At 43.4% G+C, this 102,366-nt stretch overlaps 3 protein-coding genes and 1 long non-coding RNA gene across 6 annotated transcripts; 2 read left to right on the top strand and 2 right to left on the bottom strand.

Annotated features, from left to right (window-relative positions):
* Positions 1-43,931: 43,931 nt before the first annotated feature.
* Positions 43,932-85,579, bottom strand: LOC137465201 (serine/threonine-protein kinase PAK 3-like). Of its 2 annotated transcripts, none has more exons than XM_068177059.1 (9): positions 85,446-85,579; positions 85,073-85,136; positions 84,318-84,366; positions 83,455-83,567; positions 82,709-82,826; positions 81,764-81,863; positions 81,117-81,313; positions 45,548-45,685; positions 43,932-44,153 (listed from the first exon to the last, which is right to left on the bottom strand). In XM_068177059.1, exons 2-9 carry the CDS (start codon positions 85,120-85,122, stop codon positions 44,067-44,069), a joined length of 852 nt encoding a protein of 283 aa, XP_068033160.1. In that variant the 5' UTR covers positions 85,123-85,136; positions 85,446-85,579; the 3' UTR covers positions 43,932-44,066. The 2 variants fall into 2 exon arrangements, 1 of the variants encoding a protein (XP_068033160.1); XR_010994592.1 differs by lacking the exons at positions 43,932-44,153; positions 45,548-45,685 and adding exons at positions 45,136-45,327; positions 79,542-79,903.
* On the top strand, positions 63,203-65,845 carry LOC137464333 (uncharacterized). The gene is made up of 3 exons (XR_010994193.1): positions 63,203-63,310; positions 64,422-64,514; positions 65,835-65,845. It is a non-coding gene; the product is annotated as an uncharacterized lncRNA (long non-coding RNA).
* On the top strand, positions 67,395-73,708 carry LOC137464832 (coiled-coil domain-containing protein 171-like). Its single transcript, XM_068176387.1, has 4 exons — positions 67,395-67,543; positions 70,098-70,265; positions 71,998-72,186; positions 73,358-73,708. The coding sequence occupies exons 2-4, from the start codon at positions 70,134-70,136 to the stop codon at positions 73,706-73,708; spliced, it is 672 nt and encodes a 223-aa protein (XP_068032488.1). The 5' UTR covers positions 67,395-67,543; positions 70,098-70,133.
* Positions 85,443-88,646, bottom strand: LOC137465202 (golgin subfamily A member 6-like protein 22). 2 transcript variants are annotated; one of them, XM_068177062.1, is made up of 4 exons: positions 88,498-88,646; positions 87,139-87,273; positions 86,526-86,861; positions 85,443-86,101 (listed from the first exon to the last, which is right to left on the bottom strand). In XM_068177062.1, exons 1-4 carry the CDS (start codon positions 88,627-88,629, stop codon positions 85,868-85,870), a joined length of 837 nt encoding a protein of 278 aa, XP_068033163.1. In that variant the 5' UTR covers positions 88,630-88,646; the 3' UTR covers positions 85,443-85,867. The 2 variants fall into 2 exon arrangements, with proteins under 2 accessions (XP_068033163.1, XP_068033162.1); XM_068177061.1 differs by lacking the exon at positions 88,498-88,646 and adding an exon at positions 87,355-87,560.
* Between the last annotated feature and the right edge of the window lie 13,720 nt (positions 88,647-102,366).

The following is a 102,366-nucleotide window of genomic DNA, read 5'->3' as shown; positions in this document are numbered from 1 at the left end:
CTTGCCTGTGGTACAAGATAGTTCTTCCTGCTGATTTCAGGTAGTTTTGGATTTAGCCCTAGTCCCCACACCACTACAAGACAACCTAGAGTAAAAGGAAAGGCTCAGGCACTGGTCTTGAAAAGATTGGTAGTCAAAAGGAGCCCCTTTGACTTGAAGGAGGTTATTACTAAGCTATTTTTACACCATATGAAAAAATAAATCTTTGAAGACTTTGTTTTCTAATACTTATCCTAGTATGAAATATCTATTATGAATATTGTTGTTCCACGGCTAGGATCTAAAAAAATTTTAGTTAATTAAAACTTCCCATCATACCTGGGATCATTCAACCTCTGAAGAACAACATCTGAGAACCTTTAAGGGTTTTATGCACCAGGGAATTAATGCAATTCGTATAGGCCTCAACTAAACGTTTAACAACCTAATTAAGATGATCAAATAATACCGAATGTTATTTAGTATGATTTGATCCAAGCAGGCGTCACCTACAGAAGGATTTGTTCTAGAAAGCTTTCCGTTTTCATCCTGCCCCAAACTATTCTGGGCATTTACAGTAAAGAGCATTCCTTGTGGCCATACACAGATCCAGTAAAGGTTATTTTAACGTGAAGTGACTTTAAAACTGGCATTTTTTTCCCTGTGTAAAGCAGCTGAATATCAACAAAGCAAGCTACCCTTCCCTTCATTATTATAGCAACTCTTCACAACAAATAGGGGTTTTTTCTCCTTTTGGAACATACAAACAAGGCAGATTAAATAAACAGAATCTGTCTGTGTTTTCCAATACAAGAATATAATATCATCCTGCTAGAGACTTTTTATGATCTCTGTATCCAAGCCATGATAGTTGTTCATGGATAGGCCTATAATTACATCTATTTGAATTGCTTATCCTCAACAGAAGCATCTTTCATATGGAAATGCACCAAATAGTGTACATTAACTATTTTTAGGGTTTGCATTGGAGATATGAAAAAGAGGGAAAATCGTAACACTTTATAACTGTTCTATAATCAACAGTTTATAACTGTTATAATAATCAGCAATTATTTTACAAGACATGACAGCCATAAAGTAGCAGAACATTAATTTCTACATTGATAGAGTTTCAGTTCCATAAAGTTACTCCGTTGTTTTGTTGTTTTGCTTTGTTTTTTCTTTTGTAATAGAGACAAAGGGTTGATCATTAATCATACGAAAGCTGTGGAGGCCGTCCTGAATGAGGTAAGAATTTGAAGTATTCCCTCTGATTTGTGTTTCCAAACATGCCAAAGCCTTACAACTGCTTATTCGCGGGGGAAGAGACAAGTTGCTGCAAAGCAACTTCCTTCCCTTAGTGTTGAAGTTTCCCCCCTCAACTTCTTCCATCATAAAAAACCACAGTGAAATAAAATGCAAGTTTGTAGTACACACACAACTTGTTCTAAATGTAGAAGTTATGACAAAATTCACTTTCCTTCCCTCACTGAACATTATTTCTGGTTGACAAGTGAAGACTAATGGAACACACAAAAAATTGGCAATTGTTACGGTGTTAACCCTCTGCTGAATAATGAGAGGTCACATACTTGGTGGCCGTAAAACATTTGGCTTTGTGTCTGCTATTTTAACCTATGAAGCATCATAAACAGGAAAAGAAAAGGCAGGAAATCATAATCTGTGGTTAGAAACTTCCATGGTATTTTTTAAAACCATATTTTAAACTTAATAGTAATCTCAAGTTTTCTCTCTGACTTGTACAATTGTGCCCTGGTATAGGACTATTTGAAGGTCCAATAAAGATGTACCTATTAATTATTTAGGAGAAAGGACTGTTTTCAACTCTAGCTCTAATGGCAGATGGTTTCGTAACTGTTTTTAATCTAGAGCAGCATAGAGCAAAAGAAGTGTTTTCCTTACCTTGGAGTGTCGATTTCCCTTACTACATCTTTAATTCCTAGCAACATGGGATTCTCTATTTTAGTTTCTGCGTTCACCAAAACTGTTGCTAATTATATTTTCAGATATCTTTTCTTTTTCCTTTAATGTTCATGGAACGTGACAAAACCTAAAGTGTATGTTTCACCTACAGCAAACCGTGCTGATAGAAAATTTCCTTTGTGCCACCACCATCTTCATACTGGCTGCTTTCAAACTTCGGAAGTGAATGTCAAGCAGCAACTGCCGTGTTTTTACAAGAATACATATGTGCCATGTCCTTGGCCTTTCTCTTTTCTGACCAGGGCAAGGGTCTTTTTGTTTTGGTAGCATTCTTACCCAGCACTGTGAATTAGAGATGAAAATTCAATCAGTTGTTCTTTATTCATGGATGTTAGGTCCACGGATCAATGCAAGTCCACTCAATGGGCTCAAGGGGACCCAGTTCATCCCAGCTGGTGTGTCTGAAGGAGAATTCCCACTGATGCTGGGGTTTTTTCTCTTTAGGCCAGAGAGCAGGCCGTGGCACCAGGTGCTGCAGCAGCCACGCCGCTCCCCAGCCTGCAGCTGGAGACCCTTTCAGAGGAAGCAGTGAGGGACAGGCCAGAGGCTATGGCATTCCCGGTTAGAGTCTAAAGCCAATCCTGTTTAATTTTTTTCTTTTTTAAATTTTCTTTCATTTTTGGCATCTGAGACACAACGGGCAGATAGACTGCTCTGAGCATGTGGAGAGCAAAAAGCTTCAAAACTACTGCAGTCAGCAGTTGAAAGACAATTTCCATGTATACTCTTGCACATGGTATTTCAGAGATGATGGTAACTTTTAGTTTTGCAGTTACAGCATTAAATAACTGATGGGAATACAAACATGGCAGAAGTATATGTACCTGAAAATTAATATTCTTCTATCTCCCTCTCTTTTTTCCCACTAATATACACAAGACTAATTAAAAAAAAGAAACGCAAACAAAACTAAAACCAAGTAAGATCCCCACAAACAAACAAAACCAACCAAACAATAAAGACAAGATTTTCATCCTCCTTCTTGGTCAGTATCAGATTTTTTTCAACCCACAGTTCTAGAATCAATTGTGGGGTTTTGAGCATTCCTCATTTAAAAGAAACTGCTATTTAGAATGTTTAAATATAGAAGCTATTTTGCTCATATGGGTTTAAAGACTCGCACATTTCAAAATACTAATTTTGTTAGGACAAAACAATGAGTGGGAAAAAAAGAGAAATTAACAGAAAACATGCCATATTTTCATCTCTGAACATAGATTCAGTGCAATGCCTCCTCATTGTTTTTAAGTTTGATCTCTTCTGCAGAAACTATCCATTAGTCTTTATAGCTGTGCAGAATATATAAGTGCCAAGACAGATTTTTTTTACCCAATGAGAGAACAAAAGGCAGAGTGAGAACATATTTCTTTCATTGTACTTCTCTGTCTGAATTAGAGAGAGAGCAGGTAATCAAGTAAATTGCAAAGATCTTAGACAAAGTAAGTATTGCATACAACATGTAAATTTCTGCAGTAATGCCTTCCAATTTATTGTGGATTTTCTGTTCTAATGCAGTATATAATTGCAGTATCAGGGTCACAAAATCAAACATTCAAGAAAGACAGATTCTAAGCTAGAGAATTCTCACTGTTCTCTCTTGCTTGCGTACATGCCTGATGAAGTTATAAATTATGTGTGCATTATCGTGTTTCCACACTAAAAGATGGAAATATGGAATATGTAATGCCTTGAGAGTCCTGTGAAGCTTAATTAGCACAGATGAACTTTTCCGTCAGGGGGTAGAATTACAAATGTTTCCCCAGTACAGTACAGTGATGATCCATTTTAGAGCTGCACAAAAGGTTCCACGGATGGCGTCTTTTCACAGGAGGCACTGTAGCAATCACCAGCTTTTAAATCCTGCTTTTCTAATTTGGTAGTGGATGCTGCTTCTTTTTTTTATTTTTATCCCATCCCAACTCCCATTCTATGTGACCTCACAATGATTGCAGAAGCATCTGCAGCCTGTTCCCTCTTTCTCTCTGGAAGAGAATCAGAAACACAAAAAGTTGCATTTCATATTTGCACAAAGTGCTTGTGGTATAACTAACATAGTAGAGTATGTGCTGGGGAGCTCGCTGGTGGGGCAGAATTGTAAAGTTCTTGTTCACCTGGCAGCCTCAGGTGCACTTGGTAACTCAGGACATACACAAACAGCACCAATGGTTCACAGTCTGTGTCACCATGAGCTTCCTTTTCTCTATCCCTTTTCCTCTTTCTCCCTTTCCCCATCTCTCTTTCCCCCTTTTCCCTCTCTCTTTCCTCTGCCCTCATCTCTAGTTCCTGTTTGATTCCTTTCCAAGCTCATGATTGAGGTTTTATTACAAAGTTTGCCTTTTATAGAAAGAGGTCACCTAATGGATTTTAGTTTTACTCTATGCCAAACTGTATTAAGGGCAATCCTGTAATCTTGAGTGAGGTAAGGAGTTAGGAATCACTTTAGGAAGGCTTGTCATTAAAAACAGTGGAGTTGTTTGCAGGCACATCCTCTAGAACTGCCTTAGTTAGTCTGTGATGAGCACATTTCAATTAAAGGCCTTATAATCTACAAGAATCCTCTTTTAGGACTAGAACCACACCACCAAGACATTTTGGAGATTGTTTCTGATGACAAAAGATGTGATATGGGTTAGTTTGCCACTGCTGTTTCCTAGAAACCACAATGAAATAACCTGATTGATTTTAGCTGTGTTAACATCTTTTCTGAAAATCAGCAAAGTGAAACCAAGGAAAGGAAAAAACTACAAAAATCTTTGTAAATCCCTGTTTGTGGTACCAAGCTGATTTTTGTCTGTATCACAGGTTTACATTCAAAAGACCAGTGTCATACTATCTGAAGGGAAAAATTATAACAAATAAAATGTGATTAACCATTGTAAAGAAGACCAATAATTTCAGCAATTAGTTGAGACTACTTGGGACAGATACAAAGTTACTGGTACTGCCAAATCATCTGTGCTCTCTTGTCATGCTAACTTTATCATCAATCCAATCAATATAACAAAATTGGGACATTCTTCCGCTGCATACATAGAAATAGTTACATTTTTCCAGTTGTAGTGCAATCAGATTGTTTTCAGAGGTCTGTAGGTTTGTGATCTTTCTTTTGTTACTGCCAAGTTACTTTTTTTGCTGTGGAGTGGAAAGATTAGTAAATTGACTCATCTTGGAAGTGTGAACATTAGCCTGAAACTGTGTGGCAGTTTTTTGTGAACAGAAATTGAACCTGCAGTGAGCATTGTGTTTAAATAAAATGAAAAAAATTGTACCAAGAGCTCAGTGTTGTGCTGCATGCTTGAAAACATCTCATCAAAGGATCTTCTAACTAGGGTGTCGACTCATTCCCTGCTTTTCAATGATCTTAATATTCAATATTCTAGAAAAAATAGAAAATCCAGTGTTAGATGTTTTTGAGTTTAAGTCCTGGGACTGACATTCTGCCTGGCTTACAAACTGTATTTGATCTCTTTGCTAAGAAAAAAGTTCTGTCTTTTGTGAAAAATTTGGATGTGTGCTATTTGGCATTTAAGTGTAGCTTGCCTAGCGCTAATGATTCCTTCTACTTTTATTTAAAGCACATGCCTAGACGTTTTATGGATCTCTCCTCACTGGCAGCTTCCAAAGTTACAGCATTAACATCAGGAAGAGAATCTTCAAAGATTCACTTTGAACCCTTAGCTGTTGAGCCTCTTACTCCTGCTGCTGATGGTAAGTCTGCTTTTCAGGCAATTACAGTCACTGGGATGTGGGTTCCCAGGCAGCATCTCCCTTCAAGCTGCACAGCCTCTGTAGGACAATGCAACAACACTTAATTGTAATGATAATGGAGAGCAATAAAATTAGTGCAAAGAGAAACATTCTGAGACATTTTTCATAAGAGAAAGTGGATGGTGAAAGCTAACACAGGCATTGAAATTACTACTGTATGTTTTTGTTCTATTGGTCGCTATTTGATTGTGGGTTTTTGGATTTAGTTCGGCTTTGTTCCTTGATTGGTTGGATTGTTTTTTTGGTTTTGGGGAGTGGTGGTGGTGGGTGGGTGGGTGTTAGTTTTGGGATTTTTTAATATTATCTTTCTTTCTCTCTTTCTCTCTTCCTCTCTTTCTGTCTCTCTTTCCTTTTTTTTCTGTCTTTCCTTCTCTTTCTTTATTTTTCTTTTTTTTCCCTTTCTTTCCTTTTTTTTACCAAAGGATTTTCCTTTCTTTCTGTTATAAATCATTAACATTTCTGTAATAGCCTTTCCTTGCAACCATAAACTCCTTCAGTTCTGTCCATTTCCTTGCTTTCTAACATTTACTTTCTCTGAACAGAAGCCTTGCAAGTTGACTTTGCACCCGAAGCAGCTGGTTCACCTCCTCCTGCTGCTGCTCCTTCTGCTCCTGATGGTAAGTCTGCTTATCAAGAAATTACAGTTTCTTAGATGTGGGTTTCCAGACAGCATCATCCTTCATGCTGCTCAGCTTCCATAGGAAAATACAACTACTTGATATTAAACATAATGGAGCAATAAAACTAGCGCTAACAAAAATGATCTGTGACTTTTCAGAAGAGAAAGGGGATGGTGAAAGAAAACACAGGGATTAGAATTACTAGGCTTATTTTTCTTTCTATTGGCCCCAATTTGCTAAGATATTTTTGGTTTTAGTCTGGGTTTGGTTGGTTGAAGCTTTTGTTATTGGGTAGTAGTGGTGGTGGTTGGGTGGCTGTTTTATTTTACAGTTTTTTATTTTTGTTATTATTGTTTCTTTTCTTTTCTTTTCTTTTCTTTTTTTTCTTTTCTTTTCTTTTCTTTTCTTTTCTTTTCTTTTCTTTTCTTTTCTTTTCTTTTCTTTTCTTTTCTTTTCTTTTCTTTTTTTTCTTTTCTTTTCTTTTCTTTTCTTTTCTCTCTTTTTTCCTTCTTTCTGTTAGAAACCATTAACATTTTTGTAATGGTCTTTCTTTGCAACCATACCCCCTTCAGTTCCATGCATTTCCTTGCTTTTTAAAATTGACTTCCTCTGAACAGAATCTTTGCAAGTTCACTTTGAACCCAAAGCAACTGGATCACCACCTCCTGCTCCTCCTGCACCTGCAGCTCCTGCTCCTGATGGTAAGTCTCCTTTTCAAGCATTACTGTCACTGGGATGTGGCTCCTAGGCAGCATCTCCCTTCATGCTGCACAGCTTCTGCAGGCAAATAAAACAGCATTTGATTGTAAACATAATGGAGCATTAAAATAGTGCAAACAGAAATTATGCGATACTTTTTAAAGGAGTGAAAGGGGATGGTGAAAGCTAAGACAGGGATTTAAATTATTACTGGATTGTTTTCTTTTATTGGCCCCTATTTCCTTGTGGGGTTTTTTTTGTTTTTTTTTAGTTTGAGTTTGGATGCTTGGTTGCTTGTACTTTTTTGGTATTGGGGAGTGGTTGAGATGAGCGTGTGGGTGTTTGCTTTTTGATTTTTTCCTTTCATTACATCTTTTAATTGTTTTCTTTCCTTTTTTTTAATAACAAAAGGGTTTTTCCTTTCTTTCTGTTGTAGACCATTAACATTTTGTAACAGCCATTCCTTTCAACCATAACCATTTCCAATCTGTGCACTTCCTTGGTTTTTAAAACTTACCTTTACTCAACAGATATTTTTCAGCCTCATATTTCATCCCAAGCAGCTGGTAGACATCCTGCTCCTCCTGCACCTGCACCTGCACCTGCTCCTGCTCCTGATTCTGATGGTAAGTCTGTTTTTCAAGCAATTACAGTCACTCAGATGTGGGTTCCTAGGCAGCATCTTCCTTCATGCTGTGCAGCATCTGTAGGAAAAGGTGACAACACCTAATTGTAATGATAATGGAGCAGTAAAATTAACACAAAGAGCAACATTAGAAGATAGTCTTCAGAAGAGAAAGGGGATGGTGAAAGCTAGCGCAGGGATTAAAATTACCAGTGAAGGGGATTTTTTCTAAATGAGTCCTTATTTTGCTTAGATATTTTTTATATTAATCTGGATTTACCTGCTTGTTTCTTGTTTGGTTGGATTATTTTTGGTTTTGTGGAGCAGTCGTCGTGAGTGGGTGGGTGTTTGATTTTTGATATTTTTCTTTCATTACTTCTTTTATTTGCTTTGTGGTTTTTTTGATTTTTTTTAATAACCAAAGGGTTTTTCCTTCCCTTCTGTTATGAATCATTAACCTTTTTGTAATAGACTTTCCTTTCAAAAATAATCATTTCAGTTCTATGTATTTGCTTGGTGTTTAATACTTACTTTTCTGAACAGATATTTTTCAGCCTCTCATTTCACCCCAAGCAGCCAGTGCACCTCCTGCTCCTACTCCTGCTCCTGCTGGTAAGTCTGCTTTTCAAGCAATTATAGTCTCTTGGTTGTAGGTTTCTAGGCAGCATCTCCCTTCATGCTGAACAGCTTCTGTAGGAAAATACAACAATCCTAGATTTTAAATGTAATGCAGCAATAAAACCAGTGCAAACAGAAATGTTGTGATACTTTTTTTCAGAAGAGAAAGGGGATAGCGAAAGCTATCACAGGAATTAAAATTACTACTGTAACGTTTTTTTTCTATTGGTCCCTATTTGCTTTTATTGATATTTTTGATTTTATTTTGGTTTTGGTTGCTTGGCTGGTTGAATTTTTTGGTTTTGGGGAGTGGTGGGGGTGGGTGGGTGTTTGGTCTTGATTTTTTTCTTTTATTTTTTCTTTATATTTCTTTATTTTTTTAACTGAAGACTTCTTCCTTTCATTATGTTATCAACCATTAACTTTTTCTAATTGTCTTTCCTTTCAACCATAGACATTTCAGTTCTGTGCATTTCTTTGTTTTTTAAAATTAACCTTCTCTGAAGTACATTTCCTTTCTGTGAACAGGTACTTTTCAGCCTCTTTTTTCACTCCGAGCAGCCGGTAAACCCACTGCTCCTCCTTCTCCTTATGATGGTAAGTCTGCTTTTCAAGCAATTGCAGTCACTGGGACGTGGGTTCAGAGTCAGCATCTCCCTTCATGCTTCTGCAGAGCTTCTGTAGGCAAATACAACAATACTTAAGGCATTTCCTTGCATTCCATTTTTTAAAAAATGACTTCCTCTGAATTAAATTTACTTTCTCTGAACAGAATCTTTTTGGCGTCACTTTGAACCCCAATCAGCCGGTAGCTTGTGCTATGTACCTACCAGTTTGAAAATAACCAGTGCGAGATTCCAAGTCAGATCTACAATTTAATAGGGCAATTAAAATAAAGGCAGAAAACACTGGCCTAAAGAGTCAGGATACAACCTGACACCCTTTTGGTCAGGGTGGTGGTAGCAGTCTGATTAAATGGTGACTGCAGTCCTGCTGAAGTGATAGATGTGGTTCTTTTGAAGTAGTGATCCTGTAGAAGGGTCCGGTCTTCCTCTGATAATCCAGAGGTGGTTATGTAGCTCTTGTCCTCTGGAAATCCAGTAGGTAAGGTTGTTCTGGTATTCCAATTGTCAGATGATATCCAGGTAGGAATGCTTGCTTCTCCCCATTGGGCAGAGCATCTCACAATGGGAAGATGTAATTTCATGGGTGATGCAGTGAGGACTTGATGGCCCATTTGGCCGACACAGGCCCCTGGAGGGAGTAGTCAGGGATGAGTCATGGAGAGGATAAAGAATACTGCCCCATTTCTCTTAACAACTGACATAGATGGTAATAGAATGTATACCTCTGGGTTCCATCTTACATGATAACCTGAGATACTGAGGAAAATTAACTTTCTCTGAACAGACTCATTTCAGCGTCGTATTGAACCCCAAGAAACTGGTACACCTCGTATTCCTGCTCCTGATGGTAAGTCTGCTTGTCAAGCAATCATAGGCATTTGGATGTGGGCTCAGAGCCAGCATCTCCCTTCATGCTGCACAGCTTCTGCAGGGAAATACAACAATACTTCATTGTAAACACAATGGAGCAATAACACTACTGCTAAAATTTTAAGATAGCCATTTCTTGCAACCATTACCCTTTCAGTTCTCTGCATTTCCTTGCTTTTTAAAATTTACCTCCTCTGAAGTAATTTTACTTTCTCTGAACAGACTCTTTTTGGCTTCCTGTTTCATCCCAAGCAACTCATGCACCTCCTGCACCTGCTCATGCTCATGATGGTAAGTCTGCTTGTCAAGCAATTGCAGTCACTGGGATGTGGGTTCCTAGGCAGCATCTCCCTTCATGCTGCACAGCTTCTGTAGGCAAATACAGCAATACTTAATTGCAAACATTATGAAGCAGTAAAACTGGTGCTAACAGCAAAGTTATGAGATTTTCTCAGAAGAGAAAGAGGATAGTGAAAGCTAACACAGGGATTAAAATTACAACTAAAAGCTTTTTTTTTTCTCCTAATGGTCTCCATTTGCTTGGACATATTAGGTTTTAGTTTGGGTTTGATAGCTTGGTTGGTTGGAGTTTTTTGGTTTTGGGGAGTGATAGTGGTGGGTATGTGTGTGTTTTGTTTATGGTTGTTTTTTTGTTTTCTTTTATTTTTAATATTTCAAATTTCTTTATTTCTTAGGTTTTTTTAACCAAATATTTTTCCTTCCTTTATGTTATAAACTAATGTTTGTAACGGCCTTTCCTTGCCACCAGAACCATTTCAGTGCTGTGCATTTCCTTGTTTCTTAAAATGAAAACAGTTTTTAGACTGAAAATTACTTTCTCTGCATAGAATCTTTTTGGGGTCGAATTGGACACCAGCTAGCCAGAACACCTCCTGCACCTGCTCGTGACAGTGATGGTAAGTCTCCTTTTCAAGCAATTGCAGTCGCTTGGATGTGGGTTCTTAGCCAGCATCTCCCTTCATGCTGCCCAGCTTCTGTAGGCAAATACAGCAATACTTACATGTCAGCATAATGGAGCAATAAAACCAGTGCAAACAGAAGCATTCTGAGCCATTTTTCAGAAGAGAAAGAGGATGGTGGAAGCTAACCAGGGATTAAAACACAGGGATTAAAATGAATGCTGTTATATTTTTTTCTATTGGTCCCTATTTGCTTCGATATTCTAGGTTTTAATTTGGCTTTGGATTCTTGGTAGGTTGGATTTTTTTTTGTTTTGGGGTGTGTTGGTGGTGGGTGGGTATGTGTTTCGTTTTTGATTATTTTTTATTCTCATTTTTTCCTTCCTTCCTTCCTTCCTTCCTTCCTTCCTTCCTTCCTTCCTTCCTTCCTTCCTTCCTTCCTTCCTTCCTTCCTTCCTTCCTTCCTTCCTTCCTTCCTTCCTTCCTTCCTTCCTTCCTTCCTTCCTTCCTTCCTTCCTTCCTTCCTTCCTTCCTTCCTTCCTTCCTTCCTTCCTTCCCAACTTCCCAACTTCCCAACTTCCCAACTTCCCAACTTCCTTCCCAACTTCCTTCCAATCTTCCTTCCAATCTTCCTTCCAATCTTCCTTCCTTCCTTCCCAACTTCCTTCCCAACTTCCTTCCCAACTTCCTTCCTTCCTTCCCAACTTCCCTCCTTCCCAACTTCCCAACTTCCTTCCTTCCTTCCTTCCCAACTTCCTTCCCAACTTCCTTCCAAACTTTCTTCCTTCCTTCCTTCTCCTTTCTTTCCTTTCTTTCTTTTTGTAATAACCAAATGTTTTTTTCCTTTCTTTCTGTTAGAAATCATTAACATTTTAATAGACTTTCCTTTCAACTATAACCATTTCTAAACTATTCATTTTCTTGCTTTTTAACTCTTACTTTTACTCAACAGATATTTTTCAGCCTTACATTTCACTGCAATCAGCTGGTAGACCTCCTGCTCCTGCACCTGCTCCTGCTCCTGCTCCAGATGGTAAGTCTGTTTTTCAAGCAATTGTAGTCTCTGGGATGTGGGTCCCTAGCCAGCATCTCCCTTCATGCTGCACAGCTTCTGTAGGCAAATACAACAACCCTTAATTGTCAACATGCTGGATCATTAAAACTAGTCCCAACAGAAACATTCTGACACATCTATCAGCAGAGAATGGTGGTGCTGAAAGTTAACACAGGGATTAAAATTACTACTGTGTTTTTTTTCTATTGGTCCCCATTTGCTTTGTGATTTTTGGTTTTTTTTTTTTTTTTCTTGGTTGTTTGGTAAGATTTTTTAGTTTTGTGGAGTAGCAGTAGTGGGTGGGTGTTTGGTTTTTGATTTTCTTTTTTTTTTTTTTCTTATTTTCTACCTTTTCTTTTGCCAAATATTTCTTCCTTTAAAAATGTTATATACCATTAACAGTTTTAAATCATCTTCTCTTGCAAGCATAACCATTTCAGTTCTGTGCATTTCCTATCTTTTTAAAATTTACCTCCTCTGAAGGAAATTTGCTATCTCTGAACAGATATTTTTCGGGTTGACGTTGCACCCAAAGCACCACATACACCTGCCACTCCTGTTCCCGCTCCTGCTGGTGAGTCTGCTTCTTAGGCAATTATTGTCACTGGGACGTGGGCTCCTAGCCAGCATCTCCCTTCATGCTGTGCAGCTTCTGTAGGCAAATACAGCAACAATTAATTGTAAACAGAATGGAGCATTAAAGTAGTGCAAACAGAAATGTTGTGATACATTTTAAAGAAGAGAAAGGGGATGGAGAAAGCTAATATTAGTTTTTAGCAATATAACAGGGATTAAAATTATTACTGGAATGATTTTTCTATTGCTCCCTATTAGCTTGTGGGTTATTTTGGTTTTAGTTTGGGTTTGGATGCTTGGTTGCTTGGACTTTTTGGTTTTGGGGAGTGCTTGAGGTGAGTGGGTGTTTGATTATTGAATTTTTTCATTTCTAACTTATTTTTAATTTCTTTCTCTCTTTCTCTCTTTTTCTTTCTCTCTTTTTCTTTCTCTCTTTTTCTTTCTCTCTCTCTCTCTTTCTCTCTCTTTTTCTCTCTCTTTCTTTCTCTTTCTCTCTCTTTCTCTCTCTTACTCTCTTTCTCTCTCTTTCGCTCTCTTTCGCTCTCTTTCTTTCTCTTTCTTTCTCTTTCGCTCTCTTTCTTTCTATCTTTCGCTCTCTTTCTTTCTTTCGCTCTCTTTCTTGCTCTCTTTCTCTCTCTTTCTCTCTCTTTCTCTCTCTTTCTTGCTCTCTTTCTGGCTCTCTTTCGCTCTCTTTCGCTCTCTCGCTCGCTCTCGCTCTCGCGCTCTTTCTCTCTCTCTCTCACGCTCCTTCTCTCTCTTTCTCTCTCGCTCTCTTTCTCGCTCTCTTTCTCTCTCTCTTTCTCTCTCTCGCTCTCTTTCTCTCGCTCTCTCTCTTTCTCTCTCTCTCTCTTTCTCTCTCTTTCTCTCTTTCTCTCTTTCTCTCTCTTTCTCTCTTTCTCTCTCTCTTTCTCTCTCTCTTTCTCTCTCTCTTTCTCTGTCTTCTCTCTTTCTCTCTCTCTTTCTCTCTCTCTTTCTCTCTCTCTTTCTCTCTCTCTTTCTCTCTCTCTTTCTCCCTTCCAAACTTCCTTCTCCTTTCTTCCCTTTCTTTCTTTTTGTAATAACCAAATGTTTTTTCCTTTCTTTCTGTTAGAAATCATTAACATTTTAATAGACTTTCCTTTCAACTATAACCATTTCTAAACTATTCATTTTCTTGTTTTTTAACTCTTACTTTTACTCAACAGATATTTTTCAGCCTTACATTTCACTGCAATCAGCTGGTAGACCTCCTGCTCCTGCACCTGCTCCTGCTCCTGCTCCAGATGGTAAGTCTGTTTTTCAAGCAATTGTAGTCTCTGGGATGTGGGTTCCTAGCCAGCATCACCCTTCTTGCTGTGCAGCTTCTCTAGGGAAAGGTGACAACACTTAATTGTAGCGATAATGGAGCAATAAAATTAATGCAAACAGGAACATTAGAAGATAGTCTTCAGAAGAGAAAGGGGATGGTGGAAGCTAACACAGGGATTAAAATTACTACTGAAGGGTTTTTTTAAAATAATGGGTTCTTAATTTGCTTAGATATTTTTGATATTAGCCTGGGTTTAGCTGCTTGGTTGGTTGGATTATTTTTAGTTTTGTGGAGTGATGGTGGTGAATGGGTGGGTGTTTGATTTTTAATTTTTTCTTTCATTACTTCTTTTAATTGCTTTGCTATTTCTGATTTTTTTTTAATAACCAAAGGGTTTTTCCTTCCCTTCTGTTATAAATCATTAACCTTTTTGTAATAGACTTTCCTTTCAAAAATAATCATTTCAGTTCTATGTATTTGCTTGGTGTTTAATACTTACTTTTCTGAACAGATATTTTTCAGCCGCTCATTTCACCCCAAGCAGCCAGTGCACCTCCTGCTCCTACTCCTGCTCCTGCTGGTAAGTCTGCTTTTCAAGCAATTCTAGTCTCTTGGAGGGGGGTTCCTAGGATCTCCCTTCATGCTGAACAGCTTCTGTAGGCAAATACAACAATACTTGATTTTCAACATAATGGAGCAAAAAAACTAGTGCAAACAGAAATGTTGTGATACTTTTTTCAGAAGAGAAAGGGGATGGCGAAAGCTAATATAGGGATTCAAATTATTACTTTAATGATTTTTTCCATTGATCCCTATATGTTTTGAAAATTTTTGGTTTCAGTTTGGTTTTGGTTGATTGGTTAGCTGGATTTCTTGGTTTTGGGGAGTGGTGGGTGGTGGTATGTTGTTTTATTTTTTAATTTTAATTATTTCTTTTACTCTTTTCTCTTTTTCCTTTTCTTTTTCCTACTAAAGGCATTTATGTTCATTCTGTGATATATCATTAACCTTTTTTTGTAATAGCATTTCCTTGAAACTATAACCATAACCATTTCAGTTCCTTCCATTTCCTTGCTTTTAAAAATTTACCTTCTCTGAAGTAAATTTGCTTTCTCTGAACAGAATCTTTTCAGCTTCTCCTTGTACCCCAAGGACCTAGTATACCTCGTAGTCCTGCTCCTGATGGTAAGTCTGCTTTGCAAGAAATTGTAGTCACTTGGGTGTGGGTTCTTAGCCAGCATGTCTGTTCATACTGCACAGCTTCTGTAGGCAAATATAACAAATAGTTAGGGGTAAATATAAAGGAGCAATAAAATTTGTGGTAAAAGAAATGTTCTGAGACTTTGTTCAGATGAGAAAGGGATGGTGAAAGCTGACATAGGGATTAAAATTATTTATCTATTTTTTTTCTATTTTTCCCTATCTGCTTGTATACTTTTCATATTAGTTTGGCTTGGGTTGCGTGGTTAATTGGCTTCTTGTTGGTTTTGGAAAGGAGTGATGGGTGGGTGTGTTTTTTTTTCTATTATGGGTTTTTTAATTACAGTTATAATTATTTTCCTTTCCGTATCTTACTCTTACCAAAGGCCTTTTACTTTCTATCTCTTTTAAACCATTAATGTTGTTATAATTGCATATCTTTGCAACCATGTATATTTCTGTTCTGTGCATTACCTTGGTTTTTCAAATTCACCTTTTCTGACATAAATTTACTTTCTCTGAACAGAATCCTTCCAGCTTCTCTTTGTACCAAAAGGAACCAGTACATCTCGTGGTCCGGCTCCTGATGGTAAGTCTGCTTTTCAAGCAATTGCAGCCACTTGGATGTGGGCTCCCAGACAGCATCTCCTTTCATGCTGCACAGATTCTGCAGGCAAATACAACAATACTATATTATAACGATAATGGAGCAAGGCATCTAGTGCAAACAGGAATGTTCTGAGACATTTTTCAGAGGAGAAAGGGGTGGTGTAAGTAACACCGGGATTAAAATTGTTGTCAAGGAGAATCTAGAAAAAGTTTGCCTCCTTGACTAAATCAACACAGCTTTGGAAGTAACAGAATTAGCAGTAAAATATGCCTGTAAGTACATAAGTAAGTACTTGTAGCCGTTCAAATAAAGTGTTATTCCAGCACTTCCAAGGGCACTATACTTGTGCTCGTGTCCTTTGTCTATTACAGATTAATATACAATAATCACATGCAGTGTGTTTCACAAAAGCAATTAAGACAAGGGGCAAACAGTTCTTACTACTGCACATACATACCCTTGTGAGAGGTATGTCACAGCAAATGTAGATTCTCTCTTGATTTGTTTTTTATTCTTTTGCTTATTCCAGCAAGCTGGGGAGAGCCAGGACACAGAACCTACATTGATTCTAGGATTGACACAACCTCCAGTGTGACACCCTACAGAACCTACACTGTGTCTGGTAGTGGTACAACCACCAGTGTGACACCCTACAGAACCTACACTGTGTCTGGAAGCGATGTACCCTCCCGTGTGACACCCTACAGAACCTATACTGTGTCTGGAAGTGATACAACATCCAGTGTGACACCCTACAGAACCTATACTATGTCTGGAAGCGATACAACATCCAGTGTGACACCCTACAGAACCTATACTGTGTCTGGAAGCGATACAACATCCAGTGTGACACCCTACAGAACCTATACTCTGTCTGGAAGCCATACAACATCCAGTGTGACACCCTACAGAACATATACTGTGTCTGGAAGCGATGTACCCTCCCGTGTGACACCCTATGGAACCTATACTGTATCTGGAAGCGATGTGCCCTCCAATGTGACACCCCACAGAACCTATACTGTCTTTGGAAGTGATACAGCATCTGGTGTGACACCCTACAGAACCTATACTGTGTCTGGAAGCGATGTACCCTCCAGTGTGACAGCCCAGCGAACCTATACTCTATCTGGAAGTGACGTATCCTCCGGTGTGTCACCCTACAGAACGTATACTGTCTCTGGAACCAACATAGCCTTTCCTTTCCACCATAACCATTTCAGTTCCTTGCATTTCATTGTTTTTTAAAATTTACCGTTCCCTGCATTTCCTTGCGTTTCAAAATTTACCGTCTCTGAAGTAAATTTGCTTTCTCTGAACAGAATCCTTTCGGCTTCCCTTTGTACCGCAAGGAACCAGTACACCTCGTGGTCCGGCTCCTGATGGTAAGTCTGCTTTTCAAGCAATTGCAGCCACTTGGATGTGGGTCCAGAGCCAGCACCTCCCTTCATGCTGCACAGGTTCTGTAGGCAAATACAACAACACTGTCTTGTAATGATAATGGAGCAATGCATCTAGTGCAAACAGAAATGTTCTGAGACATTTTTCAGAGGAGAAAGGGGTGGTGTAAGTAACACCGGGATTAAAATTGTTGTCAAGGAGAATCTAGAAAAAGTTTGCCTCCTTGACTAAATCAACACAGCTTTGGAAGTAACAGAATTAGCAGTAAAATATGCCTGTAAGTACATAAGTAAGTACTTGTAGCCGTTCAAATAAAGTGTTATTCCAGCACTTCCAAGGGCACTATACTTGTGCTCGTGTCCTTTGTCTATTACAGATTAATATACAATAATCACATGCAGTGTGTTTCACAAAAGCAATTAAGACAAGGGGCAAACAGTTCTTACTACTGCACATACCTACCCTTGTGAGAGGTATGTCACAGCAAATGTAGATTCTCTCTTGATTTGTTTTTTATTCTTTTGCTTATTCCAGCAAGCTGGGGAGAGCCAGGACACAGAACCTACATTGATTCTAGGATTGACACAACCTCCAGTGTGACACCCTACAGAACCTACACTGTGTCTAGTAGTGATACAACCTCCAGTGTGACACCCTACAGAACCTATACTGTGTCTGGAAGCGATACAACATCCAGTGTGACACCCTACAGAACCTATACTCTGTCTGGAAGCCATACAACATCCAGTGTGACACCCTACAGAACCTATACTGTGTCTGGAAGCGATGTACCCTCCCGTGTGACACCCTATGGAACCTATACTGTATCTGGAAGCGATGTGCCCTCCAATGTGACACCCCACAGAACCTATACTGTCTTTGGAAGTGATACAGCATCTGGTGTGACACCCTACAGAACCTATACTGTGTCTGGAAGCGATGTACCCTCCAGTGTGACAGCCCAGCGAACCTATACTCTATCTGGAAGTGACGTATCCTCCGGTGTGTCACCCTACAGAACGTATACTGTCTCTGGAACCAACATAGCCTTTCCTTTCCACCATAACCATTTCAGTTCCTTGCATTTCATTGTTTTTTAAAATTTACCGTTCCCTGCATTTCCTTGCGTTTCAAAATTTACCGTCTCTGAAGTAAATTTGCTTTCTCTGAACAGAATCCTTTCGGCTTCCCTTTGTACCGCAAGGAACCAGTACACCTCGTGGTCCGGCTCCTGATGGTAAGTCTGCTTTTCAAGCAATTGCAGCCACTTGGATGTGGGTCCAGAGCCAGCACCTCCCTTCATGCTGCACAGGTTCTGTAGGCAAATACAACAACACTGTCTTGTAATGATAATGGAGCAATGCATCTAGTGCAAACAGAAATGTTCTGAGACATTTTTCAGAGGAGAAAGGGGTGGTGTAAGTAACACCGGGATTAAAATTGTTGTCAAGGAGAATCTAGAAAAAGTTTGCCTCCTTGACTAAATCAACACAGCTTTGGAAGTAACAGAATTAGCAGTAAAATATGCCTGTAAGTACATAAGTAAGTACTTGTAGCCGTTCAAATAAAGTGTTATTCCAGCACTTCCAAGGGCACTATACTTGTGCTCGTGTCCTTTGTCTATTACAGATTAATATACAATAATCACATGCAGTGTGTTTCACAAAAGCAATTAAGACAAGGGGCAAACAGTTCTTACTACTGCACATACATACCCTTGTGAGAGGTATGTCACAGCAAATGTAGATTCTCTCTTGATTTGTTTTTTATTCTTTTGCTTATTCCAGCAAGCTGGGGAGAGCCAGGACACAGAACCTACATTGATTCTAGGACTGACACAACCTCCAGTGTGACACCCTACAGAACCTACACTGTGTCTGGTAGTGATACAACCTCCAGTGTGACACCCTACAGAACCTATACTGTGTCTGGTAGTGAACTACCTTCCAGTGTGACACCCTACAGAACCTATACTGTGTCTGGAAGTGATACAACATCCAGTGTGACACCCTACAGAACCTATACTGTGTCTGGAAGTGATACAACATCCAGTGTGTCACCCTACAGAACCTATACTGTGTCTGGAACCAACATAGCCTGTCCTTCCTACCATAGCCATTTCAGTTCCGTGCATTTCATTGGTTTTTAAAATTTAACTCCTCTGAAGTAAATTTGCATTCTCTGAACAGGCTTGTTATGGCATTGCATTGAACCCCAGGAAGCTGGTTCACCTCGTACTCCCGCTCCTGCTCCTATCAGTAAGTCTTCTTGTCAAGAAACTATTGTCATTTGGGTGTGGGTTCAGACCCAGGATCTGCCTTCATGCTGCACAGCTTCTGCAGGCAAATAAAACAATTCTTAATTGTAAACACAATAGAGCAATAAAACTACTGCTAACATTTGGAAATAGCCTTTTCTTGAAACCAACCAGCCTTTCAGTTCTGTGCATTAGTGTTGTGACACTTTTTAAAGAAGAGAAAGGGGATAATGAAGGCTAACACCGGGATTAAAATTATTACTGTAATGTTTTTTCTGTTGCTCCCCTTGTCCTTGTGGGTTTGTTTTTGCTTTACTTTGAGTTTGGATTCTTGGGTTTTTTGGGCTTTTTTGGTTTTGGGGAGTGGCTGAGCTGGGTGGGTGTTTGAATTTTGATCTTTCCTATTTTTTTACTTATTTTAAATAGTTTCCTTTTTTTTTTTAAATAACCAAATTGTTTTTTCCTTTCTTTCTGTTAGAAATCATTAACATTTTGTAATAGCCTTTCCTTTCAACCATAACTATTTTCATTCTATGCATTTCCTGGTTTTGAACTCTTACTTTTACTCAACAGATATTTTTCAGCCTTACATTTCACCGCAAGCACCTGGGAGACCTCCAGCTCCTCTTCCTGCCCCCGATGGTAAGTCTGTTTTGCAAGCAATTATAGTCCTTTGGATGTGGGTTCCTAGGCAGCATCTCCCTTCTTGCTGCACAGCTTCTGTAGGCAAATAAAACAGCACTTAATTTTAGACATATGGGGTCATTAAAACTAGTGAAAACAGAAATGTTTTGAAACTTTTTCCAGAAGAAAAAGGGGTGGGGTATCTAACAGAGGCATTAAAATTTTTGTCAGGGAGACTGCAGAATAAGTTTGTTTCCTTCATTAAAAACCACAGCTTTGGAATTAATATGATGAGAGGTAAAAGATGTCTGTAATTAAGGACTTTTAGCACTTCAAATAAAGTGCTATTCCAACACTTCCTAGGGAAATATACTTGTACTAATGTCCTTTGTCTCTTAAAGATTTATGTATAATTATCAGGTGCTGTGTGTTTCAAATAAGCACTTGAGGAGCAAACATTTAGAAGTACTTCACACACACACCCTTGCTAGAGGTACTTAACAGCAACCGTAGATCCTCTCTTGATTTATTTTTTATTCTTTTGTTTGTTCCAGCACGCTGGAGAGTGCCTAGCCACAGAGCCTGTACTGCATCTGGAACCAACGTACCCTCCCTTGGGGTAGCAGGCAGGACCTACAGTGTCTCTGACAACAACAAACCCTCCAGTGTGGCACCAGGCAGATTCTACAGTGTGTCTGAAACCAACACACCCTCCAGTGTGACACCAGGCAGATTCTACAGTGTGTCTGAAACCAACACACCCTCCAGTGTGACACCAGGCAGAACAGGTTGTGGGTCATCAATGGACAGAGTCATCAACCTGATACCAACCAGAACCAATACTGGGTCATCAATGGATGCATCCTCCCGTATGAGACGAAACAGAGCTCTTACCGTGCCTTCAGGCAACATGTCCTCCAGTCTGACAGGGAATAGAGCTGGTACTGGGTCTTCAGTCAACACATCCTTCAGTTTCAGACCCCGCAGAAGCAGTTCTTTGCCTTCAGTCAGACCTTCCAGCTGGGATATCTTAGCCAGCACCAGAAGAAATCAAGAACTTTAATTAGATGTGACAGATTTCTTCATCAAAATACTAGCTTCTCTTCAGAAAGAAAATACTTCAGCAATGCAAAAAGATCTAAATAAAGTACAGTCTTACCTACCTTTGTGTTGTAGTTCAGTGTATATATTGTTTGTAAGTTCATATTTTTATGAAAATGTGCATTCATACCTTCACATTTCTGTGTTTCTAATTATTCTTCTTGTACCAAAGCACTTATTTATTTAACTCTTTTTTACTGCAGTTTTAAGTTTTTATGTAGTATATTTTAAAATGTTATAAAACAACACCTTTTGGGTAGTTTTCCCCATTCTTTAAAAAAAAATCCACAAGCCATTTTAGTCTCTGTCTCTCCAAGTTGTTTCACACCTTTCTATTTTAAACCAGGACTACAATACGTTAATAGGATTGAGAGTGGTCCATGAAATGCACACCAGTGATTCCTGTTGTGGAATGTCATGGCCCTGTGTTTTGGTTTGAAAAGACAGGTGCCTGCTAAGGAAGGCAGGAGCCTCCCTTGTAATGGAAAATGCAAACTCCCTCTCTCTGAATTACTATAATTTTGAAATTCAGGGGCTTTCAGGCAAAGGTATGGGAGTAGGAATAGTAGTTCTTTATTAGGAAAATTAAAATACAAATTCAGTAGTACACAAAAATCTATTGACAGAGTCAGAACATGACCTGACACTCTGTTGGTCGGGGAGTTGGTAGCAGTCCGATTACACGGTGGCGGCAGTCTTCTTGGTGTGACAGCTGTGGTTCTGTTGAAGCAGTGATCCTGGAGAAGGGTGTAGTCTTCCTCTGAAGGTCTAGTGGTGGTGCAGATGGGCTTGGTCTTCTTCTGGCAATCCAATGGAAAAGAAAGCTGCTCTTCTGGGAATCTAGTTGGAAAAGGCTGCTGTGGTGCTCCAAATGTCAGATTATATCAAGGTAGGAATGTTTGGCTCTTCCCCCTGGGTAGAGCATCTCACAATGGGATGATGTAATTTTATCAGTCATGCAGTGAGATTCAATGGCCCACAAAGAGAGGATTTTTTTTCTGGAGAGAGGATTGGTTGGGGAAGAGATAAAGAAACTGCCCCACCTGGTTTTAACAGGTGGCCCAGAAGATAATTGCCCTACCTCTAGCAGATACTCCCAGACACATTTTTCAGCCTAAGGCATTATCCACCCCTTATTCTCTTAGTATTTGCATTATGCTCAAATCAATGAACTGACACCATGAAAGCTTACACACAGCTCTTACTGAAGACTAGATTTCCCTGTGGTACACTGTCGCCGTTGAGTTAGGAACGGCTGAAGAAAGGGGACATTGACTCCTATGATCAGAAAGCATAAAGGGAGATTTATTAGGAACGTCATGCATTTAGAGGCAGGATAGTTCACCCAGAACCTGATTGGTTCTTTATCACGGCCTGGAGCCCTCGGGGTCGGTCTGACCCCCTGGGCAGCTGCCGCCGTAGGTGCCCCGGATAGCGCTGTGCTGATGAGGCACAACCTCTCTGGGTCCCTTGGGCTAGCTCCCAGCCGCAAGCAACCTAAGCGAGCACTATTGAGTGATTTCAGCTCTGCGAGTTCAGCTCTTAGTGATTTCAGCTCTGAGCTTGCAAAGGTGCCTCGGCAGACGCAGGGATTGAGAGAGAAAAAGCCTGTGTAGAGTTTCACAGCGGTGTCTTTATTATCAGGGTCCTGTGAAGGGTTCCAGTGACAGCTCTTCCACTGAACTGGGCAGAGATGGGGGTTTAAGTAGACTACGGGGGTGTTGGAAATTGTCCAATGGCCAGGCTTGAGAAGACTACGACCTATAGCCTTACGGAGAGATAACAAGGGTCCAAAGACGGAAGAGGGGCTGCTTTGGTCCACTCGCCATGACTCTGCATTTCTTGTCCGAGGCGGGTATCCGCCAGGGAGGCCTTGCAGGACCTCTGCCTGCTACAGTTCTTAAATGAGGTTAATTAGGAGCGACATCTTCTGGTAAAATACCTTTCCATAAACATCATGTACAAACATTCCACATGTTCATAAACACCAGGTGCAGCAATTAAGAATTGTTTTAATTCTTTCTCTGAGCGTTCTCGCAGCTTCCCTAGGACAATGCCTGGGAAAGTTACCTGTTTCTCTGTCAGCATCCACAAGGTCGCTCCTCTAATTCCTGTGAGAGCACCCTTAGGTTTTAACAAATTCCAATTGCACAGCCAGGATGCATGAGAAATCACAGTGACGTCTGCCCCTGTACCCAGCACTCCTGTAACAGGAACTTTTATCAAGGTGTGTTAGACTGCACGTCAGCTCTGGTCACTCATTGCCCACACGGCTTATCCAAAGGACATTAGGCACCGAGCCAGAACTCTCAAAAGGCATTTCTCGGCATACAACTTGCTTATTTATATTCATTGGTAATGTAAGAGTGATAGCTAGTGTTGTTTTTGTGCTGTCAAAGGTGACAGTGTTGAACGTGGGGGTGACACTGAACACATGGAATGGCTGCTAAGGAAGGAGTCCTGCCAGCTCCTGGCCCAGGGATGTGCTCCTCCCTGCACAGCCCTGAGCACAGCACACTCATCCAGGCTGCAGCTTGGCAGGGACTGCGTGGGAACACACATCTCTTCCCGCAGAGACGCCCAAGAGCAAGGTGACTAAGCTCGGCAACATGGACAGCAAGAGTGGCCAGTTTGCCCAGCTGAGGATTTCCCAGATGGAAACTGGACTGCAGGCCCCAGGTTACTGAGAGAACAAGAAAACTGCAGCTGCAGCCCAGCCCCACCCACGGCTCTGAGAGCGCCTATACGCACGGCAGGGCTCTCACAGCAGCAGCAGCTGCAGCCCAGCCCTGCTTTGCCTTGGCCTTCCCACCCAAAAGAGGCACAGCCCACATCTGCTGCTGGAACAGAGGCACCTCTCGCACACCCCTCCCTGCACGGGACACTCTGCCTTCAGTGGCAATTCTCCAAACACTCTTCTCTTCTTTCCCATCCAACAAAGCCTCTCAGAACCTTCAAAGCTTCCACTTCCTCCCCACAAATGCTCCTGCACGAGGGATTCTCCCCAGGAAAGCGAGCACCCAAACTTGGCCAACACAGGCTCACACCTTTTCCTCCTTGCTCAGGGGGAAGATTTTTCATTCCCTCTTCTTTAGGAAATCTTGCTTTACCAAGAAAACCCTTCCCTGTCTGTTCACAGCTGAACTCAAGAAGCCTTTGCTTCTCAGCCCGGCAACAACATTCAAAAGCTGTCAGTCCAGCCCCTTTCATCCCTGTCCAATGCAGTTACCTGAGCAGAGGGAGAAAACATCTCCTTCAGTGTCTCAAGCACCATGTTCACATCCACTGGTGGCAATTCCTCTTCCCCAGGAGTATTCCACAGCCAGCTGGGGGCTGCCCATGCTGCATAACCAGCACTGCCAGCTGGACCACTGGGAGCTGAAGTGTCTGGGGTGGCTGCAAGAATCCAAACACATTGGTCAGGCTCCACAATGTGGCTTTGGGATGCAGAGCTCTAGCGCTGCCTTGGATCAAATATCACAGGAAGCACACAGCAACCTCAGTTCCAGAAATGTATTTAGACTTCCCAGGGAGCTAGAATTAAAATGCATATATTCTAATTGATATGTATGTATATGAAAGGATGGATTCTAAAACTGATCTAAACATACACAAAAACACTTTAAAATCACAGCCTTTTCTATCTCCCCAGTAGCTTCTGCATTTGGCGGCTTCTGAGTTTCTCATCACAGGAGACCACAGAAAGTGGATTCGCCCAGGAAGAGCCCAGATCTGCAGACACACATGCTAAACTTGAACTGTGAGTTTATTCTAAAATGCAGCCTTGTGGGTGAGGCCATATTCTGCAGCTGCAACTGTTCTGGGGCACACAGAGCTCACTGAATTTTAATAGCACTTTTGGAAGGAGACATAATCTGTAAACTCTGCAATATCCTATCAGGGCCCCGGTCTGGCTTCATTCAAAGAAAGATGAGAGCTTTCCTGACACTGGCCATCTGTGGACAAATGGTTTTCAACTTGCCCCTTCACCCCTACAGAGAGGCTGCCTGAAAAATGCCCTGAAAACCCCCCAAATCTGCAGCAAGGACAGGAAAAGCAGCCAGAGATTGTTTTTGTTTTCATAAAACAATCCTAGTACACTTGACACCCTCTGCTTGATTCTCACTTCAGATGTACACATGACAGAGCACCACGGGAAGAAGATACTGCTAACACTCACTTTCCATGACCTTTCTGAAGTGCAAGGGGAGAAATTCTTCCCCTACCTGATGGGTTGTAGGCTGGCGAGTGCTGCTCAGGACATGTGCAGCTGCTGCTCTCTGGAGAGGTCACAGAAGTGCTTTGGTGTACTGTAGGAATGGGTGAAATGATGAACTCAGGCTGGAGATGAAATCTGTGTGTGCCTGGCTCCTCTGATGAAACCCTTAGAAGTCCAGAGGTGACAAACATTTGCTTGGGAGGTGCTGGGGAAGTGTCACGCTCTTAAGCACCTGGACTTGTCCTGGAAAGGCCTGCAGGCAGCTCTGAATCCTCAGGTGAGGTAGCAGCAAGGTCCTGGTATGAAAGCACTGTGTAGGAGTGAGAGAAGAAGAAAGGAAGCAAAGGGAAGGCTGGGTCACTATTGGTCTTTAACGCAAGTGCCAGGTCTTTTCCCCTCTGCTCCAAAGGAATACAAAAACATCAAAATCACAGCCTTTCTTATCTCCCAACTGCTTTTGGATTTGGCTACTTTGGATTTCTCATTACAAAAGACCACAGAAAGTGGACTCATCCAGGAAGAGCCCAGATCTTCAGACACACACACTGAAATTATACACTGAGTTTATTCTGAAAACGACATTGTGGGCAAGGCTGTATTCTGCAGCTCCAACTGTTCTGGGGCACTCAGAGCTCATTTCAATGGCACAGCTTGATTTGCAGGGCAGACAGTCTTAAACATCTGCAATATCCTCTCATTGAAGTTTGGCTTCATTCAAAGGAAGAGGGGAGTTCACCTAACACTGACCACTTGTCAGGCAGTATTTTTTTTCCTTGCCCTTGCACCTCAGTGTAGCAGTCAGAGGCCCTGCAAGGCCTCCCTGGCGGTCACTCGCCTAAGATAAGAAATGCCTAGTCACGATGACTAGACCAGAGCAGCCCCTCTTCCGCCCTCTTCCCCTTGTTATCTCTCTGTAAGGCTATAGGTCGTATTCTCCTCAAGCCTGGCCATTGGACAATTTCCAACACCCCAGTACCCTATATCAACCGCCATCTCTGCCCAGTTAGCCAGAAGAGCTGTCCCTGCACCCCTTCACAGGAGCTGAAATTAAAGGACACTGCTGTGGAACGGCATAGAGCCTTCTCGTCTCTCTCTATCCCTGCGTCTGCCTGGGGCACTTAGTGAGCTCAGAGCTGAAATCACTTGAGAGCTGAATTTACAAGAGCTGAAATCACTCCAGAGTTGCTTGCTAAGTTTGCCTGCGGCCGGAGGCCAAGCCTGAGGGACCCAGACAAGCTGAGCCTATCAGCCCAGCACTATCTGGGACACCTACGGCAGCACAACAATCAGTTGGACCCCCGAGCCCCTGGCCGCATTACCTCAGGAGAGAGGCTGTCTGGAAAATGCCCAGAACACCTTCCAAATCTACCAGAGATTAGACAGAGAAATTTTTTGCATTTAAGGTCCCTCTTCCTAGGCAACTTGACACTTTCTACTTGATTCTCACTTGAGATCCACCCATGACAGACCACTGCAGGAAAACACTTCAAAGGGTCAATTTCCAGGACCTGTTTGAAAAGGAAGGGTAGAAACTCTTTTCCTACCTGATGGGTTGTTGGCTGGGGTGTGCTACTCTGAAGCTGTGCAGCTGCTGCTCTCTCCAAGGGCCCTGCAGGCGGCTGCAGGGTCGATTCAAGTCAGATGAACCATGAGCTCAGGGTGGCGTTTAAGGTCGATGGGAACTAGTGGGATGGTGAGCTTTCAGAGATGAAATTTTCGCATGAACTGCCTTGATGGCTCATCTAGTGAAACCCCAACAAGTCTGAAGGTGATAAAGATTTTCTTGAGAGGTGCTGGGAAAGCCTCAGAGTACTGAGCACCTGCACTTCCCCGGAAGGGGCCTGGAGGCAGCACTAAACCCTCAGGTGAGGCATTGTGGATGTGACAGCATGGTCATAGAGTGAGAAAACCTGATAAGTTTTCTCATGGCAGACTTGTGAGACTTTTAGAGAGTTGTAGGAAGTGATGATAACTTGTTATTATAAACAACCTGCAGGTGGTGTTTTCCTACTTTCTGTTTTCCTGTTCTGCTCAAGGATTGTTTATAAGAAAGGTGTTTTTTGTTAATTGGCCAATCAGGTGAAATGTATTAGAACAGTCTATAAAAGAAAGAGCTTTTTGTATTAAAACTGCTGTTGTGCAAACCAGCCTTCTTGTGGGTCTGTGCCACTTTCTTACTCAATAGCAACATCTGGTGACCAGCGACCAGCGACATGTTTCGCATCGTGAACTGCGGGATGGAGCAAGGGATGCTCCAGACCCCTGCCAGACCTCTGCTGGGACCTCATGGCGCTCGCGCAGTCCGCCCGTGTGCAGACACCCTCTGTTCCCCTGGAGAGATAATGACCTTTCCCTGCGTCCTCCTGGAAGGGACTGGGGTCCTGGTTTTGCCCTGATAACTTAGAACAGTGGGTGAGGATGGAGTTTCCCAGTGCAGTGGACAGTCCATGCTTTGATGAGATTGGGTGCCGGTGTTTCCACAATGGGAAGCTGCTGCGGCGGCAGGGTGGTGGTAAGGTGCCGCAACCTTCCTGAAGAAACATACTAAGAAGGACAGCTCAGGGGCACAGGCACGTCCTTCTCTCAGCCCGGCGAGTGATGTTCAGCTCAGCTTCAGCTCTCAGGCAAGGTGGAGAAAGAGACTGGAGCTCTGTATGGCACTCCAAAGAGTAACAGCCTTTATTAAGAGCAGGGCCCTCTGCGAAGGAAGCCAGGAAGAGAAGCTCCTTGAACTGGGGAAAAACAGGGGTTTATACAGGGAAAGCAAGGGGCGGAGTCAAACCAGCAACCCATGGGATACGGTCTCAGGGGCAGAGCATGAGGGGAGGAACCAATGGGCAACAATGAATCAACACAGAACTGCAAAGGCCTCTAGGGGTGAAAGTTGCTCGCCATAACCAAAGAGTCTGTGGCTTAGGGGTTAGCCCTCTAGGGGAGCCATGCAAGCCCTTCGTTGACTGGCTCTTCAGCCCCCACAGGAAGCCACACCTCTAAAGAAGAAGACATGGTTGTTTCTCTGTGGAGGGACATGATTTCCTTAAGGGGACTCTCTGTGTCAGATGATTCGCTCTCTGCTTTGTTAACATGGGGCAAGTGTCATGCCTTCCTGGTGGGTATGGACGCTGCTTTTAGTCCGATCCTGTGGGAGGCATTGGGCCACCGGCTCACAGAGTTTTCTGGAGGGCATTTTGCCGCACCTTGGCTAATGGCTGTGTGGAGATGTCTGTTCCATGCCATCCTAGCCCTGGACAGTGGGTCAGAGGTGAGGAGTTTGGAGGGTGGAAGTGGCAGCAGCACCCCGGGGGAAAGATCGCCAGACCAGGCAGCTGCTAGCTTTTCTCCAGCTCCCTGCAGGCCAGCAAGAGGCATAGGAACTCTCCATGGAACCTGTCTCTCGTTTGGAGATTATGTTCCACTGGCAAGTCCTGGTCCCCATGTCTTTGGGAGGTTGCTGTCTCCTCCTTCCGCAACATCAGTGGAGCTGAGAGTGATAGCTGCATCTCAGCTGCGCGCCCAGAGACAGTGCTTCTCTGCTCACGCTGCTTTCTGCCCTTCTGTTGCTGCTGGCAGTGCCAGAACTATCGTTGCCGTGACCGGCGGGTTGGCTCTCCCCTTTCCTGTGAAGAGCGGCCAGCAGGTTGCTGCAGTGACCGGTCCCGCCTTTCCCCCACTGCACACCGGGGACCAACTCTTCACGGCCAGCAGGAGCTGCAGTTCCCAGCTCAAGATCCCCCCCGACATTGTAGGTGAGGGCGGAGTCAGCTCCACCATCGGCAGTTGCCACAATGATGCTGGGCGCTCCATCAGCTACCCTGTTGTCAGCCACGGAGCCTGCGCAGCTGTACCGGCTGCGCCCATTGTCAACACCTGCTGGTGGGTGTCTGTTCAGCCAACATCACACCCCCAGCTGGCTTTCCCCTCCTTTTCCATGGCGCCTGCAAAGACAACAGCGGCTGCGACCGCCACTTCAGCGCCATCTCTCCAAACGGTAACAGCAGGGAACAGCAGGGGCTGTGTTCTCTTTTGCTCCCCTGTCTTTGATTGAAGTACAACTGCCTTCTTCTCCTCCCGGTGCGGCGGCTGGCTTGGTTGACTTAATGTTGTGATAAAAATTACCCAACTTTGGGGATTTGAACAAAAAGAGGGTGTTTATTAAAAGGGGAAAAATAAAGGGGAGGAAAGGTTAAAAGGAAAACATTAAAAAGGGAAAAAGAAAAAGTAAAAATCCCGTGTCCAAGGATTAAGGAATCCCCTTGCTGAACCAGCATTTGGCCCCAAGGCAAGAACCTGACAGCACTGCAATGAATCTGCCTTCAAATCTGTGGAAGATGTCTCTAAAAAGAGAAGTTGACGGAAGCCTGCAGTGTCAGGTCCCTTGCTGTAGCCAGTTCACAGTCTAAAAGCCACAGAAAAAAAGGCAGTTCTTCAAGTCAGGTTACTCCTTTTATACTCTTGGTCTCTTCAGACAATGCTTGCAGTCTCTGGTGATTGGTGCTAGTATACAGTGAGGTAAGATCTTCTCTCCAATAATTCACTCTTACTGGGGTGCGATGATATCCTTAAGGTTATTGGTGGGAAATCTCTCATTACTATGTGTGTTTGCCATGGAGTCAAGTTACAAGTCTCCTGTAGTAGGTTAGAAATCATCTGTAAAGTGCTGCATGCTGTTGGTGAGGGGAAACTGCACTGGGACCTTTGAAAATGAGATACTCAAAAAAGATCATTAAACTTACAAATAATGTATTAACAGTAATTTATCCAAGAACAACGGATCACAAAACATTGAAATTGTTAACTGCATTAACAAGATTATTAAACATTTAATTGGAACACACAGGCCAATGGGTACGACTCTATAATGACCCCCCCAATATTCACTTCATTAACCTGAACACTTCCAATTAATTAAATTATTAACTTCAAAATAGCTACAAATGCAAAAGCCAAACAAGGCAGTTTTATAAATGACAATGTCTTTACACCTTTGTCATTGCAGCCCGTGGCAGTGGCAGTAGTGCCGCTGGCCACAGCTGCACCGCCCACCACCACGCCTCCAGCCACCATCCGTGGCTGGGCCCCCGGCCACGGCACAGCCGGCGGCTGGCCCCTGTGCATCCGAGCTTGCAACCCACCCTTTGGCTCCGTGGTCTGCAGTTGGTCATTCAACTTCAGAGCCTTCGGCCAACCCACCACCTCCTGCTGCCTGCAGGCTGTCCTCCCTATCCCTGGATGGGGACAGCGACAGCGGTAAATGCCAGCGGCCAGCCCCCTGGCGGGGGCATGCCCTGATGGCAGAACATTGGCACTGACGGGCAGAATCGTTGTCTGTGCAAAATCTCTGGACTTTGCCTCCCTGTCAGGTGACCATGTGCCCCAAGAACCTTCGCAGCTTTTGGGACACAGTTAGGATGTGGGCTTCAGAAGCTGGGGATGGGGACCTGTTGGACAGAGCGGGATGGCCATGGTGTACAGCTGACACTGCACTTGATACAGGGAAGGGGCCATGGGTGTCGGTCAGATAGCTTATCCAGCATCAGTGGGGGGAACACAGGTGGTTCAGGAGGGCCATGTTCTGCCACAAGGCGAGGTGCAAGCTCTTCCTGTGTATAAACCTGTCCCAAATTCAGGACATGCCAATAGCCATGATGTCATTGCCTGGCGAGTGATCCAGGATTTGCAAGAGAAGGTTGCAAAATATGGCCTTGGCTCCATGCAAGTTATGCAAGCTCTCAGAGTGATAAACTTGGACCTGCTTGCTCCATTTGATATTAAACATATTGCTCAGGCACTGTTCCAGACTGTGCAGTATGAGGTTTTTTGGATAGCCAGAGGCAGCTGCTGGAAAGGTTGCAGCGAAAACAGGCTTCTGCCTCAGGAAGACCCTAGGTATTGCATGGGGGTGGACGCTCTCCTCGGAGAGCAGGCTTTTTCCAATCCTGATTTTCAGGCTACCTGGGACTCTGCCATTTTTGAGCAGTGTCAAAGGGTAGGATTTAATGCCTTGTTGAAAACTATTGAGACAGCCTCCCCCAGACCACAGGTAACAATGATAATTCAAGGAGCAGGTGAGCCTTTCTTGTCATTTGCTGAGAAGCTTGCAGCTACCCTGGAGAAACAGGTCGAGGATGATGCCTTAAAGCGGATTTTATGCAAGCAGTTGGCTCAGGTCAACTCAAACAGTGAGTGCCGGAAGATCATAGATGCTCTTCCAGGCAACCTGACGATAGCAGACATGGTCAATGCATGTGCCAAGACAGGTTCTGTAGACCACAGGGTGTCTGCTCTGGCGGTTGTTTCACAGCCAGGCCAGGTACCCTTAAGGGACAGACACCAGAAGAAGAGCAAAAAGAAGGGCACGAGAAAGCAAGGGACACGCAAACTGACAGGGCCAGGTGCCACTTTCTTGTGCTCTAGGTGCCTAAGGGCAGGTCATTATTCAAACCAATGCAAGGCTAAATTTCATGCCAATGGCCAGCCTTTGGTACGCCTGGGAAACGGGACGATGAGCGCACAGGGGAGTTGTGCTCTGACACAAGTGATTCCTCAGAGCATGGTGCCGGCTCAGATCTGTCCTGTCAGCTCGGAGGCATCACCCACAGCTCCGCTGGTGTGGATGTATGTACTGCCAGTGCAGTCATCTTAGAATCCTATCATGAACATAAGGTTCCTTTGGACATGTTCGGACCTCTGGGACAAGGACTGGGTACGCTGCTTGTGGGAAAATCTAGTGTCACCCACCAAGGAATCTTTATTCACCCAGAAATCATTGACTCTGACTTTTCAGGTCAGATTTGTGCCACAGTTTTCACACCCTCCCCCCTTCACTATTCCGGCAGGGACTCAGATTGCTCAACTTGTGCCTTTTCAATCGTGTATCCCCAGGACTGAGCAGCAGACTCGTGGGAGTGATGGCCTCGAATATGCAGAACTGCCACAAGCCCTCTGGTCTGTGGACATTTCTGCTCAGCGACCCCAGATGGTGTGTACCCTGACCCTACCGGGTGCCTGCCCACCAATGATCAAGCTTCAAGGTTTGATTGACACAGGGGTGGATGTGACAATCATCTCCCTCTCTGCATGGCCTCCTCCATGGCCTTTGGCTCCCATGGGGTCAGCCATCGTAGAGGTGGGGTGCAGCACAGACCTTGGTGAGCCAACAGTTCATGCTGATCAGTGACGCGAATGGGCAAACGGCTGCAGTTCGGCCCTATGTCATCCCATCTCTGGTCAGTCTCTGGGGGCGGGATGTTTTGGCTGCCCGAGGAGTGCAAGTTGGGACAGACTTTTAATTGAGGCCACTGCATTGAAGGGCCAAAGATATCCTCCACTGTCTTTATGGTGGCTGGTGGACAAACCCATTTGGGTTCATCAGTGGCCCCTGACAGAAGAAATTGGTCACCCTTTGTCAACAGGGACACATTGAGCCTTCTGCTAGTCCCTGGAATACTCCTGTCTCTGTGATGAAGTCTGGGAAAGGGAGACTCTCACAGAACTTCCGGAATATTGATGTGGTGATGGAAAGCATGGGGGCGTTGCAGCCTGGTATGCCCTTACCCACCATGATCCCTGTGAGATGGGAGATTTTGATCATTGACTTGAAGGATTGTTTTTTCACAATTCCTTTGCATCTTGATGATGAGCCAAAGTTTGCCTTCACAGTGCCGTAAATGTGCAAACCAAAAACCAAAAAAAACCCGCAAAAAACCCACAAAAATAAACCCAACCTCACAGTGCCATAGAATTGAGAGATTCAGAGAATCTTGTAATTTTAAATCATTCTCTCTCATTGCATTCTTCAGATGAGATGCACCTGCCTCAAGCGAAAGTCTGGATACAGGACCTAGTGGCTCATAAGTGGGAGGGCCCGTGCGACCTTATCACTTGGGGCCGTGGGTATGCATCCGTTTCCACAGATATTGGAGTACGATGGGTACCTGTAAGGTGTGTCCACCCTGACTTGCAACACCAAAACTGGAATTTGACCAACAGGCAACATTCAAATGATGATCATGATGATGACCATCAATCAGATGGCCTCTCCATGAGTGGCAAATGAACATTCCATCCTTTGCTTCTGAAAAAGGACAGTTGACAGGCTAAGACTGTCGCTTCTTTGAACAAATTAATGGTAAGTTGTTATTGTATTATTAGACTTAGTATTGAGATTGTATTAGAATAAGTAAATGATTTTAGGATTGATAGTGCATTTCTTGTAAGAGGGATCACAAGATCCGATCTCTCTGACCATTTTAAATCGGCATCCAATTGAGGAAACTCTGGAGCTGTGTTTGTTCTGCTTCCTGCAAGGGGCCCCGCAGAGGATTACAAACATGGCCTCCTTCTTTAAACAAAAAAGGGGACCTGTGGATGTGGCAGCATGGTCACAGAACAAAAAAACCTGGTAAGTTTTCTCACAGCAAACTTGTGAGACTTTAGAGAGTTGTAGAGAAGCGATGATAACTTGTTATTATAAACAACCTGCAGGTGGTGTTTTCCGACTTTCTGTTTTCCTGTTCTGCTCAAGGATTGTTTATAAGAAGGGTGTTTTTTGTTGATTTGCCAATCAGGTGAAATGTATTAGAACAGTCTATAAAAGAAAGAGCTTTTTGTATTAAAACTGCTGTTGTGCAAACCAGCCTTCTTGTGGGTCTGTGCCACTTTCTTACTCAACTGTGACAAGGCATCAGCGAGGTTCTGTCTCAAGGGAGCTGTGCAGCAGAGAGGGAAGAAGAAAGGAAGCGAAGGGAAGGATGGGTCACTATTGGTCTTCAGGTGTATTTCCATTGGAATCAATTGTACTTCTGTCAGGGAAGACAAAAGCTCCCATCCTCCCAAGCAGGGTGAGAAGAAAGAAAAAAAACTCAACACGTTCTGGGGCTTTTCAACTAGCAGTTCCTTGTCTACTGAGCTCTCCCCTATTACTCAGCTGTCTGGGAAAAATGTCCCGCTGCCCTTCCCTGGCAGGGGGGAAACTGCCAGAAATCCAACTGCCAGGTCTTTTCCCCACTGCTCCAGAGGGACAGGGCGCTCCCCTGCAAAAATATTGCCATAATCTTTTGCTTCTAGAGAACCTTTTCCTGCTTTTTGGGCACCTTCCCTCTGCTGTCCTCCCATATCTGGCCAATTCCCAGGGTTCTTTCCCAAACTAAGGAGCAACCCCTGGCCTCCACTCTCCAGCTGGAACAGAAGGAAGCACAGAGTTTGCTGTTGTGGGAGAGGAGCTTTACTTTCCTGCCTGCTTTCCCTTTGGGACAGGTTGGTGTGTGCTCATTTGATAAAGGGAGGTTTAATCTCTGAAGGAGTTGTGTTCCAAACTGCTCCCTCCTCGAGCTTTTCTGTGGCTATCCTTGGACAAAAGGCCTCTTGGTGGGAGCTCCCAGTGGCAGGTTAAGGCAGGAGGTTGGTATTTCAGGGTTGTGACTGCTGAAAGCAGTTGGTTTCTGGAGGTGTCCACATCTGGGAGTGGCTCCTTTCTCACCTGCCTGCAGAAAAGGAAGCTGCAAAGTGGGAATTTAATTTGCAGAGATGGCCATCAGGGGTGTTTTCCAAGAGATGGGCTGGCAGAGAGGCAGGTCTTGTGCCAAACTGGCTGTGTGTTTGTTTTGATAGTGGGGAGGGTCAGAGACACAGACGCAGACACCGGCTGAAGGAATAGTGCCATTTGCTGTAATGCAAAAGTGAAAATAAATGTCAGAAAAGGAAAAGCTAAGCAATGCACCTCAGCATTATTACGAAAGGTTGCCTCTAGTGATTAAGAAAGTTACATCACCAGATACCCCGATCCTTTCCCAGAGCCGCACATCAGCTGGGGGAAGCTGTCCCAGCCAAGCCCTAGAGAGCCACAGCCGGGAACTGGGAAATCCTGTGGTGCCTCCACCTTTGCCGGCCACGAGGCTTCCGACTGCGCTGTGAGAGCAGCCCAGCTTTGAAAGTGCTGGACGAGCTTCTGCTCTGGGGACATCTGATTTCATTCTCCTCTTGGTTTTCTCTCCGAGCCTGCCCAGGACTCAAGGAGAAACCAAGGCCAGATGTGGGTGGGTGTGCATGCACACACCCAGGGCTGACTGCTGAGTGGGCAGAAGGCTTTGGACTGCATCTTCACTCTCCCAGGCTGGAAGAATATTTCAAATATATATCTTAAATGAAAAAAAAATCTATTAAAAAACAATTTTTTCCAAAAATACATGTGCATTAAATTTCATGCATCGTATATATTACATATTTAGATTAATGTAACGTAACACGACATAACATAACAAAATATAAAAGATATAAGGAATATATATTATAATTTTTGAAGCCATTTCTTATGAGTCTTATATATCATCTCCTACTGTTTGTACATTTTTCCTTTCTGCTTCTGCTGATCCTAGCAGCAACTACCCTGGGAGTTCCCTCAGGGAACTTCACACAAAGGGCTTCCATCATTTTAGTGCTTGTCGGAACTTCTTGCTTCCCAGTTCTCCAGACTCCTTCTGGATTTTGGAGCATCTCAGCACTTGTGTCCATGGCCCTTCCTTCATCCCCAGCCTGCAGCAGTCAGACACTGTTGCCTCCCCCTTGCTGCAGCTCATTTGCCAAAGTGCTGCCAAAGGCAGCGGAGCTGGCTCAGGATCCCTGCTGGCTTCTGGTCTCCAGGACGAGCTTCAGAGGGACGCTTGGAGCACTGCCTAAAGAGCTGTCCCTGGGATGGGGGTGGGTTTGTCATCCCTGGTGGCTCCTGCTTGGAGTTCTACTCACAGTGGAGTCCCGGAGTCTTCTCAGCAGACCTTTGCAGCGAGTTCTGAGCCAACGTGTGGCTCTGCTGCCATCCCAAATCTGTGCTTCCCTTGCCCAGCCTGAGTGCAAGTGGGGCATGGGCTGGGCATGGCTGGAGATTTTCATGGCCAAAATCCTCCAGCATTTACATCTGCTCGTCGCTTTGGGCAGCACAAATCTATACTTCTTTCAGTTGAAACATTTAATTTACTGCAGATTGTTACACTTGCGCTGCTAATAAACAAATACACAATCATCAACTTAAGTTTAAAAATGAAATTTATTTTAAATTGCTACACTTGTGCTGCCAATATAGAAACATACAAATATCAATTTCAGATTAAAATCTAATTTATTGTGGCAAGTGTGTTATGTAAATATATACAGATATCAACTTCAGTTTAAAAAAATAATTTATTCTAACCCTCTGCAACAACTCACTATACACAAATATGAATTAAAGTTTAACAATTAATTTTTTTCTATATTACTGCAACCGTACCGCCCATATACAAATACCAAAACACCAATATCTCTCTCAGATCCATAACTAAATAAATAGAATTTTAGAACTATACAACTCCATACATAATTAAATAGAAGTAAATACATATATACCCATAACAATATAGAGCTGTAAATATGTATTACATATTTCATGACATATAACATGACAATATAATACAGACATAACAAACCTACCTATAAATATACAAATATCAATGTAGCACTAACACAATCCATACAACCCCAGCAATAGGACCACACAGCTACACAACTGTGCAAGTATGCAAACATAACTAGAGATGCAAACTGATCAATATACATGCATCAATAGAACAATTTACATACATAGACACCTATACAAGTATCAGTCTACGCATGTAAATATCCCTATACTTGTAACTATCAAAGTCTAACTCTACACATCCATAAACAGAACCAGATCAGGAGGGATTGCAGCCGCCGATGTCCCCAGGCTCTCCCTCGGGCTCTTCCTCCCGTGCAGAGCAGCTGTCCTGGACAGGGACGGCAGATGGCACAGCTGGGAAGCAAAGGGAACACTGAGTCAGGATGGGGACGTTTCCCTTGGCAGCAGCTGCACTTCCATCAGGGAAGGGAAGATCTCAGAGCCTCCCCAGGAGGGTTAGGAGGAAAAAGCAGCCGAGCGGGCCAGGCTGTGGTGAGCTGTTCACTTCTTTCAGGCAGCCCAGTTGCTCGGAGGGAACTCCATCATGTCACGCTATTGAACCACCTCTGCACTACCAAGATTGTGGCCCCCAGATCCATCACTATTTATGTCTCCAGCTGCTTGCACCAATGGCAGGGAATGTCCTCAACAGTGCTGGTGCACAAAGTTACCTTCCACAGGTTATCTGACAGGGCCTTTTTCTCCCTGTGCTTCCTGTCTTTCTCCTTATCTTCTACTTGGAATTTTGACAGGATTTATTCTTATTTTCTCTTGATCAGTGCTAAAATGCATGTTTCTCTTCCAAGTTCAGTTTGTTTAGTGATCCTGTCAAGCCTTTTCTCAGAAGCCTTTTTAATGAAACTGAAAGCCAATTTCAGCAATTTTGGTGATTTTCTGTGTGATTTATACAAGTCTTCTGTTAATTCGGGCACCACTTAGGCAGTTACAAAGAGAAAAATGATGTTTCTATCTGTCAGTTCAGTAGTGGAATGTTCATGGATAGAGAGAGTGATTAGCTGAATTTTACATGTACTCCTAACCTGAAAGTACAACAGGTAACTTGGGCTGAAATTAGAGCCAGTTTTCTTCTTCTACCAGCCTGTATTCAGATGTAAAGTGAATACAGCAGGGTGAGAAAGTTAGTGCTCAGCTCCTAAAGTGCCTTGTTAAGGTGTTCTTAGAGTAGTGGAGATAAAATCTGGGTTCCCTTTCTGTTGTAGATGTCGGTGAACCCAATGGGAAGAATGATGATGTCTGACTTATTTCAGAAGGCTGAATGATTTCTTTATTATAATTATGCTATGATACTTTAATATACTATATAAAAGAGGATACAAAAAGCTACATGCTACTCTCTCTATCATATCTAACCAACTCACAACTCGTGACCCTGTTCTCCAGAGTCCAGACACAGGTGGATCCAATTTGCCATCAGGCCCAAACAATCCACCGTGATCCAACCAGGCATTCACTCTAGGACAACAATCTCCAAACACATTCCACAAGAGCAAAACAAGGAGCAGAAATAGAAATTGTTTTCTCTTTTACTTCTCTCTGTGCACCTTTATAAAAATCCTGAGAGAGAGAGAAATGTGCTTGCCACACCCATTCCTAATTTCCAGACACTCATTGTCAGTTTCATTGACTCTGAAAACAGCAGAGATGTGCACATCATACCTTATCAATCCATTTGGGAATGTTTTAGGTTCAGGTTCTCTGAGGCTTTAGCCTTTTCGATCTCTAGACAATGCTTCCAGGAGTCTAAATGACTTTCAGAAATTAAACTTTTCTCCTTTCTTCCTCAGTCTTTGCACTCGTGTGCGTCAGAGAACTTCAGTGAATGTATCCCACTCTAATACAACTCCAAGCTGAATCTCTCAGCTGTGTTTACAGTGGTTGTCTGTGTGTCTCTTCTGCCCAGTGTAATTTTAAAATCTTCATCCCTCATTATCTCTGCCCTTCTTTTTCTGTTTTACCTTACAAATGCATGCACATGCATCAGAAATATCTTTTTTTCCCCGACATCCCTTCCTGTCTAGTAATTTCTTTTTATCCTGTTCCGATGTTTTCCTAGTTTCCTATGTTTTATTCTAAGTGCAATCATGTTTTCTTGACTGTGGAAGTTTGACAATGCAATGCTCTCATTCACCTGCTTTCATGAAACACTTCATTAACATCAGCACAAGTAACTGTGTGTTCCTTTCTGCTTTGTAGAAGATTTGTGAAACTCAAATCATGCTCAGCTACATAAAACAATTATGCTGCTTGGTAATTCTCCTAGGAGCTTAAGTTAATGGTAAAGCAACTGCAGCTGCTTATTCACAGAAACTGGGAGAAAACACACTGCAAATACTGAGGAATGCAGTGCAAGGACGATGGGTATTCCCTCAGTTATCCAGACAGATTGATGTCACTGGCAAAATTCCCTCTTTTCCAAAGGGTTTTCATTTCCTTTGGCTGTACTTTGTATGGCTGCAGGTCACATTTCCCTTGATTTAAGAAAGTGTCTTGGCAGTTCTTGGAGAAGTCACCCTTGGAGGAATTACTCAGCTCTGCAGTTCTTCAGTCCTCGTTATACGCCCTGTTTTAAAAGACTTTTATGCTATTTCCCCTCTCTCTGTGTTTTCACACTTGTTCAGCAAGGTTTTCTTTCTAATAATATTAATCACAATATCCCAAAGGAATAAAAAATGGTTGGGTATTTGTTCCCCAAATATTTACAAAAGAACAATTTAAAAAATCTGTATAAATGCTGGATGTGAAATGCAAATAAAAATAGACTTGAGAGTTCTCCCAAAAACTTTAAGAAAAAACCCCATGTATTCTGTAAAAGACAGATAATTCATCTGCAGAATACGAAAAGGGGCACGTTCTAGAAGAGAAAATTTGTACAGCAGTGCTGCACAGAATTAGATGCTTTCAAGCTTTTTGCACTTCAGTGGCAGTATCATTCTCTGAACTGTAATGCTCTGAGCATGTTCTGCTCACCATGGCAGCTTTCTGCTCTCCCCCGGTACAGATCATCCTCCCAGCAAAGGGTTAGTAGAGCCATCACAACTCCCAGCACCTTCCCACACAGCAGGAACCTGAAGGAGAGAGATGGCTTTCACCAACTGCTGCGTGTTCTAATACTGCCACCTCTCAGCTGCTGAAAGCCTGAATTTCTGTGCCTTTTTCTCCTTCCCCAAATGTTACATTACACACCCCAAACCTGCAAAGCATTCCTCTCATCGAAGAGGAATGTCTACCCCACCTGTATTTCAATGCCACCACTTGGCTCAGCCTCCTTTCCTTAGACTTACGACTTTTTTTCCCAGTGTGTGAAATGCCTCCTCTTTAGAAAGGCATATTCCAGAACTTAGCAGAACAGCAGGGGTGATGAATGGATTGAGAGCAGCCCTGTGGGGAAGGTCTGGGAGATCCTTGAGAAGGAAACATTGGATGTGAGCTGGCACTGTGTGCTTGGAATGTGCCTTTATGCCATGATTCTCCTGAAGGTTTGTATTGTAGGGTTTTTTTTTCATGCAGGCATGCATGCAAAATTTGGAGATCAAAGATAAATTCCTTTTATAAGGGATATGGAAGAGACTGGCCTCGGGTAAGCAATATGTCAGTGAGAGAGAGCTGAGCCATTAGTTCTGAGAGGAAGAACAGCCCCGGAACACAGGTCTGAGCCCTGGCTGATGTGCAGTAGAACCAGAACTTAGGCAGGATCAGTTAGAAGGTACTGAAGAGAGCAGGGTCTAATCCTTTGGTGCAGTATTGTGTGGACTTTGGGATCAGTACTCCATTCCAAATGGCTTCCCCTTCAGTCAGAAGAGGCTTCCATCTCTTCCAAAAATTGCCTATTGAAACTCTTCTGCTCCCTTGCAAATCTCTTCACTACTCTAGCACAACTCTTGAAGCACGGACAGACGACTCTTCAACTAATTACAGTGGAAAAGAAGGGTATTTATTGCAGTGCTGGACACATGTGAAATAGTTTCCAAAGACATGTGCAAGAGTTGCAGACTCCTGCTCTCTGTATGCAGAGGTTTTGAAAAAAAAAGGTTTTACATATTCACACGGTTTCTAAGAATGCATAATACATAATTATTACCTGCCCCCTTCATATTATAATCAGCTGAATATCTATTACTGCTGTGCAATTGTACTCCCTTAATTGAGTCAGTGGGATTTTGAAATGAGGGAGTAGTCGTATGGGAGGAAGGAAGCTGTCTTCCTCATGGTGAACTCTTCACCCATGGCCAGTTGGCAGGACTTTTTGACCTGCTGGTCACGGTCCAAGCCTCTTCTAACTGTTTGATTATTCTTAAGGCAAGGTATTTCTATGGTCTCTGCTCCTTCACAATTGCTTCATCTATCCCTGTCACTCCTAACTTTACTTTCCTAATATATTTGGTACTCTTTAACTAAGGCACGTGATTTTTGCATGCTGTATTACTAACTTGGCTTCTTAACTAATTTTAAAATCTTAACTAAAATATGCAATCTTCTACTATCCCAGTTATAGTCCCAGCTGGCCCCTCAGCTCATCTGCAGTTTTCAATTATCCTAATTACATTTACAGCTAACCCCTTGACTCACTTCAGGCACATCCCCGATTCCTCTCTCCCAGCAGCTCAGAGCTGCGTTGCACAGCGCTTGCTGTGCGCCAGAGAGCACAAAGCCGGCTGGCCTGCTGGCCCTGAATATTTCTGCCAAACACTCTGCATTGCACACCTTTGCTCTGGCTCAGTGCAGAACTGCAGGACCGCAGGCACTTCCTCCCAGAGCTATGAGTAGCAATGCTCAGCCAGGCCACCGGCCCTCGGCTGCCCTTCGCCTTTCTCTGCCCCGCGGCAGACTCCAGACGGCCAATGCCTCCGATCTGGGCTGTGCTCAGCAGGGCTCTGCTTCCCCTCGGGAGCAGCCAACTGCCGCTTGGGCTCTGAGAGTGGAGGATGCACCCGGTGCCAGGAAGATGCACGCAGGGCCGGGCTGCCGCCTCCTGCAGCTACAAGGGTCCCCTGGCAGCCTGCCTGTGCCGAGGCTCAGGCTGCTCCGGGCTCTGCCGGGGCTCTGCTGCGGCTCCACCCCGGGTAAGGCTGGGCCCTGTAGAGAGCGCGGGACTCCAGGACGGTTTGGATGGATGAGAGATCTCTGAAGTCAGGTCTTAGAAAATGTGGTTTATTAAAAGGGGTGAAAGGCCCTGCTTGGAGTTGCCAGGCGCAACTTGTGGCAGGCCCAGGGAGAGAGGAAGAGGGAGAGAAAGGGAGAGAGGGTTCCAGGTGAGGGTCCCAGGGGAAGATCCAAGAGAGCGTCCGGTCCCTCGGGCACACCTTGTCAGGGGGCTTCAAGGTGGGCTGGAACAGGACTTGGGCCAATGGGGTCCCAGATACCTGATACTTCAGGGGAGGGTCACAGGTGTGGGATGAACCATACATTGGGGGTGAGACAGAGCGTTCCATTTGACCTTTGGACCTATCTGCAGGTAAAGGGCATTGTTTAATCAGAAGGGGGGATTGCTTTCAACCTGGCTATACTATTGTTTTTTAGTTATTCAGTAGTCAAGGTTTGTTATTTTGAATCTAGTTCTCATCTCAATGTCTGTATTTTCCAAATCTTTTGCCAGGCAATCATATTGATAAGGTTTTCCTATTTCATCTTCCCCAACAGGGCCCGCTCTCACCTCACAGTTGCTGACAGCTCTGCACCGGAGGAGACCTTTCAGAGCACCCTCTCTGATCTTTCTGCTTTCTCAAGTGTTATAGATAAGAATTAGTCCAGCCAAATTAAATAATAAAATATAGTTTTATTTAGCGATCAAATTCAGTCTGAGCCAGCCACAATAAAAAGGTAAGTGCCGAGCCCAGGATCAGTGCTGGGTGAGACACAGGTCTGACCACTATAGCACAGGGTCTCCTATGTTTCGCACCAACTGTCCTGCTCAAGCAGTTTTTATACATTTTATTTTGCTCGAGGCAGGGATTTCAGTGATCGAGCTTTTCTTTCTATTCAAAGTCTCACATATTCATAGAGTCTCTTTTCTCTGGGCTGAGTTGAACAAAACTGTGTCTGGGAAGCGATGTATGCCAGTCAGAGGGTTACTGGAACTCGACATTGAGATGCGTCTCCTTGATAGCTCTGGCTATCTCAATCTGAGATATTTATCAAGTATTCATTGCTTGGGTGTTCCTCAGATTACCTTGGAGAAGCACCCATCTCCCAGCCGGCCACCTCCATTCATTTGCCAATTAGGTCCTTTTCTCCCTGCTGCCAGCTGTGGTTTTGAAATACTGTGAAGCAACCTTCTCATCCCTGGCTTGAGTGATTAAAAAAACTTACAGGAATATTTCTTACCAAAATAACATATTTCATACATCTGTTTCTAACAAATACGAATTACCCAAAATACACATAACATCAGCTGAGCAAGGCTCTCCTCCAGCCAAAGACATTGCACTTTGGGATACAAATCCAAGAGGCAGGAAACCAATGCTCTCGAGTCACAGCTGAAGGCCTGCAGCAAAATAGGATGTTTTGGTTTCCCACTCTCCCTCTGGTTTTTCCTGCAAATGCCATTGCCCTTTTCGCCTCAACTGGAAGCGCCACAGATGTGCCAAAAGGGATCAGTGGGCTGTATTTCAAAGGCAGTGTGGTCTGGAGAGGATGAAGAAGAACCTTCTCTGTAATGAACAAAGTTCCCAGGTGTTCCTGGGAACGCGGGCAGGGCCTTCCTAGTTCCCATGGCAACAGTGGAACGGCTGCTGGCTCTAGCTGAGTACCAATATTGAAATTTTAATTAGCTAATTGCTCTGTTTGTTTTCTCTAAACTACCTGGAGATAACTGGCCCTCCCCCCCCCCCCCCCCCATCCCCCTGCTGCCATTCTGGGACTAAAATGCAAATAAAAAACCCCTTGGGATCATGGGAGTGTTTTTAGGGGATAAAAACATCCCTAAATAAAGAACTAATCACAGTAGAGGGGGCTAGACAAATGCCCTAGCTGAGGAAGAGGGGAAACACAGCCCCTGATCGACTTTTGCCCATCACCATCACCTACAAAAGACTAGACTAGAGTAGGCTGTGGAAAGCGGAGATGGAGAGACAGAACTTCCTAATGCTGCCACAAGGAAAGAAGAGGGGATAACAGCTGCTCTGGACTTCAGTGAAAGACTCTGCACACCTCCTTCCCTTTTGGCTACCTGGGAAAGGTACAACAGTGGCAGCGAGCTCCGTGTCGGGCCCCCTGCCCAGCTGATCTTTTCAATAAGACCTGAACATTAATAAAGGCATTAGCCCTGTTCATTTTATTCTCCACTTACAAACCATACCAAAGAAGCCATAAGCATGTCTTAGCAGCAATAAAAAACAGCTGCTAATTCAGAAGGAAATGTTGACTTTTCTGAAGGGGCCAGAAGGAGGAGAATCATCCAAATGAGTTGATGCTTCAGAAACTTTATTTAATTACAATCCTACTCTATAAACCTATACTACAAAACTACTCAACAATCCTATTCTAGAGTCCTACTCTACAATCCTACTCAAACTTGGTTATGGAGATAACATCTTGATTGTTACATTCTTGTTTTCTTCTTCCTCTTCACTGAGATGATGAGTGGTACCAGGGTGGACACTGGCTTGGCTGATGTTACGAATGGATGCTGTCCACAGGGGAAAAAAAAAAAAAAAAAAAAAAAAAAACAAAACAACAACAACAACAAATAGAGTGAACCATGACTGTCCAAGCTCAGTGCTTCACAGGCTCAGTCAGGATTCCTCTGGTACTTAGAAAGGCCCAGAAAGAGGAGTGAGGGGACCATCTGCTCCCCATCTTTATGTGCAGGACCTTGCCATCACAGGCAAACCTGGCCCAGAATCCCACTCATCCGTTTATTCTGGTTTCTCCATCTTGCTGGGATTTTTGCCCTGCCAGCGCTCCAGAAGTGGTGCTTTCTGTCCCTGGGGTTTCTTCCTTTCAGGAAACTCCAATGACTCACATAGGTCCCTGTCTTTGAAAGACAGGCACCATGCTCATTTCCACAGGGAGACAGAGCAGTGTCTACCTTTCCATGCCCTGCCCCTCCTGTGCTGGATGACACCTTCCTTCCCAGCAGGTGCCAGCCCAGTGGCGCTGGCTCCTGCAGTTCCCTCTGCCACACAACCTGGCAGTAAGCCTGGGCCAGTTCCCCTCTGCCTGAGCGTGCCAGGCAGCAGATGGGGCTGGGACAAGTCTCTCTCAGCTGTCCCTGTTTGTGTGCCAGAAAGCTCTAAGGGTGGGGTGGGGGGCACAAACCAGAGGCTCACTGTGAGCCCCTCACAGCCCCTCCTGCCCACAGCCAAATCTCTCCAGACTGCTCTGCCAGGACTGACATCCTTGGGTTCCTCCACCACCATTTCATCGCTCTGTACCCTGCATTGCTCTACTTCAATTCTTTTGCCATTAGAAAAAACAGAACACCCCACCAAATTACAAAACAGGGCGACAGAAACAGAGGACAGAGCGCCTCTCCTCTGAGGACAGGCTGAGAGACCTGGAGTTATTCAGCCTGGAGGAGAAGAGGCCCCAGGGAGACTTCATTGCTGAGTTCCAGTACTTCAAAGGGGATTCTCAGGAAGTAAGAGATACCTTTTTAACAGACTCCGTTGCAATAGGACGTGGGATAATATTTATAATATATAATGGGGATTGAGTCAGATTAGGTCTAAGGAAGAACTTGTTTACATGGAGCATGGTGCCACACTGGCACAGGTTGTCCCAAGAGGTGGTAGGTGCCCCATCCCTGGGTAGGGATGGGGCAAACATTCCAGGTCAGGTGGAAAGGGGCTCTGAGCAACCTGACCTCTCCCTGCTCATTGCAGGATACTTGGACCAGATGACCTTCCCAGGGCCCTGCCCGCCCAGCCCAGTCCAGACTAGGATTCCTCACCATTTTCATTTGAACAGCGCTAGGAGTGGAGGTCGGGAGGAAGAGGGCTCATCTGATGCCTTGGACTTCAGAGGAGGAGGAGCCCATCCCTCGGACACTGTTTCACCCGCAGCCCCTTAGCATTTTACCTGCAGGAGCTCCTTGGCAGACCAGCGCCGCGCCTCGTCTGTCTGCAGGCAGCAGCTCAGGAAGTCGGGCAGGCAAGGCGAGAATCGGTTGGGCTGCTGCAGCTTTGGTCTCCCTCTTGTGGCTATCAGGAGTTGAGGCTGGGGAAAAGGAAACACAAGGCTCCAGCTGCTTCTTTCCCATCTGTAACTGCTCTCCCAGATCCCATTGTTTAAGCTCCATTCTGCAGGGCAGTTTCTGCCCTGGCAGAGACCCAGAGATTACTTTCTTTACCAAACAAAAACCCAAACCCTGATGCAGCCACAGCTTGTCCAGCATTCAGCAGATCTTGCCTTGGCAGCTGATTTCATTGACTGACCTAGCTGGTGGAACTACATCAGCAAAAGCATGTTTTGCTTCTCTGAGCATTCACACCAGCCTGACAGGCTATTTGGAAAGGGGAGTTTGTTCTATCCATACTATTTCCAAGGATTATTACATGAAAGGAATATTTGCAGTGCTTGTTGGTCCCTCTAGCACTGCTTTCATGAAACAAAAATCATCAAGTTGTTTTTTTTTTTTTTTCCTCTTGAAAAAAATGCAGATGCAGAATCCATCTAAAATAGACAGAAATAACAACGGAAGGAAGCCTGGGAGTCTCCATGAAGATGCCCACCACAATAGGAACAGCTCTGTCCTGGTGGCACTGAAAAAGATTATGACCAAAGCGACTTTGTTACTTTCTTCTTCAACCCAGAGGAAAATTTCCTTCACTTTTCCCACACCCCCAGAGGTCACAAAGAGGGTTTTATCCTGTCTCTCTGCAGCTGTGCTCAGCCACTGGATATGGTGGGGAGCTAGAGTCCTCACTGTCCTTAGAACTGTGCAAGCCAGGGATGGCCCTGCTCCTGTGGTAAAGGAACACAGCACTGGCATCAACCGCCCACGTTGGATCCCAGCCCCGGGCACCTGGCTGCAAGCTCATCAACTTGTTAAAGTACCCAGAAACAGCCAGGAGTTTAGTGTACAATTCTAACTGCAGTCGGAGAAAAACACATCCTAAACTTACCCAGGGCACCCACACGCATGACTGAACAATGTACAGATGATTTGAAAGCCTGAAAGTTTTGAAGACCCGCAGGATTTGGAAAAGATGCTACAGTATGGAGGAAAATTGATGTGCTTTGGTTAATGAAGGGAAAAACAAGCAGAACTGCTTGGGCATTGCTTTGGTGGTTTTTTTCTCATTTTTCTTTTTATTTTCTTTTTTTTTTTTTTTTTTTCTTTTTATTTTCTCTTAATTTTCCTCTTCTTTTCCCTTTTTCTCTTACTTACTTTTCCCTCAGAGCAAATCTGCTTGGGGCTGCCAGGACTGAGCCTTGCAGGCAACACAGGGACTGAGAGTACCTGGAGTACAGCCCGGGGAAACACTGCAACTGCAATCTTCTTCTGCACTAAGAAGGACAACTTCTGCCTCTCTTTAGCTGCCATCGCCGTGACATCAGCACTGCCGCCCTCTACCTGAGCAGAAAAATAATGAAAAACTTTCCTGAACAAACAGTCCCTTGCAAAGGTGGGCAAGGTCATTCTGATGACTCCTTTGGTCTCCAGGCCTCTAAATATACTGGACCTGTCTGTGCCACGGCTGCAGGAAGGACATTGACCTCCTGCCACAATTACAGGAACGGCCGAATGGCAGAATTACCCCAACATCTTCGGCAAACTCCTGGAAATTCTTGGCCATGGCTCTGCCTGGGTCAATCTCCATTGACTGTTATTACCAACCTTCTGAGTACACCAATAATCCCTGCCTCCCACAGCTTTTAGCAGGAAAATAGAGTGAAGCTGGCCTGATGTTCTGTGTTCACAACTGGGCCCCACTCTCTGGTCACCCTGGTGGGTTGAGTCCTCACCCAGCAGGGCCTGTGGTGGACAAGAGAGCAAAGCAGAAAAGTCAGAGATGCAGATGGGAAAGAAAAACCTCAAACTGACATTTGAAATAAGCACTCATTCAATAAGAAAATGGTTTACACACCCACAGCTCCACATTTGTGCAGGAGGGAAGAAGGGGAATAGGAGTGCAGAGAGCGGGAGGGATTGTGCACACCCAGCTCATCGTCAGGCTCGGAGCTTCATCTCGCGGCTGCTGGCCACCAGCAGCAGCTCCTGGCCAAGGGGGCTGGAGGCCACCACATCTCTTGGGGATCTGGAGCTCAGCGGGGCTCTCAGAGACATGGACACGCTTTCTGATGGCCTTTTACTTATTACTTTTTAATGGCACCCATCTTGCATTTCTCAGCATTGAATCTCTCTTAATGTTCACGTCGGAGTCACTGATGGACAAAGCTGCACGTCTGGCAGGGCTGGACCTGGATGGACGTGGATAGTCTTGGTGGGAGGAGTTCAGGCATCACCCCAAAGCAGGCTCACCTGTAGATGTGCAGGACCAGGTGGAACATTTTGGAGAACAAATTGGAGCCTCTTATTCCCCAGAGATGCTCAGAGCATAACTACAAGACTAAGGAAAGGGATGAGCATCTGGTTAAACCCAAAGTAAAATCAGCTGCATGGGACCCTGGACAAGGAAGGCAAGAAAGCAGAAGATCATGTATTAGAAACACTCCTGCTCTTTAGAGCTATGCTTTTATCCTACAGGAGATAGATCTCTCAAGTCAGAGAGACAGTAATTATTTTCTAACAAAAAACTGATACCATTTGCTTACACCTTAGGAAAACTGCATCTTGAATTTCAGCAGTGGTCAGTGATGTTTAAGCTGCTTTTTTGCAGCTGAAAATCTGGCTGATGAGATCCAACCCAAAGGCATCTTCTCCCATACCAGCACCTGTGACACTGATGACAGCATGCAGGGCATGTTTTTTAGCAAGGAAAACAGCTCCTTTCCCCACATGCAGCAGGGACATTGAAGTCGGGGTTAAATGTCTCTAAAATCCTTGGCTGCAACAGAGGTTTTATCCCCAAAAGCAACAGAGAATAACAGGGTTATTAAGTAAGACGTTTTGCTCTCAGCAGCAGGATTTAAGGCTAAAACCTCTCTAGCATTTTCTGCTTGGTGTAACAACTCCGAAATCTCCAACCTCTCTGTCCCAATTCTCCTCCTGTCTCTCATTTTGCACAGTCCATGTCTCAGAAGCTGATGAATGGAGAGTAAATTGCTGAATGTTTCAAAACCCCGCTTCATAGGATCAGTCCTAATTTGTCCAATTTATAACTACCGTGCTTTCATGACGACTTCTCTTCCCACCAGCTAACTGTCTCAGAACAAAAGAACCCATCATTATTCCTGCAGAATTCAGAGTGGTCTCTGGAAGAAAATGATTTTTTCTGACGTTTTCCTTCTGAAGGATATCCATGATAGTCAGGACATGTGATTGCTGAGCTCCAGAGTAATGGTGAGCTGCCACAAACAGATCTGCTGACTTCCAAATTCTCAGTAGCTGGGTCTTGCTGTGGAAACAAGATTTCACATATTTTGCATGCAACAGTGGCTGTGCAGTTGCTCTTTATTTTATTCTTCCTTATTTGCACTTTTGCTTAATGGTGGCATTTTTTATTTCTTTCCATGTATAGAAAACTTCCATAAGCTTCTAATTCTTCTTACTTATGAACCTGGGGCAATCTCCAGGACATTAGCAGGCAAATTACAAAAGGATTTAGAAAATGCAACGAATAGGAGCAGGCAAAAAGGAGCATGGTATGGCTGTGTTCTCTCGATGGCCAGCTGTGTGCTTATGTCTTCCCAAAGAGACTCTCCCAGGACCAGGTCAACATCCACAAATTAGTGAAACAGAAAATCAGAAGCCTAATTAATGGTCTCCCTGCTGATGAGGAAAACAGTCAAGACAAAGAAAGGCTGAGGAAAAGACGAACCAAAGGCCTGGTGTATGTGTTCTCAGGAGCTGTGATTGCAGTTTTGGCAGCTAAAAACTTAAAGTTTCAGCCCAGTCTTCTTGTTCCCTTTTCACCTGGACAAAAGGGCTTAAAAAGAGGAACTGGATTTCGAGTGTGTGTAGGAGAATCCAAACACAGGCACAATCAGCCAGTTTGTGAAAAGGAAGAAACTGACAGCTTTGAAGCACTCAGTTGGTTTCCTAGTTAATTTCCGTGCTGTGATAAGCAGTTCCATGACTGAACAGCAGAATGTTGTTAACAAACTGAAGTCGGGGCTTTGTGGACATTTAAAACCATAATTTCTCCAGAAATTATGGAGAAGCTGAACACAATAATGGAGACAGTTCCACTGGGCCACAGCAAGTGCGCCGCTGATCTGGAGAAAGAGTACTCGTCTGGAGTGTGGATTGTGTGACAGACTGTCCAGTATGAAAAAAAAACAAAGCATCCTTGCAGAAGGCAATATTTGAATTTACAGGAAGGCTTCATGCAGTGCAGATGAAACACCAGTCACTGCACTTACAACTTGCAGAATTCAAATGGAATTTCAGTCAGATGAAAAAAAGAAGCTGAGAAAGCCCAGAGGCTGCAAGAGCAATTAAATATGCTTCAGCAAAAATTCATCACACTGTGAGAGGTTGGAGTGTAAGAGAATTAAACAATGCATTACATTGGAAGCATCAGGCACGATCCCTTTGGAATGAATAGGAGCAACAGCTACAGGACTAAAAGGAAAAACCAGAATTGCACTCCAGTGAAGAAGGAGATAAAAGCTAAGTCTTCAATGAAACTCTAAAAGAAGACAGACAGCATGGCCATGCACTGGACCTGACAACTTCTCTTCATAAAAGGAAAGAGAAGACAACTGTGAGAAAGTCTGCATTTTATAACTCAATCTTTATTTCAGATATCCAAATTTAAACCTCACTTTTCTGTGACCGTGATTTGTCCATGGAGTTAGTTTGTTGTCTTACTCCCTATTTTATTTGTTTTACAATCACAACCTTGTGCACTAAATTCTCTTGGAATAATAAGGAAGAAATGAAACAACACACAATACAGCCTCCATCCCCGCTTATTTTGTTTGGCACAATATATTTAAAATAGGTACATGACACAGAATTAACAAAACCACGACTGAAAGCCATTTACAAAGATCAGGTCACAAAGGAGAAATGAAGTTTTGAGACTTATCCCAGAGAGTGTGGAATGTTGTGGAGTTTTTATCTCTTGCAATCAAAACCTTCAGTCTTGAATGATATATCCCAGGTATCCTGATGGATGTGTGCTGTAAGACAAAACCTGAAAGAAGCTCAGGATACCGTGGCTGGAGCCAGCAAAGAGTTAAACCATCTGCACGCTAAGTGTGCAGACAGAGACTTTAACAGGAACTTTAAAATCGCAGCCACAGAAAGTACAGCAGTGCTTGGAGAAGGAGAGAGCTCTTTCCCAGGGAACTGTAGGTGGGTTTTATTCAGTTGTTGTTTGACACACATGCTCACACATGGGGCTCGAAATCTCTCGGCTTGAGAGGTTTCACGAGAACCTTTCCCTAGCCCTGACTCCCTCCTCATCGCGGGAGATGTGCTGCTGTGGCCCAGAGAGGCCCCTGCTTTGAATTCTGTCCACAGACATTCAAAACTTTCTGGCTGTTTGTTCCTCTCCATAACCTGGGCGCTGCCCTGAGGACACGCAGTCTCAGCCTGGCTCTGGTGTCAGTCGGTCTTTCACTTCCTGCAGTTATATTTTACCGTCAGGAGCCCTTAAGCCTTGCAAGATGTCTGGGAGGCCGGAGAGAGGGCGGGAGCCGCGCTCCGTTCCGGGAGCTGTGACGTCACTGTGCGCGTCCATGGCAGCCGCGGAATTCCCGCCTGGCTCCCCGCTGGTCCCAGCATTGGAATTCCTGCGGCGGTGCCGGCTCGTCATGCTGGAGGAGGAGCACCGGCGGGACAGCTCCAGAAATCCGCTGCAGACTTTCCAATGAGTTTCTGCAGCTTCCGCGCGGATTTGTTACTCGCTCCGGGCTTTGCCAGTTCTAAGTTAGTGCCCCTTAAGATCACCGTTAGATTTATTCTTGAGCGGTCTCGGGGACCTTCAAATGTCGTGGAACCTTCAAATGTCGTCTTGCTCCACCCCCTGCCATGGGCAGAGACACCTTCCACTGTCCCAGGGTGCTGCTCCAAGCCCTGTCCAGCCTGATCTTGGACACTCCCAGGGATGGGGCAGCCACAGCTTCTCTGGGCACCCTGTGCCAGGGTCTCCCCACCCTCACCCTCAGTTTCTTCCTCATATCTAAATCAGTGGCCTATTCTGAAGAATCAGCATATATTCAGAAGTTTGCAAGAAGAAACTGACACAAGTTTTAAATGAGACATCAAACCTAATTCCCCAAGCAAAAGCTTCCTCTGCTGTTTTGTTTACTTACGGAACTCCAACAAGCTGCTCCGTGGCACTGGAATTTTTTTTTCCCCCTATGTGAAATAGCATGCTTTTTGAATTTATTCCTTTGTGTGCTAGTAAGCTGTTGATAGGTATTTTAACAGAGGAATAGTTCATGTTCAAAATCTTTAGCATTCCCAGGTGACACTCTTCAGAATTAGATTTTTCTTTTCCTCTATGTGACTTCAGAGTCATTGAAAGAAGTTTTAAAACTTCAGAATGATGTGGATGTGACAGAAAACATTTTGATATTTTGATTGTGTTTGAATGATTTGTTTTTTGATTGTTTTGATCTTAACTCTTGATAAGCGTTATGAAACTACAATTTTGTTTGCATTATGAGAGTTTGGTGTAGGTTGCAATAATAAAAAGAATGATGCTGTGAAAAATGATTTTCTTAGTTCTCAGGGCTACATCTTCATGCAAAAATTCTGTGCAATTTGTGAAAGACTTAGCAGCCTTTAACACAGCAAGTGTTCTGTTAGGCAGGCAACCTTGGATATTTTATCTACTTAAAAAATCATTGTACCTTTGTTTATCTCCCTTAGAATTGTGTAGAATTGTTTGGAAGAGAAGCAGAGTTTGTAATCTGCTTAGGAGAACGTAGTTCAATCTACGCAACCATAACATTTTTTTATTGGTGTTCTGAAAACTCTGACGGTGGATATTCTGCTATATATATATTTATTTATTTCTCTACGATATTCAGGCTTAGAGGACTAGCAGTACAATTCTATTTTCTTAAGCCGATGCCAGATTGAAGTTGTGGTAATTGTTCACGTGGAATGGTAGTATGAGTGGTTAAAAGATCAGTATTTTAGTATGTTGACAAATAAAGTAAAGCATGTCTCTGCTAGTGGCCTTGATGGTTTTATGATATAGAAGAGGCTTATCTCTGAAGCTCATCAAGTAAAAGGATGTATGGCTAACTATGTTCTTAATTCTCTGCAGTTTATAGACGTAAAAAAACCGCAGTTTGGACACCATGAGTTCACCCCCTTCAGACAACATCACTTCCTGGGAAGCTGATTGGTGAGGTCCAGTTCTGGATTTTAAGTGTAGCAGTTTAATTCCCGCTTTTGTGGCTTATTTATTTTCTAGATGCCTGAAATGATGCAATTAGTGCTGAGCAGGAAGCAGATGTGGTGTGGTAGATGTGAGCTGTCATAGAGCCATCAGGAGGTAGAGATAGTTTCTGCCAGCACACAGGAGCACTGCCCAGGAGGCACAGGAGGGTTTTCCACATTTATTGAGGTGGTAGAGGTTGGCTGTAAGTCTTACCATGACCCCTGTGTTTTATAACTTTATAAGAGTTTGACACAAACTATTTGTCTCTCTTTTTTCTGTACAAAACTGCCTGTTATATGGGAACAGCAAAATTCCACAAATACAGACTTTGGTTAGAAAATCAGACTGCAGTCTGCTCCCTGAGCTGCAGAAGTTTTGCAAAATTACACTGCTAGGTAGTAAGTGAAAGAACATTTCTCTAAATTGCAAAATTATTCTGCATTTTCTGCCAGCTGTGGAACTGAAGGTAGTGAAAAGCTGCTTTTCTGCAATGGTCAGTGCTGACTGTAACCAACAGACTTGTGAACTGAACACTGAGAATTAAGGTTTTGAGCTACAAAATACCTTCTTGCAATGCAGAACTCAAGAGCTATTTCATGTGCTTAATAGAAGATTCTTAAAGTCCTGCTAAAATGGTGTCTTATTAAAAGCTGTAGTTGGTAAAAAACATATTTTAGATCAATAGCAAGGGTTAATGAGCTACTAATATATGAAAATGGATGTAGAAAACATTCTCTGAATTTTGTTAGACTGCAAATTGTGCATACTTTGAAACCTTCCAGGGACTTTGTGTGGTTTTGTCTTTGACTGAATCTTCTGAGAGCTTTATGGCTGTAGCACTTCTAGCTGTTACATGAAGATGGAAGGAAAAATCTCCTAGAAGTGGTAGTAGGAAGCTTTCATAAAGTCCTGCATTTGCTGGCCATGCTGTGACAATTAAAGAAAGTATCACAGAAACAAAAATTCTTCGGGCTAGTTTCTAATTTATTTGAAAATGTGTAAGTAGACAACCAAAATGAAGTGGGTAACATAAGCAATAGTTCAACAGTGCTGGCACGGGCTGGCTGGGGATTTTTTCATTTGTTTGTTTTTTTGTTGGTTTGGGGCTTTTTTTTTTTTTTTTTTTTTTTTTTTTTTTTTTGTTCTATACTAAGAAAAAAATCAGGGTTTTCTGATATATGTTTTTAAGTTTCCATCAATTGTATTGTGACTTCAGAAGTGGTGCATAAGCTATTTCAAAAGGTGTCTAATGCTTTTTTTTGCCAGTACTTAGTATTATGTTCTCTGTTTTAATGCTCTAATACACATTTTTCATTTCCATAGCATCCTTAATTTACTAATGCTTGTGGTGTCATATCGTTTGTGCATGGTATAGATTTGTTTTTTTATTCTCCCCCACAGTGCTCCCACAGATTCAGTTAAGCAGAATAGTTAATTGCATAGTTAGTTTCTCCTATGAGTAAGTTTTTATGTGTCTTTCCCTTATGATTTTTTGTTGGTGGATATTTCATAGGAGAGCTGAAAGAAACAGATTTCTTTAATTCTCACTGCCATACAAACCAATGTAATTTAATTAAAGCCTTAAAGGTTTTTACAAAGAATGGTTATTCTCTTGCTTTCATTCTGTGTGGTCTCCATGAAAATAATGGTAAATGTCACCAAGTTAAAAGAAGGCAAATGATTCTCCTGCTGCCTACAGACCAAATAAATGGTCCCTTTCCATCACCCGTGTTTCTTGGACCAAGTCTTCCCCAGTTTTCAGTTTGGGTTTCCTTTTTCCCCCTTGGTGCTGCCTGGCTTTTATCTATTTTCAGCTGAGATTGGCAGTTCGTTCATCATCTCCAAATAAAATTACTTGCCCTTATTTCTTCTGTGTTTTCCCCAGAAAGGGAGGAAAAACAGTCACTCAAAGCTATAACATGATGGGCACAAACAATATTTTCTTCAGCTTATAGATGCTCTGGATGCTCAGGTTCCACTTATTTCCAAATCTTCTTATTGCAGTACCTGAGTTGCATTTAAAAAAGTGATTTTAATTGTTGTTGATCTCTTGCTCTTTGAGTCATGTTGCTTGCTCTGAGTATGGCTCTGGTAGTAAGTACTGAAAACCAATAATGAGCTTGTGGTTTTCTTGCAGTGCATGCAGGTTTTAATGATTATTATCTCCTACATTTATTAAATACATCAAATATGTTAAGAAGATGGCACCTTGTGGAACAATTTCTGATTACGTATAGATGTTCTGATCTGACAGATGAAGTCTGTCTTCTTTTTAAATGGGAACACACTTAGTATTTGTTCAATTATAAAATATTTATGGTCGGCAGCTAAAAAAATGAAACTTCACTCTTTAATAGTAGTAATGTCTTTAAAGACAAGATTTAATCTAAGTTACCGATCCCCCTTGTTGATGGCACTTGTGTCTCTTTGGCCAGTCAAAAAAAAAAACATGTGAAAACATATGTCATTGGGTAATTTTTGGTCATGAAAAACGTTAATTGTGCCTAGACACAAATCTATAGATAAAGTGGTCACTTTTTATTTAGAAAGAGCTATTAATTAAATGCCAGTACAGTGTTATTTCTGTACAAAATACTTCATGTAGACAAAGGTAAAGTATTTTAGTACTTCTATTTCTGTAATATAGGATACCAGTTTAGTGCTTAATTTAATCATGTTTCTTTTATCAGTGTATTTCACATGTATTGCCCATAAACTCTTGCACTTTTGTCTGGAGAAAATAATTATTGCAGTCTTACATACTTAAAATAACGTCAAAATGAACATATCAAATAATGTAAACACTGATTTTCAAGAACTGAAATAACTTAAAACTTAAAACTTTTCCAGTTTGAAGTTATAATAATTTCACTTAAAATTACTCAACAGGTTAATGAATACTTTTTGATATATACTTATTTATATGTATATATACATATTTGTGTGAGTGTGTATATATACAATTTTATATATTCTTTGTATGCATTTTTCACTTTACGTATAGAAACTTGGTTTGGACTCTTATTGTTATTGTTTGCGGTGCTTGAGGGCTGATTTCGTTAATTGCCAAGTAGATTTTGTTTTAACTGCAATAGTAGTGGAAATTACGATAGAACAGGGCAGTTTGGAGGACTAAACCTTCAATTTGTGTTGTGTTTGTGATCAGTTGCATGTCTGTAGTTTGAATGTATCTCTGAAGACAAAGCATGTAAAAGAGAGGTTTTTTCCCACATCTGTGCATTTGATTCATGACAGAGATGGTTTTGAGACAGTAACTAATGTTAAAAAATGAGACTTATTGTGGAGACAAAAAGCTTGCCAGTCGTTTTAACTTGCATAATTGGAATTATGTTTTTATGCCTCCTGGAAGTTAATTATCAAAAATGAAGGAAGTTCATTGTCAGAAACAGATAAGATACTGAAAAATAGTAATGAATGCGTTACGCTTAAATCAACTTTGTTAATCCAAGGTGAATCTCTCTTTAAAGTTCCTGCTGCCACATCTCTCTTATCTTGCACAATTCTATATAATCTTTATAATCTGGCGCAATTCTATAGAATCCTTCCTTCAGAGAGCAATAGTAAAGTGAAAACTGCACCAAATAATTTTACTTACGTGAAGGTTTAAAACCCTGGACCCATGATTGGGTAATTGAAGTAAAGAAGCATTCAAATGTCAAAGGAATGCTCATGTTTTTTCAAAACACATTTTTCAGCTCAGATAATGATATAGAAGAGTTCCAGTTGTCTCAGGATAGAAATCAACTAGAAATGGACACTGCTGAAGATCTGAGAAGAAAACTCCATAGGCTGGAGAAAAGAAATTTGGAATTATACAATCAACGCAATCAAGAGGTAAGGACTTTTCTTGTTTGTTTGTTTGCTTTATTTTACCCTTGGAATAAGTGTAATTTGTTTCCTTGAAATAATCCTCTCATCAGGTGACTCAAAATCACATTCAGTAGTTGGAAAATATCGAAGTAGCATTGTACAGACATCTTTCGCCTGTCCGTAGGAACTGATATCACTTCTAGCGTCATTGCTAATAGTTGAAGGTGTGTGCAAGAAACTTGAGCACTTCACAAGAGCAAAGTCATGCAGAAGAACATTTTGCACCCCTAGTTTTGGAATTCTTGATGTAAGATGTGGTTTGTTTGAGTGTTTTAATCCCAGTAATTCCAGGGATCCATTTTACAGAATCACCCCACAGCTGATGGAGCAGTGGGAGCCCGACAAGAGCAAGTCACTGTGGGAGAAGCAGGAATCTCTAAATAAACGGATAGGGAACAACAAACTTGGTTTATTGGCTGTATTTAGTGGAAGGCAGATGAATGAGCACCCGCACCAGCTGCCCCTAACAAACTCCTCAGAGCAGAATTGTTACTTAGAGCAGTAATAAAATTCAAATGAAAGAAAATTTTAATGAAGTATTTTTTCACTGCTGCTTCATTTAGGTACCAGTTTGCCACAAGAGCATCAGGGAAAACCTTTGTAATGGGGTTCAATTATTTCCCATGACTGGAGCTCCTGGTTATAAGGAGGCTGCTGCTTTGTAGATGTTCTGAAGAAGTGCATGTTTTACTTTCCACCTTCTTGCATTCAAATGGCTTGAATGTGTTTTCCTGGGTCCAGTTTTTGGCAGCAGTGACTAGACTAGCTTTCTTGCACCAGATAAGAGCCATTTGGAAGCCTTTTCTTTGTTCTGTTTGTCGTGTTTAATAGCATACTGCTATTAACTGCTATTATGACTGCTGGACGTCATTGGACTGAAGTTTGTGTTTACATAGTGAGTCACCAGGTGTCTGATAATCTAGTATCCCAACACAACTGCTTTTCTAGTGGCTAAATGCAGTTACCAGAAAATTGCCTGTGGAATATAATTGTAGTTTTTATTTTCTTAAGGCAGAGTATCTTTGAAAAAACAGAGAGGTATATTCGAGGTACATGAAAGTCATCTGGGAACAGGATCAGTTTGCAAAAAAAAAGTATCTAAAATGTGCAGTTTCAGGACTGTACTTCAAATTCAGATGGAATAAGATGGCAGCTGTGAATGCAATTTCTGAAATATTTATTTTCTAGATATCTCACTATAAAAAAAAATGGAATTAAGGTTGAAACGTGAGAGAGGAGAAGCTCTTCATCAGCATCTGGAGAGTGCAAGGTCATTTACTAGAAAAGAGGCTCATATACAGCTGCATTCTGCAGAGGACGAGTTGTGGGATGTAACAAGCAAACTTTTGGAACTTCAAGGTAATAAAAACCCAAAAATCATAGACCAGAGGCTACATCAGTCCCAAGTCATGAAAGCAAGCAGAGATTGCACAAGGTTTTACGGTTACAGCCTTTTTTGAAAGTCTCTTATTTTCCCATGTCTTGCTCATCTGCTTCTGTAAGCTCCTAAGAGTTTAGAAAGCCCTTGCAGTCTCATATGAATTCAATATAACCTGCTAAACCTATAAATTCCTTTTTTTCCCTCTTGCTCCTTACCTTCTGTTCTTCCTTCCCTTGGTGTGTACAGAACTGTAATTAAGGTGTCCCTCTCCACTTCCTGCTTATCACGATGCCAGCAGTTCTTCCCTCTACATTTCAGGGGAAAAGAAAAATAAAATCTAATCCTGTTTATTAGTTTACATTCTTTCCAAAAACTTTTTCTTTCCCCCCAAGAGCTCTCATTGTGCTGCTTTTTCCTTTCACCTTTTCAGATATTTCTAGCTATTCATTGCTCATATCTGGCCTCTTCATGTCATCTTTGGTTTTGTTTTTATACAAATAACGTGTGTTATGATAGGAGTATGTGGAAAGGAGGGGTTTTACCTACATATTTTCCCCCCTATTAGTTTTGCATTCAGAAACTCCAGTTTTCTTAATCCTTCTCAAACAGGGAGGTATTTCTCACACTTAAAAGCTGGGGAGATGCATTTTTTTTTTTGTTACCTAAGTAAGTCTAATACTCTTTAAATTTAGTACAGGAGATGTATTTGTGAACCTTTGGTGTTCACTGAAAAGACTGGAGCACTCCTGGACTTTGTAACCTTGCAAGGATGGAAGGAGACTCTGAAACTTGCAAGTGCGCTTATACTGCCAGATTTTTTTAAAGATAATAAGAAATCTGCACTTTCATTCATTTGGAGAACACACAAATTACAAAAATCTCGGTTGGTTTAAATTCCTCAAACTGTTGTTTGTTTGGCTGGGGTTTTTTGTTAGTTTTGTTTTGTTCTTTGTTGGGGTTTTTTCTCCTGTTTTGTTTTTATCGTGACACATGTCAAAGAAGCCAAATAGTCGTGGTGTTGCTTCTCATTTCTTTTTCAGTTTTTAACTTACCGCTTCTTCTTCCTGGTCTCGTGGGGCCTTGCTCACCTCGTGCGGTGTTTTTCATACAATCTCAAATTCTTGGACAGAGCACCTCACTTGTGCCCTGTCTTTAGTATTTTCTCCAAACTGTTTTTCCGCTGTTCTTCTTGAGGCTCGACTTCCTGACATCTGACAGGTGTTCCCCATCATTGTGTCCACTAATTCTCTGTGTTTTCCCACCATGTCTCTTCTGGTTGTTTCACCCTTCTCCAGCTAGGAAGAAATTTCAGAAGAATGGGATGAGTTTGAAGTAAAAATCTATTAGAAAGTGGTGATCACATAAATGTCAACATAGCTAGCTGTACTCAGCAACATTAAAAGCTAATACAAAATATTTTGGCTGAGATTGTGAAATGAAGCAAAGTTCCTAGTAAAACTGCTTTTAGGAAAAGAACTTTTCCTTGGCATTGAAGCTTTCACAGAGAAGTAGATCCACTATTTCCCTGTCTTGGGGCAGTTGCTGGGCTGAAGATTTAAATCACTTGGGCAGCAGTAAACTTCCCCAGAAAAGCCAAACCTTTGCTCATTCACCCAACCTGCCTGAGGTTTTCCTAGAGTCTTTTTCATGTGGCCGGTCTCTGTCTTTACCGTTCCTTAAACTGAGCTTGAAATGAATTGATACAGACTAAATTTTCACGTAGATATTTGGAAATAAGCTAGCCAAGTGTTGCAGAAAAATGCAAGTAAGTTCCTCATCCTATAGAGGCCTCACTTGAAAGAGTTGAATTTTTATTCCTTTCCAAAGGGAGAAGAGCTTTCATTTGTAGAAATCTCCAAAGCATTTCCATGACCTTCTGTGAAAGATGCTACAGGATGACAAAATGTGGCTGCTTCTCTGTAGTGAAAGTGAAAGTGTTAATGTTCCAGTGTGTCACAGGATATCCCAATACACTGATAAACATAGGTTAATTATAGCTTATTTTTTTTCTGAACATGCTTATTTGCAGAGCTATTTTTCTCTTTTTTTTTTTTTTTTTTTTTTTTTTTTGTGAATAACAGTACTCGATGACAAATACCAGCAGAAAGCAGCACAGACTGAGAAAATGGTTCACAGTGCTCAGAGGCAGTGGGAAGAGGAGAAACAAAGATTTGCAGTGGAGAGGGATAACATACACAGAGTACACCTTGCTGAACTGGAATTCCTTTTCAAAGAAAAAACTGAAGCAGAAAAGGCTTGTCAGGTATGATATATGAAAAGGTGGAAAGTTCCATGAGATGCTGGCTGAAAGGTTTTTGGTGCAAAGTATGTGGTGGGTTGGAGTTTTTCTGGTTTAAGGGGAAAAAAAATTCTCCAAATAGCTAAGTACTGCAGAATAGTCCTGAAGGTTACAGCTTTATGAAGTTACACTTAGTGTGTAACACTGGTTTGGGGCTTTGATGGAATGTGTTGTGGCTGGTTGGCATGGTAAACACCTAAGCCAAGTTATCAGTACACAGTGGTCAAGAGAGGAGCTTGTGGACAGGACCTAAGATCCTTCTCAAAACAAGCAGCAACACAAGTCAGTTTTTATTCAAAGCTGATTCTTATAAAGGTAGGGCAAGATACAGGCTGTGAAGAAGCCTGTTTTTAGATAGAGTTTTCTTTTTTAAGTTGCCAGCTGCAAGCAGGGTAAGCTCTGAGTTCTGGCTAACAGTAGGTTGGCTGAGTTGGTTTGAGGAGGCTCTGGAAGGGTATTGCCTTCTGTTGTGTACAGTGTTTTGTAGAAGCTGCCTTCAGAGACTTTAATGCGGCAGCAAAAGATCAACGTTGAAAAAGTACGCTATGCTCTGTCAAGTGATGTTTGTCCTCGAAAAAGGACAAAAGGAGCAGTGTGTGGCTCAGGGCATTGTGTTCTCTGTCAGTTCCCTGGCAGTGTTCTCTGCCAGTGGTTGTAGAGGAAGAGGCTTTCTGGGTAGATGTATTAAAGCTACCAAATTTTAGGAAATGTAATTGACATGAGTAGCCTAAGATTGCCATGAATATATCTAGCTCATTAAACAGGGCAGCGTGAGCTGTAGGCTTTCAGGATCTTGACGGCTCTGAACTCAGAAGTCTTTCAGAACCTTCAAAACTCTCTGAAAGGCAAATGTGATTCACTAACAGGTGCCAAACCCTAACCTGCCTTCAGCAGTAAAAACGTTCCGTTTTTCCCCTTTGCTTTTGTAGCTGCTCCTCTGCCCATCACCCTACAGTTATGTCATGTATAGTTATAAAGTTCCGGGAAATAAAAAAATCTTACATCTGGACTTGACTGCATTGAAAGCTTAATTGATTTAAACTTGTCAGATAAACATCAGAAACATGTGGGTTTATAAATTATGACTTTGAATGCGTTGCAGTCTTGTGTGTTGTGTATTTACAGGCTTGGTTGAAATCTCCTGTAGTTATTCTGAGCTATAAATGAAAGCTAAAGAGATTTAATTGTGGTCTTAATACGTGCAGAGAAGTGGGATTCTGAGCATGTAGGCAAATCCTGGCTGGGAAAACTGCACTTCATAAACTGTAATTCTGAACTTGGCTGGGAAAATGCTGAGGCAGGCATGGGAGTGGAGTCACAGAGCACTGAGACGTGTCTCTGGGACACGCAGGAAAAGTCTCCCTCTGCTTTGTGGCAGATTCATGATGAGCTCTGTTGGGTGTATCCTGGCCCGGGATAGGAGGGGCTGGAGTTCGATGGGAAAGGCAATAGCTTCACCTCGTGGTTACACAGGAGACCGTATCCCTTCACCTTTTTTCCCTCAGAATACAGAGTTTTAAACAGTCATACGGCCTCCAAAAAGTTCCAAAAATCCTCAAAACTCTGAAATTCTGCAGCTCCTGCTGACTTGTTTAATGAGCTTGATGCACTCATGACAATTTTAGTTTGCAAATGTTAATCACATTTCCAGTATAAAAAGTTCTAACATTTTTGGTAGTACTTTACAACAAACTATCTGTTAATTGTTTCACGTTTCCCAATTCACTTTTGTTACTATCTGGAAGATAAACCTGAAAAAAATAAATATTTCTATATCTTTCCAGGTATAGTTCCATAGAAATTGTTACTTTTGGTTTGTTTGTTTTATTTATTATTTGGTTTATTTATTTATTTGGTTTATTTATTTATTTCATTTATTACTTATGTTTTGATTTTGCATTCCAAAGGGAAGAAACCTGTCTTGCTGGACATGCACAGCTAGAGGATTAGCTTAAATTTAGTCCAAATTCATATGGACTGTGGGGATTCTGTAGCAGTGATTTCACAGACCTACAGGGTCCAGTAATGTCAGTAATTCTTCCAACCTGTAGCTTAGTTCAATTTCTGTATGCAGAAATTGATGTGGGGATCAGCTTATTTTATTCTACTGAGGACTTCATATTTCATAAGTTTTTTAAGTAATTCAGTTTCTAGAAAGAAGAAAATCCTTTCCAGAATAGCAGAAATTAAAATGATTTAGTCTGTAGGAGTTACTGTTTTTAAAAACATCTGATTTGAAGTTTTAGCAATCAAAATCAGAAAAAAAATGAACATCTGTCCCCATGTGCCATTTCAACAAATGCACCCTTTTTCTATCTTTGCCACTGAGTTGGGAGACAGAAGAGACTGGAAGGGCTGTACTCTTAGGGAGAGATTTCCTGTGGAGCTCTGGCTCTGATTTTAGTGTTACCACAGGAGGTCATGTTCACAGTGATTTTGGGGCCAATAGAGTTTTCTTGGTGGTGGGTTAAAAGCATGTCTGCTGTTGGGTAAACACTTCTGTTGACATGTGCCGGCGTCTTCGATTTTAAACTTCTAACATCTTCTGATGCGGCCTCCACTCCTCTGTTGAACTCTCTACTGCAGTAGAGAGATCTTAGTAAAAGTACCTCTTGATGTATTTATTTATTCAGTTACCTGTTTATCTTTAGAAAACTAATGCTGCCCTGCAAAGCATGCTTGGGAATTTCAATGATATGGAGATTGAGCACCACGGCTGCAGCAAGATGCTGAAGCTCCAGGCCGACCGCCTGGATTTCAAGGATAAACAGCAGGAGAGGCTCATCAAAGAACTGGAGGTAAAGCTTTCTGCCTGCTGCTGGGAGCCTCAGCAAGCACTGGCACAACTGAGCAGTTTCATTTTTGAGGGTGGAACCTCTGAGGTAGACTTTGTGTGCCTTGTGTTTGATTAACAAAATGTGGAGGGTCAGTTTCGCAGGAAAGGTGCATTCACAGGTGAATGCTGCGAGCCTGACCTGAGACTGGTAATGTGGAGGTATAGAGGGAGTATTTGTGCAGGATTTGTGACCTTTTTTTTTTTTTTTTTTTTTTTCCTAATAAAAGCATGTTATGCAGATAGGTCTTTTGGGAGGAGGAAAAGCTTAAGCCTTTTGGCTGATGCTGTTGTGGAGTAGGTTTGGTAAGCTCTGTGCTGTGACTTTCTCTTTAACAGGCCTTCCACAGATCTCTGTTTCTCAGTTATTTCGTTTTGAGAATGTGTGAGATTATACAGAGTTTAAATTTACTGCCAACAGCTTGTATTTCTATTTATTTTTTTTCCAGTTAATATTTCCCTAACTGAAGTGCTTAGAGTCAGATTCAGTCTCACATACTTGCTCTTTTGCTTTACCTGTCCAAAATCAATGACTTCACCTATATCTGTCTAACTTCAGGTGTCTTAAATGACTTTTAATATCAATGTCTTTTTTTTGATCTTTGTTGTATCACTTGAAGGCAGGAGTAATTTTGGGGTGTATTGTTCTTTTCAAATCAGTCATCAATCTTAAGTGAAAAGATATTTTTGGATAGAAAACAGTGTAGTTAAAATTGCATGTGAATTTCTATTATAGCAACTCTGTAGTTCCTGCTTTTGCTAAAAGCATTTTTTCGATTAAAATTCCATGTCCAGGCCTTTATATGAAGATAGGTATCTGTGAGTATAAAAAATGCAGCAAGAACATAATCCTACATCAATTTCTTTAACTAAGCAAAAATTTTATTTTAATATTGTGGATATGTAATTGTTTTCCTTTATTTATTGATTGATACCAGTTTTCACAGTTCCAAAGTGCAAGTTGTTCCGATACCACAGGTTGGTTTATGGAGACCTAATAAACGGAACAATTAAAGTTGTCTTTGCACGATGTTATCATCTTTCTGGACTTCAATGTTTTCAAAATGTACTTTTAGGCAGCTACACTGAAAATAAAGGAACTGGAGGAAAACGCTGCAGCAGCAAGAGTAGCACATACAGAATGTAAATGCACTACAGAAACCATGCAGGTAAACTTTTAATGAAATATTTGGTAGAAGTTTGCAGTAAAACAGAAGATGAACTTGTAAATGTACAATCTTCAAAAAATGCTAAGACTTCCTTGCTCCATTAAAAACACTGAATAGATTTTTGCAATGAGTGTCAAAATTGTAAAAGATAATAGAAAAATATCTCCTGTTTTCAGGGGACTATCAAGTTAATAGAATAAATATTAAAACCAAATGTCTCATTTTTACGTTTGAGAATTCAAAGTAGTATTGAAACAGTGAGGGGAAAAGAAATGTTTCACAATAGTTAAACTGTTCAAATAGCCTGTCCTATATCTTTGCAATGGGTACTTAGGTAATTTTGGGGATAGAGTGCATACATCCAACTTCTCTAGGTGTGAGATATTAATGCATCCTGAGACTGCAGTTCCAAATGTAATTATTCAGAGTACATTTCAGCTTCAAAGCTATTATATCTGCAGTTACCAGAGAAGTTTGAATACACAAAAAAAAAAAAAAAGTCATATGTATGCCTGAATATGAAATTCTTGTGTTATTAAACTGTACCACATAGGGTTTGATCTATTAAAGCACTTAGGAGGGTGTATTTTAGAAAACAAGTGTGAAAAACCTGTAAGATGATTGCTGAGTGGTCTCATACTACCAAAGCCTTCATATTGGACTTTTGAAAAACTAAATGAGAAAACAAAAGGGAATATCATCTTTTTTTCCCCCTTGTTTTCTGAGGAACACAAACAAGCACTGCCACTTCTTCAGTCAGTTATTTTCTTATGACCTTCTCTAAGTACAGGCTCTTGGATTTCTGAAGTGATGATTCAGTAGTGATGATTCAGTTTTCTTGATTCCTTCTCTACTTTTACAACATACAAAGGAGCTGTAAGGTTAGCATTCCTTGAAGTTAGAGATTGATAGGTGAAGAACTGGTAAGGTTGTCTTCTTGTTCATGTACATGAACAAGCTCCACATGAGCTTAGTTCTGAGTGCAAGTGTAGCTTTTACTGTTAAGCCCATCCTTTCACAAGTCTACTGAAAAAAAAATAGAATTCCCCTGGAAAGCTTCAGTAATATAAATAATTGAAAACAGCAAAATCCAAACTCCATCAAAGGACAACAAGATGTGCTTTGGGTCAGCATATCTATTTCTCTCCGTTTTGAACTCTATGTATTAATATATTTTTACATGTGTTCAATGCTTTCTAAGTCCATATAGAATTAATAGAAGACATTCACCTGTAAAAAGCAGAACAGAACAGTGAACAGCGCTGAAGACCATGGCAGTCTTTCCTAACTTCTTTTAACTGCTTTTTTATCACTTGGTAGTTGAGAATTCAAGAACTTGAAGATGCTTTGAATGAAGAGCAGCATGGCAGGAGAGAAGTTGTTTCAGGGGTAGCAAGGAAAGATTTCAAAGAGTCAGAAAAAGCACATGGAAGAGGAAAAGAAGTGTAAGTTTCCTTTTGAAGCCGTTTCAAAATGGCAGCAGACAGCTTGAGTACAACTCGGAGTTTCCATTCCCTGCAATTTTCCGTCAGCAGAAAATCTAGTACAATGTGCCAAACCAAAGGAAAGGTTCAGAACCTGGCAGTCCATTAACAACAGGCCCATGTCAATAACCAAAGATATAGGAAATGGGTACAGATAATAACTGGCCTGTTACAGACTATTTGCCAAACCAAAACTTTTGAAAATCATAGTTACGGTAGGCTCCAGCCCCCAGTGGTGGTTGGGGTGAGTGTAGGAAAACATAGCCAGCAGGTCTAGAAAAGAGGGCTTTTCTGTATACATTCTATCAACATTCTATCTATATTCTTATTATGAAGACAGTGTTTTCCACTTTTGTGACTCAGTTGAATCTCCCAAGACTCCTGTCAAGAAGCTGTGTATCATTTATAGTGGATAATCTTTGTTTTCAACTTTTGAATGGCTGTAGAAAGCTTTAAATGGTTAAAAAATACTGAAATGTGCGAGAGCCGAGGAAGTCTCTTGGGATGTTTCCTGCCCAGCACAGTGTCTGTGTGGTAACAGTCTGCTGTGTCTGTGGTTACAGAGCTTGGGTGACCTCTCTTTCAGCCTAGAACTCTATGGGTCTGCATACACAGGTGTTTATGTTGACTTACTCACACAAGGAGTAGTAGAGAATGAAAGAAACTGGTTTTCCTACAAAAAAGGAAGCTTCCTGAGCAACTCATTCAAGATTCATGGTTACAGAAATGTTTTTTTTAGTAAGATACTTAAAACTTGAGCTGGAAAAGCCTTTGTCGTCCTTTGCAAACATAAATTTTAAGCACGCTTTTGGCTTTCCTGGCACCATGCCTAAATACTCAGGCAATCTTTTAAAATTCTTCCTTGGATTCCTGTCTCTGATTCTGTCTCCTTTATGTTGTTATTTGGCCTTGCAGTTTCCTCATCAGCCGCCTTTTTAGTCATGCCAGGCGCTTGTTTTCCTGACTGACACAGTACAAGAACAGGTTAAAATTCTGGGTAGTCTGCTTTAAAAGTCATGCCAGAGTAGAGTCAGGCATGTGGAAACCTTAGGAGCGAGAACTGTACGTGAAGTCGGGTTTGATGGTGCAAGATGTGATGTGAGACATGAGAACTGTTGTGTTACTTAAAATAGGAAGAATTCTGTTTGTTATATGAAATTTTGAGGCCATATCCAAATATGAATCTATTGAATTGCATGATACATGGCTTGGTAACTGAAAACATAACCACTTGACAAGTCTTTCTTAGAAGGAATATAAATTTCTTCCTTCAGTTAAGAAAGGCAAGCAGCTTCAGAAGCCATGTGATGTGCTAACGTGGTATCTGCTATATCCGTTGATCATCCTTTAAAAGAATACCGTGCATTTGACAAAAGCAATTTTGGTTAAGGTATCTTATTGTGGAAACTTTCCAGTTTACGAAGACAGCGTTCATCCTTAAGTGTGCAATGGAGAGATGAGGCTGAGGAAAGGAAGGAAGCTGAAGAATCCTCTGGGACGTTAGCGGATGCTACAGCCAGCTTCACCCTGCATGAAGGCTCAATAGTAAGGAAAAAAACCCCGTGGCACACATTGTTTAGGTGTTTTTAAACATACTGTCAAAATATTTAGTGTGCTGAGGATTTGCTGCATTTGCTGTGCTGAGCTGTGGAAGAACTCTGCCATTCTCTTACCCTGTTTGTTATTACGCTACCTTTTTAAGAATTTATTACATGCATAAATGTAACCAGTGCTTGGAGAAGCTAATTGTTTAAGTCTGGGTAGGATGTAGTGGCATTCCGAATTAAGAAGGCATTTTGTAGATATGGATTATGATTTCGTGTAAAGAATGTTCTGCCTTTCTACCAAACTTTGTTGTCAAGTTTCATTAGCTACCATTGTAGAAATGTTTATTTCTATTTCATACACCCTTTTCGTTTTAGTGCAAGTATTTGACTGTAAAAATTGCTTGAAAATTGTTTCAAACTTTCAGCTGGAAAAGCAGAGTGGATTTCTTGTTGTTGTTTTGTTTTTTGCTTGTTTTGCTGTGGATTTGGCACATTGGATGTATTATATGACCACTTTGGGCCTTTCTGCTGTCTTTACCCAGCTACACCCTGAATAACAATTGTGCCATCTTTTCACATAGCAGCAGGGGCAAAGGAAAGTTCTTAGCATGTGTAGAAAATCTCTCCTTTCATTGTGTGCTAACATTTGCTCTGTTCCTACTCTTTGCAATATTAACTTTTGGTGGTGGTGGCTTGGAAACTTCTCCTCTTTCTCTCTCAGGGCTCTGAGCATGGAAGGTACCTGAGGTCTGTTCCCTGTTGACAGGAGCAGAGACCTGCATAAGAGAGTCTTCAGATTTGTGGGTGTCTTTTGCCCAGCTGATGCAGTTAGTCCACACTTTGTCTTAGTGTTGTCCACTGACCAGGAAGACCTGTAATTCATAAACTGAAGAAAAATAAAATCAGAACCTTCTTTTTCCTTCCTCTTTGGGAGAACACCTTCTTCCATGCAAGTATTAGTGTATTAAAAGGCATTTGCTGGCCTAGGTAGCCTGAAAAAGTAATTTCATCAGGCACAAAAGGAATACATAGAGAGAAGAGCAACTGTCTGGCCTAACTACAGGCATTGATGATTGCTATTTATAACTACGAAACACAATTACAAGCTGAAAATGTTCCACTAGAAACCTTAAGTGCTTGCTAGCTGTTGCTGTGGTAAGAGTTTTCCTTTTTATCTGTATTCCTTAGTAAACTCTATGTTATACATGACAAGAATTCAGTACAAGATTTCATTCAGGATCAAGATTTCTGGTAATGGAAACAGTATGTAATGGTGTACTCAAAATTAATGTTATATTACTGAAAGGTTAAAAGTAACAGGATTGTCTCACTGTCATATTCACAGAGCTGGTTGTTTCAAGTGTTTTATTCAAAAGATTTCAAACCACAGGACTGTCCTGAGCAGAGGATAAAAATACGCATTTTTGGAAGAGTTGTATTAGTGGTTCCCTTATGAGATTAAATGTTTATTGCCTTGGTTGGCTTTGTATTTTTCCCAAAGCTGTTTGTATGTGTTTGGGAAGCAGGAGTGATCACCTGTATGTGATCCTGTTTACTCCATTGAGACAGCTTTGATTTTGCTTCCCAAAATGAAAAAGCAGAAGACTGCAGCAGGAACTAAGTATAGGTAACATTTAATATATTGCTGTTGGTCCTCGCTATACCCATGCCAAAATTGTGTGAAAATGTCAGTGTGTTCTCTTCCCTTCGTTTTCCCTTCCTGCTCTCCTGGCCTATACAGTATTTTTTCATCTTTTATACCACTTTTATGTTCCCTGAATATGTTCTTTCCACTCTAGTCTGAGAATCTTATCTTGATCTCTGACTGTACTGTTACGGTTGTTTACATACTTTGTCCTCATGGCATTTGAGAAACAGCTTTCTATTAGCTTAACCAAAGTTTCTAAGTCACTTGTATGCACTAACATTATGAAGAATTGAATTTTTACTGCATGCTTATTTATTTATAACCTGAATCAATTTATTATGCCACTGATTAAAATCACTGTAAAGAAATGAGGCATGGCTTGTGGAGTGTGACTGATGGAGCTGTAGGCCTATTTTGGCCAGCTATTTAATCATATATAACCCATGCAAAACAAATTTTTAAAGGAATTTAGAGTGTGTTGTGCTGCCTAGCCAACTGGACAGTTTTCTGTGTGCTGTGCAGCTGTGTGGGGGGCACAGTTTGAATGCACATCAGAGTATTAACAAGGGAGAATGAATTGCATCCACTAAGAGCACAGAAATTTTTATCTGTGCCAGGTCAATGTTGTGGCCCCCACAGGACTGGGATTTATTCACATACTTTATAGGCATACTGTGTCTAATTAGATAAATTTGGTCAAATCACTTTTCTTACTCTGCTGTAAGATTATGCAATATTATGGCAGCAATTATTAGAAATGAACACAGGAATTTTGGAAAGCTGTGAGAATGAGCTCTGAGGCCTTGTTATCAGCTGCATGCAGCACTGCTACTGCGCATGTGATGCATCTCTTTTGATTTGAACATTGCCCAGCTACAGCAACGAATTCTTCTTTGTGTTCCAGAAGGATGTGTCCATCCTCCTAAACTTATACCAGAGCATGGCAAACGCCCATGTGCTTGCCAAACATTCAGAGGTCGCCCTGGAAGAGTTACCTTGGACAGAGCTTTGTGCTCTCTTGCATGAGAATGTTGAAGCCCTGATCTTGAACTTCCACAAGGCTAAGGAGAGGGTGAGTGTCCCCAGGCATCAGCTGCCTCTGCGGAGCTCAGTGACATTTGTGCACACTGCAGGCTCGTTAAAAAGGAGAAAAAGGAGTGATATTCATCCCCCCAAGAGGATTTGGACATTAACAAATGAACACCGTTAATTATGGCTGGTCCACTGCTCAGCTTGATGCTGTTGCTGTGAGCATGTAGATGTGACTGGAGTGTGCATCAAGTCTCTCAGCTCCACTTTCTGTGCAGGACATTCTGAAAGGACTGTCTGATACCAGCCACAGGGACCTCATTAAAAGATAATAAATTCATCTTACTGATGAAGAAATTCACAGAATGTAGTCATTTACAGTCATAAAGCAAGTCTTTGTTTTACCATAATCCATAGCAAAATACACTTTCTCCAGGAATACCATCTTTAAATTATGTGTTTATGATTCAGATGTGCTATTTGAAAGAATGCCAGTGTGGGGTTTTCTGTTTAATTGCAACTTTCGGATTCTGACATTTTTATTCAGAAACACAATAGAAATACCTATTCTAAAACATGTCAGTATTTGTGTGCAGGAGGAGCTGTACATTTCTGAGTGATATGAATGCAAGTGAGCTTATGTGGCCTTTCTTGCCAGAAAACCCTGTGGTTTTAGGAAAAATAAAACCCTTTTAAAATAGGTCAGCTGGGTCCAGAGACTAAGCTGAGAGTAGCTAAGCCACTCTTCAGGGTTTGACTTTGTTTTCTGGTTTATTTCTCTTTTGAAGTAGAAGAGGAAAGGGAGAAGGAAAGACATGGGAAGGGAAGGAGATGGATATTGTTGGCAGTGTTTCTGGGGTTTGTGCCTCCCTGTTCTTGCATTTTAATTAAGCCTTGTTACTGAGACTGCTTGGGAGGTCTCTAGGGCTCTTCTCATGTACTTAGCAGCTTTTCTGGGATTTTAGACTGTGTTGCACAAAACCTTTTTTCCTACAGCTCAGAGTGATCTATCTGGATGTGTCTTGCTGATGCTTTCTAGTAACAAAGTGCAGGTGTGTGCATTTGGAGATCATTGTTGGCTTGGTTCATGCCTCTATTTAATTTGCATGGGGGGTGAAGTGTTAAACCACAAGAGTGTATCCCTTCATGCTTGTTGAAAACACATCATAAACTTATGAGCTATTTGTAAGGAAAACATTCTCTATGCTAGAATTCCCTGGACTTGTTTAAAAACTTAATAATAATCTGGAAAGTCTTGGCTTTTCAACCAAAAAAAAAAAAAAAAAAAAAGCAAAAAAAACCCTCCCAAACAAAAAAACTAACCAAACAACAACAAAAAAAACACCAACAACTCCCCAAAAAAAACCCCAAGCAAAACAAAAAATTAAATGCTGTTTTGATTTCTTGTGTGCAATCATTTCACATTTCTAAAGTATATACTTGGATTCCTAATTTACTAATGGACTAAAATTTAACAGAGTTGTTTAAAAAACAAGTTTGAAGTGTCTGGCTCAGGTTTCCTACAAAGAAGGTGACAAATATCTACAAGGTGGTAAAAGGATGGCAGAACCGAAACCAAATAAAATCTTTTGTTTCAAAATATATTTCAGTTTTGTTTGGAGAACCAAGTAATTCATCTGCTATGAAAAGGGTTTTATTTAGTTTTAATGAAAATTTTGAAGAAATTACAGTTTAGATTTTATGCTGGAATAGTCTGTGCGTGACTCAAAGTGAAAAGGTAAACAATAATTTCTTCTTAAATGCTTGTCACACAGATATCTCACCTAGAATATATTTGCAAGCACAAGGCTGACACTCTGAAGGAACTTCAGCAGAAGCAGGAGGATGCTTTTGAGAAAATGTCTGAGCAGTTAAAAGCACAGGAACATTGCTGGCAGAAAGAAAAGCAATATCTTGAAGAGCAGTACTCAAATATCCTTGCAGAAGTTCATGCAAGAGCCCAGGTATAGTGCTGGGAACTTCTAATTTTTTTTTTTTTTTTCTTGTACCATTTAATTGATTTTTTCAGTAGTTTAAGCCCCTTAGCAGTTTAAGGTCATTTGGGAATTTAAGTATATTTTTAAAGTTAAAAAAAGCCCAAACAACAAACCAACCCATCACTGTGCTAATATTAACATCATTTAAAATAAGAAATAAATAACTTTTTTGAAGCATTTGTCATGAGAAGCCTGCTTTCATCTACAGTGGGTAGTATTTTTTTTCTGAGAATGCTATAGCTGTAAGATCGAATTTCCTTTTTTTAAGGATTTCTGAGGGCAGCAGCTACTTTTTCAGCATCATCATTTGCAGAGATTGTATGGAGTAACAGTAATGTGGTGTTACCTGTGGATAAATTTAATTGCATATGTACTGATCCTAAGAACAGTGGTAATGACTCTGCTTTAGTGATACTACAGTGAGAAGTGGTTTTAAAGTGTGAAACTCTCACTGCTTGTTAGATGAGTTATTTGCAATCCTGCAATCCAAAATGTTACCCATTATTCCACAACCACCATTTGCTGTCTTTACCATCATATTCCTTCACACCAGTTTCAATTAAAAGTCTTGTGAATAAAGGAAATAGATGTCCCTTGTTATTTGTGAGTTGCTGCAACTTACTTCACAGAATAATGCTGTAGTTGATGCAGATTTCAGGGCTGGAAGTCTTTGCATGCTGAAAAATTTAATCTGTCTAGTCTCATGTTCCAGCCTTCTTACCTTTTTTCCTCTCACTTACACTGGCTTTCTGCTTGGTAGAGCAGTGCTCTCTCTGAAATTGGAGGATGTTACTACTATTGTTAAGTCAACTCATCGAACTGTATTGTGGGCAGACAAGCAGCGTTGGACCTTCTGTGAGCTGTCACCATATTGCTGAATGTTGTTAGAAATCAGGAGTCCAATTTGCAGTTGATGATCATGTCAGTTTCCCCCCTACCATTGCTGTGGTTTCATATATCTGATTCTGTAATTGTTTTCTAGAAGAAATACTTTCATCACCATCGTTACTAAGAATTTTTGACTCCTTTAATGCATCATTTGAATGGCAAAACGAAGAATTTTCTTTTTGCTCTTGTCGAGGCAAAAACTATCTAGTTAATATTTCTTCCGGTTTTGTTTGGTTTGTTTCTGTTGCAGAAATGTGAAGAAACAGTGCAGAAAACCAGGCAAAAACTGTATGGCCTTGAACAAACCTGCGAGAAACAGGCCCATGAAAACAGTTCCATGACAAATACATTATCAAATGCTCACAAGGCACGCTCCTCCCTGCTGGCAGCCTGTGCACTGCTGTCAGGGGCCCTGTGTCCTCTCTACGGCAGACTGTGCGCTGTGTCTTGCCAAAGAGACATTCTCCAGGAGCAGGTGAACCACCACAAATTATTGAACCAGAAGATCATCAGCCTCCTTTATGCTCTCCCTACTAACGTGGAAAACAGCCAAGGCGAAGGCAGGCCAAGCACCTGGTTTATGTCTTCCGAAGAGCTGTGATTGCAGTTCTGGCTGCTAACAGGCTGAGGGCTCTGGCCCGATATTCTTGTACCTTTTTGGTCTGGACAGATGCCTTCAGCTGTGACCCGAGAGCATTTGGGCGCCTGCCACTTGGACTTGTGTCCCTAAGTGCAATGTCTTTGGCTGGAGGAGAGCCCTGCTCAGCTGAGAAAGCAGAAAGATCAGAGAGGGTGCTCTGAAAGGTCTCCTCCGGTGCAGAGCTGTCAGCGACTGTGAGGTGAGAGCGGGCCCGGCCTTGCCCGGGCTGGAGCCGCAGCAGAGCCCCGGCAGAGCCCGGAGCAGCCTGAGCCTCGGCACAGGCAGGCTGCCAGGGGACCCTTGTAGCTGCAGGAGGCGGCAGCCCGGCCCTGCAGGCCTCTTCCTGGCACCGGGCACATCCTCCGCTCTCAGAGCCCAAGCGGCAGCTGGCTGCTCCCGAGGGGAAGCGGAGCCCTGCTGGGCACAGCCCGGACCGGAGGCATTGGCCGTCTGGAGTCTGCCGCGGGGCAGAGAAAGGCGAGGGGCAGCCGAGGGCCGGTGGCCTGGCTGAGCTTTCCTACTCTTCTGCCGGCTGCCCTGTGGCTCCTGGGAAAGGAAAGGTTACCAGTGTGTGCAGCACTCTGGGCACCGGGGGAGGGAGCCGGGCTGCTGGGCAGGCTGGAGCACAGGGCAGCGTCCTTCAGGCACGGCAGCTCTGCCAGGGGACCCGCGGCCAGCGGGAGGCAGTGACAGCTTGTCAGGTCCCGTCTGCAGGAGCCAGCGCCTCACACAGCTCTGGGAGGAAGCGCCTGCGCTCCTGCAGTTCTGCACTGAGCCAGAGCAAAGGTGTGCAATGCAGAGCGTTTGGCAGAAATATTCAGGGCCAGCAGGCCAGCCGGCTTTGTGCTCTCTGGCGCACAGCAAGCGCTGTGCAACGCAGCTCTGAGCTGCTGGGAGAGAGGAATTGGGGATGGGCCTGAAGTGAGTCAAGGGGTTAGCTGAAAATGTAATTCGGATAATTGAAAACTGCAGATGAGCTGAGGGGCCAGCTGGGACTATAACTAGGATAGTAGAAGATTGCATATTTTAGTTAAGATTTTGAAATTAGTTAAGAAGCTAAGTTAGTAATACAGCTAGCAAAAATCACGTACCTTAGTTAAAGAGTACCAAATATATTAGGAAAGTAAAGTTAGGAGTGACAGGGATAGATGAAGCAATTGTGAAGGAGCAGAGACCATAGAAATACCTTGCCTTACGAATAATCAAACAGTTAGAAGGGGCTTGGACCGTGACCAGCAGGTCAAAAAGTCCTGCCAACTGGCCATGGGTGAAGAGTTCACCATGAGGAAGACAGCTTCCTTCCTCCCATACGACTACTCCCTCATTTCAAAATCCCACTGACTCAATTAAGGGAGTACAATTGCACAGCAGTAACAGATATTCAGCTGATTATAATATGAAGGGGGCAGGTAATAATGATGTATTATGCATTCTTAGAAACCGTGTGAATATGTAAAACCTTTTCTGTATAAATAGAGAGCAGGAGTCTGCAACTCTTGCACATGTCTTTGGAAACTATTTCACATGTGTCCAGCACTGCAATAAATACCCTTCTTTTCCACTGTAATTAGTTGAAGAGTCGTCTGTCCGTGCTTCAAGAGTTGTGCTAGAGTAGTGAAGAGATTTGCAAGGGAGCAGAAGAGTTTCAATAGGCAATTTTTGGAAGAGATGGAAGCCTCTTCTGACTGAAGGGGAAGCCATTTGGAATGGAGTACTGATCCCAAAGTCCACACAATACTGCACCAAAGGATTAGACCCTGCTCTCTTCAGTACCTTCTAATTGATCCTGCCTAAGTTCTGGTTCTACTGCACATCAGCCAGGGCTCAGACCTGTGTTCCGGGGCTGTTCTTCCTCTCAGAACTAATGGCTCAGCTCTCTCTCACTGACATATTGCTTACCCGAGGCCAGTCTCTTCCATATCCCTTATAAAAGGAATTTATCTTTGATCTCCAAATTTTGCATGCATGCCTGCATGAAAAAAAACCCTACAATACAAACCTTCAGGAGAATCATGGCATAAAGGCACATTCCAAGCACACAGTGCCAGCTCACATCCAATGTTTCCTTCTCAAGGATCTCCCAGTCCTTCTCCACAGGGCTGCTCTCAATCCGTTCATCACCCCTGCTGTTCTGCTAAGTTCTGGAATATGCCTTTCTAAAGAGGAGGCATTTCACACACTGGGAAAAAAAAGTCGTAAGTCTAAGGAAAGGAGGCTGAGCCAAGTGGTGGCATTGAAATACAGGTGGGGTAGACATTCCTCTTCGATGTGAGGAATGCTTTGCAGGTTTGGGGTGTGTAATGTAACATTTGGGGAAGGAGAAAAAGGCACAGAAATTCAGGCTTTCAGCAGCTGAGAGGTGGCAGTATTAGAACACGCAGCAGTTGGTGAAAGCCATCTCTCTCCTTCAGGTTCCTGCTGTGTGGGAAGGTGCTGGCAGTTGTGATGGCTCCACTAACCCTTTGCTGGGAGGATGATCTGTACCAGGGGAGAGCAGAAAGCTGCCATGGTGAGCAGAACATGCTCAGAGCATTACAGTTCAGAGAATGATACTGCCCCTGAAGTGCAAAAAGCTTGAAAGCATCTAATTCTGTGCAGCACTGCTGTACAAATTTTCTCTTCTAGAACGTGCCCCTTTTCGTATTCTGCAGGTGAATTATCTGTCTTTTACAGAATACATGGGGTTTTTTCTTACGGTTTTTGGGAGAACTCTCAAGTCTATTTTTATTTGCATTTCACATCCAGCATTTATACAGATTTTTTAAATTGTTCTTTTGTAAATACTTGGGGAACAAATACCCAACCATTTTTTATTCCTTTGGGATATTGTGATTAATATTATTAGAAAGAAAACCTTGCTGAACAAGTGTGAAAACACAGACAAAGGGGAAATAGCATAAAAGTCTTTTAAAACAGGGCGTATAATGAGGACTGAAGAACTGCAGAGCTGAGTAATTCCTCCAAGAGTGACTTCTCCAAGAACTGCCAAGATACTTCCTTAAATCAAGGGAAATGTGACCTGCAGCCATACAAAGTACAGCCAAAGGAAATGAAAACCCTTTGGAAAAGAGGGCATTTTGCCAGTGACATCAATCTGTCTGGATAACTGAGGGATGCCCAAGTGCTTCTCTTGGACTCAACCACACTGACAGTGCTAAAGGGGCTGTAATCAGAAACAAAGCCCCGACCCTCCCAGCTCCTCTGATCTCTGAGGACCAGCTGGCATGCAAGGGCACTGATTTTCTGCTCAATTCCCAAACACCATGCTTACTGATTCCCTGGGCTGCAAAAAGGCACAGGAGCTGTTCACCTGAAAGTGATGTGCAAGGCTCTACTGCCTGGCATGGCATCAGAACAGCTCCTTCTGCACCAACATCCCTGCCCCAAACTATGTTTTCTCGTGCAAAAATATTGCATCAGCCAGAACTTCCTCCATGCAAACTAAAATTCTAGCAGAATCTTTGCCAGTGGTGGAAAAAGGGTGGAAAGTGTGAGAAAAAGCACCTTTGCTCTCTGGAGAAGGAGAAATTACACAGGGCTTCTCCTTCTACCAAAAAAAAAAAAAAAAAAACCAAAAAAGATGGATATGTCAGCTACTCCAGTGTCTAAAGTACTTGGATGCAGAGAGGGGATGTTTGGCAGGGAAACAGCCCTTTTGGTGAGCACTGTCCTGTATGGATCTATGGAAGTGTGCCTGAAGGTCACAACAGTGATGGCTGTGATGGCAACAGTGGAACGGCTGCTGGCTCTAGCTGAGTACCGATATTGAAATGTTAATTAGCTAATTGCTCTGTTTGTTTTCTCTAAACTACCTGGAGATAACTGCCCTCCCACCTCCCCCCGCCTTCCCCCCACTGTTGCCATTCTGGGACTAAAATGCAAACAAAAAACCCTTGGGATCATGGGAGTGTTTTTAGGGGATAAAAACATCCCTAAATAAAGAACTAATCACAGTAGAGGGGGCTAGACAAATGCCCTAGCTGAGGAAGAGGGGAAAGACATTGCGTGATCGACTTTTGCCCACCACCATCACCTCCAAAAGACTAGACTAGAGTAGGCTGTGGGAAGCAGAGATGGAGAGACAGAACTTCCTAGTGCTGCCACAAGGAAAGAAGAGGGGATAGCTGCTGCTCTGGACTTCAGTGACAGACTCTGCACACCTGCTTCCTTTTGGCTACCTGGGAAAGGTACAACAGTGGCAGCGAGCTCCGTGTCGGGCCCCCTGCCCAGCTGATCTTTTTAATAAGACCTTAACATTAATAAAGGCATTAGCCCTGTTCATTTTATTCTCCACTTACAAACCATACCAAAGAAGCCATAAGCATATCTTAGCACCAATAAAAAACAACTGGTAATTCAGAAGGAAATGCTGAGTTTTCTGAAGGGGTCAGAAGGAGGAGAATCATCCAAATGAGTTGATGCTTCAGAAACTTTATTTAATTACAATCCTACTCTATAAACCTATACTACAAAACTACTCAACAGTCCTACTCTAGAGTCCTACTCTACAATCCTTCTCGAACTTGGTTATGGTGATAATATCTTGATTGTTACATTCTTGTCTTCTTCTGTTTCTTCACTGAGATGATGAGTGGTACCAGGGCGGACGGTGGCTTGGCTGATGTTACGAATGGATGCTGCCCACAGGAACAAAAAAACCCAAAAAAACAACAAAGAAGAGTGAACCATGACTTTCCAAGATTAGTGGTCCACAGACTCAATCAGGATTCCTCTAGTTTCTAGAAAGACCCAGGAAGAGGAGTAAGGGGACCATCTGCTCCCCAGTCATCATGTGCAGGACCTTGCCATCACAGGCAAACCTGGCCCAGAATCCCACTCATCCGTTTATTCTGGTTTCTCCATCTTGCTGGGATTTTTGCCCTGCCAGTGCTCTAGAAGTGGTGCTTTCTGTCCCTGGGGAGATTTCTTCCTTTCAGGAAACTCCAATGACTCACATAGGTCCCTGTCTTTGAAAGACAGGCACTGTGCTAATTTCCACAGGGAGACAGAGCAGTGTCTACCTTTCCATGGCCTGCCCCTCCTGTGCTGGATGGCACCTTCCTTCCCAGCAGGTGCCAGCCCAGTGGCGCTGGCTCCAGCAGTTCCCTCTCTGCCACACAACCTGGCAGTAAGCCTGGGCCAGTTCCCCTCTGCCTGAGCATGCCAGGCAGCAGATGGGGCTGGGACAAGTCCCTCTCAGCTGTCCCTGTTTGCGTGCCAGAAAACTCTAAGGGTGGGGTGGGGGGCACAAACCAGAGGCTCACCGGGAGCCCCTCACAGCCTCTCCTGCCCGCAGCCAAATCTCTCCAGACTGCTCTGCCAGGACGGGCATCCTTGGGTTCCTCCACCACCATTTCATGGCTCTGTACCCTGCATTGCTCTACTTCAATTCTTTTGCCATTTTATAAAACAGAACGCCCCACCAAATTACAAACAGGGCGACAGAAACAGCCAGAAAACAGAACCTCTAAGGTTCTGTCCTCTAAGGAAATGTGGAGAGAGGTGGACTTACTCAGCTTTGTGAAGAATAGGCCCCAGGGAGACTTTATTGCCACTTTCTGAGACTTCAGAGTGGCTTTGAAGAAAGTGGAGGACCTCTTTTTTTTTTTAGGGCCAGTTACAATAGAATGTGGGCAAATACTTTTAAACAAAATGGGGATCAAGTCAGACTAGGTCTGAGGAAGAACTCGTTTACTCGAAGCATGGTGCAACCCTGGCACAGGTTGTCCCAAGAGCTTGTAGGTGCCCCATCCCTGCAGGTATCCAGGTCAGGTGGGAAAGGGCTCTGAGCAACCTGATCTCTTTAAAGATGTCCCTGCTCATTGCAGGACACTTGGACCAGATGACCTTCCCAGGGCCCTGCAAGCCCAGTGCAGCCCAGACTAGGATTCTTCATTTGAACAGCACCATGAGTGGAGGTGAGGAGGAAGGGGGCTCATCTGATGCCTCGGACCTCATTGGAGGAGGAGCCCCTCCCTCGGACACTGTTTCACCTGCAGCCCCTTTACATTTTACCTGCAGGAGCTCCTTGGCAGACCAGCGCTGCGCCTGGTCTGTCTGCAGGCAGCAGCTCAGGAAGTCGCGCAGGCAAGGCGAGAATCGGTTGGGCTGCTGCAGCAGCTTTGGTGTCCCTCTTGTGGCTATCAGGAGTTGAGGCTGGGGAAAAGGAAACACGAGGCTCCAGCTGCTTCTTTCCCATCTGTAACTGCTCTCCCAGATCCCGTTGTTTAGGCTCCACTCTGCAGGGCAGTTTCTGCCCTGGCAGAGACCCAGAGATTACTTTCTTTACCAACCAAAAACCCAAACCCCGATGCAGCCACAGCTTTTCCACATCCAGCAGATCTTGCCTTGGCAGCTGACTTCATTGACTGACCTAGCTGGTGGGAACTACATCAGCAAAAGCACGTTTTGCTTCTCTGAGCATTCACACCAGCCTGACAGGCTATTTGGAAGGGGGAGTTTGTCCTATCCATACTATTTCCAAGGATTATTACATGAAAGGCATATTTGCAGTGCTTGTTGGTCCCTTTAGCACTGCTTCCACGAAACAAAAATCATCAAGGTTTTTTTTTCTCCTCTTGAAAAAAATGCAGATGCAGAATCCATCTAAAATAGACAGAAATAACAATGGAAAGAGGCCTGGGAGTCTCCATGAAAATGCCCACCACAACAGGAACAGCTCTGTGCTGGTGGCACTGAGAAAGATGATGACCAAAGAGACTTTGTTACTTTCATTTTCAACCCAGAGGAAAATTTCCTTCACTTTCCCCACACCCCCAGAGGTCACAAAGAGGGTTTTATCCTGTCTCTCTGCAGCTGTGCTCAGCCACTGGACATGGTGGAGAGCTGGAGTCCTCACTATCCTTAGAACTGTGCAAGCCAGGGATGGCCCTGCTGCTGTGGTAAAGGAGCACAGCACCAGCGTCAACCGCCCACGTTTCTTTTTTCTTTTCCCTTTTCTCTTCCTTTTCCATTTTCTTTTTTCTTTTTCTATAAAATTGAAATTAGGAAGATTCCATCTCCATTTTGAAGGATATTTATCACACATCCAACCGTTCCACTGAAAAATTCTTTTTCTTCAGAGACAGAGCTCCAACATTGTTCAAAAAGCAAATGAAAAATGTCAAGCATGGCTGGAGGCCAAAACGGCAGGTTTCTTAACTGGTTAGGTTTCTGAACTGGTTACCTTCCTCTTCCCTACTGATGCAACCAAATCAACAGCAGATGCTGATGTGCTGCAGGGACATTTTTTAGAAGGGGACCTTGGTGGAAGTGGTGCCAGCAGATGGCAATGGGATTTTGTCCAGTGGCACACAGAACATGGGACAGGTGAGAAAGACAGCGGGATCAGTGAGTATTTGGACCTTACCAAAACAGGAGTTTCACTCCAGTAAGGAACTTCTTGTTCCACCATTTCGATGCCCACGATTCCAAAAGACCATATGTCCACCTTGGGGCCATATGCTTGACCTGTCACCACTTCAGGCGCCATCCACCCAGAAGTGCCGGCCACTGAGCTCCGTCTACTCTGCTCAGGGGTGTGCTGAGCAAAGAGGCCAAAGTCAGCTGTGGAGAAAAAAACATACCATGAAAGCCAGCTCAAGTTAGGAAATCAAGCAAAAGAGTTCCCCACTCTCAGTCTAAGAATGTGCTGTTGAATCTCCTGGAGAACTGTCCATGCTCAGTTTCCTTGGGGCTTTAGCCAAGGAAGTATGAAATTGGCCACTTCCAAAATATCCCGGGTTTTTTAGCGCTGCTCACAGCAGTGGCCTTTATTCCCCTGAAGCTTTACATTGTAGCTCCCTCCCTCTGGAAGGGACACACACTGAGCAACGCCACTCTTGACTTCTCCTGGTCCCTTATTTATACCTCTGTGCACGTTGCAACTGTGTCATCAGCTCACGGCGGGGGGCCCTGCACTGCCACCAGCACCATTTCTGGGGAGCTGGCAGTCGCTCAAAGCAGCCCCACACCCCACATCCCTGGAATGCTGCACCTGACCAAGAAGATACTGACCCAGCTTGACAGAGCCGTCGGTTCTGAGAAGGATGTTGCTGCTCCTCACGTCTCGGTGGATCACGTGGTTTGAGTGAAGAAAATCCAGTCCCTGCAGGCACTGAGAGAGAAAAGAGAAACAGGAGGGAAAAATTAGTGATGTGATTTCAACACGCAAGTAAGGAAACAGCTCTAAAGATTCCCTCTGCAGGGGAATGGCGAGTAATGGCAGAACACAGTGCCATTGAGAGGAAGAGCTTGCTGCTGCAACACTTGCAGAGCGGGACCTTTCTAAGGAAAGGCATGTCAGCTTTGGAAAGAGCAACAGCACCTGCTGTTGTAGACTGCCCCCTGCAAACCAGCCAGGATGACTGCTGCTGCAGTGGATGTGCTTTCTGCATGCCGAGGACAAAGGAGGGTTTTGCCAAGAAAGAAAAAGTCCCTCCCTTTGGTGTGAAGTGGATCGCTTTGGGGTGGGAGGCTGCATGACAACGGTTTTGCTGCTGGCCTCAGCACAGGCTTGGAAGTATCACATCAGTTACCTTCCTGTAGCAAAGAGCATTTTGGCTGCACTACGGTCCTTTTCAGTTGAGGACTGTGAGAAATGAGTCTCTCTTTTTTTCTTTGCTGATCATTTCAAATCCTGCCACCAGCACCTTTGCTTTTACAGGCAAGAAATGCAGTGCAGACAGGCTCGAGACAACAGTTTAGGGAGGCAAGGTGAGAACAGCAAATACAACTACATGAGGCAGAGTGAGAATACAACAGCAGGAGATATGAGTACACGAACTGAGTACAATGAGTGCAGGGGCACTGGCAGGCAGTTCACTTGAGATGCTTTTACTTGCCCGTAGCATACCAGCAACACAGAAACAAAGCTTGGAACATGAAATCACTCCAGGTCTGAGCCCCTGTTTCCCAGACAATCCTGCCCAAGCCCTTGGCAGCACAGGTGGGATTGCTGACCTCCCGACTGATGGTTGCCATCTCGTCTTCACACAGGTAGGTCTTGCTGATGACATCGCTCAGAGTGCCTCCGTCCATGTACTCCACGACCAGCCAGAATTGCTTATCCACAAGGTAGCTGGAAGAAGGAAACAAGAGCATGGAGATAAACGTGCATGGCTGGGTTGTTTTCTTGATTGATTCTTGTTTCCGAGTCCCTTTGTGACAAGGACAGAGTAAAAGGAATAGACATTCCCTCTAGGCTGCGCATTGTTTGCAATCTGTCTCAGGAAGAAAGGCACAGCTGTGAAAAAGGAGATGTCTTAAATAGCCAGCAAGTAAAAACTGCAGTTTAGGAGCAGATAAAAAAACCTGTCAAACTGTGTGTTTCTGGAAATAAGCACCTAGTCTTCCTGGCATGCAAAGCAATGGAAAAGAGGGGACACAATCCAAGGGAAATCCATGTTAGTTTGTCTGGGCGGAAGAGGACTCTTGAAAAAAATCAAGCCCCAAAACAATGCGGTGGCTGTGAACTTACAGGCTATTGATTTAGTAAGATATGACTGATGCAGGTTTTTGAATAATTTCAAACCATGTGCACCAGGGAAGACTCATGCAGACAAGATGCACTCTCTTCCCATCCACTGGAGATGAGCAGAGCAACAATAATTATCCAATAATTACAGCTCTCTTTTCTGCCAGTGAACAAAAGTGGAATTTTACCTTGCATGTTTGCAATATGTAAACAAACATTCACGACAACTCACCTGTCTAAATAGTTGACCAGGTGGGGATTCTTATTTGTCTTCATGACCCTAAGTTCATTGACTTTTAGTTCCTTCTTCCTCAGTCCTTGGAGATTTATTTTCTTTATGGCCACCTAAAATGACACTGAAAATCAGTAACTTTGGAAGTTGGTGGCACAAGACCACAAGGCACATGGAGCGAGTGATTTTGCAATGACACAACTGAGCTGTGCCAAACTGCCTTGCGATTAGGCATTGCAATAATTAGGAAGTGACATTGCAACAGCCCGTTTCTCTGCTCCCTTGGAGGCCAGTTACAGGACACGTGGCCACTGAGGCTTTGCCTTGTCCACTTGGCAACAGAGGTGTCTCAACTATCACCCACAAACTTGTGAGCACACTCCCTGACACTTTGCATGGGATTCAGAAGAAGTAATCCATGCCTTAATACTCTGTGGATACATCTTGGGCTATGGGCAGGGCTTAGGGCTTTTAGGGACACCTTGCAGATCTCTCCCTATGTGCAGTTCTGAAGTGCAGCACTGCAGGTGGCTAAGGAACTACCAGTAACTATCAGATGTATTTGCTGGCAGCCAGAAATGAGAATTCAGGACTCTGAAGCTGTAGCCCCAAAGAACAGTGAGATGCTCAAAGGTACCACCTTTGTTTTAGCAATTGAGAGCAAATGGGCACATCCTTCTCTGAAAGGAACTGCTGCCCTCTCTGCCTTCCTTCTGGCCGCTGAGAAGGACAAAGACTATCCCAAATGCATTTTGCAGGCTGGTACCAGTCTGTGCTTCTTTTGCCTTTTCAGCACAGCTCTACTCAAAGCTCCAGCTGCAGCTGCTCACACCAGAGGGTCTGCGGGGGATGTTGACATTTACCTGTCCTACTGTGGCATTGTCAAATGCTCTGCAAACATCTCCAAAAGTCCTAGAAACAAAAAAGCAGCAAAGAAAGAGGAAGCCATTTAGATCTTGCAGTGAAAGCCAGCCCACAGAGGAGATCTCTGCTGTAAATGCCTAAAACCTGCAGGATGCAGGCGAGCTCTGCCAGAAGGCAGATGATGCATCTTCCTCTCAAGTGCATGGGCACTGGGCCTGTCCCTGAAGCATTGCCATTTACTGCCTCAGCTCCTAAAGAGAGCTCCTTCTTTCATCTCGGGTTTCAGTTCTAAACTGTGCAGTTTTTATCCTGACCATGTAGTATTTCCGTCAGCAATCCTTTGGAAAGGAATTGTCCTGAGAACTGTTATCTGACAGCTATCAGGGAGCAGGTTGCTCTTTCAGGCAAGCAAGTTTCTTTCCCTTTTATTAGTGTGGCTGTATGATTTGGAGATATACCAAAATGCTAAGGAAATTAACACAGAACTGTCCCACACTTGGGAGACAAGGAGATCTTCCAGGTCCTGTTCCTTGCTGCAGGCAAGACCTTGGCAGCACGGAGGTGTCTCTGACAATGCCTTCTGGGTACACTCACAAATTCTGAGCAGCACTGAGAAATGGGACAATCTACCCCCAGTGTCTGAACATGGGGATAGATGTCTGTTTGCAGGTGGCCTGACTTCACACTGGATAGATATTCCGCCAGAAAAACATCTGGCCCATGGTTGTGTAGAAGTAACTGTGGTTGGACTCACCCTCTGCCAATATATTCCAGTTCAGTGTATTTCATCATGGGATTTTCCATGTTCACTATTTTCCCTGAGGGAAACAAAATGCAAGATGCTCACTTTAAAGCAGAGATCCCAGCTTCCAGGAGATACAAAAGGCAGACCCAGAGCCTGGAGCTTTGAACCCTTTGTGGTCGGCTCCTGGGTAACCACAACAACCAGGCAGACAGCTCTGCAGCACAGGTGGCCAGCACAGAGACTGATTTTCTACAGCATTTCCTGTGGGGAAATGTCTCTAAATGTCCCTGGGACACCAAACTCAGGAAAAGCATTTGGTACAGCTATGCTGACACCTGCACACGAGACACTGTCCCTCAGACAAGAAATACAGCAGACGTACTCAGTAGCTCCAGGGAGTCACCCTTGATCTCCTGTTGCTGAGCAGCAGCTGGGTGAGCACCGGAGATGAACAAACTGCCCCGGCTCCACTTCTCAGGCTGGGGAGCAAAGGCTCCTTTAGACAATGGTGCTGCTGCAGCAGGTTTGGTGACAAAGCCCTTGTAGATCTGTGACAAGAAATGAGTTTATGTCAGAAAGGTGGCTGGCAGAGATTAGCCTGAGATCCCATTTCAAATGCAAGCCCTTAGGAAGGTGCTGTCAGCCACATGCAGGGCTCTTAAGTGGGTTTTTTCTGATGTCCACTTCTCAAACTGGATGGGTCAAAACCAAAGGCTAGTTCTACTCGAGTTCATGGCCAGATTCATGTTCCATTGTTATGGATTTTCTGAAGGATCACTGCCACAATGACCATTCTACTTCCTCTCAAGGATTCCTTTCCCCCTCCAAGGGCTTCAGACACACTTGCATCTCCTTGTTCAAATGTTCTGCCTCCTCCCACTGGGTCCTCTTTTCCTGCACCATCTTCAGGTCATGCTCAACCTGTAGCACCTTTGGTGGGGACAGTTCCTGTGCCTCACGCCAGCCTCGGGGTTCTTCATTGCCACTCATTTGCTGGAAGTCTTTGCTGACTGCCTGGTGAGATGTCAACACTTGCACCTCAAGTCAAACAGAACAAAGCAGTCAGAGACTACAGCTTGTCCCTGTCAGTCAAGAGTCATTGACTGTGAGGAAAGGGGAAGAACAGATTTACAAGGGATACAGACAGCTTGTTTCAATCCTCCATCTGGGTCACCATATTCCCCTGTAAAAACACCTCAAGAAACAAGGAGAGCAGGAACAGGCCAGGAGGAATCAATTTGGATGACTGCTGGCCAAAAGGCCAAAGGACAAGTCCCACTGTCCAGGGCAGCAGTTGAGATTCAGCACACCAGGAAATGTCCTTCAGAGTGACTGTGATACACACTACAGCAGGATGGCACTCAGAGGCATCACCCCGCTCCCTGCTGCTCTGCAGTGCAAAGGTAAGAAGGGCACAAACCACCAGTTTGGTGACTGCAGTGGCTATCCCTCTTTCACTCACTTGCTTTTGTAGAGCCTGAGAGAGGAGATTAAGTTTTTCTCTGACGATTTTCATTTCTTCCTCCTGCCTCTTCTCCCTTGCCTTGATCTTAGCCTGAGCTTTCTGAAACTCCGAGTCCAGCTGTTCCTTCAAGTTCCGTAAAATACAAGAGAGAGGATCTTTCATGAGTGGAGTGGCTGCCACTCTTTCACTCACCTGGTTTTGTTGATCGCCCCTCTGCTGGTGGAGATTCATCTCCTCTTGAATTCTTCTCATGTCATCCTGGTTCCTCTTCTTCACTTCCATGATGGCCCTCTGAGCTTCGGGCAGCTCTGCTTGTGGCTCTGCCTTGAGCTTCTGTACACACAAATGCAGAGCAAGTGACTGGGAGCTGCCATCAGGCTCAGCTTTTTCCTCTTGCAGCCTCCAAATCACATTTATTCAGCCACTTCTTTCTGCTTCCCTACCCACATCTGCTTCCAATGAAACCCTCCTGTCCCAGTGCTGATCTCTGCAGATTCCAAGGCTCTGTGCTTTCAGTGCCTCTGGGACTCCTGGCCTCCTCAGCCCCAAGAGCTGTGTTTCATGCCCCTCTTCCTGCCCTTCTCTCTGACACCTGGCGAGTCAGGCTTACCTGGCCATTCTCCTGTGGCTCTTCCACCTGCTGCCTGAGCTGCTCTTCCTGCTCTCGGGCTGGGAACAGCTCTCCCTGAGTCTGGCATGGCATCTCTGATAAAGCAATCTGCTCCTGCTCTTTCTCTGGAAGGACCTGCACAGAAAGCAAGAGAAGATGGGTTTCAACTTTCCATACGACATTTGTGGGCCAAGATTCAAAGTCTGATGGGCTCACACGTTCCCAAAGCACTGTGCTGCTGCTCTCCTGGGTCATTCTCTGCCCGTGAGGAGGCACAGATTCCAAAGTGACCCTGGCACTACAATCAGGGGCCTTTGGGGGCTGAAGCTCCAACAGCCTCTCAGGCAGCTGACAGGGAAGGTGTGGCATTTCTTAAGGGTCTGGTGAGGGCCTCCTTCTGCTTCTGCCATGCCCTGTTTGTCTTTCAGTATTGCCTGACACCCAGCCCAGTCCCACAGCTCCATCCTAGCTCTGCAGGTGGCTTCCTTTGTGAGATAGACAGACAGACAGACAGATAGATAGATAGATGGAGAGAAAGACAGATCTCACTCTTATAATCTCTCTTTACTCTCGTTTCTGTTGCTACACACATCAACCCTTGGTAGCCATTGCCCTGATCAGCAGCAATCCTGACATTGCTCTCCTGTTGCTTCAATAAACCACACTCCTGGGGAATCTGGAGCATTTAGGTCCTTATGGAATGCAATCAGATCCAGAGCATTTGCACTGGGAACGGCACTCTTGCAGCATCTGTGCTCGGCCAAGTGCTTCTCTTGGACTCGACAACACTGACTGTGCCAAAGGGGCTGTAATTAGAAATGAAGCCCAGACCCTCCAAGCTCCTCTGATCTCTGAGGACCAGCTGGAATGCAAGAGCATTAATTTCCTGCTCAATTCCCAAACACCATGCTTACTGATTGCCTGGCTGCAAAAAGGCACAGGTACTGTCAATATGAACGCAAAGTGCAAGGCCCCATTGACTGGTCTGGCACCAGAACAGCTCCTTCGGCACCAAGGCCGCTGCCCCAAACAATGTGTTCTCATGTAAAAATACTGCATCCACCAGAAATGCCACCTTGCAAAAGAAAATGCTAGCAGAATCTCAACAAGCGCTGGAAAAGGGCAGAAAAGATGGAGGAAAATCGCCTTGCATGGCTGAAAAAGGAGAAACTGAACAGGACTGCTCCTGATAACAAAGGAAGAAATCACAAGATGAAAGAGTCACCAAATCCAGTGTCAAAAGCACTTGGATGCAGTGACGGGATATCTGTCGAAGAACTAGCATTTGTAGTGAGCATTATCTTGTAGGGATTTATGGAAATCTGCCTAAAGACAGCACCACCCACCCCTGCCACTTACTCCCTTGGAGCCATCGGGCTCTGCTGTGACCACAGCTGCAGGCTTCTGGTTGTCTTGCTCGTTTTGCTCCTCTTTGGCTTCTTCTCCAGGAGCAGAGGGAGCCGGGGCAGAGACCGCTGTTGCTTCTGTCATCTGCGGCAAGAGAGAAGCATGAAGGACAGGCCGTTACCTATCGTTAACAACCTCCTCTCTCCTCGGATCTACAACCACCTCTTCTAAGGAGAAATCATCAACTTTGTTAGCAATGGGATTCTGAGTCACTCCGACCCGATGAAAATAGGCTCATTCAACAGAACACTATTGGATGAACTCTACGAATTTGATAGTCCTCCCTGGCTGCTATCCACAAGCAACAGCGCCTCTGCACAACGGAGCTTTTAGCTCTTGAAAGCTCTGAAATGGAAAAGTAGGAAATAGCCAGCAAGGCCTTTGCAATTGCTGCGGCAGACATGGAAAATTAAAGTGGATCAGAATCCCCCCCAGCGCACAAAAAGGGCAGGAAAGGTTGTGCAGGACTGTCCTTGCTTGCTGGAAAGAGAGAAAATGAGCAGGGCTTCTCCTCCTAGCAAACCATCAAACCACAAGTAGCAATTGTCACCTCCTCAGGCGGCTGAATCACTTGGATGCAGAGAGGGGATGTTTGGAAGAGAAACAGCCCTTGTGGTGAGCACTGTCCTGTATGGATCTGTAGAAGTGGTCCTGAAGGTCCCTCACGAGCCTCCCGTTGTCCAGGCTAAAGCTCCCTCAGCACCTCCTCATTGGCCTTGCGCTCCACACCCTTCCCCAGCTCCCGTGTCCTCCTGTGCACGCGCTCCAGCCCCTCAAGGCCTTTCTGCTTCACAGGGCCCCACAACTGGACACAGCACTCCCAGCTGTGCCCGCAGCGCTGCCCAGCCCAGGGGGACGGTCACTGCCCTGCTCCTGCTGCCCCACTGTTGCTGGCACAGGCCAGGATGCCCTTGGCCTTCTTGGCTACCTGGCCACGCGCTGGCCCACCTTCAGCTGCTCTTGACCGGCACCCCTGGGTCCTTTTGGCCCACTGGGCTCCCTCACCACAGAGTTGCCCGTTTGACTTCAAATACAGCATCCACAATTTTACATTGTCCTTCTAGTTCTACAACCACATCTTGTCAGGTAGTAGCATGAAGTTTGATAGGAATAAAAATCTAGGTCACTGTGACTTGATTAAAATGGGCTAATTCAACTCTACAGGAAATTCCTCATTTAAAGTATTCATCCCTGTCTGGTGTCAGTAAGCAATGTTGTCTCTGCAAACTGTGTTTGTTGGTATTCAAGCTCTGCAATGGAAATTAGAAAATATCCAGATATGCCTTTGTGTTTGTTGCTGAAGGCATGAAAATGGATTTTCTGTCGGCCTGCATGGCTGGCCCTGTACAGTCTACTTGTTCTGGCTAAGCTCACAGCTTACTCTACAATACTTCAACACCAAGAACATGAAATGTTCCTTTCTCACTCACCTTAGGATCAGCACCGCTGAAGACATGCTTCAGGTGACCTGTAGTGGGCAAGGGAAAATGAACCAGATGCTGTGAGAAAATTGCCTGGACTGGTGAATCCCACAGAACAAGCAACGCAAACAGAGAGTATTTTCCGTTTCACAACATCCCTCCAGGAGACACATTTCATTCACACAACCAGCAAGAGATCAGGACAGTATTCTTGGTTGTGCCTACACTTTGGCCTGTTTAGCCAGTAAATGAATACAAACATGGTCAAGAAAATGCAAATTGTTCTTTAACACCCAATGCTCCTGTTCTACCAAACACATAACACATCTTTTTAAAATCCTCTCCTTCCAGCACCTTTTTTTGTTTGTTTTTTTTTTTTTAATCAGTTGTATGCACTAATGCTCATTATCTTGCTGGACACATTTGCCCAGAAAAGCTTCCCCAAAATTCCACTGAGCTGTGGCAGCTCTATTGTGACACAGCACAGCAGCAGCTCCAGGGCTCAGGAGCAGACACTCACTGCTTTGGAGTTTGCATTCCATGGCAAAGGGAATCACTATTTTAGCACTCAGTCAAGGGTCCAATTAGACAGTCAAATCCTTCCATGACAAAATTTAGAATGAAAGAAGCTTTCCGTGAATTATGGGAACACCTGCAGAGTTTTTAGGACGCCTTCCAAGAAGGTTCTCCAGTTTACATTTTCAAAGCTGTCTTGCTTGTCCCAGCAAACTGAGGAAATGACAGACTCTGCTGCCTCGGACTCTCCCATGGAGAGAACAGAACCCCTGCGGGTTCCTTTGCAAATGCTTCCCCTGTGGCTACAGACACCCCCTTGTTAGCTGAACGTCTTGACAGGAGCTTTACCAAACCAGCGGCACCCTAATGCTCTTTCTGTTTCAAAATAACTCAGTCACTAAGAAAGAGCAGAAAGACATACAAAAGCCAGGTTCTGTTACACCCAGGGAAAACCTCTACTTACGTGCCAGGTTAGTCAGGTAATAGCTGGAATAGGAAATGCCGTAAACAGTGAAAAAAGCAGCAGCAAGTTCCTCAATCATTGTAGCACTGTTGTGCAGATTTGCTCCAACACTAGAAAAAACAAGGCTCTTGTCAGTGTGCAGCTGCCCACAGACAAACGCCTCAACCAGGAGGATGCTCCTGCACTGAGCAAGCCCTAGGACTGCTCTGAGGACACTGAGGCCTTCCGTGCACCAAGTCAACCTTCTGATGTCACCATGACCACATGGCAACCATGCCCTGACATCACAACGCAAACACTCGATATTGGCCTGTGAATTTATGCAAAGCAATAACCAACCTTCGCACAGCAAACGCCCAATAGCCTGCGAAGTTCTCCTCTGTCACAAAGCAGCACAAATTCCACTCGTGGGCCAAACCCTGTTGTTCAAGGGATCCAAGAGTAACTCCAAGAGCGCACCAAGCACCTACAGCCTGTACCCCAACTGAGCACTCAGCTGGGACCCAAGCAAAGGGAGCCAGACCAAGAAAATAGCCCAAAGCACTGCATATCTGAGAAATGACCCTCACTTTTAAAACGTCAAAGGTTTATTAAACCTTAACAAAGCACTGAACAAGGAAAAATTGCAGCACTGGGAGTCTCTATGACCATTACGAGCAGCTCATCTACAAAACGGATCTCTGCCTTGTATACCCTTTAGCCCCTCCAGAGTTTTGTCAGTCAACCCTTTCTCTGCCGTCCACTGGTGGAGATTCCTTTCTTACATCTTGACTGGAGGTCAGGTGTTGTTACACCGCGCCTGCTGGTCACAAGCCGGCCCTCCCCAAAAGCCCTGACTACCAAGGCTATTACAAGGGGGAGGGGAAATAGAACTATGGCAGGATATATTACAATAACATCACTATACATTTTAACATCCACATAATATCTATCTCTCAATTGTGAGAGCCAACTATTACATTAATCATCTATAACACACAGAACCAGGAGAGAACGCACTGTTGGCATAACAGCTGAAATAATTCCAAACAAATCTCCCACATATTTGCACGTTTATTGGATATGCCCAGGGCTCCTGAGTACGTACATCTCTGCCTTTATTCCCCTTTGGGAACAGTCAAACTGGCAGCATCTGCCTGCCCGCAGGAGCTGCTCCAAGCTGGGAATGCGACTGGCGGTGCGGATTTCCAGAGGCTTCTGTGTCCCAGGAGAAGCCAAGGCAGGAGCGGGTTGAAAGGTGTTGGTGCTGCTGCTGCTGCTCTGTGCCAGAGAGCCCCGGCTGGGCAGGGCACGGTGCCCACGGTGCTGCGGGCTCTTTCTCCTGCCAGAGCAGGGCACACCTGGGAACAAGGCATGGCAACTTGTGGGGAAACCAGAGGGTGTGTGGGGGCTGCATTGCTCTGCACACACCCAGGCCACCTGTGCCACAGAGTTCTGGAGCCTAAAAAGATAAAGCAGATGGAAATAGCTGGAAAAGGTTTCATTTTGACCTTTCTTACCTGTTCACAGAAGTTGCCAAAATGAAAGTTACCAAGCAGGGCCTGATCCCTGCTGCCAGCTCAGGGTTAGAAAGGAGGCATTCGTTTATTTCAGTACTCGGTGCATAGGGAATCACTTCCCTAACACTTGCACACCCAGCAATCCCACTTACTAGTTTGTATCCATGGAACTAGGACATATTCAATACTTAGCTGAAACTTACAGGCTAAACATTACTCCAAATTATTTGACATATTTAAATCATTTCTCAGAATTTACTGACATCAGAGTAGGAGTATCCTGTAGGTCCCCAGTGGTCAGTGCCACAGGTTCAGGAGGAGACCCATGCACAAAATAATCTAAGACACAACTGGGCTTGCAAAGCAAATTTATTCCATTAGTTCCAGTAGCAAATAATACATACCAAGCCCTGGATTCCTAAAAACCCACTGAGCAGGAGAGGGAGATGGAGCGTGGTGCTTGGTGGCAGGGGAAGGTAGGCAGTGCACTTCCAGGACATCCCCTGGATCAAAACGGTGTGCATCTCGTCCTTCTCACCCCTCCAGCCCAGAACCAGGCCTTATATCTCCTGCACAGGAGCAGAATTTTCCCAGTCACAGCATCAGCTCACACATGGCCGGCACGTCAGATGAGGCCACGATGGCTCACCATACCGACTCCATGCCAACAACAGCTCCATTATGCATTGTTCCCCTTTCAAACCTTAACTGCCCACCGATTGACCAATGCCTTGTTTCTCTTTCAAGGGTCATGTTCCCACCCATTAAACAATACACTTTTCTTCATTGTCTTGTCAACCTGCTCAACCATGGCTCAAATATGGCAGGGCCTCGGACACGACTCAGGTTCCTGACACAGGCCTTTGGGAAATATTCCATTCCTCAAATTCTCCTTTGCTGGTCAAGAGCCTCCTAAAAACACTTTCTTCCCTTTGAATGCATTCCAGCTACCTTCTTAGCAGAACCACTCTCTTTATTCTCAAGGCTAAAGTAGCCACTCGCACCCATTAGGCACTGCAATGGGGCAATACAGGGTTCAGCCACGCCTGTTAAAGCTAAAGGAATTCTCCAGACTAAGCCCTATTTGTTACACTTAACGCCTCTCCTTCCTATTTTAGAAATCAAACACAAGCATTTCATCAATACACCCTGCGAGTGTTCTTGCTGAGGGAAGCCACATTGCTGTGTCAATAAAGCAGCCAGGACTCGGTCTCTTCGTGCAGGGAAAGCCAACTCTTTATTCACATGACTCCTTTTTATACCGTTTTCACAGGCCTCGTGTTCAACTCCAATTGCCTGGTCGTTTTCTTGCCAAACAATTCATTGCTTAGAAGGTGGTTTTGTGTGGACGTGCTAAGACTCCCTCTTCTACTCATGTGTTTACATTTTTCCTTTGTGGACTCTCATCGGACAGATTTCTTGTTTATTCCAGAAGCAAACTGTAATAACTGCAGTCATTCTTATGATTTTTCACATGGGAAGTTAGCTAGCTGCACGTAGAAGACATAACAGGCCAGCTGGTCATTTTTAGCAGAGCAAGGCCTGATTTTATAAGGCCTTTCTTTCACAATGACCCTACCTGTGTGCAACACATTGTGACTTTCTTTCAGAAAATTATTGAAGAAAATACAGATTGCCTACTGCAATTGTTCTGCTCACTTCTAAATCAGTTTGCTACTCAAGCAAAACCCTCAGGCACGTCCCCGATTCCCTCTCTCCCAGCAGCTCAGAGCTGCGTTGCACAGCGCTTGCTGTGTGCCAGAGAGCACAAAGCCGGCTGGCCTGCTGGCCCTGAATATTTCTGCCAAACGCTCTGCATTGCACACCTTTGCTCTGGCTCAGTGCAGAACTGCAGGAGCGCAGGCGCTTCCTCCCAGAGCTGTGTGAGGCGCTGGCTCCTGCAGACGGGACCTGACAAGCTGTCACTGCCTCCCGCTGGCCGCGGGTCCCCTGGCAGAGCTGCCGTGCCTGAAGGACGCTGCCCTGTGCTCCAGCCTGCCCAGCAGCCCGGCTCCCTCCCCCGGTGCCCAGAGTGCTGCACACACTGCTAACCTTTCCTTTCCCAGGAGCCACAGGGCAGCCGGCAGAAGAGTAGCAATGCTCAGCCAGGCCACCGGCCCTCGGCTGCCCCTCGCCTTTCTCTGCCCCGCGGCAGACTCCAGACGGCCAATGCCTCCGGTCCGGGCTGTGCCCAGCAGGGCTCCGCTTCCCCTCGGGAGCAGCCAGCTGCCGCTTGGGCTCTGAGAGCGGAGGATGTGCCCGGTGCCAGGAAGAGGCCTGCAGGGCCGGGCTGCCGCCTCCTGCAGCTACAAGGGTCCCCTGGCAGCCTGCCTGTGCCGAGGCTCAGGCTGCTCCGGGCTCTGCCGGGGCTCTGCTGCGGCTCCAGCCCGGGCAAGGCCGGGCCCGCTCTCACCTCACAGTCGCTGACAGCTCTGCGCCGGAGGAGACCTTTCAGAGCACCCTCTCTGATCTTTCTGCTTTCTCAGCTGAGCAGGGCTCTCCTCCAGCCAAAGACATTGCACTTAGGGATACAAGTCCAAGTGGCAGGCGCCCAAATGCTCTCGGGTCACAGCTGAAGGCCTGCATCAGCACAGGGTGTTTGGACTGCCCCACTCCCCCTTTGGTTTTTCCTGCAAATGCCATTGCCCTTTCTGCCTCAAACAGAAGTACCACAGCAGGGCAAAAACAGACCAGTGGGCCGTATTCCAAAGGCAGCGTGGTCTGAAGAGGATGAATGAAGGAGAGCCTTCCCCACTTTCACACCGTGCCAAAGACTCCCTAAGTGTCACTTTGCACCTTTAAGAAACAACAGGCAATTCAGAAGGAAACCTTGAGGTTATTCACGGAGTGAGAAAGAAGGGAATCTTCAAGGTGAGTTGTGGTTTCAGAAACTTTATTCATTTCCAATGCTACTGTTCCCTGTCCTATTAGACAATCCTACCCTAACACTGACCCTAACCCTGACCTACAATCCTAGTCGAAGTAAATGGTAATGGTCCTGATGTGATTATCACATTCTTGTCTCCTTCCTCTTCTTCACTGAAACAATCAGTGGCAGCAGGCTGGACGCAGGCTCAGCAAATGTTACAAATGGATGCTGCCCAAAGGAAAAAAAATCAACAAAAACCAATGAACCATGAGTTTCCAAGCTCAGTATTTCACAGGATTCCTCTGGCTCCTAGAGAGATGCAGAAAGAGGAGTGAGGAGACCATCTGCTCCCCATCTTTATGTGCAGGACCTTGCCATCACAGACAAACCTGGCTCAGAATCTCACTCACCCGTTTATTCTGGTTTCTCCATCTTGCTGGGATTTTTGCCCTGCCAGCGCTCTAGAAGTGGTGCTTTCTGTCCCTGGGGTTTCTTCCTTTCAGGAAACTCCAAGGACTCACATAGGTCCCTGTCTTTGAAAGACAGGCACCGTGCTCATTTCCACAGGGAGACAGAGCAGCGTCTACCTTTCCATGCCCTGCCCCTCCTGTGCTGGATGGCACCGTTCTTCCCGACAGGGCCAGCCCAGTGGTGCTGGCTCCAGCAGTTCCCTCTCTGCCACACAACCTGGCAGTAAGCCTGGGCCAGTTCCCCTCTTCCTGAGCGTGCCAGGCAGCAGATGGGGCTGGGACAAGTCCCTCTCAGCTGTCCCTGTTTGCGTGCCAGAAACCTCTAAGGGTGGGGTGGGGGGCACAAACCAGAGGCTCACTGTGAGCCCCTCACAGCCCCTCCTGCCCGCAGCCAAATCTCTCCAGACTGCTCTGCCAGGACGGGCATCCTTGGGTTCCTCCACCACCATTTCATGGCTCTGTACCCTGCATTGCTCTACTTCAATTCTTTTGCCATTAAATAAAACAGAATACCCCACCAAAATACAAAACAGGGCGACAGAAACAGAGGACAGAGCGCCTCTCCTCTGAGGACAGGCTGAGAGACCTGGAGTTATTCAGCCTGGAGGAGAAGAGGCCCCAGGGAGACTTCATTGCTGAGTTCCAGTACTTCAAAGGGGATTCTCAGGAAGTAAGAGATACCTTTTTTCACAGGCTCAATTGCAGTAGGACATGGGATAATATTTATAACATATAATGGGGATTGAGTCAGATTAGGTCTAAGGAAGAACTTGTTTGCTTGGAGCATGGTGCCACACTGGCACAAGTTGTCCCAAGAGCTGAGTTTCATTTAAAAAAGTGATTTTAATTGTTGTTGATCTCTTGCTCTTTGAGTCATGTTGCTTGCTCTGAGTATGGCTCTGGTAGTAAGTACTGAAAACCAATAATGAGCTTGTGGTTTTCTTGCAGTGCATGCAGGTTTTAATGATTATTATCTCCTATATTTATTAAATACAGAAAACATGTTAAGAAGATGGCACCTTGTGGAACAATTTCTGATTACGTATAGATGTTCTGATCTGACAGATGAAGTCTGTCTTCTTTTCAAATGGGAATACACTTAGTATTTATTTAATTATAAAATATTTATGGTCTGCAGCTAAAAACCAGAAACTTCATTCTTTAATAGTAGTAATGTCTTTAAAGACAAGATTTAATCTAAGTTACTGATCCTCTTGTTGATGGCATTTGTGTCTCTTTGGCCAGTCAAAAAAAAAAAAAAGTCAAAACATATGTCATTGGGTAATTTTTGGTCATGAAAATTGTTAATTGTGCCTAGACACAAATCTATAGATAAAGTGGCCACTTTTTATTTAGAAAGAGCTATTAATTAAATGCCAGTAGAGTGTTATTTCTGTACAAAATACTTCATGTAGACAAAGGTAAAGTATTTTAGTATTTTTATTTCTGTATTATAGGATACCAGTTTAGTGCTTAATTTAATCATGTTTCTTTTATCAGTGTATTTCACATGTATTGCCCATAAACTCTTGCACTTTTGTCTGGAGAAAATAATTATTGCAGTCTACACACTTAAAATAATGTGAAAATGAACATATCAAATAATGTAAACGCTGATTTTCAAGAACTGAAATAACTTAAAAGTTTTCCAGCTTGAAGGTATAATATATAATTTTACTTAAAATTACTCAACTGGTTAATAAATACTTTTTCTTCTATACCTATTTATATATATATGTATACATACATATTTATGTGCGAGTGTATATATATAATTTTATATATTGTTTGTATACATTTTTCACTTTAGGTATAGAAACTTGGTTTGGACTCTTACTGTTATTGTTTGCGGTGCTTGAGGGCTAATTGCCAAGTAGATTCTGCTAATTGCCAAGTAGATTTTGATTTAACTGCAATAGTAGTGGAAATTACAATAGAACAGGGCAGTTTGGCGGACTAAACCTTCAATTTGTGTTGTGTTTGTGATCAGTTGCATGTCTGTAGTTTGTATCTCTGAAGACAGAGTGTGTAAAAGAGAGTTTTTTTTCCCACATCTGTGCATTTGATTCATGACAGAGATGGTTTTGAGACAGTAACTAATGTTAAAAAATGAGACTTATTGTGGAGACAAAAAGCTTGCCAGTCGTTTTAAATTGCATAACTGGAATTATGTTTTTATGCCTCCTGGAAGTTAATTATCAAAAATGAAGGAAGTTCATTATCGGAAACAAAGATACTGAAAAATAGTAATGAATGCGTTAACGCTTAAATCAACTTTGTTAATCCAAGGTGAATCTCTCTTTAAAGTTCCTGCTGCCACATCTCTCTTATCTTGCACAATTCTATATCATCTTTATCATCTGGCGCAATTCTATAGAATCCTTCCTTCAGAGAGCAATAGTAAAGTGAAAACTGCACCAAATAATTTTACATACGTGAAGGTTTAAAACCCTGGACCCATGATTGGGTAATTGAAGTAAAGAAGCATTCAAATGTCAAAGGAATGCTCATGTGTTTCCAAAACACATTTTTCAGCTCAGATAATGATATAGAAGAGTTCCAGTTGTCTCAGGATAGAAATCAACTAGAAATGGACACTGTTGAAGATCTGAGAAGAAAACTCCATAGGCTGGAGAAAAGAAATTTGGAATTACACAATCAACACAATCAAGAGGTAAGGACTGGATTGTTTGTTTGTTTGCTTTATTTTACCCTTGGAAAAAAAGTAATTTGTTTCCTTGAAATAATCCTCTCATCAGGTGACTCAAAATCACATTCAGTAGTTGGAAAATATCGAAGTAGCATTGTACAGACGTCTTTCGCCTGTCCGTAGGAACTGATATCACTTCTAGCGTCATTGCTAATAGTTGAAGGTGTGTGCAAGAAACTTGAGCACTTCACAACAGCAAAGTCATGCAGAAGAACATTTTGCACCCCCAGTTTTGGAATTCTCAATGTAAGATGTGGTTTGTTTGAGTGTTTTAATCCCAGTAATTCCAGGGATCCATTTTACAGAATCACCCCACAACTGATGGAGCAGTGGGAGCACAACAAGAGCAAGTCACTGTGGAAGAAGCAGGAATCTCTAAATAAAAGGATAGGGAACAACAAACTTGGTTTATTGGCTGTATTTAGTGGAAGACAGATGAATGAGCACCCACACCAGCTGCCCCTAACAAACTCCTCAGAGAAGAATTGTTACTTAGAGCAGTAATAAAATTCAAACGAAAGAAAATTTTTATGGAGTATTTTTTCACTGCTGCTGCATTTAGGTACCAGTTTGCCACAAGAGCATCAGGGAAAACCTTTGTAATGGGGTTCAATTATTTCCTACGACTGGAGCTCCTGTTAATAAGGAAGCTGCTGCTTTGTAGATGTTCTGAAGAAGTGCATGTTTTACTTTCCACCTTCTTGCATTCAAATGGCTTGAATGTGTTTTCCTGGGTCCAGATTTTGGCAGCAGTGACTAGACTAGCTTTCTTGCACCAGATAAGAGCCATTTGGAAGCCTTTTCTTTGTTCTGTTTGTCGTGTTTAATAGCATACTGCTATTAACTGCTATTATGACTGCTGGACATCATTGGACTGAAGTTTGTGTTTACATAGTGAGTCACCAGGTGTCTGATAATCTAGTATCCCAACACAACTGCTTTTCTAGTGGCTAAATGTAGTTACCAGAAAATTGCCTGTGGAATATAATTGTAGTTTTTATTTTCTTAAGGCAGAGTATCTTTGAAAAAACAGAGAGGTATGTTTGAGATACATGAAAGTGATCTAGGAACAGGATCAGTTTGCAAAAAAAAAAACCAGTATCTAAAATGCGCAGTTTCAGGACTGTACTTCAAATTCAGATGGAATAAGATGGCAGCTGTGAATGCAATTTCTGAAATATTTATTTTCTAGGTATCTCACCATGAAAAAAAAATGAAATTAAGGTTGAAACTTGAGAGAGGAGAAGCTCTTCATCAGCATCTGGAGAGTGCAAGGTCATTTACTAGAAAAGAGGCTCATATACAGCTGCATTCTGCAGAGGACGAGTTGTGGGATGTTAAAAGGAAACTTTTGGAACTTCAAGGTAATAAAAACCCAAAAATCATAGACCAGAGGCTACATCAGTCCCAAGTCACGAAAGCAAGCAGAGATTGCACAAGGTTTTACGGTTACAGCCTTTTTTGAAAGTCTCTTATTTTCCCATGTCCTACTCATGTGCTTCTCTAAGCTCCTAAGAGTTTAGAAAGCCCTTGCTGTCTCATATGAATTCAATATAACCTGCTAAACCTATCAATCCCTTTTTTTTTCCTCTTGCTCCTTACCTTCTGTTCTTCCTTCCCTTGGTGTGTACAGAACTGTAATTAAGGTGTCCCTCTCCACTTCCTGCTTATCACTATGCCAGCAGTTCTTCCCTCTACATTTCAGAGGAAAAGAAAAATAAAATCTAATCCAGTTTATTAGTTTACATTCTTTCCAAAAACTTTTTCTTTCCCCCCAAGAGCTCTCATTGTGCTGCTTTTTCCTTTCACCTTTTCAGATATTTCTAGCTATTCATTGCTCATATCTGGCCTCTTCATGTCATCTTTGGTTTTGTTTTTATACAAATAACGTGTGTTATGATAGTAGTATGTGGAAAGGAGGGGTTTTACCTACATATTTTCCCCCTATTAGTTCTGCATTCAGAAACTCCAGTTTTCTTAATCCTTCTCAAACAGGGAGGTATTTCTTACACTTAAAAGCTGGGGAGATGCATTTTTTTGTTACCTAAGTAAGTCTAATACTCTTTAAATTTAGTACAGGAGATGTATTTGTGAACCTTTGGTGTTCACTGAAAAGACTGGAGCATTCCTGGACTTTGTAACCTTGCAAGGATGGAAGGAGACTCTGAAACTTGCAAGTGCGCTTATACCGCCAGATTTTTTATAAAGATAATAAGAAATCTGCACTTTCATTCATTTGGAGAACACAAAAATTACAAAAATCTCGGTTGGTTTAAATTCCTCAAACTGTTGTTTGTTTGGCTGGGGTTTTTTGTTAGTTTTGTTTTGTTCTTTGTTGGGGTTTTTTCTCTGGTTTTGTTTTTATCGTGACACATGTCAAAGAAGCCAAATAGTCGTGGTGTTGCTTCTCATTTCTTTTTCAGTTTTTAACTTACCGCTTCTTCTTCCTGGTCTCGTGGGGTCTTGCTCACCTCGTGTGGTGTTTTTCATACAATCTCAACTTAAATTCTTGGACAGAGCACCTCACTTGTGCCCTGTCTTCAGTATTTTCTCCAAACTGTTTTTCCGCTGTTCTTCTTGAGGCTCGACTTCCTGGCATCTGATAGGTGTTCCCCAACATTGTGTCCACTAATTCTCTGTGTTTTCCCACCATGTCTCTTCTGGTTGTTTCACCCTTCTCCAGCTAGGAAGAAATTTCAGAAGAATGGGATGAGTTTGAAGTAAAAATCTACTAGAAAGTGGTGATCACATAAATGTCAACATAGCTAGCTGTACTCAGCAACATTAAAAGCTAATACAAAATATTTTGGCTGAGATTGGGAAATGAAGCAAAGTTCCTAGTAAAACTGCTTTTAGGAAAAGAACTTTTCCTTGGCATTGAAGCTTTCACAGAGAAGTAGATCCAGTATTTCCCTGTCTTGGGGTAGTTGCTGGGCTGAAGATTTAAATCACTTGGGCAGCAGTGAATTTCCCCACAAAAGCCAAGCCTTTGCTCATTAGCCCAATCTGCCTGAGGTTTTCCTGGAGTCTTTTTCATGTGGCAGGTATCTGTCTTTACCGTTCCTTAAACTGCGCTTAAAATTAATTGATACAGACTAAATTTTCACGTAGATATTTGGAAATAAGCTAGCCAAGTGTTGCAGAAAAATGCAATTAAGTTCCCCATGCTGTAGAGGCCTCACTTGAAGGAGGTGAATTTTTATTCCTGTCCAAAGGGAGAAGAGTTTTCATTTATAGAAATCTCCAAAGCATTTCCATGTCCTTGTGTGAAAGATGCTACAGGAACACAAAGTGTGGTTGCTTCTCTGTCGTGAAAGTGAATGTGTTAATGTTCCAGTGTGTCACAGGATATCCCAAAACACAGGCAAACACAGGTTCATTATACAATTTTTTCCTGAACATGCTTATTTGCAGTACTATTTACCTATTTCTTTTTCTTTTTCTCACTCTCTCTCTCCCTTTTTTTTTTTTCATGGAAAGAAAAGCGGGCAGCCCAGGTTCCTGATGTCAGTTGGTAGGGTTCCCTTGAGATTGTCAGGGCAGCACAGGTTTGAGGTGGGGGCAGGTAGGGTCTGCGACGTATCTTTAACCGTTTGGATTTTATGGAGGCGGCTGGCCAGGCAGGGCCACAAGCCCCTGGAGACAAGGACCGGTCCTTTTCCCTGGGAAAGAAAAGTGGGCAGGCCAGGTTCCTGATGTCAATTGGTAGGGTTCCCTTGAGACTGTCAGGGCAGCAGAGGTTTGAGGTGGGGGCAGGTTGGGTCAGGGATGGTATCCTTAATCATATGGATTTTTTGAAGGCGTGTGGCCAGCCAGGACCACAGGCCCTTGGATATTACAAATTGGCAATTTTTTCTTGGAAATAAATGTGGG

The sequence above is a fragment of the Anomalospiza imberbis genome, chromosome Z (genome assembly GCF_031753505.1).
Source record: "Anomalospiza imberbis isolate Cuckoo-Finch-1a 21T00152 chromosome Z, ASM3175350v1, whole genome shotgun sequence".
In the NCBI taxonomy this organism is placed as follows: Eukaryota; Metazoa; Chordata; class Aves; order Passeriformes; family Viduidae; genus Anomalospiza; species Anomalospiza imberbis.
This window is presented reverse-complemented; position numbering and strand designations above follow the sequence as displayed.

Excerpts from the sequence above, each read along its gene's own strand:
- LOC137465201 (XM_068177059.1), bottom strand. The coding sequence starts at position 85,122 with ATGGAAAATCCCATGATGAAATACACTGAACTGGAATATATTGGCAGA. Across the intron at positions 81,314-81,763 it reads CGACGGCTCTGTCAAGCTGG|CTGACTTTGGCCTCTTTGCT; the intron begins GTCAGTATCTTC and ends TTTTCTCCACAG. Across the intron at positions 44,154-45,547 it reads CTGCCAAGGAGCTCCTGCAG|CATCCATTCGTAACATCAGC; the intron begins GTAAAATGCTAA and ends CCCTGTGGACAG.
- LOC137465202 (XM_068177061.1), bottom strand. The coding sequence starts at position 87,507 with ATGCCACACCTTCCCTGTCAGCTGCCTGAGAGGCTGTTGGAGCTTCAG. Across the intron at positions 86,862-87,138 it reads AGCCACAGGAGAATGGCCAG|AAGCTCAAGGCAGAGCCACA; the intron begins GTAAGCCTGACT and ends TTGTGTGTACAG. Across the intron at positions 86,102-86,525 it reads CTCAGGCTCTACAAAAGCAA|GTGCAAGTGTTGACATCTCA; the intron begins GTGAGTGAAAGA and ends GTTTGACTTGAG.
- LOC137464832 (XM_068176387.1), top strand. The coding sequence starts at position 70,134 with ATGGCAAACGCCCATGTGCTTGCCAAACATTCAGAGGTCGCCCTGGAA. Across the intron at positions 70,266-71,997 it reads TCCACAAGGCTAAGGAGAGG|ATATCTCACCTAGAATATAT; the intron begins GTGAGTGTCCCC and ends CTTGTCACACAG. Across the intron at positions 72,187-73,357 it reads AAGTTCATGCAAGAGCCCAG|AAATGTGAAGAAACAGTGCA; the intron begins GTATAGTGCTGG and ends TTTCTGTTGCAG.